Source organism: Pogona vitticeps, chromosome 6 (assembly GCF_051106095.1).
Source record: "Pogona vitticeps strain Pit_001003342236 chromosome 6, PviZW2.1, whole genome shotgun sequence".
Classification (NCBI taxonomy): domain Eukaryota; kingdom Metazoa; phylum Chordata; class Lepidosauria; order Squamata; family Agamidae; genus Pogona; species Pogona vitticeps.
In genome coordinates this window covers 98,144,737-98,288,915 of record NC_135788.1, presented here as the reverse complement: position 1 = coordinate 98,288,915, position 144,179 = coordinate 98,144,737, and the positions used below count along the sequence as shown (strand labels likewise).

Below are 144,179 nucleotides of genomic sequence, written 5' to 3'. Positions count from 1 at the left end.
TTTAAAAACAGATATTTAAATATACATGCATTGTGCACGAATTCCAACAGAAACTTCCCTCGTATAAAATTACTCAGTGCTAGAGGATCAGAAGTGATTGTGGAATTTACACAAAGGAGAAAAAAAATCAAAAAAATTATACATATTTATTAGAGTATGACCTGGAAGATGAGAGGGTGAAGGAGGTGATGGTCAAATGGGCACAATGTTTTAGTTATAACATTAATATAGATGACTGGACAAGAATGTGGAAAGATAATCATAAATTGATTAAGCCAGTTAATATTAGAGAAAATATCCTTAAAATGTTCTACAGATGGCATCTTACACTGGTAAAATTGGCAAAAATGTCATAAGGGATCATGCTTGCTGGAAATGCAGGAAAATCCCGGGAACATATTATCATGTATGGTAGTCATGTGAAAAGGCAAAAAAAAAATGGTTACAGGTTTGGGAAATGTCACAAGAAATTGTTCAGCAAAAATTAAACTTTAAACCTGAAATGTTTTTATTAAACATAATGCCAGAGATTTTTTTATATATAAAATCTCTGGCATTATATATATATAATCTCTGGCATTATGTTTAATAAAAACATTTCAGGTTTAAAGTTTAGTTTTTGCTGAACAATTTCTTATATATATAAATGAAAGCTGGAAGCTGATGTATAATTGGGCCCAAAAAGAGACAGGAAATTAGGGGAAGAAAAAATCGTGGCGAATCAGTGCTTACAAGAACCCGTTGATAATATTAGATGACCTAATGACAGAGAAATCTCAGATTTATATATGTAGTATGGATGTTTTGTCTTTGCTGTTTTTGTTTTGTTTTATTCTGTTGTTTTGTACGTACGTACGTACGTATTATTATTATTATTATTATTATTATTATTATTATTATTATTATTATTATTATTATTATTATTATTATTATTATTATTATTATTGGTGGTGGTGGTGGTGGTGGTGGTGATGGTGATGATGATGATGATGATGATGATGATGATTGATGATGAAATGATTGTGGAATGAAGAAGAATAAAAGAGACATGTAGATCCAGTTCAGATCATATTCATTCATCATGGTGTTGAGCAGTAGTTCTTAACCTTTGATCCTCCAGATGTTTTGGACTTTAACTCCTTCAATCTCTGACCATTTGGCCGTCATGGCTGGGGCTCATTGGAGCTGAAGTCCAAAACATCTGGTGGGCCAGATGTTGAGAGTCACTGATATAAATTATATTGAGACAAGAAGAATCAGAAAACCAAGTTCCTATGAGGAGTGAACAAAAGAGCTAGAATATGTTTGAACGTAGATATTTTGTGATCAGGGGAGAGGAGGCAGGATGCCATACTTGGGTCACAGGTTCTCCATGTACTGTACGGTATTTGAGCATGGAGATTGGTGACAATTTTAGCTGTGCACTAGAGGCCAAGCAGTAGTTGATGGCACTAGGTTTTACCCTCCCCATCCCTAGTCAGAGCCCCTTTTCCCTCTATTTTCATCCTTTCCCCACTGCTGTTCGTACACCTACAAATACTTTAAACTATCTGGTTGTAAATAGAATATTATAAGGTAGGCAAGTTATTAGGTATTAAAATAAACCAAATGCTTCACCTAATTAAAAATAGTCTTAGCTGTCCATCTAAAATACAGCAACGGGGCAGTCAAACACTTTCTGAGACTGGAGCTCCTTCCCTGGGGTGTTGCAGTTTAAAAGGCCACATCCTTCCCAATGTATATCTCTTGGCTTTGAGATATGGAATGGTCCAAGGAACCGGAGGATAAGGTCAAATCCTTTCAATTCTGCAATTCTATGCCTCAGTGTTGTAGAACTGCAACACCTAGGATTGCAGTTCCTAGCATTCCTTAGCATTGTCTCTGCTGACTGAGGCTGACAATAGATGCAGTTCAACAACAACAGAAGGTTCTAACTTTGCTAGCACTGGAAGTAATAATAAATTCATTCTCCGGGGAGGATCTGTAGGTAGACAAAATGACACTATATTTCATTTTGGAAAAGATCACAACATTTCTAGGTGAGTAGGGAAAGATCTGCCCAAATAGGATATTAATATAAAATGCTAAGCATCTCTAGGGGTATGGGGATGGAGAACAGGAAGGAGGAGAAAAGACAGAGGGGAATCCCAGACAAGAATATGGTTGGCTGATGTAACCCTAAACAATGACATTCCATGCTACAAAACTTGTTGCAGCTCTCCATGTGAAATTGATGAATAGCAGATGCAATATCAGCCTGTTCAGACATATACCTTTGGACATAGGGTGAGATGGAAAGCAAGCCATGGTTGCTACTTGGAAAAGTTACTTTTCTTGACTATAATTGCCGGTAGTATATAGCCTCAGAATGGCTAAAGATTCAGAGCTGTCAAAGAAAATAACTTTTCCAGACTCTGGCCATCGTCTTGTGTCCTTACCCTTTCACATACAAAAAGAGAGAGAGAGAGAGAGAGTAAAAGAGAACCAAGAAATTCAGAGTTTATTTGAATGCAGGATGTCCCATGCAGCGTGAGACAGAACCAGCTAGCTGTCAGGCACAAGAGCTAGCCATCCTGTCTTCAGGGTGGAAAAAAATACATTGCACGCTCCAGAATTTTCATTGGCAACAGCGTCCGTGAGCTGGCTTTTACAAGGCATTCTTCCATCCAGATGGAGTCCCCAAACTTTTAACAAGCTTATGAATCAAAGAGGGCAACACAGCCCTCAGTAAGCACAGCTACCTCTGGGGAGGAGCAGAAACAGCTGTTTGTCCATTAGGGAGTAGTGGGAGATGAGAGTGCGAAGGGAGCACAATGGGCTTTTAGATCAGAAGAGTGGGTGGGTGTCACTTGCCTCATCTGCCTCCCACTCTTCCTTCTTTGTAGCCTTTGCCAATGCAGGTGGTGTTCTGCACAGCCCTCTGGAGGCAACTAGATTGCTTAGCAATTGGAGCACGGAGTGCCTTTGACTACAGGAAAGGTAGACACAAATATCACCAGAATTGATCTTCTCTCCTATAGAAAGACCATGCACTGAATTTCCAGAACTTCATTTGTGGGAGCAAAATACTGTACATCAGACACTGTGGGAGGGCTACTCCCAGAAGCCCTCATCAAACATGGCCTCTTTGTGTGCTTGTGCATATGTAACATATATGTGTAAGTGCTTCTGTGCCAGCCATTATTCAGGGCAGAACTAGACAAGTCAACAGCTTTGCAATTCCAAGGTAATAGAGCATTTCTTCTCTGGAGACACATTCTTTCAAAGCTGCCCAGCCTGAGCAAACTCACTTACCAACAAAGTCTATGTTTATTACCTCCCAATGACCAATCACAAATAAAAGCAGTGTGAACTTCATCTAGTGGAGCTGAGGCTACCCTGCTTTATTTAGTATTTTTAAAATGTACTTGATGTCCTAAGGGAACTCTGCTTCCACTGTTAATTCCACCATTAACTGTAGAGCCTGTTTTGATCTTGAGAAGTGCATTTATTTACAGACTTTTGTTCAAAGTATGTCCATATATTCTCCATATAAATATAAGTCCCAGCTACTCTGTCCCTCCTGTTGGTCATCTAACATTAATTAAAAATCTTAACCTGTTGTTTGTATGGGTTTTTTTTTAAGTTTTGTTTCCTTTCCTCCTCCAAATCACAGATACCCTGAATTGGGCACATCAGTTTCTATGTCTCCCTTCTGCTCCTTCCTTTTTCCAAGGCAGTAAAAATTGGCTACTCTGTAATTTCCTTTCTCCGTTTGGAGCCTCCCTTCCTATGACTTAACTGATCTCACAAAGCAGGACAGGGCTGGTGACTGCCTAACCTTTGTGTTGGAATGAAGGCTTACGTGCATGCACACACTTCATCCTCCTGTCCCCGGATGGTAGTCCAAGCAAAGCTAGATCACTGGGTCTAATCACCATTCCTGGGGCATTGCAGAAAATGGACATGGTGACTCCTCCCCCTCTCCAGCCATCGGGCTCTGCTGTTGTCTGCCACCACTGCCAGGGCCCAATAAATTAGAGATTGCATCAGTGAACACTTTGCTCAGAGTGAGGACTCCAGCCTGGAGCCATAACATTTTTATGGCCAAACAAGAATCCAGAAGTCTAACGTGGACAATCAGAACCAAAGCCTTAGGAATTGTGCATGATTAACAAAACAAATAATGAATTTATGATTCTCTGAGTTCAAAATGTGGGCTATCCTACTTACAGAATTAAGTTCATTTTCCAAACACAAAAGCTTTCTCTAATGTCAAATGTGAGTTTTCTTACTTATTTACAGAATTGCAAAGCTTGGGAAAAGTTACCTTTTTTTTGCAGGACAGAGTGTGCCAGGTGCCATGGAACCTTTTCCAAGTTCTAAATTCATTGTTTATTCGCACAGCATCCCAAAGGATATACACTAAAACATAAAACTTATTAAAATTGATCTTCTCTTCTATAGAGAAAGATCCAAGCAGTAAATAGCCTTCGTGCTAAGTGTATGTTTGCATATTTTGGGAGTGCCCAGAAGGAACCATTGTTCAATTGTTGTATTCATGTTTCAGTATTCTCCTCCCATTAGTTCTCCTTAATTTTGCCATGTCCTTCCACTTAAAATGCAAACACGTCACTAGCTTATCCAATATGAACTAACAAAGTACTACAGAGAATTTTCAGGGTTCTGGCCCTGTAATTGCTTTCTGTTCCACAGGGGCACAGCATTGTTTCCTCTTGGTTTTTTTTAATGTGTGCAACTGAAGTTAGTGATTTTCTTTCATTATTATTTTTTCTTTAGTACTTTAAAAAGAATTTATTAGAATACCAGTAATTAAAGACCACCCGCAGCCTTATTAAAAGACAATTAATAAGTTTATCAGCAGTGTTGAAGCCACTCTGAACAGGAAGCAATTAGTATCCTGTTCAGGAAATGCAGAGTGGAAAGGCAACAACTCAAGTGGTTCTCCCTTATAGCAGACAGTCCTTTACACCAGAGGTCCCCAACACCCGGTCCGCGGCCCTGTGCCGGTCCGTGGCCTGAGCCGGACCAGGCTGCAAAGACAGACCTCCCGTCCCTTGCACACACTCACCTCCACACAGCCTGTTTGTGCCTGCACGCACACTCCAGTGTGCCCATGGGAGCACTTTGCCGCCGTTTGTGCATGGGCATGAGTGCACATGCACCTGCACAAGTGCAGCAACACCATTTGCGCATGTGCATGAAAGCGTTCGTGCTCAAGAGAGAGAGTGAGTGCTCGTTCGTGCATGCGCATGAGCACGAGGGTGCCCCCCTTCCCCAGCCAGTCCGTGGGGTGAAAAAGGTTGGGGACCCCTGCTTTTATACAACTGGTTGCTTATTGGTGCACAACTATTCACATGACCAGTCAGTCACATGCAGGACAGCCCACCGGGAGAGACTTCTTGTGCACATAATTTTTCTCAGCAGGATTCAGATGCTATAAGATGGAAGCTTCTAAGTTAAAGTTCTGGGTAGCTATATTGAATACAGCTTTCTTCTCATATTTCTTCAGGAGTTTCTTGGCCCTAAGGATGGACATTACTGGATGGTATATGGTCTTATTTAAGTGCCACATGGAGCTCATGTTTTGATTTTATTTCCAACTAATTGCAGAAAAGGACTGCCTCAGTAACACCCACAGACCTCAGAGTGAAAAGCAGGGAATTTACACCTTCAGGGTACAGTTGTGGTTTTTTTTTAACTGTGGCTGCTACAGGTTGAAAGCTGAGTTAGAATAGAGAGGGAGTTTGGGATGTGTAGTCAAAAAAAATTGTAACGTTTCCAAACTGTGCACAGCCCTAGCTATATTCAGAGTTGTGTGGTAGTCTAGGACAGAGATGAGAAGACTTTTTTTAGGCCAGAATCCTATTGCTGATTGATGCTTGTGTAAGGGAAATTATATGTGTCCTGGTGGCAAATTGCCATTAAGAGGATTCTGGTTGCCTTTCTGAGCATAGAATCAAACAATAATCATAAGTTGTAAGGGGCCTATAAGGCCAACAAATCCAACCTCCTGCTCAATGCAGGAATGAAAATAAAAGAGGATCTGATAGATGGTTTCCAATTTTCTCTTGAATGCCTCCAGCATTGGTGTGCTTACCACTTATTATGTCTTGCACTCTGGGATGATCGAGAAGAGATCCTGCCCCTCTTCTATATGACAATATTTCAAGTATTTGAAAAGTGCTATCATACTACCCATCTGTCTTCTTTTCTCAAGGCTAAACATGCCCAATTCTCTCTTGGTATGGCTTGGTTATCGGTCCCCTGATTATCCTTGTTGCCCTCCTCAGCTTGTAGGCATTCCTCTTAAAGTGTGGTGTCCAGAAGTGGATACAGCACTTCAGGCAAAGCCTAATCAGTGCCAAATAGAGAGGGACTAGTGCTTTAGAGGATTTGGAGACTATCCTTTCGTTAATGCAGCCTAAAATAGTTTTTGCCTTTTTTTGCAACTGCACCGCACTATTGGCTCGTCTTCCACTTGTGATCTACAACAATTCCAAGATATTTCTCACTTGTTTGTCCTTCCCTAGTTGAAGAGCTTTGCACTTATCCCTGTTAAATTTCAGCCCAGTGCTCAAGCACTTTAATATATTTTTGGAATTTTGTTCCTGTCCTCCAATGAATTGGCTATGGCACCCAATTTTGTGTCATTCACAAATTTGCGAAGTGTTCCCAGTACCCTTTATCTAAGTCATTAATAAAAATGTTGAAGAGCAACGGACCCAAGACTGAGCCTTGTGGTACCCCACTTGTTACCTCCTCCCAGTTTGAGAAGGAGCCATTGATAAGCACTCTCTGAGTACAATTCTGTAACCTAAAAGTGTGGTCAAGTATGCCCCCAGTAAACCAATGACTGTCTCACTAATGAGTGGTAATTTGCTGCTGTGACATACCTTATTTCCTTTAGGCAAGTGTACATTGGCAATGGCAACATCTACATGAGCCCATAGAATGACCCAGACATAGACATCTGTGGGTCATGAAATGTTACGGACAAGCAGAGCAAGATCTGGGACCCTGCCAATACACCACTGTCCTCCAGCTTGTGGTGGATGGCCTCCCAGCCTGTTCCCATCAGCCAGATGTTGAGTTTCTTCTCTGAACCATTGAATCCTCAGGAAGTGGGCCCTCTTGGATTGACAGTAAAGGCTCTAAACTCCACTGCTTGAATTTCTTGGCAAGTTCTTCTCCAGAATGTGCCAGCAGTGGCCAATGAAAAATACACACTGTCATTAGTGAACTTGTGTGCTTTGACTTTTTGAATTCCACTTCAGTCCCTTGGCAGATTAAAGGAAGATGAGAGGATGAAGGGATTTGAGCAACTGTTAAGGAATCAGAGAAAACCTGTGGGAGGAAAGAGAGGGGAGATATGCTAGATGTTATATGTACGAAGGAGGTGATGTGCTTTGCTTTCTTTGGACCTTTTCCCCCCCATAGCTGAGAGCTGCAGTGGTCAGAGACTAAACTGAGTCCAGGCCCAACTCACAAGACACAAACACAATAGGGACAGGGTGATTCTGAGCTTATGCAGAGTGCAGTTGTGCTCAGATATTGGAAAACAAGAACAACTTTTCCAAACCCTACTCTCTACTAGCATTGAACAAGTCACTCTCCCCAAATCCCTATATATCTAGGAGTAAGGCAAACTTGGGGAATGTGATTCATCCAATTATTATTTTAGTCTTATTGAATTCCTGGCCAATTTCTCCATCCCACTTATGTCAAATGTACTACGGATAGATTGCATTGTCATAGTGCTGAGTAAAGAACATTTTGCACATGTTCAGATGTACTCTGGTTTTCTTGAGTTCCTCATTCAGGAGCCTTACAATTGTAAACTGTTTCGGACCGGACTTTCTCAGACCGTGGGGTTTAAGCTCCAGCTAAAAAAGAGAAAGATATCTCTGTGTTATTTGTTCAAACATGTGACTCATATTCTTACCCCATGACATCACCATCGTAAAACTGTTGTTACCACAACTAATTCTGATGTCACACGGACAGGTGGGGGCCAGGATGCAAAGCGTAGGGGGCTGACAAAACCCCAGAGAGGGCCAGCTGTCCCCAAACGTGAGGCAAGTAAAAGAAGGGAAACCTTATCTGGATGCGGAACCAATTTGGTTCAAAGCTTTCAAAACATTTTTTTTTAAAAACCATGTACAAACAGCATCACTGGGAATGGAGGTCCTTTTGCACTCCCACAGTGTGTTCCGTTCGCTTTTGCACATTACCATGATCCACCTGCTGCGTTTTTCAAGGGAGTGTAGCTGAGTACTTAGGGTGACCGACCACTTGCTCTTTTTTAACCAAGGTCCTCTGTCTGAAGACACTTTGAAGGGCTGTTTGGCCCAGGTTTGAACTGCTGGATAGCTCCGTGCTTTAGGTCTCTGGAGCCAGAGGGTGAGAGTTCGATTCCTCACTGTGTCACCTTGACAGGGGTTGAACTTTCCATAGGATCCCTTCCACCTATCAATTCTAAGATTATTATTACTGATAACCATGAAAAGTGGGAGGACAGAGCTTGAAAGAAAGTTACTTTTTTTACAACAATTCCATAAATCTTCCAGCATGGCCAGTACCATCTGGAGGTGTGTGGGTTTTTTTTTTTTTTGGAATGGTAGTCCAAAAAAGTAAAGTTTCTACACCTCAGTAGCAGACTGCCGAAACAAATCCACAGCAGGTCACCTGTTCACAGCCTTCCCCATTACGGCATTGCACTTCTATCTCAAATGATATTCGCTGTCTCCATTTGGTGTGTACATCTATGCTCTCATTTTGAGTTTGAGGAGTAAATGCCTACCTAGTGATGAAATATCAGGACGAAGAATTCTAGGTTTGAGTGTGAACACATGGGGGAACATTTTGGACTGCTTATGAAGCAGTCTGATATGATCTACCGGTATTTCCTGGCGATCACATGGCATATGAGGAATTGCACTCCACCTTGACCCCGATCTGTGCCCAAATCGGACCTTTTTAATTCAGCTGTTGGGCTACTGCTTTTTTTGGGGGGGGGCAACTCTCTGGCAGATAGAGGGGTTGCTTTTAGTGAGATCACCCTTGCTAAAGAGACCCTTTCCAGTACAGTCATATACGCACCTTTGCAGATGTCTGATTGCATCCTCTATTTCTCCTTTCTTTATAAATCCATGGAAATCATTTTAGTCCTAAACAAGTCGGTTTATCAGACCTAGGCCATAGTGATTAGAACATAGAGTATTTCCTGAAGAATGCTTTTAACAACCAAGTTCAGCTTTGCAAGAAATGAGTTGCTAAACAGAGGCACTTCCTACACTGTTTGCTTCATCCTGACCTTAGAAGTTACAATATCTCTTTATTTGCTGTTACCCTTCTAGCCATATCCTTCGGATAATAACATTAAAACTAAAGTAAACTATGCAAAAAAATGAATTCACATATTAAGGCAGCATTCTTGAAAGTCCTTTAATTAGCAGTCATGTTTTATAATCTTCATGATCAAATTAATACTATTTATTTATTCATTTCCTTCACACTGGTATGATTATTTTTATCTCACATTCTTACTTAGATGTGCGTTTTTTTTCCCCTACAGTTTGATGAGTTTGCAACATCTGAGCTGCTAAATGGGCTAAAAGTTCATTGCAAATGGTGTTTCTCTATGGGCTTGTCTTATGTCCTCCTGAGAGCCTTATGGACCTTTTCTGCTCTGTATTTTAAACTTTGCAGACAGCACCTATGATAGACTTTGCAAGAACTGAGCTGATCAATCAGTAAAGAGCTTCTGGCAGAAGCCCAGCTCTGCTCTCCCTGGCAAATTATCTTCTCCCATGAAAAATGCCTTAGTTTAACAGCTGCTTGATCAAAGCAAGCCTGCTTTCCCGGACTGTTGCAAATGGTTAAACAAGACATAAAGATCTTTGAGATATTATTATTACTGTACCTAGTGAGTGAAAACTCAAGACTTGCTTGCAGCTGTTTGTTATAACAGCAGCTTTTCGGCCCAGTTCCAAACTAAATCAATACACATCTAGTCTGGAGGTGGAAGGTTAGCACATTAAAATACATTTAGTAAACACAATCATTAAAGCCAGTGAGAAAATGAAGGCAAGAAATCATTGGGAAGCAGCCTTGGATGGCAGGTTGAGACGGAGGAATGGGTAAACAGATCTACAGTAAACTCCCATTAGAGGATTTATCATATTGTATGTGAGGTGGAGAGATGAGGAAAGGCTACACTGAATGAGCACTAAAACAAAATCAGTGTGCAATTAAAATCAAAGCATTTCTGCCAAAGATGAGAAGTGAGGCTATTAAGGAGTAGCATCTACATGGATGCTGATCTCAAGAAGCACTTACTGGCTGCAGGGAGGGAGGGAGGGGGGCATAGCTCCATGGTACATATATTGTAAGCAAGACGCTCTGATGTTTTATCCATTTGAGCATCTCCATTTGAAAGAATCTCTCATATTAGCCCAGTAGATAGCCCCAGACAAGAAGGCCAATGGTTTATGGCAGGAACGGGGAGTCTGCACCCCTCCAGGTTATTTTCAGCTATAGCTCCCAGTATTCTCCTTCACTATTGGGCATGGTGGTGTTAGGAAAATTGTAGTCATGCATCTGGAGTACAGCCTGGAAAAGTTCCTTTTTGGGATTATAATGTACCTGGCCACATCTGGGTTAGAGAGCCAGAGACAGTGATTAGAAGCAGAGGTGGCACGCTCCAGATGTTTCACACTACTTGGCTTGGCTTCTTCATCATCATCATTGTCTTAGAACTGCAGAAGTGGAAGGTACCCTATGGATCACTGAGTCCAGCTGTTGTCAAGGAGGCACGGTGGGGAATCAAACTCCCAACCTCTGGCTCTGCAGCAGAATACCTAAGCCACTGAGCTATCCAGCTTCTCCCACCTCTGGTTTCAACCTTCCTTAGCCTGCCCCTGGTGGCTTCATAGGTTTCTGGCTGCAGTTTATATCTACTCAGCAATAATATAACACCCGACAAATTTTGCAGGCCTGGCCTAAATCCCAGCACTGGTCCCACACCCAGGTGGGCTGTGGATAGCCAGTCAGGTTTCTGGCCATATTTTTCAAGAGCTAAGAAAGAGCTAGGAAAAAGAAGAAGAAGAAAAAGAAGAAAGAAATGCATGGTACTCAAACTGAATTATCCGAAGCATGATAAGAAGAAGGGTGTTTGTGAAAAGATTACTGGACACTCGTGTCTTGAGAGCTTTATGTCTATCTTTTAGAAGGAAACTGCTTGAGAAATAAAAAGAAAAATAATACATAAAGACAGCTGGGAATGTGCTTTAGAGTGTGATTTCTGAGATGGTGTAGGCTCCAAAGTGGCCGATTTCTGACATTCGCCTCTTTCCAAGAAACCACTTTAAAGAATGTTTATAGGAGAGGCCTGTTGCCTTTTGACATCCAGCGCCTTTTCTTCCGAAGTGTACATTCCATAATTCCTCTTCCTTTTGGAGGACGTTCTGCCGACATAAAGCAAGTTCTTCTGTCTGCTCTTGACAGCTATTTCCTGCCCCAGCTCCATTCAGTAACAGGAACGGTGGTGCGTATGTGTATGAGAGACAGAAAGAACAGAGAAGCGAGGGAATGGGAGGGTCAGGGAACGACAGAGTAACATTTTTTTGTCCAAGGCATGGTACTTATTTTAAAACCCAAGAGAAGTCACAGTCAAAAGCTCCAGTCAGAAAAGTCAACCATATGGAGGGAAGTGAGGGTACAGTAAGTCAGAAAAGTCCTAAGGTTTCAGAAAGAAAACCACAGCCTTCATAACGTTGGGCCGGGCACCTTTTTTAAAGATAAGAAAAGTTGTGGTTGAGAACTGGACAAATATAGAGTAGGAGAATCAATAGAATGAGATAATGAATTGGATCCAGATTTAATCAACTAAATTAAGCACCAGTGTTTTCAATGAACTTAGGAGATGTAGTCCAGATTCAGCCTGCATATAATGTAGTTGATGTGCTTTAAAAGCCAATAGCTTGTTTTCCTTCCAGAATGTACTTCCCTCAAAGCTCTGAACAATCATGCAAAGAAACATTGTGTTTACTCTGTTATGACTGATTGACAAAAGCATGTTAATTTGCAACATATAGAGATGAAAAATCCTGATGCTAGGATAAACCAAAGTCTTTTACCTCTTCAGGAAGCCCTGCTTCCAATGACATGCTAACTACATTGCAGCTTAACTATATTTAGTTTAACCTTAAATGCATTCAGATTCAATGCTGGGAGAGATAATAGTCCAGAGCTTACAGAAGTTAATTTTTTAGGCTCTTTGGCTCTTCTAGCTAACAAGACTGAAAAACAATTCAAAATGTTCCAACCAGTTTTTTACCTGGTGACCAGCCTTTAGGTAATGAGTTCCTCTGGACTTAGCTAGGCTTGTTATCGGACAGCAAACACACAGTCCATCACCACAGGCATATTCAGAATCATACCAGATGGGTAGAATTTGCCAAAGTTTGTGCTCTGCTGGTGTAGCCTTTGAGAGCCCAGGGCCAGCTCAAGGCTGCAGTGAGGCTATTGAACAGGGAAGAGTTTGTTGCCAGTTAAGGATTTAAATCCTTGCTTGTCTCATTCTTGCGTGTGAAAACAAGAAACATCCACACAGCAAGTAGAAGCACTGGATGGGTTCTTTGTATCTTTTCGTCAATCAGCTACTCCTTCTGTGCTTGCTGTATATATGTGAGTGCTTTGTTCAGAAAAGAAAAAGAGCTTGGATCGAGGCATTCTGCTCAAAGTGTGGAAAAGCCAACAAAATAATGTACTCAATTGTGTTGTTCTCGTGATAGAGGCTAGAACTCTGAATGGGTTAATGATTTCTTAATGGGATGTCTCAGTGTGTCAAAGTAGCCTGTCTCAGCCACGAATAAGAAATTTGGGGAGAATTTTTCACATTCTTAATCTCCATACATGTGAGAATGCTCACCCATGTTTGTGAATCCAAGGGACTCGACATGAGCCCTTTTGCACTCTCACACACAAACATGTCAGAATGCAAAATGACTCCTACAGCACTAACTTCAACAGAAGGCTCATAGAAGCTCTTGGTATGACCCGTGAATTCCCAACTGCAGTTGGAAGGATTAATTTTCCATTAGGAGATAATTCTATTTGAGAAACCCAGTTTTTGTTTGTTTCAGGAAAGCCATTGGTTGAGGGAGGGGAAGTAAAACCAGATAGGCTCTCTTTTGCTCTCTCTCCTCTAATTCAGATCTCCAAGTGATTTCCTTGCCATCTTAGGAACAATACCTGTTGTGGTCTAAACTACTCGAAGTATGGTTTGATCTTAAATGGCCAGTACCTGTGACCAATTACCGTATTTTTCGCACCATAAGACGCACTTTCCCCCCACAAAACAGGAGGGTGGAAAGTCTGTGCGTCTTATGGAGCGAAGAAAACAGATTATATTTTCCTATTTTCTTCTCCTAAAAAATTGGTGCGTCTTATGGAAAGGTGCGTCTTATGGAGCGAAAAATACGGTAGCTTTATAAAAGACCCATTCCTGTTCAAGCGAGAACTGGCTTGTCGGTAAGATCAACACAACAACTTACATTTTCAGACACAGGGAGGGCTGTCCTGAAGACTCCCTGTACTTAAAAAATCTGCCACTTTCTCACTGTCTGTGAACAAAATAATAATATTACAATAATCATAGAACTGCAGAGCTGGAAGAGATCCTATGGATCATCGAGGAATTCGAAGCTCTGGCTCCGCAGCCAGAGACCTAAATCACGGAGCAAGAGACAACAACTTAATCTGTTTGTCTTTAAGAAGCCACCTGATTCTTTGTCAGCTTTGCTGTGACAGACCAACTATGGCTACCCTCAAGTAAAGTTAACTGCAAACCTCTTCCATATAGGGTGGTCAGGTTTCTTTTGTACTTAAATCTTTTCCAGAGGTAGTTCAGTGAAAAAATCCTCATATATGGAGTAACTTTTCTGATAGTTGCGAGCTACGCTGTGTTATAAAATTTTAGCCTCGGCAAGGAAGGAATGTGCACTGCTAAATCTTTGCCCTGGAATTGTAAACGGTGGAGGAAAATGATGGGGGGGAGGGCGAAAATGGGGAATGGCTGAAATGCTGCAGCTGGCTGTTCCCACATGGAAATGGGAAAGGGGCATTATTTCAGGGTATTGGTGGTTACTTCATGTCTGGGCTCCACAGTGTCTGCTGGTGGGAAGGAAAAGGGGGAGAGATTGTCAGAGGATGGACAAGTTTGGTCTCCTCAAATCCTGACTCCTCCTGTCTTCTCATTTCCTTGCTACCACCCGTAGCACAGCTGGCTTGCAGCTTTTGGCGATTTTTATCGCATAAAATCTCCTCCAGAACAAATCTTTTGGCTCATTCTTGGCACTCTGCCAGAACTTTGAAATCTTCTGCCAACACGGATGGCTTTGGTTCTGGTCTGGTTCCTTTGCTTTCAAGGTAGCTTGTGAAGGAAAAAAACGTGAAAGGGTGGGATGTGAACGATTCCTCGGTAGGGCACCTCCCACGGAGCTTAGCAATGTACAATTCAATTTTCCTCCCACAACTGACTGGGAAAAGAGGGGAAGGTCCAGCATTGTTTGAAGAGCAGCTAGCCTGGAAGTCTAGGTCGGTCCGGCCTAGGGCAACCATGTGCCTTCTTCTGTAGAGATCCCTTATTTGGAAGTGTTCAGAAGACGTTCCTTTATTTGAAGCTATTCTCTGTTTAAAAGGCAAGCCAGTTCAAATACTGTATGCTATAACAATAAAGAACACTAAGAAGGTGCCCAGCAAGTTTATGAGGAGTCCCCCAACTCATTATGATACAAATAATGTCAACAGTGACTTATTAATTTGAGGCAATTTGCTTCCAAAAGTGAATCTGTTTGTTTCATGCTGCTGTAACTGACCAGGAGGATTTTAGCCATTATTTTAAACTTTTTTTGGCGTCTGTTCTTAGTTTTTGAAATTATATTTATCTAGACTTTTTATGTTTTATTTCTTATTTCTGTGTATCACCCAGGCATTTCAGCTACTGGGCAACTCACAGGCACTGCAACATAGTGGCTGAAAGCCTGCTGCTTGGCATAATAAATCACAACTAGGGAATAAGCCACAATGCAGGAATCCCTTTGAATCAGTGGAGATTTGGTGAATCAACTCCTCTGTAAGTTCCATTTATTCAAATATGCCTATTCTAGTTACAACTCACTTTAGCATAATATGTCACAGTTCAAGTAGACCTATTTGAAACAAAGGAACTTATAGATAAAGGGGGGGTACCAAATACCTGGGTATTCATAGGTCTACTCTAATGCAACTTACGATGCTAAGAAACAGGATTTCAATAACATGACATGACATGACATAACATAACATAACATTTGCTGCTGTAGGAAACCTGCGTTGTAAGAGAGTGGCATTGTAGTTATTAGACCCACCTGGCTATAGCCTGGTATACAGATGGGCAAAAATCAGGAAAATGGTGGTTCATGATGATTTGTGGTTAGAGATGGGGGTATTCATATACGAATAGCCCCTCCACAGGTATAGGGACTGAGGGACCGACCCCCCGGGGCCAGACCGAGAACTCACGATTCTGCCAGCCTTCCTATCGCTCTGTTGCTCACAATGGATTAGCCACTCCTGGCATAGGATGGGATGATGAGCCTCTCTGCCAGGTTGAAGAGTGGCTCGCTGACTGGGCACTCCAAAATCATTGGAAGCGAGTGCAGACCCTGTAGAGCGGCGGAACAGTGAGTGGTCAGTCTGTCCCTAGGGGGCAGGACCCTCGTTATCTCCACCTGTGAGGGGGATATTCATACAGTATAAGAATACTCCCATCTCTTTTCGCGATTCATCCCTATTCACAAAACCTGAACCATGAACGTTCATGATTTTTCCCATGAAACGACCTGTTTTGTGGTTTGTGCAATTGGGACTTCCAGAAGTGGTAGAACGGCCTCCATGTAAGTTAGAGATGCCAGACTCACAGTGATTCTTCACCTGACTCTCCTCTCTATCCTCTCCAAGTTTGGTGAAGATTGAATATGGGATGTTCAAGCTATAGCCCCCCCCCCAAAGCATTCCCCCCTGGAAAGTGCTCTTTAGCAGCTAGCTAAAGGCCACTCTCATCTGCGAAGACAGTTGCACACAACACCTGGGTCTTAACGTCTACCTCACAGTCGGCTACACGGGGGCCTCTCTGTGGCTATTCAGGCCCAGAAAACAAATTAATCTTCCATAGAAAAGCAACAGCTAAGTCCCAGATCATCTATTTCTCCACATCATGAACCAATCATGCATACTGTATGTATGAGCATCTTGTTTATTTTTCTAAACAAACAATACAGTGGGTAGTGCACGCATGAGTCTGAAAAAAAATAATCAAGGCCTCCGCCACACTTTCGTGGCCAACAAATAGTTCTCTTGTGATGGCTGTGAACTGAAAAGGCCAGCAACTTGATAGAACAGGCTTCACATGTACCACTGATTTAATTTTGTTGCAGAAGGGAGCAGTGAGAGGGCTGTGACTGAAATTTTAAATACTGAGGAATTTAAAAAAAGGGGTGGGTGGTGGAAGGGTTACATTCGTTTATCCATTGCCTCTCAGCAGTGAATAAACAGTAATTCAAGTAATTATTTGGCAAATGCGACTTCAATCTTTCCCAGAAGAATACCCTCCCCCGTCCCACAGTCCCAGCTAATTTGAGAGTTCTTTCATTACAGTACTTCTGGAGGAACTGTTTTCCTGTTGCGTAACATTACAATAGAGACAAGGGTTCATCTAGCAGGTCAGGCACTCTGGTATAGCGGTCATGTAGCTTCAGCATCAGAGAGGACAGTTCTCAGTTTTATCAGGGTGCTTGAGAACAGTCCTCTCTTTTAAGCCTGTTGCAGAGTTTTTAATTTCTGTTAAAATTCCCTTTATGCTGTACAGCAGAACTGCAGAGTTCACAAAGGAAAATAGCTTCAAGCTCCCCAGAGTCCACCGCTTTCTCATTAACTGTCATTTAAGTTTCAATAACTCCCTCTGATACACTTGTAGGAGGATGACTTTTTTTAAAAAAATCTTTATTTACAGTTGCTTTAATTGCTTACTTGTATATGCTGCTTTCATTACTGCACACATACATTAGTACCTTGACTTACAAACTTAATTCGTAAGTCGAGGTACCACTATATGTGTGCTCGAGCCTCCTGGCTGCTCTGGTCACCCACGCCGCACGCCGCCCCGGCACAGCACCTAGGAGGCTCGAGCCTCCTGGCTCTGGGCTACCCCCACCGCATCCCTTTCCCTAACTGTTGGGGCGAAAGAGCTACAAAGAAGCAGCCTCTTTGCCACCAACAGTTCGGTAAATTCAAATTTCCCGCCCTTTCATCCTGCCTTTTTGAGTTCGTAAATTGAGGCTCCGTTCGCAAGTTGAAGCAACATTTTGCGAACAGAGCCATTCGTAACTCGAAATGTTCGCAAGTGGAGACGTTCGTAAGTCGAGGTACCACTGTACTTCGCAACCAACTGAATAGAAAAGAGAGGAAAAGAAAACATTTACCAGAGAGTTGGGTCTGTCTTAGAATTCAAAGCTGGGAGGAATGATTAGTTAGTGCCAGACAGACAATCATCTCAGTCCAGAAAAGTCCCTCCCAGTCACACAAACTACAGACAGCATGCAAGGTTGCAGATAAAACTCCAACAAAGACATCAGAAGTGCATCTGGGCTCAGTCTAATTCAAAAGGAAGTGTTTAATTTGTCCATCAACAATTAGCACCTGTTTGTTTTGTTTTGCTTGTGAGACATCTATATCTTTCTTTTCCTCCCAGAAGCTCAAGGCATATATTGTCTTCCTCCTCTTTTTTATCCCCAGTACCCTCCTATGAGGTAGGCTGTTTCTTCTGAGCAGGAGACTGGCCCAAAGTCGCTCAGCAACCTTCAGGACAGCACGGAGCCATAGTCCAGCAATATAACCACTATGCTGCAGCGTAACTGAGCATTCAGCCTGAAGGCAGGCGTTGCCTCACGGCCTCTCCCAATTTGAAGAGACCCTTATCCAGCAGGCCGAGGCAAAGAGGAAGTCACAAAAGCAACAAAATCAGGGAGTTGGACAGGGGACAGATTGGATTTGTCCTCAGTGTGGAAGGGATTGTCATGCTCGAATTGGCCTCCTCAGCCATACTAGACGCTTTCCAAGTCCTCCATACAGAGCACATTATCATAGTCTTTCGAGACTGAAGGATGCCTAACTAACTTAGACAATATACAGTACTAAGCAAGCAGACAGACAGATAACCCAGTCACTGTCCTTTCTATTAGGTGAGAAGTATTTCTCTTTAGATGTTGCCTATTCATGTTAATCACCATTTGCAAATTTTATGTAAACCTGCCTTATTTTGTCCCATGTTTCCTCCATTTTTATTGATCCTTAATGGCCAGTCTAGATTCTGATGTTTTAGCATGGTTGGTTCTTCTGGGAGACTATTTGTTAAGAGGACACCTTACTAAGGCTGCTGGGTCTCAGAGTGGCTGAAATCTCAGGGAACTGCTATGCTTCCCTGGGTCTCCACTGTTATTGTGAGGAAATAGAAAATGCACTTGTGCAGTTTTCCGTTTCAGGTGCCAGTCAACCAATGGAATTTATTGTATTGCTTCATCCATGAAGCACAGCAGAATGCTTCCTATGCCAATGCCAAGCTATTGGTGCAGCTTCAAGTATTACACACTGTTGCTGCACAGGGAGACCTGTCATTTGCTGCTGTGCTTCAGGTAGCAAAATACTTTGGGTTGGCTCTGTTTTGAGGACTTTGCTGTCATCTGCTAATTTGGAGATTTCATACTGCTGGCCAGTCATGGGGTGATTATGAATATATCTATATTTCTCTTCTGGAAGAAAAATCTGGAGTTCTGCCTCTGAACATCTGAAGAAGTACAAAAAAGGGGGGGGGGGATGGATTGATTTATCTGTGCCTGAAGCTTGGCATCCTTTCACGATGTTTTTCAGCCTGATTTAGCAGTGCTACAGCAGAGCCCTGTTGTATATTATTCTTCCTGGGGTGTGTGTGAAGGGTGGACCATAAAATCTTCTACATTCTAGCCACTAGGATTCCTCATCCATACCAAACAACACCAGGCATTAAGAAGGGGAGAGGTTGAATTAAAAGCCAGGTGCAGGCTGTGCTTTTTAGGCTTTAATTTATTTTAAATTGATTTGCACAGAGGGAGACAGAAAGGTGAAATGGCTACCCCCTCCCATTGTTTTCTTTTTCTTTCTTTCTTTCTTTTCTGGGCCTTTTCCAGCTGAAAAGCAAGTTCCCCTGGGGATCCTTTTTGCAAAGGGGAGGGTGTTGTTTTTGTTTCATGAGGTAAAGTCTCCCTCAGGGAAGGCAAAGCAAGGCCTCCGTATTCTATTCAATTAGGTGTAATAAAGCTACATTTTCCTGTCTCCTTATCCCACAGGCAAAGTAGGGGAATTTACATGGGCAATTAGTTTAGCCTGCTTACTTAATCGACTAATCTTGAACCCCACCGACATCTCCTGTGAGAAATGAGGGAGCTATGTATTGTTCTTTACATAGGCTGGCCTTCAGTTTAAGGAATTTGAGAGCATAGTCCTCTGGAAGCACTCTCTAATCCAGAGGCCTTCCACATGCTGTCCAACTCCAACTCCCATCAGCTGTCACCACCATAGGCAAGTGAACTGCAGTCCCACCACATCTGGAGGGTGAGGTCACACTCCTGCTCTGTTTGAAGGAGAGCTCGATATGTATGTGTGTGTTCTCCATTGAGATCAATGGAGTAATGTTCTACCTCTGGTTATTCTGTGTGGATAACAAGCGCTATAGTGATACATTATCACAATTTGCAAGCACAGTGCACAACACTACAACATAACAAGTCTGTGCACATTACAATAATGTCCAGAATCCTGTCACCTACTTGTGCCAGTATACATCAGATTCTAAGGAAATACCAACATGAATTTGACGAAACTCCAGGAGGCAGTAGAAGATAGGAGGGCCTGGCGTGCTTTCGTGCTCTGGTCCATGGGGTCACAAAGAGTCGGATACAACTAAATGACTAAGCAGCAACAAGGAACTGAGGCTTGTATCCCTTGTCATGCACTATGTCATGCAACTGGGAGCATGACAAGGAATAAAAGCCTTGACTCCTTAACTGGCAGCAATTTACCACTGTGATTTATCCCAGTGTACAGAAGTACTGTAATCGAATTCTGGCCCATACATTCTATCCTACCAACCGAAATGAGCAACAACCATCACTAATCCAGTCCTAGTCAAAGTAAAATTAAAAAATTAAAACGGTTTAGGACCTCGGCACTTGGTGGAACGCCTTCTCCCGCCAAGAACTACCTGTGTCACTCGCGCGAGCCAGGAGGTGAGGCTGAGGAGCCTAACGCCGAGGGAGGCCCGGAAGGAGAAGACAGGAAATCGAGCCTTCTCGGCGGTGGCTCCTCGCCTCTGGAACAACTTACCTCCTGAGATTCGTGCGGCCCCCTCGCTGGGTTCTTTCAAGAACCAATTAAAAACATGGATGTTTAGGCAGGCCTTCCCATCAAATAATTCCTGACACCCCTCTTTTCCCTCTCCTTCAGTTTTCCTATCCTGTTTATTATCTTTGTCATGTAAAATTGTTTTTATGTGTATATCTATTGTATGATTTTAATGTTGTTAGCCGCCTAGAGTGGTCCTGACACGACCAGATAGGTGGGATATAAAATAAATAAATAAATAAATAAATAAATAAATAAATAAATAAATAAATAAAAAGTGTAAAAAAAAAGCAGCCAGAGAGTTTGGAGGTACCCATCAGCAATTACTCAGCAACTGAACTTCTGATTACTGAACACCTGGCATGCAAATTACTTGGCCACTGCCTTTCCCATATATTTCTATTGAAATTATAACTATTTCAAAATATACATCCATTCATGTATTTCAGCATATGTAAATTTTAGGCTACTTAGTGTCCTCTTTTTTCCCCAAAGGCACAAATGTTTGTCCTAAAATAAAAATGAAATTAATGTGATGTTGAACCCAGTTAAAGGAGGGAAATTTCAGGAAGAAAAGCAGCAGGAGGGTAAGGAATATTAAACTGATCCTCCCCTTCACATAGCTGTTTTTCTCCTATCTAGGGCATTCTTATTTCTTGAAGGCTAAGGGGGAAGGGTTCAACACTTCCTCTCCCTAGTGGTGCCCCTTTCTGTCCTTGCTCCCATCTGTTCTTTGAAGGTGTTGGTCAGTTACCCATTTCTGAAGACATCCCACAAATATTATGTCTTGAAACTGAGGTAAAAAAAAAGGCTAGAAAAAGCCCATAATTACAAATGGAACCACGTTTATATTGCAGAGAGTTAACAACTGTCTTTTGGTGTTTGTGAAATCAGGTTTTGAAGGATTCCCATAATAAATGCCTTAAGCCCAATCACCAAACAAAGCAATTTCCAAAGAAGTAGCCATATTAGTTTTTCAATATTTTGATCAAATTAAAAGGAGGGGGAGGGGGAAGAAAGCAGAGGATAAACTATTGTGTTTTCATTAAAACTTTTATGTCATTTTGAGCGTTTGTGGATCAAAATGTCTAAATATGAGAAAATGGATTTAGATATGTGAAAGCTCACAGTAAAACAAATTTTCTAATTTTTAATTTGCTTTTCTTCCCCCCCCCCTTTTAATTTGGCCACCAAGCAAGTAAATCAATTTGCATAATCCTGGAGTGAGGCAAACACTTGCGATGACACTCAGATGTTCCCATTAGTTAGGAATTTTTCTTTTCCATTCTCGAGCTATCTCTGATGTCTATTTCTGAGCTAAAAATCAATGTTTCAGAGTTCTGATACTGTATCTGTTTGTAGTTTTAATTTACATAAGTATTAATCTCACTGAAAAAGGCAATAATGGTGGGGAAAGCTGAAGGCTGCAGGAAAAAAAAATACAAGAATATAAAATAGATTGATTCAATAAAGAAAGCAATGGCTTTCCATTTGCAAGGCCTCAGCAGGGCTGTTAAAAACAAGACCTTTCAAAGATCACTAATTCTTTTCATTGCCATAAATTAGAAGTGACTTGATGGCACATAACAGCAATTAATCTTTAAGGGATGCTTCACTTCCTCTTCACTTTTTAAGCCACCTATTTGGTTTACTTTGCTTTGTCCTTTAAGTCAAATTCTTTTACATCAATTTATGTTACTTACCACTTTATGTTTGATCCTGCATTAGGTACTCTTTGAACACACATCAAAGCTTTAAGGGACCCGAGGCATATCAAGGGACTGTATGAGACAAGAAACCAAACCAAACCAAAAGAAATAAAAACATTGGGGGCACCTTAAAGGGCTAACTGCTATATTTTAATGTGAGCTTTAATGGATCAAGTCCACTTCCTCAGACATAAGAGTGAGACTATATGTTGACTATCAGCTAGAAACCTAAAAGTTGACTATCAGCTAGAAACAGGGCAAAGTGTAGATGGTGTCACCTGTTTGAGGTAAACCTCAGAGCAGAGCATCTAAAAAGAAGACACGGGAGGGGGGGAGGCACAAACCAAGGGGATAAACATCTTGGTTGATCATATCCAGAAGCAAGAATTATCCATTTTCCCTTTGTAGTTTCTTTGGCAGACAAGTTTCTTTTTTTGAAAAAAGTATCCACAACGAGAGGATGGGGGTCTTTCAAAAGAGGTGCTTAATTAGATATGATGGCTCTCAGCTCCAGTGATAAGCTAAAGATGGACATTTCTTAGGCTGTCTCTTCAGAGAAATCTCTCAGTTAAAGCCAGGTTGAATGGATAAGATGAGATTTGAAAGAGAAAAGAAGGAAACATGCTCTGAAGTTCTTTCTGGAAATGATCTTCAATAACTTGGTTGCTTCTGTTTCTAAGTGTACATTTCATCTCGTAAGATAAGAGCTAATGGTGAAGGCAAGTGACAGAGAGACAAGGAAAAACAGAAGTAACCAAATCAATGTGATAAGAGTGACAGAGAGATTGTAATATGACACATCCTCTTATTTGGGATATATTTGACATTGATTGTTCATTCCTGAGAGTTACACCTTTTGTTTGTATTTCCAAACAACTTTTTGGACTACAATGCCAATCAGCACAGTGGGAGGTTCAGGGGATTCAACCAAAGGCATTGCAAGGGCCTCCAGCCCCAGACTTATATCCAAGGGTCCTGGATCTATTCCTATATGTTTATTGTATGTATATATTAGGAAGTCCAATTCTTTGTCTAGCAATGAGCCTTAATTAGATAGATTCCCGGTGAAGAGGTTTCAACCTTCTCAACCACCAAGAATGGTCTCAGTCTTGATCAGGTTGCATACATTTTCTTGGATGAAAAGCTAAGGTGCTCTTAAACTGGATTCTGTGTCCAGAATTCTGTTGTAATCATGGAGTGTAAATGAGCCATTGCACAAGTGGTATGCACAGTCTTGCCCTCTCTTCTTCCCATGTTCAGACATGCCAGGGTTGTGTAATGGGCAGCCTGTGCAAGTGTGTGCCAGGTGACAAAAACCTCTTGTGTAATTGCCCTTGTGTGCATGGTATTTCACAATATGATTGCTAATATAACATGTAATTGAACCATCAGACAAAAATGTTGGGGATTTGCAGTGCTGGAATTTGGAATCATTTGGTTCAGAATATGTATTTTGTGCAATTATATTCTGAGCCAGTTCAATTTTCCGACTGTTCTATAGTTCAGGTCAGACCTCTACCTATGTAATGTGGCTGTCAGCATTACTATGTTATCTTTTATGTTCAGTAGTATAATTTGCTATTGACTATGTCATGGGGAAAGCGTATAGGATCATGGCATTGTTATATAAACATTACACTGTTGTGTTCAATCCAGAAATGGGCATATTTAAAATACACCCATTAAAATTAATAGCACTTAAGTTGGTCATGAGCAGTTTAGGTTCCACTGATTTCAGTGGGTTGGTTTTAAATGCAACTATGTCTGGGTCTAATTGACTGTACACAGAAGACTGAGACTGTGTGATCACAGGACTGGTATGTTTGCCTTTTATATTTCAATATTTTTCCTTTGGAGGTTTCATAAAAAGGAAACACTGTACAGTAAATATAATGCACCTCATAAAAGTAAATCAAGTAAATTACTATCATTGATATTACATCTCAAGTTTCGAAATGTCAGTTGTTCAATTCGTAACACAAAGCTTTTTATCAGTGAGTAGAATAAGGACACCATTTCAGTTTTCATAAGAACAGAAGGGGATTTACAATAGGACTCAAAGCCCTATTCTTTCAAAAATGTTACAGATTACATTGCCAAAACACATCATCCAGCAATATATTTCAGGTCATGTTGGGGGAGGAGGAAATCACAATTTTTACAACAATGAATTCGTCCTGTCCATAGTGTTTAAGTTGGCATTATGTAGTGAGGTTTGTGTATTACATGCTGTCAAGTTGGAACTGACTTATAGTTACCCTAGCAGGGCTTTTCAGTTAAGTGATATATCACCCCACTAGCAAATTTTCATGGCTGATCAAGGATTAGAACCCGGGCCTCCTATGTCCTGGTCCGTCAGTTTAGCCACTCCATCACATTAGGATTTCTTTAAAGGCTCTTATCTAGCATCAAATCTCATCTGTACTCTGAGCCAGGGGGCTACCCTGACACCTTCAGCACTAATAGAGAAGCACCCGGAGTGCCTGGGAAATTTGGCTACCTGGGGCATTTGTCCAGATCTTTTGAATACAGTGGGGTCTTGACTTGAGAACTTAATCCGTATTGGAAGGCGGTTCTCAAGTCAAAAAGTTCTCAGGTCAAATCTGCATTTCCCATAGGAATGCATTGAAAACCATTTGATCCGTATCTGCTCTTTTCCGTCCATAGAAACTAATGGGACGCTGCTATTCTGCCTTCGACCACTAGAGGGGGATATTTTGTTTCTTTTTTTCTTAGGTCAAGAAAGGTTCAGGGAAGGCAGGGAAAATACAGTCCAGGCAGTACAGTACCAGGCAGTCTGAAGACTGTCTCCCAATCCACTCTCTAAACGCTGGGAGGAGTGAGGAAGCAGACAGGCACCCTTTTCACTGGCCAACAGTTAACTGAAAGTTCAAATTTTGCACTTTCCCTGCCTCCCACGTGGTTTTTTTTAGTTCTTAACTCAAATCTAAGTATGTAAGTCAAGTCAATATTTTCCTATGAGAGTAGTTCTTAAGTCAAAATGTTCTTAACTCGAGCCGTTCTTAAGTCAAGACCCCACTGTACTGGGTATAATGGGGACTGTATATCCTAGGATTCCTTGCTCCCAGTATTCTGCTGAGTATTTGTGGCATGGGGTGGTGGAGAGGATTTGGACTCTGTTGTCAGAAACTCTGGCAGTACTGATCCATACATTCACCACATGACACACACCTTCACGGCTTTCCAAGGAGTGTACTGTCTTGCTCTCCTCTTTACCTTCACAGGAAACCTGTGAGGTTAGTTCAGCTGAAGAAATGTGACTAGCCCAGTTATTTCAACAGGTTTCCTCTGGATAACTTCCCAATGGATTTTAATAATCGCAGGTTACGTTCATTAAGCTACAGGCCCCAAAAGGGCTTAGGGCAGCTCAGTCTTCCCAGCCGCAAGGAACTCTTCTGTTTAAAGAAGCCTTAGAGAGCAAGTTACTTTTTCTCATTCTAGAGTTTTTGAGAAATGTTGTATGAGCAGAACAAAGAAATGAGAGTCACTCTTACGAGGTTGTTTCTCTGATCATTTGCAGCTTTGGGTATAATTTTGTTTCTCTAAAAGGAAATTTCTTACTTTGGGAAGGTGGGGTGGGTGTAAAGCGCAAATACAAGTTAAATCTTTAAGTGTGCTTTAGCTGCTGTTGATCCCTGGACTTGTCACATTCCAGGTAGGGGGTAAGAGTAGGTTTTTCTGCCATTGTGAATTAATTACGTCTGATGTTACAAAAAAGTCATTCTTTAATTTTCTCTGCATGTCTCTGTGTGAAGGGCTAAACGTTTTGTAGAGAAATCTGAAACCATGTGAAAGTTGGTTGACTTTGGGTTTAATGTAAGCTCTAAACTCAGACCAGATTTCTTCAGATTCTCAGAGAGAACTGCAGGCAAGCCAGCCAGCTTGCATGGCCTTTTAAGCAAACATGTTTAACTTGTCAGCCTTACACCCTGACTTTGATGGTGCACATATTGCCTCCCAGCCGCCGGACTTTCAAATAGAAGACCCAGGGCTCCAGTCTGCTGAAAAATCCTCCCTGTTCCTAGCCAAGGCTTCTTATGTAGCTCCTCCACCACCTCCACCACTGTAACGTGTTATGAAAGAATGACACTGCCCATATATATTAAAATAATTGTATGTAATGAGGAAATGTATCACCAAAGGGATGTGTGTGCAGAGCCTATGTGCTAAATAAGCACCAGTGCATGTAGAATGTATACAGTGTGCAGATGCTAATATGTAAGTATAGATTCAAACTGAGAAATACAGTAATTGCTATAATTTGAAATGGAAATGATGTTTATCTCCCCATTGTAATTGGAAAGACTATGACTGGGTAACCTGTGGGCCTTCCGGCTCAACAAAATCTGTTGCCTAGCTGCTCAGTGTTGGAAAGCCACTGTAATGCCTCTTTACTTCCTTGTCCCTTAAAAAAAAATCTTCAGCTGTACATGGACCAGAGCAACTGATCAAGCAGAAGTTGCCTTCACATAGAATGCTGTCTTTCGTGACATCCCATCAAATGGAGATTGTTCTGTGTAAAGTAAGACACACAGCTATTCACTATATGCTGTGAATCTCTTGTCTTTATTAATTCCCATATTCTAAGGCTAGGCTGGAATGGAAAGCAAATTTATGGGTGCTTGAGCCCCTGATGAATCAGATATACAGTGGTGCCTTGCAAGACGATGTTAATTCGTTCCACGAAAATCGCTGTCTTGCAAAAACATCGTCTTGCGAAATGCGGTTTCCCATTGGAATGCATTGAAATCTATTTAATGCGTTCCAATGGGGGGAAATTGTTGTCTTGCGAAAATTGCTCATAGGGAAACCATTTTGTGAAGCGTGGACCCAGCTGTCAAAATCGCTGTCTTGTGAAAAACCGTCCCTAAAAAAAACCTTTTGCGAAGTGCGAACCCAACTGTCAAAATTGTCGTCTTGCGAAAAATGGTCCAAAAAAAAAAAACAAGTCTTGCAAAGCACGGACCAAAACATCGTCTAGCGAAAATCGCCCATAGGGAAAACCGTTTTGTGAAGCGCTATAATGATCGCAAAAACCCATCGTCTTGTGGATTAACTGTTTTGCGAGGTAATCGTCTAGCGAGGCACCACTGTATGATAGGTTTTGAATTCACTTTCTGAAAAATGTATTTGAAGTGGTAGTGCTTGTCAAACCTTTACTTTCTGTGCAAATGTTGATAACTAAATTAACATAATTTCATAGAAGTAGACCTAGAGAGACAACCCATAGAGCTTCTTAGTAGAGCTGTTGCCTAGAGTTGTAAATAACCCAGGGGAAAAAAACCCAGAAACATTCAGAGAGGAAAATCAGTCCACTCCTCCACCCCAGAACAAAAAACACACCAATAAAATATTCTCTCTCTTAGAATAACTAAAATGCTTTTTAAAACAAGATTCTGCTCCTTCAAAATAGCTGGAACTGCATAGTATAAAGATTTGATGTGAGGCACTCTACAAATTTGGAGAACGATCATGCCTGGGCATAGACATATGCAGCACTCAAATCTAAGATGGTTTTCTGCCACTAGTAGATGCCACCACCTTCATGGAAGACATAAAGAGGGAAGTGGGACCTTAGTTACTTGTTGATTGTAATGCATAAAATAATAATAATTGCGTACTATCAAGTTAATTCTGGCTTATGGTAACACTTTCTGGGGATGTCAAGTATAGAGTTCTCAGAAGTGGTTTATCATTCCTTTCCTCTGGAGGCACTTTGGAACTGTGCAGTATGCCTGAGATGACATTGGCTGGTTCTTCGCCCACAAGATGCAGTCAGGAATCGAACTCCCAACCTCTGGCCAGTTGCTCCAAATCGGTGAGCATCTGAATCTGGGCACAGGCCTGTGTGGAAAAGAAAGACGTTTAATTCCTTCTTCTCACATTATAGTACTGATCCAAATGGTCACCCCAGACGTGCTATTAGATCTGAAGTGAGAACTTACCCACCACCATTACCGCTAACAGAAGTTCACAAGATTTAAATTCAATTTAAAATTATTTAAATAAACCAGATGGTGTGTGGTTCAATTCAGCTGGCAGACCTATGAAAAGCTGCTTGAGACCATGGAGAGCTTTTGCCAGTAAATGTTTATGGCACTGAAATAGATATACTGAGATATACTTTAGACAGATATATAAAGAAATTACAAGATACGCTAGCCAGAATCCTACTGACGTTCATGTAAGGTTTATACAACTTGCCACAACTAAGTGTGGCTCGCTGCTGAGATGCCAGGACACACATCAATCTCATGCCTCATCATGTGCCCAATTGCACAACTGAGATCCACTCTGGCACCTGATCACTTAACTGTAACAAGTTATGCAAGCCAGTGGGATTCCAGCTGCTGACGGGTAGCTGGCAGCTTCCTATGTTCATAAATTGTGTGACGCTTTCAGATATATTTGAGTCATTCTTTTTTTTTTCTCCTTTTCCCACTTACAAAGCCAGATGCGTGCATCAGGGATGCTTTGCAAATCTTATCCCCTTTCTGTGAATATTTCAGTAATATACAAACTAAAATCTCACTCATCAATGTATTTAATTACATCTCGTTTTCTCATTTTGTGTTTGTACAGCTTAATCCAGCATAGCCTGCTGGGGTTAGCTCCATTTGGAGACCACTTTCTCTCTCTCCTTTCCTGGACCAATGTTTTGTAATTAAGAATTGCTTCCTGCGTTGATGGGGAGAGTTATTTAGAGGACTTTGCAAATGGCGTTACACCAGGGAAGTGAAATGGGAGCTTGACAAGTAAGCAAGCCTACAGGAGACACTTGCATGAAACTGTTCCTCTGCCCTTTGCAGTGCTCACCCTGCCCCATGTATGAGATACAAATTCTGGGGTGGAGAGGATGAGTGGAGAAATAGCAATAGAGCTCTGGGTTGCCCAAGGGACAAGTTGCATATACTTTGTGGGTTGTTGTTGCAATGCTCATGTTTTGAACTGTTGTAGTGCTAAACTCTCTCTCTCCCCCCCCCCATGCAAAGTGGTACAAAATATAAACATTGTTTCGGAGAGGGACAAAAAAAGGTACCGGATGTTGTGAAGAAGAAAGTGTTATGAAGAGAAATAAGAAGGACGCCGTTTGGATGTCAGTAGAGTTTCTGATCAGATCAGCATGCAGCCAAGTCCTTGAATGGGAATACATGCCTGCATTAGGAAGACCCCTGGAAGGCTAAGGGTGTGTGTGTGCATGAGAGCAAAGAAAATCTTCAGGGACTAGGGGCAGAAGAATTTGCATGTTTATTAGTAGTGGAAAGGAGTTGTGGGAAGAGGCTATACATTCAAAATAACTGGCTACACTGTTGGCTGTGTGCCTCAGTAGTTGTATATATTCTATTCATATTTTCCTTCACTCCAAGCAAATTATGCTAGCTCCCTTGCTCACGTTACCTTCACAACACCCCTGTGAGGTAGGCTAGTTGGAAAAACTGGTTGGCTCAAGGCCACTCATTAAGTGAGCTTCATGGCTGAATATTTGAACCTGGCTCTCCTCACAACTAGTCTAACATTCTAACCAAGTTATCTTGTTGTCTATAAGGGCAATAATAAGCTGGAGTCTCCATTCCCAACTTCCTAAAGTGCAGCACTGCCTGGGGGAGAGGCAGCCACCATCATCTTCTTGGTGGGCCCTGCAGTGCACCATGTTGGTACTCCTCCTGGCCAGTCACTGAGGATCAGCTGGCTAAGAGGAGAGCAGGGCCTCCTTGGTGGACCAGAGAAGTTGAGTTTTCACTCCAGTCCCCCAAGGAGGAATATAAACAGCTCGCCCTGCTCTCTGTGAGCTAGTCTGCTTGACTACTTTGCCCACCTAGCCATTCCCTTTATTAGCTTCAGTTATTGGAAGCACAGGGGAGACCATGCTTGGAGATCAAGGAATGTACTGGGCAAATTGTTTGTATTTCTTTCTGTTCTTCAATGGCCACAACTCTATTGTTGATTGAGTGCGTCAGGTTTTGAACCTAGGAATAGATCCAAGGTAGTGGGACAAGAACACTCAGGCTCCCCCAATGAAAAGGGATTCCTTAAGGGTCTCTGGAATTGGGCTGACACCAGCTGGACTGGGCATGGGATGGCCACCTCAGCCTCTCCAAGTTAATGGCAGACAGACCCAGGAAGTAATCGTTTTCAGTGGCTATCCCAACAGATGGTTGGTAAAGGAGCATCAGTGGACAGTCAGGTCACCTGATGCAGCGATCTGTTCCTCATGCTGCACCAATTCTTGCTGCAACCAATAAACATTGTGACTTTTATTTTATCCACTCTAATTTGAAGCCCAGGAAGGAAGAGGGGCAGGATGCTACCTGCGCATGCAACCACATCTACAATGCAGGTGCCCTCTGTCCTTTATCATAAGTTAATGAATGTTCTCTTCTTTCTAATTGCAAAACTCTGCCCTACTGGAGCTCCTCTGGCCACTGCAGTTAGGCAGAGATATCTTCCTGATCTGTTGCCCTTTCCCTGCAGAACAGATCAAAGAGAGGACAGCGCTGACATTCCCTTGTTAGAGAGAACCCAAGCTTTCTGTGGCAAGTCAGTTCTCCATTGTCTGAAGCGAAATCTTAGCTGGTGGGGGAAGATATCCTGATATACAAAGAGAGAAGGGAGGCTGGAAGGAGACAGCAAGATGGGTGTAATTTTGTAACCAGACCTTCCTCCCATTCACTGCAAACAAAAGGTGGAGAGAGATTTGGAGATTAGTACATGGGCATTGTCAAGGTGAGGAAAGGTGTCTTCACTGGTGGGAGAGAGGGAATGGAAGCCATTTGAGCCTTCTGCTTCCTTTACTAAACACATTGTAGTGACATGCCCTCCTCTGTTCCTGATGGGTTTGGTGCACCCGATCCCCCACCTGGAGGATATATCATCCTGCTGACATTGTGAATGCCAAGGTGGGTAATGCAACTGGAGGGAGAATGAGAAAGGAAAAAAACACTCAGATACGTGGGCTTCTGGGCCATGTACCACTGTCCAAACAGGGCCGTTTTCCCTTTGCAGTCTTCATGGCTTTGTTTCTTTTGCTGATCAACCACCAGCAGTAATCTTCACACGGTTCTAGAATGGCAGCATGCATATTGCTGAGGAAGAGGAGGAGAAGCGTTTAAAATATGTCGCCATGATGATGTCCAACTTCTTGTAGGAAAAGAGGGAGAGACCAAAATCACAAACAAGAGTTCAAAGAAAGAAAGAATTTTTTTTTTATAATTGAAAAAGAAATTCAAGACACCTTTCTATAATTTAGAGGGCAGTGGCACAAGGACCTGTATGTTTATGCTGTCAAGTATCTGGGTGCTGCTACGTAGGGGTGAAGAACTTCAAGGCCTTTGCTATCCCTTTTTAGGAATATTGGTTTTCAACTTGGCGTGGATAACCCTTCTAGTAGTCAATGTCTCTAGACAGAGGTTTTGGAGACAGGCTTTCTGATAGAGGATTGTGCACTGTAAAACAGGATGCATGGTCGCTGCGCACAGTCCCTGCACATGCGCAGTTCCTTGCTCTAACCTCTTTCCCTTGTTAGACACAGCTGGGCATGTGTAGCCCACAGCTGAGTCTGCAGCTCCTACCAGCTCTCGCAACATAGCTAAAGGTAAGTGGTCTTAGGAGCTGCAGTCTAAAATCTGGAGGGCCATACTTGCCCAACCCTGTCCTAAAACCGTATTGAAATTTCACAATTAGATTTATACACCCAGTAAATGTGATGCATTGTGCAAAAAAGAAAGGAACATTGAGGTATGATGCTGAAATGGTTGTCCTGGGTATAGGATGGGCAGGACACAAGAGGAGTCTCAAAGATCACCAATATATTATGTAGGCCACATGGAAACATGAATAATACCAGCAAGTGAACCAGCTGCAGATCTACTGGCTTAATTTTTTTTTCCAGCAAAAAATCAAAAGCCATGTTAGAGACTCACATCATAACACAAACTGCTGGTATTACACTAGCCAACATGTCCATTTAAATAGATGCAGCACTATCCTAAGTAAATCAAAAGCAGGAGCAACAGGTTAGTCTTTTTTCCGGGAGAAGCTGGCCGGCTGGCCGGCTGGCCTGTCTGCAGAATATGAAGCTGATGCTTCCTGTGGCTGTGCAGAATGCTACACTAGCTTTAATAAAGACACCAGGCGAATGCTTGTAGTTAATCATGCCAGGTGCTTGAAAAATATAAACATTCAGAGACAGAGGTCAGAATTAACTACTTCATTGGGACATGAAAAATTATTACAAAATGTTTTTATTACAAAGTGGGGCTTTTTGGTGTAACAAACAACACTTAAGTTACTTACATATAATGAGCAACACCTACCGGTAACTAGTTTCAAAAGTCACTTTATGAGGCCATCCAAAGCAATTTGCACAAGTATTTTGAATTGTTTCAGGTCTTCAGGCCATTCTGTCATCAATCTTGTGTAGCAAAGAAAGTAGCAACACCGTGTAGGTATACTGTAGCTGTGAGTCTGATTAGAAAGAGGCAGGATTCCAGTTCTATTTCATCCCTGTTCCGAGCTCAGAAAAGTTATGTATATTGAACTACAGTTGCCAGGATCCCCCAATCAACATGGCCAGGATGATCAGTCAGTTTCTAGTCCTGATTCAGTGACAATGGTGGCTATTAAAGCTTTAAACAGCTTAAGACCTGCTCCCATGTGTTCCTACCTGATAAGTCAGCCTCAGAGAGTCTTCTCTGAGTGTCACTACTCATAGTTATGCAACGGATGGCTACCAAGTAAAGAGCCAATTGATTCGAGATGTCTGACCTGGGGAACATCCGCCCAATAGAGGCCTGCCTGGCTTCCTTATTAGATGCCTGGCTAAACCCTTGTTATCCTCTTTCAGGCATTCATTCCTTGCTTTTTATTTGTGGTGTTTTATTGCTTTCTCTTAGCATTTTAATATTTTAACATTCTCATATTTATCTTCTTAATTCTGCTTTGACTTGTGCACTTATTTTTACAATAAAATGTGTGATTTTATTGATAGCTTTCAAACTGCCTCAAGGACATTGTCAGCTGGCCAGTATATAAAGCGTTTTAAATTAGTAAGTAATTTTTCTGAGCTCTTCCTTAACTGGGATCTGTAAATGTACAGAACTCATTTTGGAATCTCCTCAGTGCTCTGAAGACTGCTAGGATTATACATACGGTTCTATTTACAGGAAGAGAAGATGGTCTGTCTCATCTGGTGCCAAAAATGGTAAACAGAACTAATCAAAATGCTTAGTCTGGATGTAGAGTTCTGGGTGGAAAAAGGGATATGTAGAGATTGATTTGTTCAGAGAGCCCATGAATAAAGAAAGGTGCTTTTTTTAAATGAACTTGTATATAGTGGAGGCTATGAATGCCATATAAACTTGGGGGAGGTTTTTATTGAGTAGGATTAAAGGATCAAGCTAGAGCTGAGAGAAGGAAATTAGAATCAAATCAAGTTGAAGTTTTCACTGGAAATCAAGAGTCAAATTTATGGCTTGCTAAACCTGGGGCTTAATCTTGGCTGGGGCTAAAGTTTGTAATGTCATTGCAGAATGTGACAGAACATAAGAGAGGAAATTTAATTTGAACATGTGCAGAGAGCTTTTTGTCCAAGCTCCACTCTACACTGGAGCCAAGAGGAAAGACATTCTCAGTATTTCCAGGTAGGATCTCAGCTTGCTTCAAATCAAGAGTTCACAGCTTCAAAATAGTCACCATCTGGAAACCCCTTTACCACTGTTTTTTTAGGGGTGGCCACTTGACTTGATTTACAGAGGACACTCCTCTAATTGAAGACATTCTCTGTTCGACAGATACTCTTGTGGCAGTCTGGTTTAAAGATAAAGATTCATTGAAGAGTAGGAAGGGATCTCAAGTTTGGTATAAGCAATTAATGCTGGGACAGGAGACTAAGCATGGAAGGCTATAGTTATCAACATTCTTCACTGCTGTTATGAAATGTATTACATTTCTACTTCAATCATAACCATTACCTTTAAATTTGCATCTCTATGCAATTAGCATATGAACATATTATGCAGATGTGTCTCATCCGTTGTCCTTTTTTTAGCAGCAAGTTTCCTGTTTTTTTTAATCATGTGTGAGCGAATTATAAAATTATAGAGTGGGAAGGAACCCCAAAGACCATCTAACCCAGCACCCTGATGATGCAGGAAATCCATAGTAATTTTATCCCGGTAGATCACCCTGATGTTTGTTTCCATCTACCCAGGACACACACACCCCGTGCCTGTTTGCTGCCCACACAAACAAGTGCTTCTATGTCTGTGCCGCACGAGCAGAGTTTGCAAAGCTCTTCATCAGCAGTTAATACCTGGGCAAGAGACTGAACTGCCAGCATTTGGAAATAAAATTTTATTACAGTCAGGCAAGTTATTTTGCCACCCGTTGTTGTTCTGTTTTGTCAAATTGGAATCAACTTAGTCTTATAGTAACCCTAATAAGGCTTTCAAGGTATGTGTGACATTTAAGGAGTGGTTTTGCCAGTGCCACACCCTCAGTGACTTTCCATAGGTGAGCAGGGATTTGAACCCAGGCCTTCTGAGTCTTAGTCCATCACTCTCTCCACCCCACTACACTGGGTAATTAGAGAAAAGAAAACCTCACAAGCATGGCTTTCCCTTCTTGACAATCAATATGCAACAATGAGATGTCAGATAACTGACCATTGCCAGAGGTGACCGCATTACCTTGCCTAACAGTAGGGCCGCCCTTGATGACAGGAACTGGCTTGTCTATTTGCAACAGGGGCTGCAAACAGTTTGAATTGTGTTCTGCTATATCCAAATGATGAGGTAAAGGTAAAGGTTCCCCTTGACAATTTTTGTCCAGTCGTGTTCGACTCTGGGAGGCGGTGCTCATCCCCGTTTCCAAGCCATAGAGCCAGCGTTTTGTCCGAAGACAATCTTCCGTGGTCACATGGCCAGTGCGATTTAGACACGGAACGCTGTTACCTTCCCACCGAAGTGGTCCCTATTGATCTACTCACATTTGCATGCTTTCGAACTGCTAGGTTGGTGGGAGCTGAGACAAGCAACAGGCGCTCACTCCGTCGCGTGGATTTGATTTTACGACTGCTGGTCTTCTGACCCTGCAGCACAGGCTTCTGCGGTTTAGCCCGCAGCGCCACCATGTCCCTCCAAATGATGAAGTATGTTATAAATCAGGAGCGCAGGTGCTACTTTTGGATTCCAAACCCCATCTGCCTGGCCACTATGATCAGTAGTCAAAAGGTTGAGATCCAAGAATGTCTGATGGGCAACAGGTCTTTGTTCCTCAGCCCAAACCAGTCTTCCAGTCTGTTTATCGTGCTCTTTGGGTTTTCGCTTGGTTATTACTGTTGTTGGACAGATCAAAAAAGCCATTAAACCTATTTCCTAACCTTCACGGCAGGGGCACAGTTCATCATGTATCAGAACTTAAGTAATCCAGTGCATTCCAGATTTTCACTGGGAAGTTAACTGTAAGTTTATATATGAAACAAACAAATCCTTGCATGCAAATTCCTTCTTGTGTGATTTTTAAGTCTGGCAGTACAGTGCAGCACTTCAGTGCAGCCAATAGAGAAGTCTGAGAAGGGTGAGAACTTTCCTGCCTTCCTCAGTGACTGCAGGTTTTCCCAGACCCTCACTGGCTCTTAGACTGGTTGCCTGTTTGGCTAGGATCCCACTGGACCCCTTCTGGGTCCGTTCAGTTTCTTCTAGTCAGGGTTTCTCTGCTTTGACCTGCATGAGTGTCTTGGCTGCCTTCCCCCCCCCCCCCCAGAGTTTTACTTTTGGCCTCAAATATACCACAAGGGAAATGATTACAAGCCCCATTGGCTTGGCCTGATAGGAAACTTCCTCTTTCTCTATCTTTTTGCTAGGATATATTGAATTAAAGTCTGAAGTCTAAAACCCAGTTCCAAAAGACCAATGTTCAGTCTTCAAAAATATGAACTGGAGAACTCTCCGAGTGTTGCGGTGCTGGATAGTTCATCTGGTTGGGGAGCTAGTGTTTGGGAGTTCGATTCCCCATTATGCCTCCTTGATAGGAACTGGACTTGATGATCCATAGGGTCCCTTGCAGCTCCGAAATTCTAAGATTATACACAGAGTGCCTTTTCTTACTCTGTAACCACTGTTCACTCTCAGGTACACCGTATAGGGTGGGGAGAGAAACTGCTCAATAGAAAATGCATCTTTCGATCAGGTTTTATCTATTGGTAGAAATAAACCTTGGCACACCAAAACTACTGATAGGATGGCCACTCTACCAATCACTCCAAAAGGAAAAAAAACCATCAGAAAACAACAGAAAAAGAAGATCCACGTTTACACACAAAGTGCAAATGCTTCTGTATATACTCTAGACTGTATATATCCCTCCATAGTTTAATGTCAAGGTTCCCCTTGACATTTAGTCTAATTGTGTCCGACTCTAGGGCACGGTGCTCATTCCCGTTTCCAAGCCATAGAACCAGCATTTGTCCGAAAACAGTTTCCGTGGTCACGTGGCCAGGGTGACTAGACACGGAATGCAGTTACATTCCCACAGAAGTGGTACCTATTTATCTACTTGCAGTTTTACATGCTTTCCAACTGCTAGGTTGACAAGAGCTGGGACAAGCGACGGGAGCTCACTCCGTTGCATGGATTCGATCTTACGACTGTTGGCCTTCTGACCTTGCAGCACAGAGGCTTCTGTGGCTTAACCCACAGTGCCACCACGTCACTCCATAGTTTGGGACCTTGTTAATTGGCAGAGTGTCTTTTTCCAAGATCATCTGCCCACACCACTAGATCCTCCCAGGCAATGCTTTGCTGGGTGATCATGCCAAATGAAACCAGGAAAACATCAACCAAAAGCTGGGCCTTCTCTGCTGTGGCACCAAGTCTTTGGAACTGGCTCCCAGTTGAGCTGTGCCTGCCCCTCTCCTTGCCCCCTTCAAGAGGTTGCTGAAGACTTTGCTCTTCTGAAAGGCTTTTGAATTTTACCTTACTCTCTGGCCAATTTATAATGAACCTGCTGCGCCATCCAGGTTTAGAATATTTATGACCTGACTCTATTTTTATTATTTTTCACTGTTTTTGCCTTAGTTTCTCTGATTTTATTGACTGTTAACCGTCCAGAATTGTGCATTGCACTAATGAAGCAGTATATAAATAAATAAATAAATAAATAAATAAATAAATAAATAAATAAACAAACAAACAAACAAACAAACAAACAAATACACAGTTCAGGTGAACAACATGTGGCCTATGGGCTACACATAGACCTGGGGCCTCCAGCAGTCCCACTCCATTTTATTTTATTTTTTTAATACTCAGCTCAAAAAGTCACCCTTCTGACAGATTTTGAGTCCAGTCCTGCCCTCTGAGGCCCCTAACCCTGTTTTTAAAAAGCCCTAAATGGCTTGGGTCCAAAAAGGAGATGCGTGCCTGGAAACTGGAGCTTGGAAAAGTTTTTGTTTGTATTACCACCCCCAGAATTCCAGGATTCTGAAAACTGTTGTCCAAAGAAGCAGCTTTTGAGACTCCAGCTTGAAAACCTTGGACAGAGATTTATCTGAGTAGAATTAAGAAGTGCTTCACCTACTTGTGGGAAGACACCCAGATTGTTAAGAATTAGATTGATAAGAATATATGTTTCTGTCCATGTGAGGTCATGCATATGCATGTACGATTGCCTTTTGTCTCGTACATCCCAGAAGCAACCTTTGGGATTAAAGAAGTCATGCACCTCTGAGATAAAGAGAGACGTATCCCATGTAACGTAGGGCACAGGGTTCCCATACATGCAGGCCATTGACATGCCATGTTACCTCTACTGCAGCATTTCTCCTTCATTGTGTCCCCACTGCTCGCTGTGCTCCCCCAAGACATTTTCACCCCACTGCTGCCCCCAGTGTAAAACAGGAGAGACAAGATGAAGACCTGCTTCATCAGAATGAAGAAAGTTAATCACAGAAATAATCAAAAGCAGAAGTATGACAGCTCCTCGCACATGGCAAGCTGTATTCCCCCACCCCGTGACTCCATATCTTACAACTCCCGTCCTGCTGCCCCAAACCAATTAGAGCCTTCCTCTCCCCCCTGCCCCCAACACAAAGTCCATATGGTCTGGAGCAGAATTTCCCAGGAACTTTAGCCTTGGCTCAATCATAAATGTCTCAACCTTTTCACATCAAGTGCAAAAAGCCCAAGCCAAGAACGGTTTGACTTTACTTGGAAATGTATTTATTCCCTTGGGCTGAACAAGCAATATTTAGCCCAGCCAACCAAATGTGGCCAAAGTTTAGGCTAACAAAGCGTTGTGTCTCCTGAAGTGTTAAAAAATCTCTCACCCCCTTCCAAATGTGGGTGTGATTGATATGACCTGTAAATGTGGGAAAACGGGTTTTAAAAAAAAATAAAAAATGATATTCCCAAGAAATATGGTGTTTGATTGTATTAGGGTTCTAATATGACCTTCCTTGGGGCACCAGGTGAATAATAGTGTTTACAAAACATCAGTCAGGACAAGCAAAACAAAATAGTTTTTAAAGCACTGTACAAAGATATGAAATTGCTCCATCTGCATTTGCCCTCCTGCTGCTTAGAGAGCAGCCTAAACAAGAATATTTCACAGCAAACTTTGAAATGCTCAGGCTCAGATCTAAGGGGAGTCTCCAGAGAAGAGGTCTGCACACTTAATGAGGCAGTCTCCACAAAAATCTTCTTATGAGCCACTGCTGTCCAAACAATGCCTTTATTAGTAATTGTGTGCCATCAAATCAAATCAAACTACCTATTTTGTAGGTAGAGAATATTCAGAAGTGGTTTACCGCTTCCTTCTTCTGGGGGCACCCTGGGACTATGTGGCTTGCCCAAGGCTACACAGGCTGGCTCTTCTGGGATGCACAGGAAGGAATTGAACTCCCAACCTCTGGTTCTGCAGCGAAATATCTCATTTACTGAGCTATCCAGCCAGCCAATTCCTTTATTAGGATCAACTAAAAATGTACAAAATGTCCAATCTTTTGAGCACTATAGTACTCTTCATTAGGGTAAATAGTAAAAAAATGGAAGAGAGGGACATGGAAGTCAGAATACTTTGCAAGTTGTTATAAGCCTTTAAGGACTGCACTCAAACAAAATCCCAAGTTTGAAAATTTGGCAGTTAAGCTTGTTGTGTGCTGCTTGTTTAAACATACCTTAAGATTTCCTCCTATGTGTGCTTTATCTACAGTAGAGCTGTCCCTACTATTAAGCAAAATGAGGAGAATGCCTCCGACAGCAGGTATTGGGGATAACAATGGCAACTGCCAGCAGTTCTTCTAAAATCTGTTTTTAAACTATGATGTATTTTGTTGGAGGGAGGTTACACAGGCTCTTAGAATAACTGCATTTGAAAATTTGTCCTGTGCCCACCCATTCTCATGCTGGCTGCCTCTCACAACCACTAACTGCTGCTGCTGTGGTGTTATTTTAAATTTTTTCCCCTTCACAATCTGGCATAGCGCTAGTTCAGTATGACAGAGAGAAAAAAATTAAAACATGTTTCTCTGCAGTCTGGCACAAACACATGAAGACACACAGACAGACAGACAGACAGACAGACAGACAGACAGACAGACAGACACAGAGGGGATGGAGAACGAGAAGGAGCAAGGGAAATGGCAGCTAGGTCTGGTGAGAGGGAAAGCCCACTAATGTATGGCAAAAAGAAATTGACAAGATTGGCAGCTTCTAGACTTGTGAAGGAGGGAGCACTTCCCCCCCCCCGTCACCACACTTTCTCTCTCTGCTGTTTCTTATTTCAGATCAGACAGCAACATTTTCCTCCAGCCTGAAACCCATGATCTTGGTATTCATTACAGTACTTGACAAACGCCACAGATACAATCTATACCAAAAGAGGTGTTAACATGTGCCCAAACAATTCAAAATAAATTAATTTCACAAGCTATTTAAAATGAATGACCCCCTTATGGACAGGTAAAATACCTCTCCTTCCAACCAAAGAACACACTACACAGGCAAAAAACAACTATGCTTCTCTTTGTGTTGTGTAGTCAGAATTTTTAAAATCACTTTCAAACATGCTAAACACAATTTAGAAACAGTTCCCCCCTCATGTGTAACCAAGCCTTTATTGAGCTATTTAGGCAGCTTTTAGATACAATTAGAAAAAAGGAGACGGATATGCTGTTTCTGTACTCAGTATTTATTTTTTAAACTATATGCACAGAGAAAATGGAAACAGTCAGGGGAGGCTACAAAGCACTCTTAACTGCTTTAAAATCTATTTTCCATAAAAATCGCAGCATGTTGTTTAAGCTACTCTTTGCTTGCCAGCTGTCACAAAACCAAACCAAACACCTCTGATCTGTTTCTCTTGATGAGTGGCTTGGCAAAAACATGCTTCCTAAACCAGAGTTTGCTATGCAAGATTAACTCAGAGATGGGAGAGGGAATGGTAAGGGCAACTGGTTGGTTGAAAAGCAGTGTTTAATCTGCCACCCACCCTCCTCAATAGTCTCTCCCTCAATTTTTGCTCCCCCATAGTATACAGTAGTATAGAATTTTGTGCACCCCACTATATAGAGAATTTTGGAAAGATTTTTTTAAAAATTACTCATACCTACAAAACATACAGAACAATGAAATAAAGACATAACAATAATAACAAAGGGCAGTAATGCTAAACGTCCATTCTACATATATAGATCAGAGATTTCGCAATTGTCCAAGTAATCTAATATTATCAAAGGGATCATGTGAGCACTGGTTCACCATGACTATTTATTTCTGGACCCAATTGTATATCAGTTTCCAGCTTTCCTTTACAAAGGGTCTTGGTTGATCCTGTACTGCTTCTGAAAGCATATCTAGTTTTGCAATATCCAGTAGCTTCTTTAATAGTTACTTCGTCATTGGTATATCTCCATTCTTCCATTTTTGGGTCTAGAGTGACCTGGCTGCAGTAGACTATATGTTATCTTTTTATCAATGATCTCTGGCATTATATTCAATAACAACACTTCAGGTTTAAAACTTAGTTTTTGCGGAACAATTTCTTGTGACATTTCCCAAACCTGTAACTGATTTTTATTTTATTTTATTTTTGCTTTTTCACATGACAACCGTACATGATAATAAGTCCCTGGATTTTTTTATTTTTATTTTTTACATTTCCAACAAACATCGCTGATCCCTTTTGACATTTTTGCCAGTCTTACTGGAGTGAAATGCCATCTGTAAAACATTTTAAGGATGTTTTCTCTAAGGTTAACTGATTTAATCAACTTATAATTACCTTTCCACATTTTTGTCCAGTCATCAATATCAATATTATAACCAAAGTTTTGTGCCCATTTGACCATCACCTCCTTCACCCTCTCATCTTCCAGTTTATACTCTAATACATATGTGTACATTTTTAATTATTTTCTCTTTTGTATAGATCCATAGTTCATCTGAACTTTCCACTCAAAAAGCCCATATTTTTGTCCTTTTTATATATTGATTGTAATTTCAGCATTGACCACCAATCTGTTGATAGACCCAATTTCTCTAAATCTTGTTTATTTTTCAGAGTTTGATCTTTAGTTAACAAGTCTTTATACGTGAGTAAAGCTCCCTCCTGGATTAACACTTTCAATGTAAAGGCCTCTATTGGGGCTCCCCATATGGGAATTTTCTTATAAGTTTGCACTTGAATTTTTTGCCACATTAAACATAACACTTTCCTCACAATATGTTCTGAGAAATGTGCCTGTTTTTTGAATTTTTCATACCATGCATATGCATGCCAACCCATCTTTAAATCATGACCTTCCAGTTTCAACAGTCTTTGATTTTCTAGTGTTGTCCATTCTTTTATCCAAACCCTAGCGCAGGCCTTGTAATATAAAAGCCAATTCAGCAGTTCTAGTCGTCCTCTCTCTTGTAGTACTCTGAGCTTTATTCTTGGCTTTTTAGCCTTCCAAACAAATTTTGAGATCAGGCTGTTCAGGTCCTTGAAGTATTTATGATTTAGTAGAATTGGTAAGTTTTGAAACAAAAATAACATTTTTGGTAAAATGTTCATTTTTATTGTCGAGATTCGTCCCATCATTAAGATTTGTAGTTTATTCCAATCTTCTAAATCCCTCTGTATTTCTTTCTGGATTGTAAAACAATTTTCTTTCATCACTTGTCTTTTTTGTAACAGTAATTCCTAAATATTGAAGCTTTTGTACCTCTTCAAAACTACCATATTTTTTGCACCATAAGACACACTTTTTCCCCACAAAACAGGGAGGTGGAAAGTCTGTGCGTCTTATGGAGCGAAGAAAACAGATTATATCTTCCTGTTTTCTTCTCCTAAAATATTGGTGCGTCTTATGGAAAGGTGCGTCTTATGGAGAGAAAAATACGGTAGTTTTCATTATCAGCTTTTCCATATCCTCTCTCTTCATATTTTTAATTAGGAATTTTGTTTTTTTGGTAGTTTATTTTAATTTTTTTTCACTACAACTCCCAGAAGCCCCAGGCACCAGGACAAGTGAGTGGAACGTGGTGACGTTTCAGTTATTTGCAGGTTCTGCATCTGTACATGGAGTCTCAACATGGAAAGAGTCATGATGTCTAGGAATGATGGGAGTTCTCATCCAGGAAAGCTGCTTCAGATTTTCAGCAGCTGTTAGGTTTCTAGATTTTCACCATAGACTGGCTCCTGTTTTAATCCTAGGGAGTTGTTCTTAAGAAACTGGTTACTCTTAATGGTGTTTTATGACTTTTAAAAATTCAACTCTCTTTAAGCCACCCCAGAGATGACTCAACATCTGCTTATCATGGCCTCATATTCTTTGCTTCACCTCCATTAAGGGAATCTGGTTGCAAATCTTTTTACTGTGCGGTGTTTTTGCGGCCACACTAATTAATTTTTTTTTATTTTTCAGGGAAGGATAGATCTCCCAGTTTTGTTTTCTTCCATGCAAGTATATATATTTTGACCTTACATTCTTCCCATCAAAATTATGAGGAAATCTGCCAAATTTGTTACATTCTTGTAAAAAAATTAAAGTTAATTCTCACTAATCTGCAATGGCCAAATTTAGTAAGTGCAGCTATTCTCCCAATGGAGAAGATCATGTTTTTCTTTCTTGTCACACAGGGGCTTTAAATGAAGATCACGAGTGAGATTACATGATAAAACAGAGGATTATTTCCTCCTGCTTCAAAATTGACCAAACTCCAGGAGGCAGTGGAAAACAGGAGGGCCTTGCGTGCTCTGGTCCATGGGGTCATGAAAAGTTGTACATGACTTTATGACTAAACAACAACTTCAAAATTATCCCTCCAGACATGCAAATATTTCAGTGCTATATACCTGAGACAGCAGACATGCAAACAAAGTCCATGTTGTCTTCCAACTGACCAATAACAAAACAATGCAAGTTACTTTGCCAAATATGGATTTAGGCAAGTTTGTGTTTAAGTAAACAACAGGAAAAGAAGAAAATAAAGAAGAGAAAAATGTGGTACCTTAAAGACAAATGCTATATTTTAATGTTTGTTTTTGTGTCTGAAGAAATATACAGTACTCATCTCGATTTTTTATTTTTATTAAAATAAGCAGATACTTTTTTTCTCTTGAGGGTGCATTACTTCTAAGTACAAAATCAAATACAAGCTATTTAAAATGAATGACCCCCTTATGGACATACCTCTCCTTTGTGGGAATGTGCGCACTCCTTCCAACCAAAGAACACACTACACAGGCAAAATAACAACTATGCTTCTCTTTGTGTTGTGTAGTCAGAATTCTTAAAATCACTTTCAAACATGCTAAACACAATTTGTGTTTTTGTGTCTGAAGAAATATACTTTATTTTTTTATTTTTATTAAAATAAGCAGAAGCATTTTTTGCCCCTTGAGGGTGCATTACTTCTAAATACAGAATCAGAGAGGCCCCGTGTTATAAAACAAAAGGTGGAAATCCTGGTCCATTACCACAATCCTGGTTGAACACAAAGGGATTCAAAGTTGGGCTTTTCAGACTTACTGTAAGCACTCAATTCTCTCCTTGAACAGATGACACTAATTAGCTTTGCTTTATCTCATATTCTAAAGTTTGACTCTCCGGTTCTTTATGCTAAATTTATGAGCAACTTTGCAAACGTTGTAAAGCTCAGAGATTCTGGGAGCTGCAGGCCAAAATGTAACTTTTCCAAACACCTCCTCCAGAAATTAGAGGGAGGGAGGCACTTGAATGGAGTGACATAATTGGAGCGTTCCAAATGTACTGTAGTTAGTTCACCAAAATTCAGCACTTTTTGTGGTGTGCATGGTTAGATAGACCAAAGAGAAAACTTTAATTCTTTCTTTCTTTTTCTTGCCATGGAAGTATATAAACGATAGGCTTTGCAAATGACCCAAGGAGGCCAGGTGCTTGGATTTGCAAAAGGGAGCCGGATACTTTGTTCTGGAGAGTGAGTTCTTGCATTTTGATTAGGGGCTGGCATGTGTCCATCAGGTTTGGAAAACTGGCAGGCAGTACAGTATATTGTCCCAGATGCTTACAGCCCTGGGCGGGCTTCTTCCAGCAAACCTTTGGTATAGCTGGGGGCAGGAGAGGGAGAAGTGTTCTTTTTTTCAAAGGAATTCTGGCTGCTTCAAATTGATCCAGATTAAAGATTGCAGCAAACCAGAAGGAGGATGGGTGTGTATCTAAGCAGTGTTCAGAGGTCAGGAAGAGTTACCTTTTTGGACTACAGGTCCCAGATTCCTCGAGCCACCATGGCCAATGGGCATGCTGTTTGACTGGGGGATTCTGAGAGTCAATACCCAGGAAAGTAACATTTCCAGGCTCTGATGTTGAGGACAGCTTAGTGTTGCAGTGAACAGAATAGTTGTATTCAAAGTCTTGGATCAGGGAGACAGAGGTTTGAATTTCCATCATGATGCTGTATGTCAGTCAAACTAGATATTAAGGTAACGGTGTGTTTCCTAAAAGGAACAAGTTGTCCCTACCACAATGGGATTTTTTCTGAGGTATGTGTCTCAACCACCAGACTTGTAAATAACCCACCCTTTTTAAAATTTCCCAGTGCCCAATCATGAAACAGAGCATGTTAAATGTAAGATACAGAGCTGAAGAAAATCACAAGTGACGAGGAACATGTACCTCATGACTTGAGAGAGCACTTTTTCTAAAAAGGAGCAAAAATATATACAGTGGTGCCCGTATAGCGAGGTTAATCCGTTCCGGATTAACCCTCGCTATACGGAATCATCGCTAAACGGGTAGGGGAAAGGTATTGGAACGCATTAAACTTCGTTTAATGCGTTCCAATACCTTCGTTACTTACCCGTTCAGCGAGGATTCCAGGTGCTGGCAGCCATTTTCGCGCCTTCGCTAAGCGAGGGCAAGGCGCGAAAACGGCTGCCGGCAGCCATTTCCGGGCTTCCGGCGGCCATTTTGGAACCGCCGATCAGCTGTTCAGCGGCTCCAAAATGGCCGCCGCAATACCCGATCTTCGCAATGCGGGTTTTCCCCACTGCGAAGATCGGGTATGTTTCCGTATAGCGATCCCGAAAAGGGGATCGCTATACGGAAACATCGCTATACGGTGCACTCGTTAAGCGAGGCACCACTGTATTTGCGAAGGCTTTCACGTCCGGGATCTAATGGTTGTTCTGGGTTTTTCGGGCTCTTTGGCCGTGTTCTGAAGGTTGTTCTTCCTGACGTTTCACCAGGTTGCTGTCCTCTGAAGATGCCGGCCACAGAGACTGCCGAAACGTCAGAAAAAACAACCTTCAGAACACAGCCAAAGAGCCCGAAAAACCCAGAACGAGCAAAAATATACTCTAGTTTGATCCTAGTTATCCTGAAACATGTCAAATACTAGGATCTACTGGAGGATCATCTTCTGACAGATCCAACTCTATGAGCAGAACTGGGCGAGGAATAATTCCCTTTCTCCCACATACTGTCAAAAGGTGGTCTTGAAGGCTGTGTTTTTGAGTGGCACAATGTGATGCAAGAGAGACAAGAGGGAAAGAAATCCTGAGCATACTATTGCAACCTTGAATTTCCACAAAGATCTCCAAGGATGATCCATTTTCACGGGGATAAAAATGCCACTTGGAGGTCCTGAGCTGAGCTTAAGAACAATGAAACCAAGGAGTAGATTGTTATGAGACATTTCGAGAGCAGCCCTATCAAGCTGGTTTTACTCTGGAGGATAGAGCAAGACAGAGCAAGAAAGAAGTGTGCATTTCAGATGACCCAGGTGGGAGGGTTAGAGGGAGGCGGGTTACACTACAAATCATTGGCCACCTCCAAAGCCTTGCCAGCTCACTGAAGGCAGGCAGGTCTCTCCCTCCCATCAAAGTTTTTCTTTTTCTTTTTAAAACCTCACCTCTTGAAGTCAGTGGCAGGGGAAACTGCTGGGTCTGTGGCCCTGATCTCAAGCCATACTCTGCTTGTGTCCGTTCCACAAGTGGAGCATATTGGTGGCAGGACACATGCACCGGTGGAGCTATCCTGAAACAGACAAGGGGTCTCTTTGCTGTATGTGCTATTTTGTTAACAGAGCTTCTCTCTAGGGTAGAAAAGCACTTCTGCCCCATCCTCCTCCCAAAACTTAGCCAAAACAAAATAGCACATCCAGCAAAGAGACCCCTTGTCTGTTTCAGGAGAGCTACAGTGGTGCATATATATATATACTATTTCCAAGATCTGTCTACACCATCTCAGATGGCTTCTGGCAGAGGTTAAAAAAAATCCTACTAAGGAATATTGTGTAGCAACAGGGACGTTGGTATTAACACTTCTTCCAGATATATAAGCAGATCATTAGCAGATGGAAACAGGTACTCCTTCTTGGAAAGGTGAAAAGTTACTTTTGGGGACTACTGCTTCCAGAATACCCTGGCCAACAGTGCCCATGATGACTAGGACTTTAGGGAAGTTGTCATCCAAATAGTAATGAGGAGGAGGAGAATGAAAAAAAAAATCAACTTTCTTGTGTCTGGTTCTACTGCAAGCAGAAGGGTCCCCCACTCCTTTTGAGAGCAGCCTGGGAAGTCTTTCCGCTCCAAGGCTGCATCTGAAGTCCCAGCTTCTTCTTGGTAGAGAAGAAGTGGGCAACTTGTTGCCTTGTCCTAATTATGTACATCCTCTGAACTCTGAAGGTTGCATTAGCCCTCTCCTGCAGTAGGTAAGCAGGAATACAGAAGGAGAAAGAGGGGGCAAGAAGAGGGTGTCGAGAAACAGAGAGAAGTATCAGAAGGACAGAGGGGGGGGGGAGAGATGAAAGAGGGTGGCTGTGTCTGACTTTGACCTTGCCCATCATTGGCATGTACGCTTCCCAACCATTTTTTCTCCAAAGGAATGCATTCTGGAGGGGAACCCCTGATCTAGAGACTTCTGGCTCCCCTCTGCCTATTCCATCTGCAGAGCCCCCCACACCCATGCCAATGGCAACTGTTTCTTGTGCACTCCCTGTCAAATCACTTCCCTTCGACCTCCTGGTTGGTAATGTCATGTAGAACAGCGGTCTCCAACTTTGGGCCTCGAGATGTTCTTGGACTTCAACTCCCAGAAATCCTGGCCAGCAGAGGTGGTGGTGAAGGCTTCTGGGAGTTATAGTCCAAGAACATCTGGAGGCCCAAGGTTGAGGACCACTGATGTAGAAGACTTGTCCATTCAGTAAGCATCCAAGGAGATTAAGATCTTTTTGCGTCAAGTGCTAAGACTCATCAAGAGTCATGTTAAGGAAATGTAGCATGAGGTCAATTCCCGGAGTGGACAAAACAGGACATATGAAAAGGGATTATAACAATATTGCTCCAAATATAAGAAGTATTTGTACATGGACATGTGCCCTGTCAAGTAAAATAAAATGGCTTCTACAATTTCCACATGTGGCTGTTGCAGTGCTAACCGTCGCAGCCTGGTTGTGCTTCTTGATAACAGATGTACAGTATTAGCTTAAACCACACTCTTTCTGAGGAATTTCAATTACATTATCAAAACTTGTAAATTCCTTAGGGGTATTGCCTCTTTCCAAATGGGATTCAAAATTGCTTTAGGTGAAATCTGGTGATAAGCTACAGAACTGCAGGCTATCCATTCCTTCCACTTACCCCAAGCAGTTTTTTTAGCACTGTCAATGCTGGTTGGGCTTCAGAATTTCTCAGATGTTGGATGCAATTTGTTTTGAATTTTGATGCAATTGTTCCATTCAATTAGATGGTACATAATATAGTAATTCAATTAGATGGTACATAATGTACTCTTCTGAAAAAGTTCTATTTTTAAAAAAATTATTATATATAGACCCTGCTTTTTCTTCAGATGGCATAATATTGTCCTTCACATTTCTTTGGGCTCCTTTCAGTCTCAGAAGACGCTTATGAAATAGGATCCTGGCAGGTTTGACTGATGACAGCAGCAGCCGTGCTATGTATTAGTTCAAAGTGGCTAGGAGCCACTATTTCAACTACCCAGAATGCCCCGGATGTAATCTTACTCCAAGGCATTGTGGGAAATTAAAATGGAAGTTATTGGACCTACAGTAGATATCAGGGCTAAGCAGGAAGATGAACCATATGCTGAAGGCTGGCAGGTTAGACTGGGAGACGGTGAATGGTACAAGGTCACCTATTGAGCTTCCTGATGGACTCAGCATTTCAGTCCATGTCTCTGTAGTCTTAGTAGCTGAACATCCTAATCACTACAGTACTTGGCTGGGAGTCTTCTCAAAACCCCTTTAGCTTCCCTTAACATGTCTCCGACCTTCATTTGAACATGAACCTTAAAATTCTCCTCCAAATTTCCTCTGAAATCTGATTTTTAAAAAAATCTACTGTCAGTATAGTTCAGAATAATATAACAGCTTTTCATGAAGTGATGATACCACATCCCTTTTTAAAATTTTTATTATTTGCTGTATTGTGTAGGCATCCTTCGGTCTCGAGAGACTATGGTAACGTAATCTGAATAGAGGTCTTGGAACAGCATCTAGTGTGGCTGAGAAATCCAATACGAGAGTGACAGTCCCTTCCACACTGAAGACAAATGCAATCTGTCCCCTGTCCAGCTTCCTGATTTTGCTGCTTTCAGGACTGCCTCTTTGCCTTGGTCTGCTGAACAAGTGTCTCTTCAAATTGGGAGAGGCCATGATGCACTGCCTGCCTCCAAGCTGAACGCTCAGATGTCAAGGTTTCCCATCTGTTGAGGTCCATTCCTAAGGCCTTCAGATCCCGCTTGCAGATATCCTTGTATTGCAGCTGTGGTCTCCCTCTGGGACGATTTCCCTGCACTAATTCTCCATACAGGAGATCTTTTGGAATCCAACCATCAGCCATTCTCACGACATGGCCAAGCCAACGTAGACGTTGCTGTTTCAGTAATATATACATGCTAAAAATTCCAGCTTGTTCCAGGACTACTCTATTTGGAACTTTGTCCTACCAGGTGATACCAAAAAATGTGTCAGAGACAACACATATGGAACAGGTTCAGCTTCCTCTCCTGCCATGCACAAAGGGTCCAGGACTCACTGCAGTACAGGAGTGTGCTCAGGACACAGGGTCTACAGACCTGGATCTTGGTATATGCTGTCAGCTTCTTATTAAGCCATACTCTCTTTGTGAGTCTAGAGAACAGGGTAGCTGCTTTGCCAATGCGTTTATCCAGCTCAACAGCTAGAGAGTGTGTGTCAGAGATTGTTGAGCCAAGGTACACAAAGTCAAGAACAACCTCCAATTCTTGTGTGGAGATGGTAATAGAGGGAGGTGAGTCCACACCCTGGCCCATGATTTATGTTTTCTTCTGGCTGATTGTTAATCCAAAATCTTGGCAGGCCTTACTAAAATGGTTCATAAATTGTTGGAGGTCTTCAGCAGAATGGGCAACAACAGTTGCATCATCGGCGAAGAGGAAGTCCCGCATGCATTTCAGATGGACTTTGGTCCTCGCTCTCAATCTAGAGAGATTAGAGAGTTTTCCGCCTGATCTAGTCCAGAGATAGACACCTTCTGTTGCAGTTCCAAAAGCATGCTTCAGCACGACAGCAAAAAAGATCACAGAGTCGGTGTGAGGACACAGGCCTGTTTCACTCCACTTCGGATGTATTGCTGTATTGGGACTAGTTTATTCCTAATCCCAACTACAGTGGACTTCAAGCAGTTTAAGTCAGGGTGGGTACCCTCTCTCAAATGTTAGAGTGATACACTCCCTTGCTTGTTCCAGGAGCTGCCCAAAGAATAGAACCAATTAGATCAACAGCATTTACTTGAATGGTAGCTTATCATTCAGTAGTTAAGTCTTTTCTAGTTGAAATTAGCACTTGGATTTAGACCTATATTTTCTGTCTAAAAAGCAAGCTTGAAAAAAATTGCAATTTTGGCCACGCTAGCTAGAAGATTCTAGGAGATGTAGTCCAAACATTAATTTTTCCAAACCAGTTCTGTTTATTTTTGTTTGATGTCACTTGCATATAACACTTACCCAGACATCATTCATTTTCAGCATGTATGAGACAATAGTTAACAACACAAATTAATATTCTGTGCTTTTACCCATTTTGTCCAGAAATACACACTCATCGTGCTTTTCAATCCAAAACCTGTGTTGGAACTTTCAGAAAATGGGAAAGCTGGTGAATAACTGTGTTCTAATCATCATAATTAATTTGAGAGGTGATAATTAGCTCTGATCTTATTTGGAATGAGCAAAGATAAGATCACTGAAGCATTCCTGATCTATAGACACACCCACAAAGTAAGCACCAGGTTTGGATAATATGTTAATATGCTTAGTTTGTACATGTTTCTCTTGCATTTAGACTGTTTTTCTAGAGATGCTCTGAAATCTGACGTTGAAGGAACAATATCATAGTCTATTAAAGTCATAGATCATCGGAATATCAAAATTAAAGCACAGAACCAGCGTGTGCAGCATTCCTCAGCTTATTCTATGATGAGCTGAAGTCGCCCTATGTATTCTCAGAGAAAGAGACGGCTCTGTTCTTTTTAAACTAATTTTCAAGTTTATAGGTTTGTTGGAAATGACCTTAGGTGTATCCTCAACCTTAGTTCTTGAAAGCCCCCATTTATATAGAAAAGACTTCTACTCAAGAAAGACAGGATTAAGTGCTTTGTCATTCTCTCCTCCTCCCCCAGACCTTAGAGATATGGCTAATGGACTTCTCCAGATGTTAGCTTTTGCTCCTTGATGTCAATGATACTCGCTAGCTAAAAGTACAAAGATAGTCTCCCCCCCACAATCACCACCACCATCTTCTTGTGCTCCAGCCTTCTATGAGAACCAGAAGTTAAAGGTAAGGTAAACATGATGGGTGTAAGAGGAGGAGATGGAGGTCTGGACTGGAGCCCAGAAGGTGAACTGAGTTCTGGTAAGAATTAATAGGGGTTTTGTTACGCCTTAACAGTCTTGCTTTTAGTTCCCATGTGCTAGAGATCTGAAGCACCAGGACTAAGTGAGGCCCTGTGCAAAATTATGGGCTCTATGGGGAGTTTTTTTGAAATTGGAGCAAGTGACTATCTGTCAACTTCTCAGGGGCGAAATTACAACACCTTGAAGATTTTAGAGTCCCACCACATTTTGGGAGCAACCTTCTATGGGAGTTTTGCCTGGGGCATGTATGTGCTTTATGTGATCTACCCAGATTGACGAGAAGGATTTGTATTCCTCTTTGTACTGTCTGTTAAATATTTAAACACAAAGGCCTCTGTAGAAGCCAGCACCTCTACTGGACGTTTATTCTTTTAGTAAGTCCTTATTACTCCAAGCCGTCAACTTTGAAACTTTTTTTTTCTCCTGATGGTTTGTCCAAACATCTCTCAGCAATCAAGAGGCTACAGTCATATTAGTTAATAAATATCCTAACAACCATCCATTAGTTGGGCTTTTCCCATTGTTATGAAAACATTTTTGCCCTGTTCCTCAACAGAAAAGCAGATCAGAGCATGGATTTTAATCCTGGGAGGTTTGTTGTCTATTGAATAGCAATAAAAATACATCCCCTTGGTGCTTATTAACAGAAACACAAAATGGGGGGAACAACAACACAGCAACACTGCATACAACACGGTATTCTGGCCATCGCATGCTGACAGCTGAAAAGAAATGACACAAAGTCACAAGTGGGGAGTGAGGACTAGCACATGTTTTAAAATTTTGGCTGGACTGGAAAAAAAATTCCAGGGAGAGAAGGAAACAAACGGAGCTGGTATATCAGACAGTGGAAAGGCCCCGAGCCTCAAATCAATTTCTTCTGCAGCTTGATGTACTGGATGCCACCTGGTGACGGTTCTATATGGGAAGAAGCCAGCAGATATAATCTTTGGTGGACAGAATAAAGGAACCCCCTGCCCCATCACTCTTTTCCCACTCCTGTTCCCATGTACCATGGTGCATCACTCTTTCTTGAGGGGAAATAGCTGGGCTTGTCAGATGAACAAGGAAGGTTTACTCCTTTTATGGTAATTAGGCTTGGAGAAGGAAATGATCTCCTGGACAAATTAGATCATTTTGGCCCATAGTCAGGTTGACACAGGGAGGAAGTCATAAAGAGGTGAAACCATGGGCTGCATAAAGCAAAAAATTTCTGGCCTTCCTCCATGGTATTAGCAAGAGTGATGACAAAAACATCAATGGTATTACAGCCTGAGAGCTCAATAAATGCTGCTCTGTTTGGAGAAGTTGTTTTTGGTAGAAAAACCTGAAATGGCATCACCATTACCAAATGCTGTGTTGTGTGAAATGCCATGCATGTGTTGTGCAGCTGCCACACATGATGACAAGAAATGCATAGTTAAGGAACACAGAAGACTATCTTAATACCAGCTCAGATTAGTTGATCATCTAGGTCAACATAGGTTGCTTTGACCTGCAGTAGTCCTTCAGGATCTCACAGATTTTTTTCCTAATCATTTCCCACCCTGATTCCTTTTCAGTCTGTGATCCCAAGGATTTAATATGACACCTTCTGAATTCAAAGCAGGTGTTCTACCATAGAGCTAAGGTTCTTCCTACTGTTCTCAACACAGGAATGTCATGTTACAGGGAGAAGCCTTTAATTGTTTATGATTTCATGGAGCTGATGGTTTCAACATCTTCTTTATTTATACTTACATTAAGGATGGGCTTCATTTGGTTGGATTTGTATTTCTCAGGAAAAAAAACACCAATTTTTATACTGTGTATCATGGTCCAGATATTTATATAGTTATGGAGCATTTAAAAGAAATATAAGAGACACAAAACAGTCTATTGAAGTAAAATGCATGCTTCTAAAAATGCTTTTAAACGCATCCAGTTTTTGATAAATGCATGTTTCCCCTTGCAAGAGAAAACTCAAACCAGACTCTTTGGAAGAGACATGGAAGAGGGTGGGAAATGCAAATACTTGAGGGCAATGCAACATAATTGAGAATGACAGATTTTCATGTTCCAAATTTATCTATCTAAAAATTTTTCTTTCTTTCTTTCTTTCTTTCTTTCTTTCTTTCTTTCTTTCTTTCTTTCTTTCTTTCTTTCTTTCTTTCTTTCTTTCTTTCTTTCTTTCTTTCTTTCTTTCTATGGCCCTGTTCTCAAAACCAGACTGGTCTTGTTTGTCATCAATCCAGCATGTTTACCTGGCTGCATGCCACGTGCCTCAGGCTTTGTAGGATGTAGAGGCTCAAATAATGATTTTTTTGCTCTTTCCAAGTCTTTTCCTTACTTCCTCTTCTAGGAACAATTAATGAGTTTCTTAAAGGGCGAGGAGAGATGTTTCCTGTTGGCACCCATGGCATGCCAGAAAATGGAGAATGCCATTCACTGCCTTCTAAAACATTTACTGTCTAGCAGCAGAAGGGAGGGTGTGCGGCGGAAACAGGTTCTGTTGGATGAAAACATTGGAAGATCACTTTGGAATGCTGAATGCTGCTGCCAGGGCTGTTTTCCACATCCTAGAAAGTGCAAAGTCATACATATATATTTGATTATGCGCTAAATGTTGGAGCTTTTGCAATCTTGCATGCTGTCTGTGGTTTGTTTGGTCAGGAGAGATCCGGAGTGGTTGTCAATTCTGTCCCATACTAACCAATCATTCCTTCCCTGCCTCCGAATTCAGAGCCCCGCCTTTTCCCCCCTAAAGTATTCATGTTTGTTCAGCTTGCTATTGATCTGTAAGTAAATGAAATGCTTTTAATTCTTTCTATTAATGTCCCAAATGAGTTATTGAGACTGTAAGTGCCGGTTAATGAGAAAAGGGATGGACTACTCTGGGGGCCTTGAAACTATTCTCCTCTGTAAATCCCTTCACTTCTGCTGTGCAGCTAGAGGAATTTAACCAGAAATTCAAAACTCTGCAACTCGAAATTCCACCAAGTAGTGTTCAGAATGCATTCCATAATGTGATCCACCTGGTGTCCTCATTAGATGCATTTAGATGCTAGATGAAGATCTTCCTGTTCTAGCATGCATTACGTTCTTTTCTTTTCTTGCTATTGAAACCTTACTGCCAGTTCTTAGCATCCTGGTATTTTAACATATCGAAACTGAATCAAGTGAATTAACTTGTTTGGGTTGTGCTTCTATTGATCTTGTTGTGTTTTAATGTTGTCAAACTGACTTGATGATATTTGCCACTCGGGTACTGACTGGAATATGCCATTCCTACATGCATTATTATCTCACTGTTATGTATTCACAACCACTGTTTACAGATTAAGGTTAAGGTATGAGGTTTCTACTCTTTGGAGACAATGATGATGACAGTAGCAATGACTGGTTGGTCTCCTGTTTGCTCTGGGTTTTGGGGGGGGCATGGGTGGCACTAATGGGGGCACCATAAGAGTGACAGAGTAGGAGATGATAAATGTGACCCGTGGAGACAGAGTTCACTGTTGCTCTTGTGTAGCTCCTGTTTGTGGCAACAAGAGAGGGGTGGGGAATCTTTAATCTCCGGCTTAATCAATGGTGCAATCCAAAGCTAGATGTTTGACTGTCCCAATATGACGTTTGCAAAAAGCAGGAAAGTATAACTCTTCTTTCATTGTAATAGATGACAATGGAAAATATCAGAAGTTTTTACCTTGCTTCATGACATGATCTGTGTTTCTGTACATTTTTTGCACTTTTCGATGAAAAATTCACAGCAGTGTTTTTTGTACTCAAAAGGGGGGGGACACAAAAACTACACCTTTCTATTTTGTGCAGGAAACCTTGTATTTAGCACACACGAGGTTTTTGCACCAAAAATACACTTTTGTGTTAATGCCAGAGGGAAAAAAAATCTTGTGCTTATCTCCCATATTTTCAACAGAGTGTCTATGTTTGTGGAGATAGCATGATTCACTGGGGATGATAAATTTTCTGCAAATTCTTAGCACGGGACACACTTCCTCCTGAATTATGATGCATGCTATTCATTCATGAGAAGAGAGAAGGGCTATTCAAAAAATTTAACTCAGATGCCAATGCATCTTGTCGTTCTTTTAGGATGCAGAAAAGTTATTTGTTTGGACTACAACTCTCAGAATTCCCCAACCTGCATGACCTGGATTTTTGTCATGTGGTTGGGATAATAGTGGGAGCTATTCAGAGACAGAGGGGGGGTTTTTGGTTTTGTTTTTTTCAGCTGTAAAAGCATGTAAAAAATTGAAGCAATTGTGAGATGATCCATGTTAGAGCTTTGATGGCCATGGAAAATCAACAGGGAGGCTGTTCCACATCTGTGGTTTCAGAAGGCTTAGAAACAGACATGTACCAGGGCTAGGAGTGGGCAGGAAGCTTTTATGAACCAAATGGGAACAATGAATTAAATCCTAGATAACTTGTTCACTGCTCTCACTGTTGCTTTCAAGGATTAAGGATTGTTTGGAGAAAAGTCTGCTTTAAGTCTGTTCTCAAAAGTAACCCATTTCGTCAAGGTGGCATCATTTTAAGGGGACTCTGGAAGAAAGGGAACGGCTTGGCATGATTTTGCATGTGTGGGTGTGTTGTTTGCACACAAATAACACCCTCTGGCTTACTGGTATCAGGTGCCATTGGACTGGAACCTGACAGGCTGTGTTTCTGAGTCACTTTTTATTGTCCCAGCATGTAGCCTTCGGAGAAAGGACAAGATCATTATTTCTCAGATCTCCATTAAGTCTTAGAGGGAGTGTGTGCAAATATATGCTGAGTCAAGGATAGGAGCTGTAGTAAGGGGACAACTGACGTATGTATTTATGTGTTGATAAAATAGAAAGTGCTATTCAGCAGTCTTGGTGGTAGATGGGTAATAGCCAAGTACACAGCCTGAAGGCATTTCCCAGATCTTGTCTTTTCTTATTTTACATGCAGATTGGTTCTCTTAGGTTTCCTTCCTTCTTTTTCTAAAGTGACCTCCTGTTCCTTTTTATGCTCCCTCTTAGCTGCACACAGTAGTAGATCTGCAAGCATGGCAAACAGCTAAAGAGGCTATTTCAGGGTTTCTTTTCCTCCCGCCCTATCCATAAGTAAATTTCTTATTATCATTGTTTCCTTTTGCCTTAGTACCAGCACCAGACTATTTGCTCACATGTGATGACTGTAGTTGAGAACTTTATGCAGCCTAGTTTCTGCAGGATCTAAAGTTTGTAGGATAATGCTCAATTCGTGAAGGGATCACTTTTCTACCAGAGTTGTGCTTCACCCATGTAATTTGGTGGTTTTCTCCCCCTCTACATACAGGGAAAATAAATCTCAGGGAGCGTGTGGTGTTTTGAGGCACAGAAGTATGGGTGTGACACCTTCTGTGGGTTTGCTGATTACTTGAAATGACATTAGCATAACGGATTGTCAGCTCTTTCTCTCACCTGTAGGGTATATAATTTAGTTATCTTGGAAAGGCTTGGTTTTTGATGAATCATGCAAGGCGGGGCTCTTGTGGAACATGCTGATGAGTTGCGCTTGACCTATTATGATGGGCTGGGCTGCACTGTTTTCAAATTATTAGGGTAAAGAAGAAGAGAGAGAGATGTGTACTGTTGAGATTAGGAGAGATTTAATTTATTTTGGTCTCCAAATAGAGAAGCCAGAGGCTCAAACGTGTTTGAAAATCATGTCACCTGTCTAACAACCTTCACCCAAGATGTTAGCAAAAGAGGTAAATTGCACCTTAGATAAATGGAGCGGAAAGCTTTGCACATGCACAGAGACACTCTATTCATATTATTTCCACATACTTTCCCAAGAATAGATGAAAAAGTGCACAGTTGCTAAGTGCCTGCATGGTATATTACAAAACATGCATTGGTGGGTGGTGGGTGGAGCAGAATACAACTAACTAACTTATTTACTTATTATCCTTGTATGTTTGCAAAATGCAAACATATCCCAGCCTTGTGAAGTTCACCAATCAAAAAGTAAAACTGTAGAAATATCTGGGGAAGGGAAAGGAGGTGAGGGAAAGGATTGTAATTGTGCTTGCACAGGTTTACAGCCTTAGATAACACACGCTCTCTAGATGTTGAGCTGGATAAATGCAATGGCAAAGCAGCTACCATGTTCTCTAGACTCACAAAGAGAGTATGGCTCAATAAGAAGCTGACGACATATACCAAGATCCAGGTCTATAGAGCCTGTGTCCTGAGCACACTCCTGTACTGCAGTGAGTCCTGGACCCTTTGTTGCATGGCAGGAGAGGAAGCTGAATACCTTCCATATGTGTTGCCTCCAATGGATTTTTGGTATCACCTGGCAGGACAAAGTTCCAAATAGAGTAGTCCTAGAACAAGCTGGAATTTTTAGCATGTACACATTACTGAAACAGCGACGTCTATTTGGCTTGGGCACATCCTCATGATGGTCGGATTCCAAAGGATCTCCTGTATGTAGAATTAGTGCAGGGAAATCGCCCCAGACGGAGACCACCACTGCGATAGAAGAAGATCAAGTGGGATCTGAAGGCCTTAGGAATAGACCTCAACAGATGGGCAACCCCGACATCTGAGCGTTCAGCCTGGAGGCAGGCGGTACATCACGGCCTCTCCCAATTTGAAGAGACCCTTGTCCAGCAGGCCGAGTCAAAGAGCAGCAAAATCAGGGAGTTGGACAGGGGACAGATTGTATTTGTCTTCAGTGTGGAAGGGATTGTCACTCTCGAATTGGCCTCCTCAGCCACACTAGACGCTGCTCCAAGTCCTCCATACAGAGCACGTTACCGTAGTCTTTCAAGTGGGCTCCTAGACAGCAGAATGGGGAGCACAGGTGTAACACTTTTAAGTTCCATGGAGCTATTTGCTTACCATTGATGAATCTTTCAAACACAATTTCACAAAATAAGTCTCTTCTTCTTTGCATGTATATGACAAGCAACGTGAACAATTGTAACAATAACAAAATGCTACAGTTTGTGCACCCAAGACCTTGACCACAACACCAATGCAGAAGTTGCTTATAGAATTTGCAAAGTTCAAGTGCCCCTTTGGTGAAAGCAGAGCCAGGCATCAGGTCCAGGAAGCAAAGGATTCAAATAAGAGCATTGCCTCTCCCACTGCTGCTGTAGCCAGGTAGAATGACTTGAATATGTTATGTAGTCTATGGAAAATAAAGTGTTTCTGATCCCCCCAATTGTGGAGCAACTCCCATACTATCTGCCCATGTATTCACCCCCTGACTTTGCAAGCTAAAATAGATTTTGGGCTTTCCCCACATCATTCTTCCCCAGTGATCCATAAGTGTGAGATCGCTAATGGGAGTATGGAGCTCCAGTTTCTTATTCACTTAGACATATGTTAACAATGATCAACAGGGGAGCAGTGTGGTCGATAGGATCTGGCACAGAAATGAAGCCTTGTGCCAGACGTGTTGCAAGTGTAGAGGAAGAGTGTCATGTTGATGGGGATATCGCATTTGGGGGAGGCCTGCAATCCCCAGTTCCTTTTTTCCCCCTTGTATTTGTTTTGCATGACCATCACATGGAAAAACATATTGGACCCAGAAATCTGCTCTTGCAAATGGAAGATCTCCTTCCATCAGTGGGACTGGAGTAGATTTGTGACCTCTTGGTGGTTTTCCCACAGACTAAAGAAGGAGGAGTTGGCTATAACTGGATAGCTCAGTGGTTTATGTATGGTTGGGAGTTTGATTCCCAGCTGTGCCTCCTGTGACTACAGCCAGCCTGTGTGGTCTTGGATAATATGCACAGTCCCAGGGCAAACCTAGAAGAAGGGAATGGTAAACCACTTCTGAGTACTGTCTACCTAGGAAACCCTGAGAAGGGTTGTCATAAGTCAGAATTGACTTGATGGCATTTGATTATTATTATCAAAGAGGCAGGAGGCAGTTGTCAGCTGTTTCTGTTTTCTTACCCAAGACTCTGCTCTAGAGCTTCAGAAGAGACTTGAAAATGTAATACATTGGACCTACTACTCCCAGACCTCCACATCCACCCAGCAGGGCCATGGTTTCTGAAAGTTGTCATCCAAAAAGTAACTTTTCCAGCTCAAATTAGGTGTACTGTCAGAACAAAGGGCGCAGTAGGGCTGGGGAGGGCCAGTTTCATAAAAATCTGTTATCTGCACTTTTCAAAAATAGAATGGAATTTTATTTAAATACATCCCCAGTGTAGTGATCAGAATTCTGGATTCATCACACTGCTTTTGAATAGAGATGATGCTGGTGTATTTTAAAGCATCTGCGGGCAAAGTGTGTCCTTCCAGATGTTCGTCATCACTGGCTATGCTGGGAGATGGAAGCTGCAGACCACCAGCTTTTGGAGGGCCACATGTCACCCTGTGGCACAGTGGTTAAACTGCAGTAGTGCAGTTAAGTCTCTGCTCATAACCTGAGTTTGACCTCTATGGGTTCAGGTAGCTGGCTCAAGGTCAACTCAGCCTTCCATCCTTCTGTGCTCTGTAAAATGAATATGGGGCAAGTTGTTGTTTGCATAGTTGTGTTGCATAATTATGTTGTAAATCACCCAGATTTACAGCACTATGGCGTGGTATATAAGCCAAAACAATGAAAAAAAATCTCTGATATAAATGGATGAAGATACATGAGATGGGAAAGCCTACATTTTATTAGAGACTGCAAGGTTGTTTAGACTTAAGTTCCCTGTTTGTGCCTCAAAAAGCAATGGTTCTCAAACTTTGGCCCATCAGATATTTTAGGTTTCCACTCCCAAAAGGCCTAGCCAACATATCAAACACTGACAACTTCTGGAAACTGAACTGCTAAAGTGGAAAGCCAAATGATAAGAGGTAGGGATAACTGTGGAAGGTCTGGGAGGGCTTGAATTTTGTGAGTTACTTTTTCTGATTGTGACATGAGAACAGGAGATGATTTTAATAAATGAGAGTCACTGTCATGGTTGTCTATTCTCAGCCTTCATTTCCACGGCTAATGTGGATGCTTCACATCAGACTAGACTGCCAAACCCCAAAAGGAGAATTAACTGCTGCAAGGAACAAACTCTGATCCCCTTAAGACCCCCTGAAGGCTGTGGAGACAAGCCATGGTGGAGGTATGGAAAGGTCACGTATTGGAGAAAAGTCTTTTTCCTTTTTTGTTCCCAGCATGGCAAAAGTGTGACATCCCTTGTAAATAAATGCCAGCCTGCGGAGCCACTCCTTGTCAACTTGGTGCCAAGCACCCAGAGGGGCCTTGGTAAAAGCTGAATATGACTCAGTTAGGAAGCATGACATGGAAAAGATGGAGGACAAAGAGAGATGAAACAAACAAGGGCAAAGCAACAGCTGTCTGTGGGCTGTCTTGGAGTCTTCTCAGATCTCTGTTCCCTGACATGAGAGTGAGCTTGTTTGAAAACACACCTACACGAGCTGGCACCGAGTCGAGTATTTTCAGTGTCAAGGAAAGCTGCTTTTCAAAGCGGTTGTGTAATGAAGCAGAGTAATTAGAGTTATGCGCTGGGAGAAATATTTGAGAGCTTTGAATCTCTCAGGAAGAGGGGAGTAGCAGAGAGCACATCCTGCCATGTTTGGTGTTCTGCAGCGACATGTCAAAGCAGCTGACCTACATACCCATGTTTGAGATTATGATTGCCATCTTTAGGGTGATCACACTGGCATATACCTATTAAATAACAAATGATGCCAGCATGGGCAGCAGGCTCCTCTGAAAACCTAAGCTTTCCTTGAGGGACCAGAATTGATCCAAGCACTAGTAATTCAAGTTTCATGATTCTTTTCCTGTTATTTATTACACTCATCTCCTGCTTTTCCTGCAAGGAGATCGGGAGCAGATTTCCCCTCCTTTTTACCCAACCCAGCAATGTAAGTTTGGGCCTGTGATTGATAAATGGCCAAGTCCCCCTAATGGGAGTCATGGCAATCTGAAGGTCTGGTGTTATCATCTTGGGATACATGTACCCCGGGGTCCCATCATACCAACCTTGCCCCAGACATCAACACTCCCATGTCTAACATTGTTGTCTTTACCTATCTTTGAGTCTCCTGGAGACAAAGGCACTGGTCCTGGTCAGATGCCAGTGGCCACTTATCCTTTCCCCAGTTGCTTCCTCCAGTTGTATGTCCCAACTACAGGTGACATATTAAATGACTGAGACTTAAGTCAATATTAGCACAAGTTCCATTGATTCAATACAGGTACATTGTTTTTCTAATTGGGATTATAAATTTTTTACTCCCTAGTGTAATTGAGATGGAAACCAGTGACTGCAATGTTGCATTTCCTCCAGTACAGTGCCTTACATTTAATGCCAGGCGTTGCATTTTAGGAAATATAGCACAGTTACTTCTCCAAGTCAACTGGAGCTGAGCAGCTGCTTGGCTCCCAATCAACAGTACTACCATCAGCAGGTCATGTTCTCCAGAAGGAGGAGGAGGAAGAGGAGGTCAGTGACAGATATGGCACCATCCCTGCGATGCCAAGTGTGTATTTCCAGTAATGGTGGGCAGGGAATGAAGAGCAGAGGACTTGTCAACACCAAGGAAAACCCTTTGGAGGCACTGTGTCAAAAAAATAAACAACTGAGGAGTAGAACTTGGGAAATTACTTTATAGAGAAATGAATGCATTAGCATGCTGAAGCCATCCATATCTGAGCAGGAGAGGGTTGAGGTTCTGGGAGCCAGCCTGCTATCCTACAATTGCTCGGCTACGGATGGTTTCAGCATGACCTTGTCCTAGTTGTTCTAGTTGGGTCACCACTTAAGCAACTCCAAAATAAAAGACATCTGTCATCAAAAAGGAGAGTAAAAGAGGGCAATGTTTTACATACAATGTATGTGTGCTAGTTTATTCATTTAGGTCCAGTTTCATAAGCAATTATTAGCATGAAATAGAAATACAACGACTGTCCCCACAGTTGGCAAGAGTGGGGCCAAGGACCAATGTGCCTACCTCCTTGGTCAGCTACGTGAGTATTCACTGTGAAAGGGCAATTTCAAGCCTCCTCCCCTTTTGTATCTTTAAGCTGGCCTTGAACTAGACAGTTCTTCAAACAAAGCTAAATAGGTCACATGGTTGCTCCCTCCCAATTCTCTCTGAATTCAACATTCAGTCTTAGTTCAGTCCTGATTCAGCTCTGTTCTATCCCCAGTTTGAACATCACTATATCATATTAGTTTTGCTGTTAACATGTTTCAAGAGGACATATATGTCCCTTTCCCCCAGGCTGGGGTTTCATGGTACCAGATGAAGTCCAGTCAAGGAAACAGAATGAAGACCAAGCAGCACTGGAAGAGGAAAAACAAATTCTGTGCAAAGCTGTTTCCAAGCCTGGATTACCATCTCCCATTTGGTACCAGTGCTTACTGGCTCAGAACAAAAGTGTTTGCAAGTGCATTGCACTTGCATAACACTAGCTGACCAAAAAAAAGAGGCCGGGAGTGAGGAGAGGGGACTTGGGCTCCTGGTGGCATTTGGAGCATCAGGTTGTAGAAAGCCAGCACTGGGACTCCTGAGCCTTCTTATTGTACAAGTTCTGGCAGCAGCAATGCAACACCTGGTAACGAGCCTTCCACAAGTTCCACCAGCAGTGCAGGGCCTGAGAACACTCCACATTTGTCATAGGTGTGGTTAGGTGAGGTTGCACAGGATGCAAACCTTAATAGGAATGTTGGCAACCTCTGCAACAGCTGGGTGCATTTTGAACCTTTACTGTTTGCCCAAAATGGTGTGTGTGTGTGTCCCCCCCCCCCCCCGTCAGTGTGGCCATATTACCTGGTCAGCCAGGTTTTACCTAGATTCTAGGCCTACTTTTCTGGATTCTGGTTGTATCCCTTTCCAAAATCAGCTGGCCCTGAAGATGTTCTTGCCCTTTACCCTTGCCCTAATCCAGTACCCAATTTTATGACATGGTCAGGGATTCCTTTGGGACATCCCAGTCACCAATCCTGTGGTCTTTATTTTTGGTCCTGGAATGTCAGGAAATCCCGGGTGCTTAAGGAATGAAACAGTATGCCCGCTAATGACTGAAGCAGGCATGTCACATAAAGACAGTTGGGATCGATGTGGCTTCCCACTCCTGATGTCACAGTACCAATGCAGGGTTTATGGGGCAATAAAACTGTAGAGCCATAGAACTGGAAGGGACCTCAAGTCCATCTCCTTGGTGAAATAGGAAATCCAAGCTAAAGCATCCCTAAGTACCATCTGCACCCCTTCCACCCTGGTGTCAGGACTTTCTAGGACAGCTTAAAGTGTTTTTTTTTTTGTTTGTTTGTGTGTGCGTTGTGCATACTTCTCTCCCAGTCTTTGCCTGCTCTACCTCTGTGATCTCAGAAGGATCCATCTGATGTTCTCGGGTTTTAGTCTTGACATTCCAGAAAAGGGGATGCTTCTGACTGTAGGTGCCACCTCTCCTACTCCGGTCATGAATAGGTTTGCCATGCTAGCTTAGGGAAGAATTTCATTAGCTCGGAATCATTCTAAAGACGAATAGTTTGAAAACTGAGAAAAATGCAGCAGAAGTGTGTCTTTGAGGAGACGGAGAGACATCTGGATTTCTTAGAACGAATATATTATCAGTGCACATTTATCATTCATACTAAAAAAAGGAATTCATGGGGAAGTTGCAATTCATTGGCCATTTTCCAGGAAAAACCTCATTGAAGTAACTGGCAACTGCACAAAGACCTTATGTTGTTTGATGATGTGTATATATGTCGTTCATTTATTCAGAGATAGCAAGGTACTTTTGGGGTCCCTTCCAGCTCTACAAGTCTAGGAATTATAACTCCGAAGCCAAAAATGGTCTCTGACAGCAGTCTGTTGTGTAAATTGGAGCTAAAACTAAGCCCTGACAATTCCCAGAAGCTGATAGACCATTACTCTTTGGATCCTCTTGAGGAGGAGAACCACAGTGTTGCTGGTCTGGCAAAACCACGGTCTCTCTCCTATGTCTTCAACAATCTATCATGATCTACTATATCAAAGGCTGCTGAAAGATCTAACAATATCAGCATAGATTATTCCCCTTAGTCCAGGTAATAAAGGGGTTAATCCACCAGGTTCATCTCAGTACCATAACCAGATTGGAAGTTAGATTGGAAGCTAATAAGGTCCCCAACCAAAATTCCCTCATAATTTTCTGCCCCACTGTGTGCATGCGCAGGGCTCCAGCCAAAACTGGAACTAAACAGGCAAGAACACTGGCTGCCGGTGTGCCGCTCTGATGGAGTTCTGCATGCACATACATGTGTGCAGTTTATAGAGAACGTTGTCCCCAACCTATGGAGCTGGTAATTCCACCATCTTAATAAGGTCCCCAACCTAGTGAGTTTGAGGGGCTAAATCCAATCTATTCTCTCAATGAAGAGATTGTCAGATTAGATGGTCAGATGATGGGATGGGCCAAATCTTCAGCCCCCTCATTAAGACCACCAGAATGCTGCTCCAATGTATGCCCTTTGCCATGTGGTTCCCCTTGACAATTTGTCCAGTCGTGTCTGACTCTAGGTGGCGGTGCTCATCTCCGTTTCCAACCCACAGAGCTAGTGTTTGTCCGAAGACAATCCTCCATGGTCATGTGGCCAGCGTGACTAGACACGGAACGCCATTTCCCTTCCCACCGAGATGGTACCTGTTTATCTACTCGCATTTTTGCATTTTGCATGCTTTCGAACCACTAGGTTGGCGGGAGTTGGGACAAGCGACGGGAGCTCACTCCGTCGCGTGGATTCGATCTTACGACTGCAGGTCTTCTGACCTTGCAGCACAGAGGCTTCAGCGGTTTAACCCGCAGCGCCACCACATCACTTTTTGCCATGTGAAATCCTAAGCTAATCCACCTGAGGGGACCTCAGTATATATATTGACATTTCTGAGAATTATAAACCTTGGAGTCCTCTGTGCCCGGTCTGACATCACCTCAGCAAGCTCAGCCAAGTTGAGCTAGGTGGACAATACATAAGTAGGTGCCCCAGACTTTCCCTGGCCTCAAATACAAGGGACATAAAATAAATGTCTGCACTGGGATCTTCTGAATGAGGAGACATTCCAAAACAGCCACTCCATCCCAACACCATTCTCCTCATTGAGGTTGATGAAGGACTGTATAGCTAAATAAGAGACACCTGAGGCATCAGGATCTTTTTCATCTAGACAGGACTCAATCAAGCATGCCAGCTCAATCTATTTCCAAATAAGCTATAGCTAAGCAAGATCTTATTTTTAAGAGACTTGGCATCGCATAGCATCAAAGTCACATTGGAAATATTCCAACCTCCACCCCCACCCAAATTTCTTTCTTTCAACTCGGGGGAACATAGAATTGGATCCAGACTTACACAGAACAGATCCATTGAAACTAGTGGGACTAAAATGAATTGTGCCTGATAGGAAATGAAGTCATACGAAAAGTTTTGAAGTAAGGAAGATAATAACCAATTAATGGTGTAGTGGCTGCCTCCGTGCCATTATTGTTTATATCTTACTTATATATTGGCTTGGGTTGTGTTCTTTCCAACACAACATGAAACTGAGTTCAACTCAGGTGAACATAGAATTGGATCCAGACATCTTCAGACATAGAAGAGACCCACTGAAATCTGTGCAAGTGAAATGAATGGTGTCTAAATTAAGTCCTTGTGGGTCTACTCAAAGTAAGACTGTATTTGGATCCAAATGATGAGTTTCAATTTTCTCCTGCACACTTATTTTAAAAAATTGCTTGTGAAGGTTTTCCTCGTAGTCTCCTTCTGCTCTACTCTGCCTGTGCTCAGAGGTACCTTCTTTTCTCACATGTTTTAAAGGTAGCCTTTGAATCAAAAGTTAATTTCAGACCAGGTCCTGCCTTAGATCAAGCACTGTTCATCAAAGCTGCATTTGAGCCAAGGGCATAGACAAAATGTGGGGAGGAAATCACCTGGACATGTTCTTCTATTTTTACCGCATCAAAACTTCATCACTAGAAGCGACCCCTGTGTTTATAAAGACACTGAACCTAGGCTGTTGGGGAGCAAGCTTTAGCTTCAGTCTGGCATGTAGCCGACATGCCGCCGCCTCTGTGGGCTTTGCAAGGGACCTGCTTTGCATTATTGGGGAATGTACATTCTCTCTTCCACATGTGGCAGACAGATTGCGCCTTGGGGCATGGGGTGGTGAACAGGCAGCTCTGCTCCAGAATCTGAGGCGTAGAGGTTACATCTATTCCCGCCTTTTCCTCTTCCCTCCAACAACCAAGTGCAGAAAGTGGAAGGGGTGGGTTGGGAGAGGGAGAGAGAATCCTTCCTCTTTCAGTGTGAACAAGCTTCTCAGATAATATGGGCATTTCAAGCATTTCTCTACGGCCAGAGTTGGAAAAAAAATCTGTGGAGATTATTGCTGTCTGAATTCCTAAGCCAAGATGGCGAATGGCCTATCTCACTAAGGACCTCTAATCCAAAACGTAACTTTTCCAAGCTCTACCTGTAATTAATTGGTGAAAAAACAGCTCACTTTTTCCTTGGGATACAATGCACCAGAATATCATCACAGCCTTGTAGGTCAGAAATAGACGTCATTGGATGTGTTGTACAATATTGTTTTAACATATTAAATGTTGTTCCAGCGCACTGCATAAATGGTTTCACTGTGGTTTTTCCATATGCCAATCTAAAGATGACAGAAATTTGTTAATAATGTATAACATAATGAATTACTTGCACAATGAAACAACAGTAACAAATATTGCAACCTGCCTGTGGAAAAGCATTGAGTATCATAAGGCGCTCCTTTAAAACATAACTTCCCAAGCTTTATGAGGGGGATGTCTCTTCCCAAAGTCACAGGTCTACCAACCTTTGCTTCCATCATATGCCACAGGTGATGAACGGATACAGACAAAATCAAAAACAACCTCGTAAACGTTCCAGGTCCTTCCAGATGAACTGACTCCTAACACTGCTAATCAACAGATGTTTTAGAACCAGTGGGAAAACATGTTAGAGGGGCCATCTAAATGGAAGACATTGTTGCTTAGACTCTTTCCTACTAGAATTCCACATCTGAGGCAGGGCTTCTACTGCACAATAAAACAAGAGTCTGTCCTGTTGGCAATGCTGGAGCAAAATTCAAGGTCCATTCTGGCTGGCTTCTGTACAAAGAATGGAGGAGGACACAATCTTGACCTTTACTGTATGTCAATGTTTCCCAACCTTGGATCCCCAGATGTTCTTGGACTACAACTCCCAGAAATCCTGGCCAGCACAAGCTAATGGTGAAGGCTTCTGGGAGGATTAGTCCAAGAACATCTGGGGACCCCAGGTTGGGAACCACTTCCATAGGGAACAAAATATCTGATGTTAGCTCTGATGAACAGAAAGCCTAAGCATTCTTGAAGAAACTTCAGCCTTTATACTGGATCCCACTCCCTCATAGTGGGATTTTGCAGGGGGAAACTGGTGGCTGGGACCAGGCTGCTTACTAGAGGGTTGCTACAACTAGCATCACCCTGAGTTTCACTCTCTCCATCACTGGGTTTGCTTGACACATACAACGGGGAGAAGGAATCCTTAATCTTTCCCAAGCAGCAGTCGCCCAGAAGAAGTTGTCTTCTAGACATTTCCTTGGAACAGGATTGTTCACAGTCAACCCCTGGTAGTAGGGTGCAATGTGGAAATGAATCCTGGATGGTAATTGTCCATTGAAGAGCTGAGCAGTCTCAAGACATTTTGCTGCCTGCGTAGAGTGTCTATACCTCCTTTTTCAGAGAGAACAGTCCTCTTTCTGAAGGTGTCCTCTCTTTTGAAAGACCATCGAATCTGAATTTGATTTAAAGGTGAAGAGCCTTAAGGAGGGAGAGATCAGGGACCCTGAAGCTGCAGATCCGCAGTAAGCAGCATGTGGACTCAATAAGCACATTTCTCCCTCAGGTATTGAAGAGATGTGTTGGTTTACATTGTAAAAACCTTTTCTACTTTTGCATCAACGGATATCAATTAGCCATGGGGATGCACAATGTAGCCCGAATCTGGTTAGCATTTCAGTATTTGTCTAATTGTAGTACACAGATCTAATTTTAGGGCTGCCCTCCACCACATTATTTTGAGAGAGAGAGAGAGAGAGAGAGAAGCTCTGTGCTCCCACAGAGATCAGATAGGAGCAGCCAGCAGGCTACAATTGCTGCACTCCCAACATCTGCTTCCTGAGGCAATCACCTCACTCTGCCTCACAGTAGGGCCAGCCACCTTAAAGAGATGTATGGTGTGGAAATCTGAGAGAAATCAGTTATGGCTCAGGGCTTTCAGTAGGGTACCACGCCCCAGCATCACTACCAAATAAAGCTTCTGCTCAGAGGTTTCTTAACATTATCAACAAAAAGAAATTGCAATACTCCTCTGTTTTCTTCCTTTCTCAATAGATTTTTGTAGTGGTTTTTTTAAAAAAAGAAATACAATGGGAAAGCATAGGAAAGCTACATTTTGGAGACAATGTCTAGATTCCCCTATAAAATACCAGGAATGAGGCATGGTGGTTGCACAATAAAAATCCTCATTTGGAAGCACCCTTTCCAAATTAAAATAGCTAATGACTCCAAACAAATACTATCCTTTATGAGGGGATTCTCCTCATGCCACCTTATTCTATAGAATTTTCTTGGTTGTCTAATGGGAGATGCACTGGATCTCATTACCTATTATGAATCCAATTACAACAGATGCAAGATTAAGGGGCTGAGGTTTTTTCCTACTTTCCCCCAAGAAGCTATAAAACTGCTAGAGAATGAGTGCATATTGGAATATAAGCCCCCTTTCCTTCCCCCCTTTTGCTCTCCATTACTTTCGCAAAACTGATGTTAACCTCATGCTCCTTCCCAGTTTCTATAGTTAATATTTTTGTTTCCTGCAATAGCCATAAATCGGTCCAGTTTCCTGAGTTGGGGGGGAGGCATTATCATGAAGCCCACCTCCTGGCAGGAGGGCCATCTTGAAAGGTATACCCGCACATGTTTTTCCCCTGCTCTCAATGTGCCTCCCCCTTTCTCTTTCTTATGTACAATGTGTGCTTAGATACACAAACGTCTCAGAATGATATACATCACAAAGACAGGGAAAATGTAATGTTGTCTACCTACCTACCTACTTACCTAACTACCACTCAGTGGTACCGTAGCTCAGTTGGTTTAGGTATCTGGCTACAGAGTGAGCAGTTTGGAGTCTGATTCCCCACTGTGCCTCCTTGTGACTCGAGCCAGCCTGTGTGGCCTTGGGCAAGCTGCACAGTCCTAGAGCACTCCCAGAAGAAGGGAGTGGGAAACCACTTCTGATCACTTCCTACCTGGAAGATCCAGAAAAGATTGACGTAAGTCAGAATCCACTTGAGATATATACTGTAATTATTATGCAGCTGGAGCTTGTTACTTTTATGAATCATAACCCACAAAATCCCTCAGCAAGTATGACCAATGGTGATGCTGACTAAAGGATTCTGGGTGTTGCAGTCCAAAAAATTAATTTTTCCAAATTCTCTACTATATTAGTAGAATATTAGGAAAAGTGCCTTGTGATCATAGGTTGAAGGTGGTCCTAGTATAATTCAGACCATTTTACTACACCAACATGACAGATAAATCAATGGTAAAGGCAAAGATGTTATTTTTCCACCTTGACTGACCAGGAATTTGGGAAGTCATGTAGGAGGCAGCACCTCTGAGTCTATGCAGAGTGTGTTTTCTGCTCTCCCTCTCTCACTGTAGCCCTTCCCCGCATCTGGGTTTATGACAGACTTTCAGTTTGAGATCTGCTTATAAAACTTTTGAGTCAATATCATAACACTAAATTAAACAACCTTGGCTATCTTTTGGCGTGTAAACAACATGTAAAACAAAACTCTGCTTTGAAATAAGTAACATCTGGTGTGCCATTGCTCCTCCTCCTCCTCCCACCTCTGCCGCCGTGCTGGTGCTGGCTGTTTATATTCCTTTCCTGTGGGAGGTTGGGGGTTTAAGAGGAAATGGGTTAAAATAAGTAGTTGCTAAACATCATTCGCTATTCAGACTGGTGTCAGAAGGTAGGCTCCCCCCTTCCCCCCTTCCCCCCCTGTCCCCCACACAGCAACCAACTCTGTATATATGTGTTACTATTGCAATACCTGGGTAGCAAAAAGGTAAAGAGTGCTGTAAAACCATGTGTATGTGCACACAGGTGACTCTTCCATATGTTTGAATCAGAACAGTATTCTTGTGGATTACAATGTCCAGAATCCCCAATCTGGAAGTTGTAAGTTTTTTTTTAAAAGGTGACACTTTAGAGATCTGGTTTTAATACCAGGGCTCAGTATTGGAACACTGAAAGTTGCAATGGGACACCTCTAGCCATGGACAGAATGCTTTCCCCTAGTTAGAGCCAACAAGTTGCCATTGCTGAGTGGAAGGAGATCAATAAATGTGATGACACTGCTTGGCACCTGCAGTGGCATTAAGGTGTCCCTTCATCCACTTTTGCAGGGGACAAAGGACAGCACTGTACTCTGTTTCAAGATGTGAAGGGCTGTGCAGTCTCCGCTGGATCTGAAGATAAGGAGCCACGAGGAAGGAGGTCAGGGTCCTTGAAGTTGCCCATAGACAGTGTGCATTTGGACAGCAGACTCAGAAGGCACATCAGTCACTGGGTCACAAATCTTCTCCACTTGGGTGAGCTATAATACTATTGACATAATCACTTCTCTGTACATCTAAGCACCTACTGCAAGTTGATTTTGCAAGTTATGGCTCTCTTTTTTGACCAAATGCTTCTTCTTTATTGACAGTGTAGAAGCAATCTCAAAGTATCATCCATTTATAATCCTCCTTTTGTCCTAGGACTCTTCCAAACAGCACAAAAGTACCACTCCTGTTTCTCCCATTTGATCCTTAAAAAACCTTTCCAAAGACAGCCATGAACTATGTTGCTTAAGTGGCGTTGACTGGAAAGGGCTTTTAAAAATATTTTTGAAACACCTATAGCATTAAAGCGTTATAAAGGTATTGTGATTTAGAGGTACAGAACCCTTTAATTTAAGCTGTGATATGTTTCTTTTATAACCCAAATTGTGGGGTTTTTTTTTGTGCTGCACAAAAGATCAACCATAAAATGGCACCAAACGCAAAAGTTTTAAAGAATATGTGCTTAATTCTCATGGGTTTAGCTTTGTGATACATCCCTGCCCAAACTCAAATCAAATCCCTTTTTAAAAGGGGAAGAGTATCACTTGGGGGCATTGGTGTGGATTAAACTCAGTGCAAGGTACATATAGGCCAAAATCCTGTTGTTTGGCATAGTGAATTGCACTAGAAGAGGCCCATTCATTGGGGATTTAGTGAGTGAACTCCTCCAGAAATTCCTTTGAAATAAGTCACAACTAGAGTAGAGCCATTTGAACCAACAGAACCCATCAAATTCCAATTGATTCAATGACCCTACTCTAGTGTGATTCAGTACACTAAGCAACAGGATTTTGACCATAGAAAAAGAATGAAAGCCATAAACATGTAGAAAGTTGGTTGCCGTTCTGTAGCTCTTCTACACATGGCAAAAGCAGTACCTCAACTGGTCATAGTTGGTCCCAGTTCAACATGAAAGCATGGCTTACCAGGATTCATATTCACATGAAAAGTCACATCTCTAAAACATGCTTTTTCAAAAAAAAAAAAGTGCCTGGAAATTCTTAGAAATCATTTCCAACAGACTTTGAAGTCGACTTTCCTATTGTAACTTTGCTTCTGCTTATTATTACATTTATTTGTTTGTTTCATATTCATGAGGGAATCAAAACTTTCCAATTGGCAACCTCCAATGTGGAAATGAATGTCCAGTGGAAAGCACCATAGCACTACACTCTTCTTCCAGAACAAATGAAAACAAATCCACAGAATAAAATGTACCGTGCCTTGGAGAAGTAGAGATATATTTTTAAACAAAGGCAGGGAAGAAGTAACAGAAAATCACGGAAGATACAGGATCAAGCCTCCTGTCGTCTGGTGGGTAAGGAAGAAGCCAAAGAAATGGTGTAGAACCTAGCACTTATAAAGATACTTTTGTTCTGCCTGTACCAGCTCTCTCTGTGTGTGTGTTTTAATCTTACTGTGCTAGGGCAATGATTTACAATCATTAGTCACTTTGCAGAACTTGAAAGATCCATCTTAGATTACAAGTCCCAGAATCCATATTCTGGCCACTGAATTCTGGAAGTTGTTCCTAGAAACCAACTTTTCTAAGTTCTGGCCACCTATTTGGAAGCATGCAAACTTTGGTTCAGCCTCTGAAACTTAAGTACAGCTGGACCTGACCAGACAGTGGACAGAAGATCACCCAGATGCTTGAAATTCTACATGTTTTATGCTGAGAGTCTTGGAGGGGAAAATGAGATGCAATGAATACAATAACTCTGTGCTATTCCACAAAGTGCCCTTGGGAGTGATTGACCTCCTGCCTGCCCCATACTAGTCCAGTTCCAGGGAAAGCTGCTGGTTCATTGCTTAGCACAAATGTGTTTGAACATCTATCTCAGTCAATGCAAGTGAAGGGGTCCGGAACGTTTATGCCTCAGTGCAAACATCTGTGTCTGAATTGGAACCTCAGGCAACGCACATTAGAACTGTTTACCTAAACCTGCTTGATTTGTCTATTTTGATTGCAAAGTAAACTTGCAGGAGGTTGCAGAATTCAGGAGATTTTTTTTAAATGGTGAAATGAGAGGACAAAAAGGAAGGAGGAATTTTATTCATTTGGAAAGCAACGGACGAAGATCTGCAGAGTTTGCAGTCTATCCCTCCCTCTACCTCTATGCTAGAAAACATACAAGATGCAAAGGGACACAGGTATGCATATTTATTCACATCTGAACAGTACACAAACAGTTGTCCACACAGCCACTACAGAATCATCTATGACCACGCAGGTGCATCCACCTCCCTATCCCTCCCCCACCGCCATCCCAACATCCCTCTTGAGTCATCCATCCATGCAAACTGAAAAGCAAAGGGAAGAAGTCTTTGGACAACCACAGTGAAACCTGCTGACCAGTCCAGTGCTTCTGTTACAGAAACATTTATTCGCCATAGTACTGTTCTAAGAAACTGGTATTTGTATTACAGGCAAACCATGGGACCGGATAATAAAAGTATTAATAAAATGAAAATCCCACACATTGCAATAGACAAATGAAACATCTAAAAGGCAACAAAGATCTTTTAGGATACTAACTTTGGCTGTTTTATTTCCTTCCTTCCTTCTCCATGATAAATCAACTTCAGGTTACTCAACTGATGGCCATTCTACAACCATGTTTTGCTCTGTATCCCCCAGAATGCTTCATTTTATCCCTCAATTTTTCATAAGTGGATATCAGCTTTTGAACCAACCAGCCCTCTGCTTTTCAGATGGAAAAAACACTTGGCTTTGCACTCTGAAGGCACACTGTACACAACTAAATAGTTCCACTGTACCTTCATGAGTCACACATAGTTGGGTTTTTTTCTGTTCAGAGACTCAACAGCATCAACGGATCTACAGTATCTTTTGTGACCATGTATGCTATTCACAGGGGAATCCGTTTATGGTAAGGCAAATTGCTATTGTGGAAAGTATTTGTTTTTGGTGAGTACTATTCATCTAGCCCTTTACCATATATTTGTTTCCATCTATATTGTGTCTGCAGAATACTAAGGGCAGAAACAGATATCAGAAGAGACACAGAGCTGCTTCTGCTTCTTTGCACCATCTTCTTCACATTGTCTCATGACATATAGTCCAAAATCATCATGCTGTGCATTCCTCTGGAGGTCAACAGCCAACAGCAATGGGACAAAGGCAGGAAGGCTCAGTTTGATAGCATCTCCCTCTCGATGGACCTTAGCTCTGTAAACAAGGCACCTGCTTTGTATGCAGAAGTTCTCAAGGTCTGAGCCCTAAACTCTCCCAATAAAAAGGATCAGGGAGACAACAAGGCAAAGTCTTTTACCAGAGAACCTGTAGAGTGGCTACTAGTCAGAGCAATGCTGGGCTAGATAGCCAAATAAGGTGACCATACTATTGAACATAGCTTCCTTTGCCCTTCCATATCATTCCATGCTGGAAGATTTTGGACATTATAGATGTTTAGGGCTACAAATTCCAGAATCCCTTACCACTAACCATGTTGGAAACATGATGGGAATTGTAGGCTCAAAATATCTGAAGGACCACACATGGGGCAAAGGTTACAAAGAAGGAAAAAGTAAGTGAGGTAAAGAGTTGGATGTTTCCTGGCACTCGCCATAATGCCTTGCCTTGCAGGAAACATTGATGCTGAGTTCACAGAAGATGGGTGTCTCTTCTTTTTAAAGCTCTTTTAAAATAACTGTCAGGGAAGATCCCACAGACTGGGGATTTCTCTTAAATGGGTAGATAGAAAACAATGTGACAGATGAAATGAAGGGTATTGACAACATGGCTACTGGGTGAGATGACTGCATGCAACTTCCAGGGTCAGAGTAGAGCTTATATAAATTACTTTCTATGATTACAACTCCCAGAAATCCCTTGGGGGGGGGGGGAAGAGAAATGCTTCCAAGCTCTGGTTCAAAGGCAGAGTGCCACTCAACACCACTTGCTACAAACTGTGGTATCTTTGAAGAATCTAATTGACCACTCTGAACAAAAGGCTGAAACAGAGGAGACCTTTCTTTGGCCTGATCCAGCAGGGTTCTGTTTGTATTTTTAATCAGTTATGTCATCCTGATGCACCCTAACACTCATACTGGAGATATCTTCAGTCACACCTGTATATAATAGAAGACTGCAAACATCTCCTTCTTAATTGTCCTACCAGGCAAGTTCAATATATGCTAAGATACAGAAATATGTGACACAACATGGTACTGATAGAGTACTGCTGTGTTGGTGGTGGTGCTTGTTTTCATGTGCCATCAAATTGTTTTTCACTTATGGTGACCCTAAAAATTAACAACCTCCAAAAAGTCCTATAACTTAACAGCCCTACTCAGGTCTTGCCTCTGATGGCCACTTTGAAAATCCATCTCCTCGTCCCACATCCTTTATTTGAACAATGCATTACTCAGGTATTCAAAGAACTCCCGTGTTTTTGTGGATGCAGATTACAGGGTAGGTAATGTGCAGCTCTCCAGATGTTGCTGGACTTCTACTCCCATCAGTGTGAGCCAGTATAATCAATGATGAGAAACACTGGAGGTTGCAATCCAACCACATCTGGAGAGATGCCCTTTGTCCATCCTTGATTCAGATTCTTGCTTTCTCTCCAGCCTACAAAGTCATTCCTGAACGTGGTTGGCTGGCCCCAAAATGGCACCAGATGAAGAACAAGAGGAGAAAGAATGGGCTTCTCTCAAAGACTGAGGGATCCTAATGATGTTACATATCAGCCCTTCTAAGAATACATCATGATTTATTGTGTGTGTGCAGATGTAACTCAGGTTGTAGGATCCACACATAAGATGAGGTACCAGCTTCTTTGGGATAACTCTGAGGTTTGTAGGATGTGAAAAAGATTGAGAGGGAAACCTATGGGATGAATCCTGCTGAGCAGACTGGTGATATTTCGATGGCACAAAGTGTTGATGAGCTGAGAGAAAAACACTTAACAGCTGGCTGAGAGGGAGAATGAAGCAGTATGGACAAGACAGAGAAAGGGAGAGAGATTATAAAAGAATTCTAACAGCACTATCTTCTTGTCTGGACAAGTCATTAAATGGTTCATACTGAGAAACTATTTTAACATGTTCCTCAGAGATGGAAGTTAGGCCTGTCCATAAATGTAATGGAGAAATCAAATATATTGATATAGCTTGGACTGGGCATGGGCATATCCCCCACACAAAACTCCAAAGTAATGGGAAGAAAATGGGGAGGGGCACTGAAGTGAGTAGAGCTCACAACAGAAGTATTCAGCACCACAACATCTGGATGTAATTCTCCATTTATCTCCATGTGACTAGCAAAGAACATGTACATATGTGTCTTTTTTGCATAGGATGCATATCTGTACACGTGCACAGTAGGGCTCTGCACCAGAGTTAGCCAAATCTCAAATCCAGAACTGAATTGGCCTGATTGATTCATCTGTATGAAGTTCCAACCAAAGTTGTAAAAAACCAAAGTTACAGCTGTTTTGCTTTTCTGTGCAGGTCAGTGAGAGCCTTATAAACTGACTCATATCTGGGGAAACAAATCGCTTTGGGCTGAATAGGGATGCATTCTAAAGCCTCCAAATCACCTTCAGATCAGATCAGGGAACATGTTAACAACCCTAGTATGGAATATTATTTTCTCATGACTATAAACCGGAATGTTGAAAGAGTGAAAGAAGACTACCCTGTATTGCCAGGCTGAAATTATACCTTCTGGGGGCTTTCAAGAGCAGAATAGCTTGTAGAGCTTAGAGATGTTATTTCTTGGGCTACAACTTTCAGAATCTCCTAGCCAGTACGACTGCTGAAGGTGGAAGATTCTGGGAACTAGTCTGGGAAAATAAATTTTCTAACCCATGATGGTCTAAGCATTTTTCTAGTTCAGTAGACCTTGATGCATGAGATGATCTCTCAGCTTTACTTCCAATCCAGTACGCAGAGTGCGATTTGTCAGCAGTGGATTGTTATCACACAAAGAAAGTAAGTTGTAGGCATCTTGTTGCTGGTAGAGTAGTTAAAGTTGATGGCGTTGGATTTTCTGATCTTCCAGAGGTAGTAGTTTGAGAATAATGCAACTGCACCTGTTCCATGGCCCTTTATTACTATATTATTATAGGAATTAACCAGAGGCACTGTTTGTGGCCATTTGCTCTTAAGGCAAGGATGCGGCCAAATTTTACTACAACCAGAGAAAGGCACAGCTCTTCTGGCTGAGGTGGAAGTGGTCCCAAAATGAAATTAAGACTTACTGGAATATCCTGGCTACTCCACCAGATTCTTTAGGCCTCTGTGCACACATATAAAGATTTCACTCCTGCACATGGTCAGTGATGTCATTGACAATGTGGCATGCCAAAAGCACTGCAAATGTGCTATGATGCTTAATGTGATCAGAGACATCCTCTAAGGTGCTAGATCAAGGATCTCAGCAGGTTTTCGGGCCATTTTTAAGATACACCAGATGCCCAAGTGCTGCACTCCTAAGGAGGCAGGGCAAAAGGGAGGCAGCAAAGATGTTAATGCTCATATCTATGTTATTATTATTTGAAATCCCCGTGGTTATTTGCTGTAAATGTTGCTTCAAGGGTTTTTTAAAGCGGAAATACAAGATTAACTTAACATTTTTTAAATACTGATTCTTTTGTGGCCACATACACATAGTGGGCAGAAAAATTAATTTTGAATTTATTTATTTTTAGACCTTAATATTTAGGAATGATGGAGCCCCTGCAAAAATGGTTGTTAGCTCACAGGCTACATGGTACCCACTCTGCTCTATGTATACCTGTAGAGGTTGCCAGAGTGTCGTGCAGCCACTGACTTCAACCTGATGGAAGCTTTTGTGTGATGTACATTGAACTCTTGCTGCTGAGCTGGAATTCCAATGCATTTCATTGAATCCGTTGGAAAGTGTTGCTGTTAGTCTTTCTAAAAGTGGGAACTAGTGGATATGCCCATCTCTGCTTTAAAGAGTGAAATAAGATGTTTGGTTGAATACATGCTGCTATTTTCTCACTACCACTGATCTGTGCATGGACATTCTCTAATGTACCACCGTTGTTTTACGCACCCCTGGACAGAAGTTGCAACAATCAGTGCTGTGTCACCAGTATGTTAATTACAGCAGCAGTAGTTTTAAGGGGTGAATGCAAACTGCAGAAACTGACCAGCCAACATGGGGAAAATTCAACTCACTGTCACTTGGAGGGAGCTGAAATTCAAATGGGTTTATCTTTTGCCTTCATTTCTCTATGCATGAAAATGTATAGTACACAGTGATGCTCTTAAAAAGGAGAGTTGACTGCAGCATAACAGGAGAGATAAACGTGTTCATGAGTCTTGAATGTTTAAGAAAAGATGAAATATTTTGCATCGGGGTTTTTTGTTTCTTTGGGAAGGTGACTGCACATTTATTCACAGGAGAAATAAGGGGCATGTGATTGTGGGAGGGGTAACAGTGATTAAATGCTCCTGAGGTTGTACTCCAAAGGACCCTTTTGCTAGGTCTTCAGATAGCCCATAACTTAGTGGTGAAACACATGCTTGCACATGGAAGGTCCCAGGCTCAATCCTCTACATTAGGGCAGGGAAACATTTAGCCCAAAAATGTTTTGAAGTACAGTTCACAAAATCTAATGATGCTGCATAGGGATGATTGGAGTTGTAGGCAGGGCCAAAATTCCTTACCACTGCTCCACATCTCCACCTCAGAAAAGCTCTCATATACTGCAGATGGGCTGAAAAGACTCCTGTTTCCGAATCACTGGAAAAGTGGACTTGCCAGTCATAGCACACACAATACTGTGGTAGATCGACCAACGAATACACCCAGTAAAAGGCAGTTTCATGTTTCCTTGGGTGGCCATTTCTAAGCAACTCAGAAGTCAATCGTGACTTTGCTGTCTCCTACTCTAGTTTCTTCCTGTTAGCATTTGTTTCCAGTTCTTTGGTGTATATCCTGCAGTATCCTGCAAACTGGGAAATAATCCCAGTCATCTGACAAGGTTTTTTCTTTCTTCAGATAACACTATTTCCTTTCCTTCACTATGTTTGAACATCATGTCTATAAACAATCCCTCAATTTTCTCTAAAACAGACTTTCAAGGAGATTTTGTGAGTTTCTTCTCAGGCAACTTTCCTCAGGGGACTAGCCATATTACTCTGTTTTGGCAAAATCAGCAAAAACTCTGGTGACCCCAAGTATCTGGTATGAACTGTTGTTGACTGTAGCTTACTTGCATGTGACGAAGTAGGCTGTGGTCCACAGACATTTTTTCAAATAAAAAATATGTTAGTCTTGAGGTTGCCAAAAGATTCTTTGCTGTTTTACTGTTTAGGTGAAACATGAAATCAATTGGTGATGAAATATATTTTTGGCTCAGAGCAGCAACAGTTCTAGGGGGCTATTCCATAACCTTAATGAGACCCACCTATAATCTTCAACTGGAATGGGAAGTTAACTTTGTCCTAACCTTCTTCTGGATTTGCATCCTAAAGCGGGGGTGAGGTGGGGACATTTCTCTTCATGATCTAAATATATGGAGATCAACAGAAGCAGTAAAATTATATCTATTCATGGCCCAGCTTTTCAAAGTGCCAAAAACTTATCCCAAAATTCATTTGATTTGCATAACTGTTCAGAGCAAGAGTAAAATGGAAAAAATGTAATAGGGACTCAGTTGCAGTTCTCTCATTTTGGCCAAAGGATTTCTGATGATTCCTCTTACCTTGTAGACACCCTTCCCCTCCTCTGATAATTCTCGTATCACTCTAATATCTATGAAAATGGAAAAGACCAGTAAATCCTAGATGTGGTATCTCAATAGATGCAAGAGTAACATTTAACCTATTTTAAACTCTAAAGATTTGCTCACAGTTCTTCACATAGAACAGTAGTTCCCAAACTTGGGTGACCCAGGTGTTCTTGAACTGCAATTCCCAGAAGCCTTCACCACCATCTGTGTTGGCCAGGGTTTCTGGGAGTTGCAGTCCAAGAACACCTGGGTCACCCAAGATTGGGAGCCACTAATATTGAACCAAAACAACACCCTTTTCCACCATAAGCCTTCAGACCACTTCAGGGTTATCTTGCTTGTAAATGCAACAAAGGTAATGGCTTTAATAAACCACAGTGATTGGTTCACTAGTCAGAGGAAGAATGTAGAGCACAGCTTCTAATGTCTCACCAACACAATATCTGGACTAAAATTGATGCTGGCATTTGGCTTGGTTTATAGCATCACAGTGATTAATCATTCACACCCATTACAGAATGCCAGTTGCCCTATTGGTTGGTTTGTTCAACTTTACTAGTTCCACCCTCTTCATTATGGCTTATAACCTCTTTTAAATGAGTGCTCTCCAGTCTGTGACTCTGGTAGCTTTGATCCACCCAGGAAGAGAGTTCTGTGCCACAGAACAAGGTTCAATGCTGCTTAGCAAGCTGTAGGAATGTATCTGAGCAAAAAGAAGGCAGGGATCAAGGGCAGTCTTGAATGTCATCACTAGTGCACAGGTAAAAATGCGGATGGTCTCCCTTCTGGCTCCATCCATAAACTTCAATGTTTGATCTTCACAGTGTCAGTGGGACAGACAGAAATCATGTCCTTCCCTCCCTCTCTCCCTACCATCCAGAGATGCTGTAGAAAGTTCTCTCAAAACAGATGTCCACAGAGTCCTCCCAAGACCACATATCCTCCTGCTCCAGGCTCAATCATCTTCCTCCTTCTCCTTTCTTCAAGGCTGTCATCAGACACTCAACAGGTTCAGCCAGGCCTCCATATACTTCTCCACCTAAGGGACAAGGTGACTATAAAATGGAAGAGCTGGTGACAGAAAGGCGAGGGGTTAAAAACATGGGGGAAGAATTCAAATTGATGGGAACGGAGAGACTCCCAAGATGGTTGTTTAAAACCGAGTCACCTGAAAAAGAGGCTGAATTGGCATTGACTGGATGTGATTCTTTGGCTTGCCCTTTTAGCAGAACCAGCGAAATGCTGTCCGTCCAGGAGAAAACAAAAACAAAATACTTGCCCCAGTTACCTTCCTCCACTTCTTTTGTCTCAGCTTAACAGTCTGCAACCAGCAAGAGGTATTGGATCAAAATACAAGGGAGAGAAAAATACAACAACACCAAGTCAGTGAATACGGGGTTGTTCCAGCTTCTCCTAAAATGGCAGATCAGGGACAGGAACCAGCTCCATTTGTTTCCTTCACATGTTTTCTCCCCGACAGGCACCAGTGAGGAAAGAGTAGGGCGAAGGGGAACCCCCAGAGGGGCTGCCTGGAGCACCTCTGCCCCTTCTCCCCACTTCACACTGGCGAGCTTGCAGTGGATTCACTGTAAAGGCTTTCCACAATGTCTCCCCGTTGGATTTTCCGCAAGGCAGAGTAAAGGGCGTCCATTGTGGCGCTGTCCTTGCTGGACCAATCGGACAGCAATGCACGGACGGGGTATTCCTCCTGGGTGAAGGAGTCTATGAGATCTTCCTTGTAGCCCAGCTCCCCTGCCAAATGGCGCCAGGTCTCCTCAGTGGAACCGTTCAGCAACTTCTCCACCTCTTCCCGCTTGTTGGCTGGCAGATTGGTGTAAAGATTACCATCTCCTTTAAGACCTAGAGTGGGATAGATGGGGTTGAGGGGGGGGACAAGAAGGTTACAAAGAGAACCTCGCTGGCTGCTCCCAGGTTCCAGAACTTCTTTCTGGACAGCCTGACCCTAGCCTTCCCCAGTCATCCTTCCGTCTGCAGGGAAAGACTGTTCTCCAGAGGCAGGCATTGAACAATTGATTGGAGCTTTAAGGGAAAGGGATTTTAAATCTAGGGGCGGGTGGTCTTGGGAGAGGAGGCCACTTTTAAGTTTAAACCCCTAAATAAAATGAAAATCAGTGGCACAATCCTGTGCTAAAAATTGGCAAAGCAGCTTCCCAGGCACTTTCTTGGTGTGTTGCAGAGTTGCAATGGCAGGTAACATATGTTGAATGAAAGTGCCCTAACTAGCAAGAAAATGATTCTTAGCCAAAGGAAAAAAATCTTAACTGTGAATTAAAAGGAAGTTTTGCAATACTGTATTTTCCCACAAATATTCTGCCCATGAAAAAATATATGATTTTTAATCACTAGAATGACACCTGTATATATGTACAGTATACTTATATTTATATATCGCTTAGCTGGCTGGATAGCTTGGTGATTTACATATCTGGCAGTTTGATTCCCCACTATGCCTCCTATGACTAGAGCCAACCTGTGTAGCCTTGGGCAAGCTGCACAGACCTTGTGGGGGCCCCGGAAGAAGGAAATGATAAAACACTAAGTATCTTCCACCTTGAAACCCCTGAAAAGGATCGCCATAAGTCAGAACTGATTTGATGACACATCATCACCATCATTAGTATTATACACCACTAAACAACATTACAATTATAGTACATTTAGAACCATGGGTGGATCTTTTCAAAATATTGCATTATTTCACACCGAACATTTTCTATTCATGCTAAAGTGATTATGAAACAGACATGCATGTAGGAGCTATCCAATAAAATTATAATAATTTTCTATTACGGCATTTCCCACAATCTTGGAAGCCAAGAAATAATTCCTGAAGCTATAGATTTGCTTCTGGGCATATGAGAACCTTGCCATGAGAACGCTGATTGGGGATTTGGGGAACCAACATCCAAGATATCTGGAGGCCCCAGGTTGTCTTATCCATGGGCTATGAAGTTCATGTTGAGACTGGATGAGAAAGCTGTCCTCTTCTCACCCTATTTTTCATGATTCATTGGCGTGTCTCATTTGCACAAAAAAGTTACTTTTTTGGAGTACAGCTTCCCAAATGCCAAAACGAATATGGCCATCAACCTTATTGGCTAAGGTGTTTGAGGGACGGTACTCCAAACACAGAAGGTTGTTGCTTTAGACAGTGGCCTGCCTCTACAGGTCTTTGGGGCTAATGATGAACAGGAGTTTCATAGGCTGACCTACAAGAGAGGACAAGAGACAGGTGGGATCTAGTAGCAAAATAGGTCAAGCATGTGAAACTCCAATTCGCAGCAGGCATCCTTGCTATAGCAAAGTGTTTGCTATCTTTCTGTGTCACATATCCAGAGATTGGAAAAGTTACTCTTTCAGCTCCTTGGCTGTAGTCTTTCAACGTAACATTTCTAGACTTCACATGTGCCTCTCCTTTTTTGAGCCTGGGTCTTCCCTTTCCCCCCTTTCCCCATGCAACATGAGACACCCCCCCCCTCTATCCCCTTGCCTTGCATCGATGAAGTTTGTGTCTGCGGCTGTTGGTCATGGAGACTTTGGCTGTCAACGGAGATGCCACTATCGCTGTGGAGTTTCTCCCCTTCAGGCGAAGGCGTCTGATTGACGGGGCGGTTGTTGGCACCCTGCTTGTTCTGCTTGCAGCTGTTCCACCTAGAGGTGAAAACACTTCACAGCTGAGCCCAGGATGCCCCCCCCAAGACACACAGAGACACACACGCACACACACGCACACACAGCACAATTAATGGGTGTGGTGGAACTGTCTATTCCTGGGATTTGTTCAGACAGACCTCACAGCATAGACGGTTCAGCCAGTCCAGATAAAAAGGCTGGGGATTCCCTCTGTACTGCCTCCCTGATTGGCAACAGAGTGTGTCGTTATGAACTAGAAGCTGGAAACCTGTTTGGACAGCCAGCTTAGGGGACTTTGAAAATTACAGGCACAATAGTAGTTATCAAGTTACTTTTTTGTACTATGTCTTCCTGAACCCTGCCGGCCAAGGATTCTGGGAGTTATATAGCCTAAGAAATGATTTTTCCTCCCCAACTCATCAACCATTTGATGTCTATAACTTTCATCAAGACCCCCAGAATTGGCAAGGTGATCAGAATAAATAGTACAGCTGACAGGACTGGCTTTCAACCATTTTCTGCAGCAAAAAAGACCTGCTGGTTTCCTCAGGTCACATTTCCTCTTAAATACAAAAACTGAGAAAATGCCCCCCAGAAGAATCTTTTGAGCATATCTTTAGGGACAACGAGCAACTCCATAGACAGTTTCAGGGAAGACCTTAGAGAAGTGTTTTTTTAAATAAAAGAAAACAAATACAATTCCCACTAGCCATGCTGGCTGAATAGTTCTGGTAGCTGTAGTCTTAAAAATAGAAGAAGCTCTTTCACAGTAGCTACAATTTTGAAATTTCACACTAATGACCAAGAACATCAGCTCCAGATTTTGCAATTAATGGGGCAGGCGAGCTTTGGACCTGATTGAAACAACATTCTGCACCCAATTCTCACTGAAGTGAAGGGGGTTGGTGGAGGGATGTCATATAAAGCATAATTCCTTCATCCAAGATACTTGACTTGTAGTTCCCCATCAGCCAAATATGGTCTGCTGGGACCTTAGATGTAGCTTAAGTTGCCTCTGTTTCCCCCTGACCCTGGAGAGGGAATGGGGACAGTCACCTATAAGACCCATATAAACACAGGCTGCAAGTACATGTTAGGAGTCCACCAGGGCCAACCACCATTTGCAATGCTACAAAAGCAAATGTGCTGCTTATATACCTCCCCATAGTACTTAAAGCACTCTCTGGGTGGTTTACAATTGCAGGTTACACATTGCACTCCAGCCCAGCAAGCTGGGTACTCAATTTATTGATCTTGGAAGGATGGAAAGCTGAGTGAGTCTTCAGCTGGCTACCTGAGCCCACTGGCTCGTGAGCAGAGTCTTAACTGCTGTACTGCACCACGAGGTTCCACAAGGAACAGAGCCCTTTCCAGAGCAGCAATTCTCATGTGTTTCTGAATGAGGGAGAGAGTAGAGTGGAACCTGACTCATGATTCTCATCTTCCCTATTTTAAAGCTTTACTTTGCAAAAAAAGGGGGGGCGGGTTTGAAAAGAGTTGAGTTTAGCAAATTTACTTTCTTTGGATTATAGCTCCAGAATCTCTTAGCCAGCATCATGAGCCTCGTGGCACATATGAGCCTCGTGGCACAGTGGTTAAAACGCTATACTGCAGCTAAAACTGTGCTCATGACCTGGGGTTCAAATCCCAGGTAGCTGGCTCAAGGTTGACTCAGCCTTCCATCCTTCCGAGGTCGGTAAAATGAGTACCCAGCTTGCTGGGGGGGGGCAATGTGTAGCCTGTATAATGAAATTGTAAACCACCCGGAGAGTGCTTGTAGCACTATGGGGCAGTATATAAGTCCAAAAATAAATAAATAAATAAATCATCTCTGCAGGGAAGTTTCAGAGATTTGTACCCCTGTACTTTGGAAGGGGACTCATGGGCTCTATGTTTTCCTGGGATCAGAATTAGGCAGTGAATAGGATCAACCTTTGTAATCACCCACTGGCTCCTCACCAAAGCTTAGAAAAGTTAGCTTCTTGGACTGATACATCTCCAGCCAATGTCGCCACAGGCCATATTGACTAGAGGATTCTGGGAGCTCTTGTCCAGAAAAGTAACTTTTCCAAACTCTGCTCTCTTCTGCCAACATAGGCCCCTTCTTTCTGAACCCAGTAGACTCCTTTACCTCTTGAAAGCAATGTATGCCACCAGGCCCACCACCACAGCTGCCAAAATGGAGCAATAAACAGGGATGAGATTGTCTGCAGTGCCACTTTGGACCACAGACTGGGAAGTGGTTGTGACACAGTCCACGGTGCCCTTCACATCATCAGTATTTGGATCGTTTGTAACAGGTAAGGAGCTTTCGGGGCTTCCTGGGTGAAAATCTGCAAAAAGAAGGAAGCAAAGCAGGAGGCTCAGAGGCAAACTAAATAATATGATTGACACATTATTAGAACCAGTAGAACCTCAATGGGAAAGCATTATCTGTTTATCCTATCACAAGCTTGCCTTCAATCTACATTTTGCAAATTTTACTGATTTTGTTTCCTGAATCCTCAAGATGGAAGGTAGTATGGCTTTGTTTGCATATCTGATATCTTAGGCATGCAATCTTGAAAGATTTGTGTGTCTGGAGGATAATACTATAAGAGGAAGAGATATACATTTGCTGTCATGTTTGTGATCTGACCCTGATTGCATATAACCCTGAAATTCTGGTTATAAAGAACTTTACCATAAAGAACTTTGTAATCACCCCCTGGCTTCAGAGAGTTCTAGATTTTTTTGTTTTCATAAATAATTGAGAACAAGCAATGAGTGGCCTTCTAGATATGATTGGACTGCAACTTCCATAAGCACTGGCCACGGAAGTCAACAGTTAGGGATCATGGAAATTATAGTCCAGCAACATTTGGAAGGCTAAAAGTTCTTCTCTGCCCTTGATCTAAACTGCTTCTCACAGTTCTCAGCAAGGTCCTTGCTAAGAGTCAAACCAACAGAGCATATCAGGAACTGCTTCAGGAGAGTCAGAAAGAAAAGAGAAAAGCTAATGTACCGCGTTCAGCATCTGTGACTGTAGTGCTGGCATTGGCATCCGTCTGAGCTCTAGTTGGCGGCATTGTCCACCGTGGGTGAAGAGCTGCCAATAAAACATGGGAGAAGTTAACAATTAAGAAGAATAACTCTTGATCAGCTAAGCAAGGAGAGCAATAGTCACAAGATCTCATATGCTTTTGCCCAGATCTCAATAAGAAAAGGTGTGTGGGAAAGTCAGAAGTATGCAGTTACAAGTTCAAATCCATGTTCTCCTACTGAAGGACCAAACCCAACACTACAGTTGACAACTTATTAGAAGAAGAAAATACAGGAAGTCTTCCAGCTACTGCAGTTCTCTCCCAGTGTTGTGTCTGAACAATCACTCTACAAATTAAGCTCCTTGTCGCTTATCTCCTGATGACCGAACACAAAGCAAAGCAAGGTGATTAGCAGCTGTGAGAGACCAGAAAAACTTGTGGGACTATGATCAGATGGCTCTTAACACTTGAGGAGCTGCTGCCTCACACAATGAGCTCTCTGTAGCATCTAGTTTGCTCCCATGTTTGCTTCAGGGCCTTAGAAAAGCCCTGTTCAGACATTCAGTAGAAGGGTTAATTATAACCCATGAATAGATGGAGCAAGCCAGCCCTGCCCCCCTACTCGAGCCCTTGCATGTGGACAGCTAACTGGGGTATCTTTCCCTTCCCCAGCTTTGTGAAACCTCTTTTGGAAGCCTGTGGTTACTTTTTTTCTTGACAGTGCATAACAGCTGCAAATTAGTGATTTTTGTTTCAGAAAATGAAAAAAAAATATAAGCATTCAAACCAGAGTCCTAAGTTCTCCCGGCACTTTTTTGCCCACGCTAACATGATGAGCATTGGAGTAAATGTGTGCATTTGTCAATTGGAATTGGTTTTTCATTCAGCACAGCTGAACTAAGAAGCATCCCACCCAGATGAGGCCATATTCTTCCCCCACACATCTTCCCACTCCTTTAAAGTTTCCCATCTAACTGCTGACCTGACCCATCTCTGCTTAGTTTTATGGAATTTGGCAATGCCTAAGGGAACAGCTGTTCTTTCTGTTCTGCAGACGGTGCAAACTTCAGCCTCTCCCCCCCCCCCCAAAATCTGGAGCCCAGTTACATCACAGCCATGCTTACTCATTGTCAGGGGATACAGTGCAGTGATTATATTTACTCTACCCAGCAGTGATGGATTTCCTGTGGTTTTCAGTTGTTGAGGTGTCCACACATACCTTTCAACCCCATCCATTCTCCACACTTCTTTAAGCCCACACTGAAAAATCTACAGCTTATTTACTAAAGGGATCTCCTTTCATCCTCTACCACATTGTCACATTTTTGCCTCCCACCGCAAAAACTATAACGTTTAGAACAACTGGGACTCTGGGAATTCCAATAAATACCCTAGGAGCTTCAATTAAACAAATCAGGTGCTTAGATTCAACTTGGAAATTAGAAAGCAAGGACCTATGGGCCAAATTATACAAAGGATCAACTTCAAATTAGAAGCATAGTTTCCTTAAGAGGTAAAAGACATTTGATTATCCAACCACGAGAGGTTTCTACAGCTCCTCAACTTGCCAATTAGGTTGGTGCTGTTTAGAAATCAGTCATCCAGAGTTAAACAATGGCCTTTACTTGCAAGTTGATTTTGCGAGTATAGAAGCTTTGAAGGAATGCTTCTTTGGAGGGAAAACATTTCATCAACCTGATATATAATTTGCCCCTCCAAGACATTTAACAGCTTTTTCTAGCACTTGAAAAGAAGAGGAAAATGAGGATTGCCAAAGGTCTGGCATCAGTGACCAACATAGTTAAGTGTGTACTGCAGCTCCTACTACAGCAGGAAGCAGTTTAAGACTTGCAGATCTCTGTAGTCTCTTCCCTGCTATTGCTATCTGTGTTCCTCTCCAAAACTAGCAGGATGAAGAAGAAAGAGCCACAGTCTTGGCTTGCAGTGACTTTTGATTTTGGACGGTGTGGATTGGACCAAGAGAAAGAAACCAAGCAAGTATGTGGCAGTGACTGTGGTAGGGAGGTCCAGAGGATGTTTTCCATGTATCCTCTGGATAAGGTTACTTTTCTGAATTACAACTCCCAGAGTGACCCAACCCTCATAGGTAGTGGTGGTTTCTTTCAACTTTGGACTTGGCAAGAGTTTCCTGAAATCTGGGACTGGCACTCAGTGCAAGATTGTTCATGGGCTTCTTTGCTGTCCTTTTCAACAGGAGATGGAACTGCAACAATTAACACAGGGGACCACATTTATTGCCACCCCTTGAAAAGATTCAGCCGTGGCATCCTGTAGGCTGAACCACAATTAAAAGGATGGAATGGGAACAGCTTGTTTATGTTTTTGTTTCTTTGGCCATTCTGGAATTTGGGGGCGGGGGGAGGAAATCTCTACCTCTGTGTGCCAAGCAAAATAAACTTGTCTGCTTATTTGTTCTAAAAAAGATGGGCATCAGCTTACATTGCCAATAGAATGGGGGAGGTCAGGAAGACAGAAACACTGGGTGGTTCTGTTTTCTCATCTTTGGTGGTTAAGGAAGGCAAAGATGAGGCTACTGAGGGGTATGCTGCTAATTGTATTGGGAGTATGAATGGCAGTGGAGTGATTTGCTCTGGCTTTGTTAATATGTTAAAAGAATGAAACTTGCAGATGGAAGGAGGAGAAGGATCTGTAAGCAGATCTTCCTCCTCCTCCTCACGCCAATGCTTTCAGGGAGGTTGGGTTGGGCATGGTGTTGGCCGCATGCCTTTGCACGCAATTATACAACTTCACCATTTGCTTCCACCTCTGATTTGTTTATTCATTCAAAACATGAATCAGAGGCTAAATTCTTCAAGTCAACAACACAACTGCTGGCTAGACTACAGGACTGTTCTTTGGCCCAGAGCATTAAAAGGTTGCTATTTTGGTCTACAAGTGGTCATGTTTCCTGGAGGATTCTGGGTGTTGAGATCCAAACATTATACAGTAGTGTTAACTACTGCTGATCCCTGCTCTCCTTTCCTAACAGAGCATGGAAGAGTGACCTTTCCCAACTACAACTCCCAGAATCCCCCAACAAGCTTAGGCAATGGCCATGCCGGTAGGCAGATTCTGGGAGTTGTAGTCCAAAAAGGAACTTTTGTAAACTTTGTGCTTAATAACCTGAATCCAATGGTTAGTCTCAGCTAGTGTAGACTCATCAAGTGTGGATTGGAAAGTGAACAGTTAGGCAAATCCTATTGAATCAATGGATCTGCTCTAACTGGGGCAACAACTGGGTTCAGGCATATCATGATTTATTTTAAAACCATGATGGATAGGTTTGTCGGTCAAATTGCCACTCTAAGATATGATGCCTCAAACCTTTGCTGTGGGTGCTGTATCTATGGGGCTATTTTTATATTGGTTCTATCTACTTGGGGAAAAAAAGTCTCACACACCTGTTCTTTTCACTTGTTTAGTTCATTCTTATTTGGGATTTCAGTTTTTCTGTGATGGAGAAGAAATCCATCACAAAAAGTAAAGTGATGTTTAAGCATCTGTATGGAAAGGGAGCCACCCTTCTCAAAGAGCAGTGGAAAGGGGCCAAGGGGCAGGGTTGACTGAATGGGAGCAGTGAATGAGAAGGACACAGGCTGCCTATTGTTAGGAGGTCTTCTGGCCTGGGGGTGGATGCAAAGCCTGAAATGGCCACCACTTCTGAAATGACACTTTGAAGAGGAAAACCCAACAGGCAGTACTCTGTTCCTGAGTCTGACAGAAAATCAACTGGATCATCCATTTCTCTTTTCTGCTAAGTGCCATAATCACGGGCAGTGGGAGATTTCATGGCCTTAGCCATTGTACAGGCTCCTGCTATAATGGAAATTTGCCCTGATTTACAGAGGGGAGTGACACTTGTCTATTGACACTGTCCAGACCGGGTTTACAGGCAGATAACCTATGAAAGGAAAGAAGGAAGGGTTAGGGTTCATATGCTCCCCCTTTCTTTGGATGATGTATAAGAGGCTCTAACCCAACCCTGGCAAGAGAGCACAATGGGGTCCCTACACAGAAAGAAACAGCCTATGCCACAGTACTACCAGCCTTGCCACTAAGGCAACAGGGGAGATGGGTCCCGTTACCATGGTGACCAAGCCATAGCTACTGTAGAAGCTGGTTCAGATTTATGTGGCCAGTAATGAGGGCAAGTTGAGGTAGTGAGGTTTGACCAACCAAATACACAAGGAAGGAGATGGATGTCAGATAATATTGAATTTTCCTTCCAATAGAAATCTGGGGGAGGAAGTTGCTCCTCCCAGGGACCCTAAATATATTTACCATTTTAATGTAAATAGAAAGGCACACAGGCCAAAATCCTCTTCTTTACAATTATGCCCATAAGAGCTGATGACATTATCAGCAGCTGGCTTTTAATGCCCATTAAAAATTTCCTATATTACACCTCCCACTCCACCCCAGGTTCCAAGACTCCCTCTAGATTCCTTTGGACCTGGGGAAGTCTTGGCAAGCCTTGGGACCAAGTTTGAGGGAGCCTTTAAGGCCTGAAAATCTCTGCCTATAATCCTGATCATGGTGACACGAATATCGGCAGCAATTTGGGGGCATTGAAAGTCCCCTTCTCTAGTTCCAAGGCTCTCAAAGGCTTCCCTAGGTCAAAAGTGATCTTGAGGAAGCCTTGGAATTTGGGGTGGTGTGGTGGGGATGGTGCTGAAATATGAAACTTTTAATGAGTGATTAAAAATCTGTGGCTGGTGACATCATCAGTTTGCATGGTGGTAACTTTACATAAGAGGATTTTGGCCATCGTGTTCTACTGCTGCATGCAATATGTATGGATTTGCTAACTTATCACTATGCAATTTTGCTACATTCACACACACACCCCAAAAAAAGGGTAATGTGGCCACTCTGGCTCATTTCCTGTAGAAGCGAGAATCAGGCCTTTGGGATCATAGCACAGGGCACATCTCTGGAACCCCTTCAGCCCAGAGGGTCCCAAATGACACTTGGGAAGTGGCAATGACATTGTATTTCCTTTTAAAAAGAAAAAGGAAATTTCCAGGATTGATTGGATGTGCTACAAAGCAACGCTATAGATACATCCAACATCTCCATTTTCTAAATCTCTTCCTGTGCTGTTGGCATATATTTATGAATTTTTTCCTTTTCCTCCTGCCACTACCTCAACTGGTCTCTACTGACCTCTCTTTCCAGAAAGAAGCCAACCTCTGGGAGTAGTGCCCAACCAAAATTGCTTATCTCAGTGAACTGGGCACACATCCCAACATTCTGGGTCTGACCCGTCTGCCCTGCCAGCTTTTCCGTCTCCGGCACCCATTACCTCTGCACTCGGCATCCGATTTTGTGGTGCACTCTTTGATGATGATCTCATCCTCTTCACACACCGTGCAAGGGAAACAGGGATCCATGTGGTTGGCATCGTCGGAGTAAGTCCCCAAAGGGCATTCTTCACACATTGTGTCCTGAGAATCCCCACAGGGGAAGACAAGGCCATAGCCCACTTCGCAGATTTTGCACTCTTTACATTCGTTGCTCATCTCATCCCGATAGTAGCCATACATGCATTTGCAGACCGTGTTATCTGACTCCACGCAGGGCGCCAACATGCTCTCCAGGCCCACACATTCCTTACAGGGCTTGCACGGCTCTGTGGCACTCATTGTGTCTGAGTAGGTAACACCTGCAAGACGTCAGAAAAAGAGAAGTGAGTTCACAAACTCACAAAGAGCTGAAAGGCCACCAGCTAGCATGTATAAGGAAGTCACCTACAAATCATCTAAAGAGAAGGCCCACATCATGGAAAAAGAGGACCAAAGAGGGCATAATTGTCCAGTGGTTAAACTGCAATACTGCAGTCAAGCCTCCGCTCATGACCTGGGTTCAGTCCTGATGGTCTCAGATAGCCAGTTCAAGGCTGACTCAGCCTTCCACCCTTTCCAAGCTCAGTAAAACTGATACCCAGCTCGGTATGTTCCTTGGTTAATTACACTGTAAACTGCCCAAAGAGTACTCTAGCATTATGAGCCAGTATAGAAGTCAAAACAATAATGTACAGTAATAGCCATTTTGCATAAAACAGTGTAAAATAGCATTCACTGATTTATGTGTAGATTAAAAATGAGAACATATTTTTTATAATTTAAACATAAGTACAATGCAGTCTATGTGGAGAACTCTGGCCAGGTGGTCTGTTTGTCCTTCAAGTCTGCCGTCCAGAAGCTGCTAATTGTGAATGTGCAACTTCAGGGTCACTAATTTTCAAAAGGAGGACCATCCTCTGGCAACCTTTCAAATATAAAACCATATGAGCGGTCACTCAAACTTGTGTGTTGGTGGTGAATTTCATTAGCAGAAAAGGGTACTTCAGCTGAGAAACCCCTGTTGCTGGTCTCAAGGCAAAGCCAGTCTAGCCCCCAGTGTCCAATGAGTGCCATGTTTGTGGAATTGACTCCCACCTGATATCTGCCAGACCTCATCACTGGCTACCTTTAAGAGATTCCTGAAAACCTGGTTATTTAGACAGGCCTTTGAGAATGTTAGACCAACAGAACACAGAGTACTTACCAGTCCCAAAATCAGAGAGTCCGCCATCCTGATTGCTTTTATTGAATGTTAGTTTTTGTGCTCTATGTTCAAGTTTAAGTTTCTAACTTCTAATATTAATGTGTGTGTGTAAAACAACAGTCAACAACAATAAATTAAAGTAACATCAAAGTTATATATATATTCTATTTTCTATACACTATTTTCTATTGTGTAGTTTTATTTTCTATTGTGAACCACCCAGAGTGGCCTTGGTAGCCAGAGGGGCAGTATACAAAGTAAAGAAACAAACAAAAAACAAACAAACAAACATTTCCACACACTGCATCCCAGTTAGCACCACAGACAGGTTCAAACAAGGGCTGGCTATTAATTTTCCAAGGAGAGATGAGTGGGTGCCCTTGTATCTTCATCTTGGCATAATCAGAGATCTTTCAAACCATAGAGAAACACAGATCTCATTGCACAATACTTATCTTGATGTTCGAGCAGCCAGAACCTAGAAATGTTTTTTTTTTTTAATTACAACTCCTGGAATCTCCTAGCCAAGAAATAACTTTTCTGTGGTTCGCAAGCAGCCTCTTGACTACACATCATAACAATGAAATAGGGTTATCCACAATGCACTGTACCAATAGTTTATTTTTATTTTCCTTTAAGATTAAGCTTAGGGAAGGGTTCTGTGTAACTCAGAATATTAGCACAATTTTAGGGGCTTTTAGCTGGTCCAAATAAAGATAATGTGGCCAATTCCACCCCCACCTCCATATAATATACAACATTGCCTGCAATTTTGTTTGTTTGCCAACCTCAGGATCCAAGTTTTGTTTTTTAAACACTGCGGTCTTCTGAACTGTTTATTATCCAAGGGATTTATTTATCATCTTTTACCAGAAATGATCCAAGAACAATTTCTAATAAAAACTTAGAAGTGCAACAATCACATATGCAAACAGTTGTCCATCTCTCCTTATTGTCAGTCCTATATAGCTGTTCTATACAGCAAGGGAAGGGAAAGTGTAGGCTTTTAGATGTTGTTAGGCTCCAGCTCCGATCAGCCCTCACTTGGGTAGCCAATGGTGAGAAATGGTGGGAGTTGTGATCTAGCCACATCTGGAGGACCACATGTTCCTCATCCCAGGCATTGGGTTGTTCTACAGGCAGGCACTATATTCAAAACTGTCCTCCCCTCCCCTCCTCAACTGAAGCTAACAAAAGCACAGAGGGAATTTCATCATGATAAATATAAACAAATCTAAGAGTCATCATCAAGCAAGCAGAACTTGAAAGAAGGATTGGGCTGAATCAAAATAACGTGATGTTAATTCTTTTCAAAGCATCTGGACTTATTTAAATGAGGAACCTCTTTGAAGAATGCTTGAAGCAAGACTGTATCCTTGTTTATGAAAATTAAACAACCGATTTAATGCAAAAGGTTTTTTTTTTAATTTGACCCCAATTTAGCTAACTGAATGCAATACTTTGTCTTCCCTCCACCCACCTCCTTTGAATGTCAACACGCTTTGGGATAATTAGAGGGCAGCCAGCTGTGGTAGGCTGTTGCAGCAAAAATAGATCTTAAGAAGTGTAGTGTTCAAAGTAGTAGCCATGGTAGTCAGTGCAAGCACATCAGACAAAAACAATATGGGGAGGTTCCCCCCCCCCCAAACTCTCATGCTGCCTTTTGCAGATTTGGCTAGGAGAGACCTTTAGGGGTTGGGATGACAGTCAATGTATACAGCATTAACCAATTGTTCCTTCCCAGTCTCTGATTCAAAGACAGCCCTGCCTTTCTGCTCTCTCTTTCCCCCTGTTGTCCTTTGGAAGCAGGTTGTCAGTTGAAAACTGTTGCTGAAAGTGGTCCATCATGTTAGCTTGCTGTTATCTATTCACTTGTTAGCTTGCTGTTATTTGTAAATAAATGAAACATTTTTATTCTTTCTCTTCAAATGTCTCAGAATGAGTTATTGAGTGTGAGTGCCAATTAATGAGAAAGGGATGGCTTACTCTGAGAAACTGAAATTATTCAGCTCTGTGAATTCCTGCACATTTGCTTCATAGCTAGAGGAATTTAACTAAAATTCAAAATCTGCAACAACAAAAATGTATCAGACAAAAAAAGCATATTTTTTGTTTTTTGAGTGATCTGAAGAAGTAGGCTACAATCCATAACGCTTCTGCCAAGTAAAACTTCTTTGTCTTAAAACTGCCACATGACTCCTTGTTGTAGACATACATAAGACTGCGCCTTCACTCATTTTTATTGCAGAAATACAAACTCTGTAGATCATCAGTAGCTTCCTACAGGTATAAATTGGAAGCGACTTGACAGCACATAGCCACATAGCATTACAATATTGGCCATAAGACCTAAGTCTCTTTTTTGGTAATCCCTAGCATGGAGTCTGTTCCATTCTGCTTCAACCTTCTACTCAGCTGTCCCACCATTGACCACAATATAGCTTTCCTAAGTACAGGAGAGCCTACATGGTGCAAGCTGAAAGTAGGTATACAATAATCAAGAAGTTGCATTTTTGCCATATTTAGATTTTTTTAAAAAAAAAAAACTCTCAAGTTCTTCCTGCTGAATTTATGAAGCAGTTTGCAAATATTCTAAACATTTGTTTCACAGGCAAACTGAATGGAATTCTTAACCATCTGTTTTGGATAAATGCAATAGGTCCAGTTACTTCCACAAGTGCTAAAGATGAAGAAGAACTGGCTATCCTGATTTAACATTACAAATATAGCTAAATATTTAGGAATTCAAATATATGTTTCTAAAAGCAATCAATCCTAACTGATTCTGGGAGCCGTCATCTGAAACAGCAACTTTTCTAAACTTTAGTATAACTGATGCACAGGTTTCCGCTAGATGTATTTTGCTAGTCCAGATCGTAGGGAGGTTACTTATGGGTGAATCTCTTACCTTGCCTTGCCTTCCATTAATGTCATCTTTTTTCTCCTGTTGAACTGATTAAGCTATCTTACGTTTGGAAATGTTTCTTTCCATGTTTGGAAAGAAAGGCAGAGCACAAACCAAATCAGATCCAATCGGTTTAAGAGAACTTGGCAAATGTTGGCATTCCTTACCGAAGCTGAAATTCTCACCCCTCCCTGGTTGAAACAGGAGGTGCAGGACATACCAAAACCAAGCTAACAACAAACAACAAAAGCAGTATCTCATACATACAGGATTCTGAGCTGCATCCCACAACCTGGTGCCTTCCAGAGGAGCTGGACTACAATTCCCATGATCATAGCTGATGGGACGAAGACCTCATGGGAGATGTTTCAGAAAATACGGATCACGCTAGGCTGCAAAAAGCTGACCTAGGACACGGGGGGGGGGGGGGACGGGGATGGACAGGTGGATGAAAGAGGATAACAGTGCAGTCCTTTACAGACTTTCACACAATTAAGCCCTCACCTAGGTGAGAGAGTTCAGGAATGCTGTCTAATCACAATGATGGTTTTGAAACTGGCTGCTAAAGCTTTGTCTGCAGGACCTTTTCAGTAAAGTCAGTGCAGTGATACACCAGACTCTCCCTAATTATGGTTCTGGTTTCTCTCACCCTCATTTCCTCCCCAAATTAAGCAATGCCGTTGTGACTCCTGAAGGAGGAGTTGGAGGGGTGAAGAGGCCTGTTTAGAGTTTGCATAACGATGCCTGAAGGCAAAATTCACTCGCTATTCATTGCTCTGTAGTTATAATCTGCTCGTAACAATAAAATTGGCCTGACGCCTTCGCATAGATCTCATAGGATGAATCACACACCCGCAAGTATTATAAAGTACATTGCAAGGCCTAAAGAGGCAATATATTATGATTTAATGGGGAGTTAAACCAGCAGAAGGAGCAATGTGCACAAGCTGACTTCAGGTTAAAGCAGTTTATTTCGATTTAGCATTGGCTCCAGTGAGCCTGTCTATGTTGGAAAAAGAGCAAAGACGTTCTCCAGTTTCACATGCGCCAGGAGAGAGGAAGTTGAGAATTGGAAGGGATCAGTACCTGGATGCTAGGATTGCCAGGTTTACATCATTTATCCCCTCTCCCCACAGCAAAGTCCCTGTCAGGGGCAGCTAAGTTTAGCCATCACCAACATGGAAGAGGACAGTCACTTAAAATACACTCGTTTGTATAAAATTGCACATGCTGATTTGTAAATAGAGATATTCAAACTCCCATCTGTCTGTCTGGCTTCTTGGGATAATGGAGGACTGGCTCTTCAGCCACCTTTTCTGCCCTTTGAATGTGGGAAAATAGGCTCAGGGTTGTATCTGGGCCTCTTGAGGAGACTTCACAGACTCCAAGTTCTCCTACTAGCTTCTGCCCCAGGTTGAATCCATTCCTTTCCGTCTCTGCCACAGGGCTTCTTAGTTCTGGCAACTTGCCTCTTAAAACAGGCAGGACACGGTAACAGGTTAATCAAGAACACCCATCCCTTATGTCCACTGTTGCCAAACACCCTAGCGTAGCTGCTCTTGGGTTATGAAGGACAGAGGCAGGAAATGTAATCTTGTTTCAGACTACACCTCCCAAAATCTCACAGCCAGCATGAATTATGAGTTCTGATTGGCAGGGAGCAACATTTCCCATCTTAGGTGAGAGGTGCCAGCAGACATGTTTGCATGGGCTCTTCTGGTGCTTCAGCTTCAGCATCTCCCTCAGAGGAGAAAGCAGTTACGTTTGGGCCCAAGTCCAGCATAGCAGACAGATAGCTGGTCCTTTGCTTCCCAAAATCCTAGCAGCCCACTTATTGTCAAAGGTAGACAGTTCTGGGCTAGATGGACAATAGTATGAGCCAGAGCTTGTTGTGACAAACATGACAAGCTGGAGTATTCTGTGAAGGTCATTCAAAGAAGGAATGACATTCACAGAATACTAATAGAATAACTGACTTCTATTCTTCTAAAGTCTGGTAGAGAATAATAAGCACCCACCATGTAGTGCCAATCTTAATCTTAGCGGGCTGCTTATGACATGAAAGACAGAATGTTTCACATGTCAAAAGAAAATATAAGAGGACAGGGATTTGCATACATAATTTGCTAATTTAGTCAGATTTAGAACTAGGTAGTTAAAGAGATATGGGGTCCACCTTTCACCATTGTGAAGAAAGCCTTGATCAGGCAACCGGTGTGCCTGCCTACTGAACCTATTATCAAGATGCTGACTTTCAATAGGATCCTGTTCTCTCTTCTTACAGCTCTGTCTTTAGATGTGATGTTTAGTGGACACTTTCAAACAAAACGCTGCCATCTGTTTTTAAAAAAAGGCTCAGGGCCACCCTATTTAATTTCTGAATCAAGTGAATAACAATAGGAGCTGACAGCGGATGGGTCCTGCTCTACCTCCTTAGGGTTCTAATCTTCCCCTTTCAACTGAACCTCTAATCAGATGCCTTTAAATACAGTAAAGTTCTGTTCTCTGAAATCCCTTCAATGAAAGCTGTTCTATGTAAGTCAGGACAAATGGTCAATGAATAATCACTGAGCGGAGATATAATTTGCACAGCAGATCTATTACCAGTTTATTGCTAAATGAAATTAAGGCAAGCTTGACTTTTTCTGTCAGCTTCCTTCTCTCTGCTACCATCTACCCCCTTCTTCACATGCTTCACCAGGAAGTCAACAAAAGCAGCCCAACTGAGAATACAGAAAATATCGGGGACACAGACTTTGGGATGAGAAGTCTTCCTTTTAAAAACACAGCATTGGTTTAATCTGCCAGGTCAACTCTTGCAAAGTGAGTTCCTGTCTTTTACTTGTCCATTGCATTATTGCAGTTGACAAATGAAATATTTCACAGCAAAAGAAAAAGACATGTATGTGGTAATAGACAAGCCACACCTCACAGGATGCTTTATGTGCTTGTAGCAAGCCTAGCAGGATAGATCAAAAGAGCTTTAAAATAAATCTTGTGAGCAATGAAGACCAAAGGCCATATATAAATCCCAAAGTAAGGAGTCTGATGCTAGTGGAAAAACTAGGTGAATTTTATAACTGCCTAGCATTATGCACAGTGAAATAGCAGGTGATGCACTGAAGCATAATAATTGGGTATTTTGATGGCTGTAAACTAACATGCAGAATATGAGAAATAAACAAGATGAGCCTGAACTGCTAGTATAGGAAGGCAAATGTAACTTAATAATGTGTGTGAACTGGGTAAGATGATTTTCATGAGCAGAATATATCAGCTAAAGGTTATAGATTGTTCAACCCAGTCTGAAAGAAAGACTAAGGTGTGATCAGATAGCAGTAAAGGATCACGTCTGATCATGCTGGAAAGGATCACTTCCCCAGGAGGAATTTTTCTAAAGCGACCTTTTCACGCAGACAGGAATCACTCCAGTTCATTCAAAAAAAAAAAAGAGTAGCTCAACTGCTGGACCAAAAAAAATAAAATAAAGGTACACATTAGGCTTAGAGCAGGGTTAGGCTGTTTTGTGATCTTCCATATGCCATCTGATCCCTGGTAAATAGTTCACATCAGACTATGCCAGAAACAATCCAAAATGAGACCTATATCTATGTTTGATCACATCCTAAGTCTCAGGATGACCGAAATATTTGTGTTATTTGCTTTAAAAATGCCCGGCATGTTTTCGGTGAATAAAACCCTTTTTAAAAAAGATCCTATAATGCCATTTCTCCTTCTAAGTGGGCTCCAGCAGATGTTTCCAGTTTCTTTTGGCTTATAACTTGTTCAGAAAGAACAGGTGCAACAGAAAAGAAGAGGGAATTACATTGGACATTGAATCAGTAAAATAAATAAATAAATAAATAAATAAATAAATAAATAAATAAATAAATAAATAAATAAATAAATAAATAAATAAATAAATAACAGCTTTGTGGTTGTACTCTTCTATGTACAGACCACCAAACCGAAAAGAGGCTGTGGAAAATGCTCCTTTGAAACAAATTACAGATGTTGCTAGGGAACAAAGCTTAGTATCAACGGGGGACTTCAGCTACTCTGATATCCATTGGGAGACATTCCCCAGTAAGTATGGAGTCCCTGGCAAATTCCAGGCATGACTTGCCAACCATTTTCTCTTTCAGAAGGTAGAGGAAAGAAAGAAGGGATTGGCTGTGTTTGACCTGATTATAACCAATAGGGAACAGTTGGCATTAAGTGACCTGAGAAAGGTTGGCATTCTTGATTGTATAGAAAGCAAAAGAAAGCATAGTGAAATATATTCTCAGTTTCAGTGGCAGCTGAAGCTGTAGCAAGATGAGAGAAGAAATGCCACTACGGTGCTACCCGATCATCATTATTATTGCCCACATTCTTCTGCATAGTCATCCTCTCCACAACCTCCTCACTTACCTCCCTCACTTACCGCTGCTGCTATCATCTTGGTTTCCCTTCTCCTCCATTCCATTGGGCATATTCCCCTGCCCTCTTCCTCCCTTCTCCTTCCCTATGCCTACCCGCCTAGACCCATCACTGTGCTTCTGTGCTCTCACTTTTGGTAATCCTCTGTTGTGATGCTGTACCAAGGGCATCCCAACTAGAATGGCTAGTACCAAAGACTCCTCTGAGTAAGCATCCCGGGAGGTGGCAGGAACAGCAGGGATGGGGTTTCTCAAAAGTGGGTGGGGAGTGGCACAGTTTACTGTTCCTGGCAGTCTGCCACATGAGGCAGCCTGCCTAAAGGATGGGTCAGCCCTGCTTGGATTTCAACAAGTCCCTTTCAGCATGCTGAGTAGGTGCCTATGGCTAGATACACTAATGGGCAAAAGAGACCACTTCCAATGAGAAAGGAAAAAAATGGGAGACATTGAAAAAAGGTAATGTGGCTGCACAAAAAGCTCAGTGAGTAGAAAAATAAAAGAGAAATACACAAGAGATAAAAGATGAGTGGACATGACCTCCCCAGGTTTATCAGGGCAGTGCTGGGAAAAGCTAAAGTTCAGAATGAGCTGAGGTTGGTATGGGCTGGTCCTGTCATTAGGTAGAGTGCCCTAGCCGTGGCTACTAGAAATCATGAGAGTGCAATGAATTATTCGTTGCATAATTGGTATTTACAGCTTTATTAGTGCCAGGGATGGCAAGAGGTATGTTAGTTTGTTAGTGTGACTCAGGTAGTAAACTATCTTGGGCAAGCCCTGAAAGTTGTTGAAGGGTTCCAAGAGCAATCTAGCTGGTTTTTTTTCAGGTGTGTTCCAGTAAAAAGGAAACAGGAGACAATAGTGGGTCTCTGCCCAGAACTTACATATGTTACTTTTCTAGACTCCCACAAAACATTTGTCTTTGGGCAAAACACTGAAATGTATCTGTCACACATTGCTGCCACTGTGGCTTCAGAGGGGTGGGGGAGGAAAGCAGGAGTGTTGGGGGGCGAGCTGTATTTGATCAAGCATTCAATTGCATCTGGTTTCTGTCCATTAGCTATGGGAAAGGATTAGGGTTGCGGTGTCCAACATAAACATTCAACACCAATGCCAAAATTGCTGACTTTCCGTTGACCCTCCTCTTCATTCCTGCTTCTTTGGTTTCAGCTGCGCTCCACAGGGAATTTAATCCTGTATGTAAATCAATCTTTCTGCGACCTGTCCCATATCTCAAACTTCCTTGTCCATCTTGGGATCCCTTCTTGCCATTGTTTCTCAAGAAATATCTGATGAAGAAGTACTTTTTCCTGTAATGGTGCAGGAAAACAGTTGCTTGTTGTCATAAAACTAGTAGGAGCTATGCTGGGCCTCTACTGTTCATTAATATCTAGCATAGGTTGTTAACCTCATGCACCAGAATGGGACAAAGGGTCTCCTAGTCTTCCTTCCTTCCTTCCTTCCTTCCTTCCTTCCTTCCTTCCTTCCTTCCTTCCTTCCTTCCTTCCTTCCTTCCTTCCTTCCTTCCTTCCTTCCTTCCTTCCTTCCTTCCTTCCTTCCTTCCTTCCTAGCTAGCTAGCTAGCTAGCTAGCTAGCTAGCTAGCTAGTTCTAGCTAGCTAGAACTGTGGCAGTTCTGATGTATGTTGATATTCACTACGTGAACATCTCTGCTGAAATCTTTTCTCAGATCAATGCTATAGTACCACTCTGCATAGGAAAAAGAAAAGGAATATTGGAGGAAGTGAAGAGTGCCCCCAAGGTTGGGAAAAGGAGCTAAGCAGCAAAAAGAAAAATGGCAAAATGTGGGAAGAAGCAGCAAAAAAGAATGAAAAAAAGAAGTGAAAAATAACAGGATACATGGTATTTCTGGAACACCACATTGTGATCTAAACAGCTACCTACAGTACAATAAGTAATATTTTCAAGCTAAAAAACTGATTTCTTTGTATTGTAGAACTGAACGCATACTTGAAAGATGTAACTGACTTGCAGAAACCACCAGAAAGACAAATAAGTAGGTAAAATCATGCCTGATGTCTCTAAAAATAAAAAATGAGGCTGTTGTACTTTGGCAACATCATGAGTAAACAATAATACTAGAAAAAGTTGAAAGCAGCAAGAGAAGAGGAAGATCAAATATGAGATGGATCAAGTCCATAAAGGAAGCCACAGCCTTGAGTCTAGAAGAGCTCAACATGACTCTTAATGGCAGGACATGCTGGCTTGGAGATTCTGAGACTTGCAGTCCAAAACTACATTTTCCAAGCTCTGCAAAAATCAGCAATGTACTTCCTGGGAGGAAAATATAATTTCTCCTGTGCTCAAAAGTCCATGGTTCCATGCTGTAATAATTTCATGCACACGGATATATCAAAGACCTCAACTATCAGCTGGCAAATTTCAATAAGAACAATAATTTTAGAAATGCAGAGCTGGAAGGGCTCTTATAGACCAGTGGTTCTTAACGTGGGCAATAATGCCCCCCAGGGGGCGATTTCAATTTTCAGGGGGGCGGTAGAACGAAAAGGGGCGGTGTGGGGGCGAAAGAACTGAAGGGGGGCAGTAGGGGGGCGCTGGAGTGAGCCAAATCTGTGAAGGCGACTGCAGCCGCAGTGCTGGCAGTAGATCCCGTGCTGCTGCTGCCGCCAGATGATCCAGGAATTTCTACCAGCCACGTCTTGCCTTTCTCCTTTAGGGGAGCACTGAGTGTGGATCGGGTGGAAGGAAAGGGTCTCTTCGGTTCTCATCCTCACCCCGTGAAGCGCTGCCTTGCACCCGGGTGGGGAGGTAGACTAGGTAGGTAGGTAGGTAGGTAGGTAGGTAGGTAGGTAGGTAGGTAGGTAGGTAGGTAGGTAGGTAGGTAGGTAGGTAGGTAGGTAGGTAGGTAGGTAGGTAGGTAGGTAGGTAGGTAAGATATCATCACCTCAGGGAGGGGGGGTGATGATAACTTCCTCAATGGCTCAAAGGGGCGTTTCTTTCAAAAGGTTAAGAACCTCTGTTATAGACCATCAAGTCCAACCCCTGTCAACTCCCAACCTCTGGCTACCTAAACCGCCGAGCTATCCAGCAGTTCGATGGCAATTGGACCCGAAGCAATGTTCGCCAGGTTGCAAAGCAGCACTCTTTGTCAAGCCATGCCTTTCGCCTTGTTTTTCACCCATTTCCTTTTGTGCCTTCCCCGCTGGGCAAGGGGCTGAGACCTTCTCTTGGGTGGCAGCTGAGACATCACAGTAGTTTTTGTTCCTCGAGGCTTTCAGAGCCATTTTTCTCCACCTCTGTCTCCTGCCCGATGCAGTGTATTAATCTTTAATTCGCTGTCTGATCTCTGGAGGACATTCCTGGGAAACAGTCTATTTTCCTTCTGAGTGACAGGATGAAAAAAGCCCCCCTTCAGATTGAATGCCTCCATCGCAACAGGCCGCCCTCTCATTTAAACTTGCCCTTTGCTGTCACTATCAATGAGACCACAGCCTTTGTCAGGAAGCCCTCTGCAGAACAACCCCTCATCTGTCCCCCATTCCTCCCTCCGTCCCCTTTGTAACTCTAGGGAAAGCAGTAATATGTCTAAATTGCAGGAAGTAATGATAAAGTTTAAAGGGGGGGGGGCTTCAAACTATTGCATGTCTGCAATGATGCTGAAAATAATATCACAGGCAGCTTCGGCATTATAGAGGAAGGGCCATCATTTGGTGGTTGGGCAAATGCAGAAAGCACTGTATTCAGCACTTCCTTCAACTAGTTCATAGCTCTGGAAAAGTCCTTTAGGACTTTTATAATTTCCAGAAACTCCTAGTTAGCATGATCTTGTAGGCTTGCTGACTGGGTGATTCCAGCAGCAGTCCTCTCACCTCCCACTAAAAAGGAACTTTATCCAGTTCTGATAACAGACAGCTTGATATGTGTACAGGGAAGGGCCTTGGCTGCTCCACTTCGGGACAACCCTAGTTCTGGACAACCAGTGCTGGAAAATACCCCTAACATTTTTAAAAGCCATTACCAACTGTAATTGGCAACACGGGGCTAGCTCAGAGTTTGGGAAAGGTACCTCATTGGACTCCCACACCCTCAATCCCACAACCAGCACAACTGCAAAATTGTAATTTTTAAAGTTCGAGCCTAAGTTGGATCAATAAGCCGCCTAGAGTGGTCACAAGACCAGATAGGCGGGATATAAATAAAATAAATATATAAATAAATACTGTACAAGCAGAGCTGTTTGGGAAAATCTTTTCTGGGCTGAAGGTCTGGTCAGAGAAAGCTCAAACAAGGTTGACTCCTTTCTCCATATTTATTTATTTATTTATTTATTTATTTATTTATTTATTTATTTATTTATTTATTTATTTATTTATTTATTTATTTATTTATTTATTGGATTTTTACCCCACCCCTCTAGACCATGTCTACTCGGGGCAGCTTACATAGATAAAACAGAACAATATAAAATATATAAAATTATAAAATTACAATTACAATTGAACACTTAATTTGAAGAAGATTACCAAGATGTGTGTGTGTGTTTAGTCGTTTAGTCGTGTCCGACTCTTCGTGACCCCATGGACCAGAGCACGCCAGGCCCTCCTGTCTTCTACTGCCTCCCGGAGTTGTGTCAGGTTCATGTTGGTTGCTTCGCAGACACTGTCCAGCCATCTCATCCTCGGTCGTCCCCTTCTCCTCTTGCCATCACACTTTCCCAACATCAGGGTCTTTTCCAGGGAGTCTTTTCTTCTCATTAGATGGCCAAAGTACTGGAGCCTCAGCTTCAGGATCTGTCCTTCCAGTGAGCACTCAGGGTTGATTTCCTTTAGAACTGATAGGTTTGTTCTCCTTGCAGTCCAGGGGATTCTCAAGAGCCTCCTCCAGCACCACAATTCAAAGGCATCAATTCTTCGGCGGTCTGCTTTCTTTATGGTCCAGCTCTCACTTCCATACATCACGACAGGAAAAACCATAGCTTTGACTATTCGGACTTTTGTTGGCAAGGTGATGTCTCTGCTTTTCAAGATGCTGTCCAGATTTGTCATCGCTTTCCTCCCAAGAAGAAGGCGCCTTTTAATTTCAGGGCTGCTGTCTCCATCTGCAGTGATCATGGAGCCCAGGAAGATAAAATTTGACACTGCCTCCATATCTTCCCCTTCTATTTCCCAGGAGGTGATGGGACCAGTGGCCATGATCTTAGTTTTTTTGATGTTGAGTTTCAGACCGTTTTTTGCACTCTCCTCTTTCACTCTCATTACAAGGTTCTTTAATTCCTCCTCACTTTCTGCCATCAGAGTGGTATCATCTGCATATCGGAGGTTGTTGATATTTCTTCCGGCAATCTTAATTCCGGCTTGGGTTTCTTCCAGTCCAGCCTTCCGCATGATGTATTCTGCATATAAGTTAAATAAGCTGGGGGACAATATACAGCCTTGCCGTACTCCTTTCCCAATTTTGAACCACTCAGTTGTTCCATGACCAGTTCTAACTGTTGCTTCCTGTCCCACATATAGGTTTCTCAGGAGACAGATAAAGTGGTCAGGCACTCCCATTTCTTTAAGAACTTGCCATAGTTTGCTGTGGTCCACACAGTCAAAGGCTTTCGCATAGTCAATGAAGCAGAAGTAGATATTTTTCTGGAACTCTCTGGCTTTCTCCATAATCCAGCGCAAGTTAGCAATTTGGTCTCGAGTTCCTCTGCCTCTTCGGAATCCAGCTTGTACTTCTGGGAGTTCTCGGTCCACATACTGATGAACCCTACCTTGTAGGATTTTGAGCATAACCTTGCTAGCGTGCGAAATGAGTGCAATTGTACGGTAGTTGGAGCATTCTTTGGCACTGCCTTTCTTTGGGATTGGGATGTAGACTGATCTTTTCCAATCCTCTGGCCACTGTTGAGTTTTCCAAACTTGCTGGCATATTGAATGTAGCACCTTAACAGCATCATCTTTCAAGATTTTAAATAGTTCAACTGGAATGCCATCACCTCCACTGGCCTTGTTGTTAGCCAGGCTTTCTAAGGCCCACTTGACTTCGCTCTCCAGGATGTCTGGCTCAAGGTCAGCAACTACATTGTCTGGGTTGTCCGGGATATCCAAATCTTTCTGATATAATTCCTCTGTGTATTCTTGCCACCTCTTCTTGACCTCTTCTGCTTCTGTTAGGTCCCTCCCATTTTTGTCTTTTATCATGTTCATCTTTGCGCAAAATGTTCCTCTAATATGTCCAATTTTCCTGAACAGATCTCTGGTCTTTCCTTTTCTGTTATCTTCCTCTATTTCTTTGCATTGTTCATTTAAGAAGGCCCTTTTGTCTCTCCTTGCTATTCTTTGGAAGTCTGAATTCAAGTTTCTGTAACTTTCCCTATCTCCCTTGCATTTTGCTTCCCTTCTCCTCTCTGCTATTTCTAAGGCCTTGTTGGACAGCCACTTTGCTTTCTTGCATTTCCTTTTCTTTGGGATGGTTTTCGTTGCTGCCTCCTGGACAATGTTACGAGCCTCTATCCAGAGTTCTTCAGGCACTCTGTCCACCAAATCTAGTTCCTTAAATCTGTTCTTTACTTCCACTGTGTATTCATAAGGGATTTGGTTTAGATTATACCTGAGTGGCCCAGTGGTTTTTCCTAATCTCTTCAGTCTAAGCTTGAATTTTGCTATGAGAAGCTGATGATCAGAACCGCAGTCAGCTCCAGGTCTTGTTTTTGCTGACTGTATAGAGCTTCTCCATCTTTGGCTGCAGAGAATATAATCAATCTGATTTCGATATTGCCCATCTGGTGATTTCCATGTATAGAGTCGCCTCTTGTGTTGTTGGAAAAGAGTGTTTGTGATGACCAGCTTATTCTCTTGACAAAACTCTATTAGCCTTTGTCCTGCTTCGTTCTGAACTCCAAGGCCAAACTTCCCTGTTGTTCCTTTTATCTCTTGGCTCCCTACTTTAGCATTCCAGTCCCCTAGAATGAGAAGAACATCTTTCTTTGGTGTCAGTTCTAGAAGGTGTTGTAAATCTTCATAGAATTGTTCAATTTCAGTCTCCTCAGCAATGCTGGTTGGTGCATAAACTTGGATTATTGTGATGTTGAATGGTCTGCCTTGGATTCGTATTGACATCATTCTATCATTTTTGAGATTGTATCCCATTACAGCTTTTCCCACTCTTTTGTTGACTATGAGGGCTACTCCATTCCTTCTACGGGATTCTTGTCCACAATAGTAGATATGATAATCATCTGAGCTGAATTCGCCCATTCCTGTCCATTTTAGTTCACTGATGCCCAGGATGTCGATGTTTATTCTTGCCATCTCCTGTTTGACCACCTCCAGCTTCCCAATGTTCATAGATCTTACATTCCAGGTTCCTATGCAGTATTTTTCTTTGCAGCATTGGATTTTCCTTTCACTTCCAGGCATGTCCACAGCTGAGCGTCCTTTCGGCTTTGGCCCAACCACTTCATTAGCTCTGGAGCTACTTGTACTTGTCCTCCGCTCTTCCTCAGTAGCATGTTGGACGCCTTCCGACCTGAGGGGCCCATCTTCCAGCGTCATATCTTTTAGCCTTTTGTTTCTGATCATGGGGCGTTCTTGGCAAAGATACTGGAGTGGCTTGCCATTTCCTACTCCAGGTGGATTGCGTTTAGTCGGAACTCTCCACTATGTCCTGTCCGTCTTGGGTGTCCCTGCACGGCATAGCCCATAGTTTCTCTGAGTTACTCAAGCCCCTTCGCCACGACAAGGCAGCAATCCATGAAGAAGATGGCATGGCATAAAAGATGGCATGGCATAAAAGATGGCATGGCATAAAGATGGCATGGCATAAAAGATGGCATGGCATAAAAGATGGCATGGCATAAAGATGGCATGGCATAAAAGATGGCATGGCATAAAAGGGGAGAAAATTAAGAAAGACTTATTTTAAGTCTTTCTTATTTTTAAAGACTTATTCTTATTTTTAAAGACTTATTTTAAGTCTTTCTTGTTTTTAAAGACTTATTCTTACTTTTCAAGACTTATTTTAAGTCTTTCTTATTTTTCAAGACTTATTCTTATTTTTCAAGACTTATTTTAAGTCTTTCTTATTTCTGTCCCAAGATAAAGGCCCACTTCCCGGCTCCACCTTCAGTAGGAAAAGGTTCTGCTGATCCTTGCCTCCCCCGCCCCTCTTTTATTTTCAGTATTGCAGCTAGGATTCGTAGAGAGTTAATTTTAGGAAGGGCCATCAATTATTCAAGAGAGTAATAATTCACGGGCAGGCTGGGGGTGGGGGGAGGACTGACGACCGGATTCAAACCTTGAAAGGCAAGTGTTCCCGTACATCTGGGGGATGCGAGAACTCCTTAATCAATTGGGTATTTTCCTCTGGGAATTACGGGGACCCAACAGCAAAGTGCTTCTCTCTGCTCCTTCGAGCCCACACCACATATTTGGATATGAATAAGGCAATCCTTTTTGTTGTTGTTTTCATCTAGAAAGCTGCTCAAAAGGGAGAGATAGAGGGGTTGTTGTTGGGGTTTTGTTTTTGTTTTTTTTGTACTTTCTCCAAAATCTGCAAATCCCAGAGTTTAGAAAAATTCTTTTTGAGACCATCACCGGATGCAGAATTCTGAAAATTAAGAAAGAAAGAAAAAAAGAAAGAAAGAAAGAAAGAGGATCGCCAAGCTGTTTGAGTAGATAGATGAAGGGGGAAGAAAACTGTGTTGTCCATGACAGGAAGTGGCCTTTCTCTTTTTGACAGCCTTTGACTCTCTTTGAAACTATTACTCTGCTGCGTACCACTCTCTTCCTCCTCATTTCTTCATCACAATAACTCTGTAAAATAGGACAGGCTGGCAGCGACTGGCCCAAGGTCCCTCGGTGAGCTTCACAGCTCGGTTGGGACTTGAATTTAGATCTCCCAAGTTTCAGTTAAATGCTTATGAACTGCTAGATAGCTCAGTGGTTTAGGCATCTGGCTGAGGGTTTGATTCCTCTTCATGCTTCTGTGACAGGGGTTGGATTTGATGATCTGTAAGGTCCCTTCCAGCAATGCAGTTTCAAGATGATTATTAATCACTACACACCACAGTGGCTTGCAAACAGTCCACTAACTTGTTGGCTCCATATCGTAACCAAACCCCAACCACCTGGCTGTACTTTGAAAACATTTGAAAACAGATGAACACCATCCCTGTCTCTGCACATGGTCTAACATCTATGTCTGGCCCAGTCAACTCCACAAGAACCTCTCTGAGCTTGACCTTTTGAGGTACCTTCCTCAGACGCCATGTATCTACCAGGATTGTTTCCTTCAACAGCTAGTAGCTGGAATCTTCTCTCAAACTGAGAAGTCTCCACTTGCCTTTCCAGTGACTGAGTCAGAATTTAAACTTCCCTCTCTACCTCATAAAAAAACATTAATATAAATTACAGATAATTACAGTGAATATAATCAAGGCATGTTCATATGTTGCATCCGTGCCAGCTGGAATAATAAACTGAATGCAATTGTGTTGTGCTTAAAATTCTCCCAAGTGTACTGGCTCTTTTGCTTTGTTAGCTCTACAACTGACTTGCAGAAAGCTTATCTAACCCCATCTTTAGTGAGACAGTTACAAAAGTCTTGTTCCTGGGATCTGGGAAAGGGTATCTCGAACTGAGACCAAGAACTCTTTCTGTAGGCCCTTGCAGATGGGGGTATTCATTTCACATGGTGTATGGCTTTTCTTCATACAACCCATGACTAACTGTGACAGGAACCATGACAAAATGTCCCTTCTACAAGACAAGTTTTATTTTCTTTGTCAGATCATCCTGGAGGGCAGAATTTAGCGTTATGGTACTTTTCCATTCATTTCCAAGGTCAGAGTTAGTCAGAAGCTTCCAATTATTTTGTTTATTTTCTGTTGGGAGAGGGAAGTTTATTTTGAGTTTTTAAAAAATTATTTCATTTATTTTGTATAAAGCTGAACTCAGGAATGGAAGTGGATGAGATGAGCAGCACTCCCTCTTACCTATGCCTGTCACTTAAATTCTACACATTTTAATGTTTTTTTCCTTTTGTTTGTTTCTATGGATTTTGAAATTATAGTATTACTTTGCTTGCCTGCCTCCAAAAGGAAAAGCTGGTTGTGTGTGATTAGAACTTAAGAAAATCCCTTTCGCACCCCTTGGTGGGTCACTTCATGGATGTGCTCACAAGTTGGTAGTTTCAGCTGTCTTTGTGTAAGCCACCCAGAATAGTGATGTGCACTCACACAAGTGCTAGAAATAAATAAATAAAAGTTCCACACTGAGAAGATAAGGGGAACACTGGAAGACAAAAAAAAGAAGGAAGTAAAAAATGGTGAAAATTGGCCCCATCTGGAAGAATCCTCAGAGTCCTGATGAAAGTAATTTGGAAGAAATTGTTTGTCCCACAGTGTACGCACACATATTTTTTCTGTTACGTTCTTACAGGTTTTTCAGATATTTGATGCAATACAATCCCAATCCTACAAACCTGTTTACCATATGTGAACCATGGGTGAAAATACACACCAGCATAAGCAGCACTCCCTCTTTCAAAGCAGCTTCAAATTTATGGAAAAAACACAAGTCTTTTCTCTGGGTATCTTAATGTTAGATGCACTGGGCTGCCTTGATTTTATCTGCTTGTTGGTTTTTACACAGCTTATTTGTACATTAATTTATAGAGCTGTGGAATACCCATAAATTATTCTGGCTTGCTCTGTCTATAAATTTTCAGAAGCATTGCTCATTTGCAAACCATTTGAGTTTGATCTTGTAAATCAGTTCTGGTAGAGCTACCCCTGGTCACCTCAATTCCCCAAGATGTCAAGGAACTCTTCCTTAAGCATAGCTTGCAGGTGGAAAGAGCAAAGAAGGACAAAGACAGAAAGAAGTACAAAAGGGGGGCTGTAATACCAAAAAAGTGTTTTTTCCCCAAGTAATTGCCCTATCTATTCAGCCTGCTTTCCGGAGCGGATAGGTAGTTTCAAAGCTTCTTATGATTCTTTCCCTTTAAACATGGACTACTGTATCTCACGAAATTAAAAGATGCCTGCTTCTTGGGAGGAAAGCAATGACAAACCTTGGACAGCATCCTAAAAAGCAGAGCCATCACCTTGCCAACAAAAGTCCGCATAGTCAAACTATGGTTTTTCCTGTTGTGATGTATGGAAGTGAGAGTTGGACCATAAAGAAAGCTGACCGCCGAAGAATTGATGCTTTTGAATTGTGGTGCTGGAGGAGGCTCTTGAGAGTCCCCTGGACTGCAAGGAGAGCAAACCTATCAATTCTAAAGGAAATCAAGCCTGAGTGCTCACTGGAAGGACAGATCCTGAAGCTGAGGCTCCAATACTTTGGTCATCTCATGAGAAGAGAAGACTCCTTGGAAAAGACCTTGATGTTAGGAAAGTTCTCTATTATGGCTCTCACTTCCAGGGTTACAATTCTTACACCCTCTTAATCATTTGTATACTTTATTTGAACAAAATGTTCAACTTTGACATGTGTAACCTTGGGAAAGCAGCACAGTCCCAGGGCACCCCCCAGAAGAAGGGAATGGTGAACCACTTCTGAACCACTTTACTTCAAAAGCCCTGGAAAGGGTGCCCATAAGCTAGAATTGACTTGATGGCACATATTCATCAATTTTCCTGCCAAAGATTATCTTGCAGTGAATTAAAGCGAGAAGAACCAGTACTGAGGAAGACCAGAATTTTCAAGGGAGAAAAGCCACGGATTAAATAAACAAAGTCATATTCTCCAACCTAAGGTTCTCCAGATGTATTCTACTATCTATCATCCATCCTGCCCAGGTTTAATGGATAGTCCCACACATTTGTAGAGCCTTGAGTTGGAGAAAACTCAACTAGCGCCTCTCCACTGGAGACCAGTCTTCCTGCATCCAAATGCAATCTGTCTTTTACGTTGTCTTCATCATCCATGTATGCCTTGCTCAATAGGAAAAGAAAAGTCCTTTCCAAGCTTTGATCATCTGAGCCACTGTCATCTCCTCTTGGCTAGCCTTCCCTCCTGGTGCATCTCAAACTGCTGCTGTTAAAGTAATCTCTTTCTCTTTCCCCCTCGTTCTCTCATCTATCATTCACCACCCCCTGTAAATTCTTATGCCGACAGCTACATGTCACATGTATTAAAATACCTAAAGATAAAGCGCTTGTTTCATCACAAAGCATAAATAGACAGTGCTGAGACAGGGTGTATTGCTTCAGACCAATACATGCTTTACTAGGCAGTGCCTAACGAGGAGTCCCACCTTACTACCAAAGAACTGCAGAGCTGCAAGAGAGACTTCAAGATAATCTAGTCTGATTACCACTATCATCAAGTCCAACTATCTGATGTCATCTAGTTCAATCCCAATATAGGAAATCCATAGCCAAAGCACCCTTGACAGATGGCCATCTAACTGCAGTTTTAAAGCCTCAAACAAAGGGGTCCAACACTTACGGTACCCAGAAAGTCCAGTGTTCAACAGTTTCCTGTTTAGTGTTCCAGCCCATCAGGCTGTTTGTTTGTTTGTTTGTTTGTTTGTTTGTTTGTTTGTTTAACTTATATGCCGCCCACACTACCCGAAGATCTCTGGGTGGCTAACAGCATTTAAAAAACAATAAAAAGGTAAAATAAAAGGGCAACATAATTCAAAAGCAATTAAAATATATATATTCTAAAAATTGCCATCAGACCCACAGCTGATATTATTTCAGTTAAAAGCCTTCTGGAACAGGAAGGTTTTGACCTGGCACCGAAATGTCATCAGCGTTGGCGCCAGACGAATCTCCCTCGGGAGGGCATTCCATAGTCTGGGGGCAGCTGCCGAAAAGGCCCTTCCTCTACAAGCCCTCCCTCTTATCTCCTTAAGGGACCCTCTTCAAGCATACTACACTACAGCAGGATGTTTTCCTTAGTATTTAGTTGAAATCTTCACCAAAATGTGACCAGTTTGGGTTTCTGATTCTTATTTTTCAGGTGTCCTACTTCTTTCTCTCACTTGCCTTCCGGTCTGCATTGGCCAGCTGGAACACTGGACATGAATACCCTATGTGGTAATACTTTCACTTTGAAGAACAAATTCCATAAGCATTCCTGCTACAGACTGGACACACCCAACCAACCCTTAGAGATGATTAATTACTGAAGATACTAGGGTGGGAGCTGATTGGTTTTGGAGGTGATCAGGGTGGAGCTAGGAAGTCATTTAGATGCAACACATATCCAAAGGGCTATCTTCTATAAAGTGGACTCATAGACCTCCTTTTTAACAAGAACTAGGAAAAATGCATCAAGTGGAATTAAGTGTGACCACATTGAGTGCTCCTGTTGAGTGTTCTCACCCATCAGATAGCCATACTATCTCTGATAATACTCCATTCCATTCCCCTCACAGTTTTCGAGTTCCCTCAGGTCTCTTCTCAGGCCTCACCAAGAGTCAGGTTTTCACGTTCAGCTTTAGCTCAGCTGTAGGAGTGAACAACTCTGATTAATCTTGGTGAATCCTAACATCACTCTGAATTATTGATGGAGGCGTTTAGATTGGCACAGGCAAGGGAGAAACACATGGGGAAGGTAAATGGATGGGCTGTGTGGCAAGGATGCTGGCAAGTCTTTGGTACCAATTCCCAAGCCTCAAATCTGAGTCCCTATTAAAAGGGACAGAAGAAAAGAGGGTGTGTGGGTCCCAAGTCCCAAGTCAAGTCCGAGTCATTGAAACAAAACCCCAAGTCAAGTATGAGTCAAGTCACCAGTGCAACTGAAGTCCGACTTGACAGCCAGTCCTGTGACTTGAGTTCCCAACCCTGCTGTGTGGGCACATTTTCAGGGTTATCCTGGAGTTAAGAGAGGAGCTCCTCAGAGAGCAAATCAAACCAGATTGCACATGATGATTGATGCTGATGGGACAAATAATAAATTCTTTCATCACTCTCACTGCAGTGCCACCAAGAATGAGGCAAACCCCCAGGATGGGGTCCAAAGTGGCCATGCACAGACTTTTCCTTTATTACTTTGTGTGCTTGAGAGTCAAGTTCAATTCCCATCATTCCCAGGTAAGGCTGGAAAAACGCATGCTTGAAGCCATAGCTAAATGTCACCAGACAGGAGAGACAATCCTGAGCAGGACTGGACTGATATACAGTGGTGGCTCGCTTGACGATGTTAATCCGTTCCAGCGACATTGCTGTTAAACGAAATCGTCGTCAAGTGAATTTTAAAAACCCTTTGAAACGCATTGAAAACCCTTCAATGCATTCCAATGGGCTAAATACCTCAATCGTGCAGCAAAGATCCTCCATAGGGCGGCCATTTTCCGGTGCCTGTATAGCGAGGAATCCGTCCTAAAGCACAGCGGGGAGCCATTTTGCACAGCGGGAGGCCATTTTAGAGCCGCTGATCAGCTGTTTGAAAATCACCATCTAGTGAAAAATTGGTTCCTGAAGCAGGGAACCAAACATCGTGAAGCGAATTTTTCCTATTAGAACATTGTTTTGCGGTCGCCAAAACCTCATTGTCAAGCGGTTTCATCATTTAACAAGGTAATCATTAAGCAAGCCATCACTGTAATGAGTTGGTCTAATACATTTTCCTATGTTCCCTGGATCCTAGTTTTTAAAATCTTAAAGATCTTGTTCTTGTCAGTGGTGGTATGGTGAAAGATGAACATGAATGCATGTTATATAGAATTTAATGTCTTAATGTGCAAATATATATATACTGATGTAATGCTTTTTTTTAAAAAAAAAGACAGTAGTACAAGACTGAAGTACAAGAGGAGAACAAGGCTGAAGACAAAGATGAAAAAGAAATCTCATACATGTGCATACCAATACAGTGGGGTCTTGACTTGAGAACTTAATCCATATTGGAAGGCAGTTCTCAAGTCAAAAAGTCTGTAAGTCAAGTCTCCATTGACCTACAGTGCATTGAAAACCGATTAATCCCGTAACAGGCCGTTTTTGTTCCATTTTGGTTTTTTTCTGGTCTGTAAGTCAAATCTCAGGCTGCAACTCAAACCTAAATTTTACGGCCAGAGAAGTCTGTAACTCAAAAAGTCTGTAAGTCAAGCTGTCTGTAAGTCAAGGGTCCACTGTATGTGCATGCATACAGCCTCTGTGCAATCTAACTGCAAAACAGCAAGAAACATCCTGTGACTACAGCTAAAAATGTTACAACTGCATTTTTAGGAACTGGTTTAGGTTCAAGTTCACTTTCAGTTCTGTTTGCTAGAAATCCCCCCTGCACTAGATTCAGATCCTTCCCCACCCCACCCCCCACTCCTGCGGTCATTTTAACTACTGCTAATTAGGGGCCAAAACAGCTGTAATTAGTGATAACATAATTAATTATTCCATATCAGGCAAAAACAAAAGAAAAGTAAAAAAACTGACAGGTGTGTTGTGGTAGACAGATGACATGGAAAAGAGGGATTAACACTGTTACGGTATCTGGTAGGGTCCATGAAAGCTTAACATTGAAATACGGCCTTTGAGATGCCACAATGCTTTTGTCTCTTCTATTTTTCTTTGTTTTTGCCTGATATGTTTGCACAAACTAACACAGCTACTTATTCTAAAAGCACAATAATTATTCTACACACGTGACTGGCTACATGAGTGACTTTTAAATGGCATGTGTTGCACATTACTGCTCTGACTGGGTCTTGTGTACTACTATTTTTAAGAGTGGTATTTATTTCTTTTTAGTATTTGCATACTTGTTGTTTTACCTTTTATACTGTCTTTTAATGATGTAAGCTGCCTCTTTATACTCATTGCGCTTAGCTTTCAATATTGTCTTTCAATGTTGTAAGCCGCCTTGAGTCCTTTTTAAGGAGAAAGGCAGGATTAAAATATTTTAAATAAATAAATAGTAGGCTGAGCAAAAGTATAATTTCATTCATGACTTTTGAAGGATCCTTGGATGAAATTTTTTACTGCTTGTTGCGCAGGATCTCCCATATTTCCTCAAATTCTAATCCTGGAAGCACTTACTTGAGGAGAAGGCCCCATTGAACACAGTGGGGATCACTTCTAAGTAGATGCATACAAGATTAACTTGCATGCTTGGCTCAATAATATCATAATCTCCTCTGAAAAACAGCTGCCTCTTGACCTTTGTCCCTTTGTGGAGGACTTGCTCACACACTGATCTTTCTATCCATCCCCATCTAATGCCATCCCCGATTGCTTAACATCTATTCCAATACAGAATTCTGAAGAATCTAAAAGCTTATTAACCTTTTGGTAGCACCTTGTTTAGTCTTATTAATAGCACCACCTGGTCAGATTTTTATATATATAAAAATCCGACCATGTGGTGCCATTAATAAGACCAAACAAGGTGCTACCAAAAGGTGAATAAGCTTTTGGATTCTTCAGAATATATATATATATATATGTATACAGACCAATAAAGCTGCCTTTTGCCTTCTGGATCCCCCCCTCCTCTTCATGGTTTTAACTTCACAAAGGGAAAACTTCAGAATTATATATATTTATTTCCACTTATATGTCTCTTGGTGTATTCTCTCTGCATCAATGAGAACTTAATCCAAAGACTCCAATTTGGCAATTCAGCACTGGGAATTGCTAAGGAGCCCAGTTATGCAGATGCACAAGAAGGGACGTCCCCAAGGTCAGACTTGTGCTCAGTAACATAAAACAGGAGCACATGTGTTCATGCCCACAACCACACGCAGGCAGCTTAGCAAAGTCAAAAGCACATCCCACCGTGCAGTAGTTTCCACCAAGCAGACAAATCATAAATCTGCCTATAGGAAGCCTTCTGCCTGCCCAGTCTTCCAAATAGAGATCCCAGATGAGACAGGAAATACTGTATCTCCATTCACAAATATCCTGGAACTTGAGGTTGTGGTACGTTGGAGGGAATGCATCCCCCCTCCCATCCTGCTACCATCCCAAACACAAGCCAGGTGTATGCGGTAATCTGCATGAAATTAGACATGGGGTTAGGTATGCATGGCTTATTGCTTCTACAGATTCACCTTCACCTCCCACCCACCCCCACTGCAGAAGGCTAACCTAATTGAGCAGTCCTCCTAAATAAACTGGTTCTTCCTTGTGGATTTCCCTTGCCAGATCAGAACAGGAAGGAAACATTTGTGCTAGAGTTCTTGTGAATCAGTGCATGGGTAACTGAAGAGTGGAGGAACAGGCCTGATGTAACATCAGAGTGTGAAAAAATGGCAGTGGTGTGTGGCAGAGGCAATCTAGGAGTTACAGTCCAAATATAATAATATCTCCACCACTTTATGGCCAGAATCCTGCTGATGACTTCTATGGGCTTAAGTTAAATTCCACAACTCACTGTGGTAAATTGTCACTAACTAACAAGGTTCTCGTCATATTAGTAGCTGTGCAATTGGGAAACCTAACCCTTCCTCCTAGCATTTAAAAGGACTGGCACCTTGATAGTTAGAGGTAATTCACCATCACGGTTATGCCATTTAACTTACACACAAATAAATCACCAATAGATTCTGAGCATTTAAAGAAGTAGATACGTTCAGTCTGGAAAAGACTTAGGATGGGGGGGCATGATATCACTATGTCTGAAGAGATGCCACACAATAAAGGGAAAAGGTGTGCTCTTTGCTGCTCCAGAAGCAGGACCACCTCCGAAGACATTTTGCTGCCCAAGACAAAGGACAATATCACTCCTCCCCTTCCCTGCTGCCACAGCATGTGCAGAAGTTAATTGGACAGTCCGCAGAATCTTACTATGACTGGACAGTGTCCTCCACTCACCTGAAGCCAACAGGGTAATTTTGGAAGTACAGAGCATGCCATGGCACTGGGCCTACACAGGTCTCCTCCAATAGAGGGAAGGACCTGGGATTTTCAAGGTAAGTGTGGGTGGAGAGGGGTTGCCATTGATGCCCTCATTCATAGCAGAGGGTCCTTTGTGTCAGCTTTCCCCAGTCCGGTGAGCTCCAGACATTTTAGATCACAAGTCCCAACATCACTGAGTATAAGCCATGCTGGTTTGTGTCAAGAAGAGATGCTGGTACAGAGGGCACCAGATCAAGGCAGATTGATGCATATGATGTGCTTTAGATTATCTCAATTATAGACTATCTCAATTAGGCATATTTTATTCATTCATTCATTCCTTTAAATGAAAAAGGTCTGGATTAGTGGAGGGTATGTCAAATTCAAATAAAATTCAATTCATTTGAAACATGATGCTGGAGGAGAGCTTTACAGATGCCAAGAATTGCCAGAAAGACAGATAAGTGGGTATTAGATCAAATCAAGGCTGAACTCTGCCCAGGAACAAAAATGACAAAACTGAAGCTGTTGCACTTGATGCACATTATGAGAAAAGAAGACTCACCGGTAAAGACAATAATACTGGGAAAAGCTGAAGGCAACAGGAAAAGAGGAAGATTAACTGATGGATTTACTTGAGTTCACAAGAGCTGAGCAAGGCTGTTAATGACAGGACACCAGTAATTCATAATATGACATGACAGCACACCAAAACAAGTACAAATGTTGTACCTGTATTGTCAAAGTTTAAGCAAACCTAATGGAAACCACAGGGAAATTGGTCCCTGTTTTATGAGACATGAATTTCTGTGTTAAGAAATCCAAAGCAGAATTAGGACAGGGCAAAGGATAAGATATTGGGGATACATTTAGACACTCTTTATTATGTTTCAGTTGCAACTGATTGTCCTGGTTTCATGTTTGGAGAACTGACTCATCTGAAATTTGCCTCTCTGCTTATTTCTCTTTATTGATTTCCCTGCTATCCGGAGTCAGCTTTCAGCTTGAATCCCCCAGCAACTGCTGCCATCTTGGGGTTGTGTGGTTTTTTTTTCATAGGTCCTGCCAGCACCAGAGAAATAATGAAAGAAAGAAAAAATGGACTGTGGAGCATGTTGCCTGCAGAATGGAGGTGAATCACTCACCTCTAAAGCAAGACTCCTCACAGAGTCCCAAGCTTTTGACATCAGTTTGGAACATGCTGAGCTTTTGCGGGATTTCCATTAAATAAATAAACAAACGAAAGAATGAATGAATAAATAAATAAATGCACAGTAGCAGTAGTTTCTCCCTTCCTTTTTTCTTTTTAGCTCCTGCCCTGCCAAATGCCAATACAGCAACTCTTCCAAGGTCAGATTATGAGCCTGGTATTTGACACCCAGCATCTCTGCTGCCATTCTCTGCAGAGCTTAAGTAGCAGCCATTGATTTTGCATGGGAAGCGTGTTTTCAGTTATTTTTAACCAGTGCTGCAAGGAAGAGAATCGAGGTCTCCCCCACCAAGCCCTCTCACTGCCAAGGAAGTATGTCTTTGAAGGTTTGGGAACCTCGGCCTGTCTTGTGTGAGCACCCCCAGCATCATTGCAATCCAGCAGCAGCTGCAGTTTTTTATGGCATAGCAAGATTCATTCATATTCACTGCCAAGGAAATTCTCATCTGGCATTGTGAACAGGCACAGCAGATCACATACATTCAGTTGCTCAGCTTGCGTGCTTAGCTGCGACTCTCGAATCCGGGGGGGGGGGGGGACCCGTGTGGGATAAGCAATTTTATTCCACTTGTATCAAAAAGCAGGCCACTGGAAAAAAGTTACTATGTTAGTTGCTATACTACTCAGCTGTGTAATTGGGAGGCAGCAGTGGCACCCCTGTTTTCTGTAATTTGCCTGAATGGCTCTGTGCATAACTTACGTGTTCCAAGTGTGAAACCCAACAGACATAGATATAGGAGGACTGGTTGGTTGATCAAAAATTCATAAACAAACCATCCGGTGCTTCACATTCCATGCAACACAGCAGCAACTTCCATAGTTTAACTATGCAATTCGGACATTACATGTAATTTGTACAATATAAGCCATAAGTGCAAAAAGGATTGCCACAAACATGGAAAATGTTGTTGAGATCAACGTGTTTTTTTTGCAGTTTCTCACATTCAGGAATGACGCAGGTGAGGATTTACATTCAACCCCCAACCCCCACCCAAATTTCAAAGCATGTTTATTAAAAGAATTTTCTCAGAAGGTGATGGGGTAGCTCAGATCATGAATTTCTGAGATATCTGAGATACCCCACTGATTTATCTTGTGCTAACACATTTTTAGCTGAAAATGCATTGATTGGACAGATAAAGAGCACTAGCACAATGGACTGATGTCATGGTCTGCTTTTTGCCTAGCCCTGTATTAGAACAAGGATCTGATCAGAAATAGTCTGTAGAGAAGAGTGTCGTTGATTATGCCCCTAATGGGAACGTATTTTTCAGAGTCATTTTGAGTAGAGAGTTGAGGGAAAAGCAAATCACCAGGAAATAGCTTACATTCCCCCCTCCAAAAGAAAACCTTTAGAAGATCATATGACAAGTCACTACAGGGTTTTTAGTATAGATAGACTGATTGAACAATAGCTAAATGTACAGTACTCTCTCCTGAAGTACAGCCTCAGCAACATCTGACCGGGGTTGGTCCTATCATAAGGCAGAGGGAAGCAACCACTGAAAGAAGCTGGAGGACAGCACTGAGTGACACCCCCCCCAGCTGTTCCTCCTGAATCCCTTCCCCATTCCTTCCTGGTTCATACGATCTGCCCTGCAACTCCTAAAGCAGCCTGTCGATCTCAGATGTAGCAGAGAACCTTCTCCCACTGCAGAACAGGCCAGTGAGTCTGATTTTATGATGGGGGTGTGATGTGGTCTTTGCTCTGAACTTTCCAGAGACAGGGAACTCTTCTCCCAAAAAAGGGCTCAACACCTTGGATAGCTCCTGCAACACTCTGTCATAAACGTGGAACACACTCACTATCTCATCACACTGGTGTCATTAGTCCACCCCTATTGCAAGTATTGAAGGAAGATTCAACGGCTAGTCCACCTAGATTCTGTACATTGAATTCAGTGAAGTGCCATCTCATATTTTGCCTCAGCCAGCAGACATCTTGGGCTGAAGCTGCTTCCTCTTTCTTTCTTTTTTCTGGTCTAGAAAATCTGAGGTCCACTCTGTGAGCTTATCACACCAGACTCACCTTGGGTAGATCTTTCTTGGCCATTTGCTAAAGCCCCACCAGGCATCTGAGGTAAACTAGTTCCCACTCCTCTAAAAGATTTGGAAAAGAAGATTTGTAATCTATATAGATTGTCTTATATAGCTGGTCTCAGGAATGCAGCCAATGCAGGTTGGAGAGAATTTCATTTGAGGATATATTTAGGACAGAAAAGCACTTTAGGTTAAAAACAATGGGCAGAACCATGCGGGTTTGTGCAGAGTAAGTGCAGAATTAGGCATCTCATATGCATTTTCCTTCTACCTATCTGTTACCATACTAAGGCTATACACTCAGTTGCACACTACATTATAGGCTCAGACATATAAAACAGCTGGGAAATTGAGGAATTTCTTGTGCAGTTTTGTACACAGTATTCCGTATTAGGATTCTGGCCAACCAAATGCAGAAAAAGCATAACGAACCAATTTTCTCATCCCTCTTACTTACTGTCCAGGCATGGCTCACAGACGGTTTGGTTTAACCCACAGGGGTGGATGACCCCTTCCCCAAGGTTACAGGCTTTGCAGCATTCCCCACTGACAGTGTACATCTCGGTGGGACAGCTCTCCTTGGCCCATGCTGAGCCCTGTGGGGAAAAAGGTAAAAGATTCTGTAGCAAGATGATTCACTTTCTAGTGCTGGATGCATGAAAATATAAGTAGCTCATATAGCATAGACCAAAAACAGGGAACATGAGGTTTCCAGATGTGGTTTGACTATATGTCCCATGATCCTTGACCATTGGCCATGCTGGGACTAATAGGAGGAAGAGTAAGGAGATAATAAAAATATGTAAAGTTACATATTTTTCAAGGCTATACAACTGAGTGTATAGCCCTGATATGGTAGACAGGAAGGAAGGAAGGAAGGAAGGAAGGAAGGAAGGAAGGAAGGAAGGAAGGAAGGAAGGAAGGAAGGAAGGAAGGAAGGAAGGAAGGAAGGAAGGAAGGAAGGAATTGTCAACTCTGTAAGATATTTTCATACACATTGTATAATATTTCAAATCAATGAAATTTAAACAGCGAAAATAAAAATAGAAACTTAAGTCTGCAAGGAAATAGACTGTAAACTACAACAGCTTACACTGACATAAAGCATAGTCTTTAAGATGCCATTACCCTTTGGTTTTTATTTTTGCTATATACAGTACGCTAAAACAGACTAACACATCTACATCGTTGAAAACTAATTGTGATTAACAAGTCCCATTAGTCCCTGTGGGTCTGCCCTAGTTGTGACTAGCATTGGATTTAGCCCAAGATGAAAACCAAATGGGCCATCTGAAGCTTTGCAATTCAAGCCTGCTAAAATGAAGACTTATGAACCACCCCCAAAGCAATATCTCTAGCTATAAAACCAGATTATGCTACTAATAGTTTCACTGAGTGAAGGAGAAAAACTGCCTTTCCACAATTTCTTCTATAACATGAGAAGGGACATTAAGTTCCCAGGAATCCAGAAGCCCAATAACTGAAAATATATACTGTGAAAGTGCTTTATAATCTGGTGCTGGGGTGATTTAGATGCATTTCTGTCTCTTGAGAGTGGCAGTTAGCTTACAAATAAACATTATCCTTGGCTACGGAGGCAGTAAATATAACCAAGGAACTCTGTGGTTAGATTGCTGCATCCTTTATGGCAGGAAAAAAAGATACATTCAGCAGGGGAGCAAAGTTAATTTTTCTGGGAGACGTAAGTGCTTTCTAGCTTATTTTATTTTATTTATGTATTTCTGTATTTATTTATTTAACGCACTGCCCTATTACAGTGGGGTCTTGACTTGAGAACTTAATCCGTATTGGAAGGCGGTTCTCAAGTCAAAAAGTTCTCAAGTCAAATCTGCATTTCCCATAGGAATGCATTGAGAACCATTTAATCCGTATCTGCTCTTTTCCGTCCATAGAAACTAATGGGAAGCTGCTATTCCGCCTTCGGCCACTAGAGGGGGATATTTTGTTTCTTTCTTTCTTAGGTCAAGAAAGGTTCAGGGAAGGCAGGGAAAATACAGTCCAGGCAGTACAAGTACCAGGCAGTCCGAAGACTGTCTCCCAATCCACTCTCTAAACGCTGGGAGGAGTGAGGAAGCAGACAGGCACCCTTTTCACTGGCCAACCGTTAACTGAAAGTTCAAATTTTGCACTTTCTCTACCTCCCACGTGGTTCTTTTTCAGTTCTTAACTCAAATCTAAGTATGTAAGTCAAGTCAATATTTTCCTATGAGAGTGGTTCTTAAGTCAAAATGTTCTTAACTCAAGCCGTTCTTAAGTCAAGACCCCACTGTAAAGCAAAGCACAATTCTGGGCAGTTTACAGCAAAGTGAAATAAGATACACCTTAAGAGGTCAGCAATAAAATCATAAAATAAAACAAATCATGCAGAAAAATTAGCTCAGCCGAACATCCAAGAAGGTGCAACACAGAATTCCATACAGGAGTCCGAGCACAAGACAGAAAAGCCAAGCAAGGTTGCATTGAAAGGCCTCTCTGAAGAGTAACCTCTTAAAAGTTGGGCGAGAAGGAGGGAGCCAGGGCACAACTTAACCAGGAGCCGGTTCCAAAATGTTGGTGCCACTGCTGAGAAGGCCCAACTTCTGCTAGATGATTTTCTGGCCTGCTTTAGGGCGGCCACCTGGAGGAGCATTGCCTGGGAGAATCTGGTGGTGCTGGTGGATGGCCTTGGGAAAAGGTGTTCAGACAAATGACGTGGTCCCAAATGGTACAGGGCTTTATACGTGACCATCGAAACCTTGAACATGATCCTGAACATCACCAGTCTGGCAAGGCAATACTGGGGAGATGTGATCAAACTTATTCAGCACCCGCCACCAGACTGGAAACTGCTCTCTGGACCTGCTGCAGTCTCTGGGTCTATCTCAAAGGAAGCCCCATGTAGAGAGTATTACAGTAGTCTATCCTGGAAGTCATCAACGCATGCCCCAATGTCCTGGAGTAGGGGTTGGGGCTGGGTGCAAAGTTTAGTGATAACACTGGTTTGCTGCTTTTGTTGGAGTGAAGCTGCTACTTTCTTACACAGAAATGAAAGGTTTGTTAACCTGGAACCCTACAGGTGCATCAACACTATAGCATATAATACATTGAAACTTGAATCAGGCAGTTTAATAGCAACAACAAGAACATAAGAGCAAGCACAGGGGTCACATAATTAGTCCGGCACTAATTTCTGAACAGAGCACGGACAAGTTCCTTTTTTGGACAACAGCAAAGAACCGGACTACAAAGGACTACAGCAACTTCCTCCGTCTTCATTTCCATGGGCCTCGTAAAAATGGCACTCTGGTAGCCATGCAGAAGTCATTTTATTGGCAGGAGGCCTTTTGCAACATTTACTCTTTTTTGAAACTGCAGTTCCCAGAAGTATCCATGCAGGTAGAAGATGCTAGATGATGTATTTTTTTAAGAAGTAAATTTTCCAAGCTCTGAAGGCTTTTGAGCCCTAGTGTCAAACTTCATCTAATTGCTGAATAGGAAACCCCAGTGGTTTCGGTACAAGTAGAGATGGTCACAAACTGCCAGTTTGGTGGATGACCAAACAGGTTTATGTGATTTGACACCCCATTCCCTCCAGCGAGCACTCACTCAGAAGCACTGAACTTGTGGTTCCTGCCCATCTCTAGGTATGAGATTGGGAGTTCAATTCCCCACTGTGCCTTGTTGACTGGGGTTGGGCCTCAATGATCCATGGGGGCCCTTCCAGTTCTGCAGTTCTAAGGTTATCATCTTTTTCACCTCAGCTCCACTGTCACAACTTCTTTATTGCTGAAGTACTTTTCTTGTTCCCCCCCCCCCAGTGGCCCCTTCAGTCTGTATTGATCCTCTTAGCCTCCTAAGATATTTTTATGAGAAAAAAGATGGAATTTATTGATCTTGCAATACATGAAGAAATAAAATGACAGTTTTGTATTTCCCAGAGCTGATCTCTAACACTGAAAAATAATTTCCAGGGCTCCCCGTTGGCTGAAATTGGGGGCTAGAAGTATGGCTGGTTGTGTAAATGGAAACGCCGTCCTGTATGAAAAATGGCAGAAATGAGAGGGTGTCACCTCCTGCACACAAATGGCATCTGCCTTTTCAATGATGCGGAAAATGTAACTTCTCCCTACAATCCAGGTTGTTGAAACAGGCCGATGTCCTACACAGATGTCAGATTTGGGGTTTTCTGAAATGTCTGGTATCTCTCCATCCAACCAGATTAGCACTCTCCAGGGAAAGCACATGTTCTGCATTAGGCCTATCTAAATGTGCTTACTATTAACAGGACTTCTGTTGACAAAGCTGCAGGTATTAACCCCATAAAGCATTCTGACAGGTGGAACAAAATGGAGACAGAGAGAGAAAGAGGGAATGACACCTCTGGTGAGCCTTTAATGACTTTTTAAAGTTGGGCTCATGTTTTAGGTTATTCTTTTTCTTTCTTTTCCTCTTCAAAGGAAAGTGGAGGGCTGTGAAGACAAACTTTCAGATGGGTTTAACCACATAGACCTTTGGTCAGTTATTTTAACAAGAGTGACTGGGGAGTTCTGTCCTTATACAGATGGAGAAAAAGAGATGATACCATGGAAAAGAGAGACCTTCACAGCCTTCCTCTCCCATCTACAGCCAGCCCTAAACAGAGTAAGTTGTCCACCACAGTCAACAGAGTTTAGGCATCCTTCAGTCTCGAGAGACTATGGTAATGTGCTCTGTACGGAGGACTTGGAACAGAGCCTAGTGTGGCTGACGAGGCCAATTCGAGAGTGACAGTCCCTTCCACACTGGTTAGGTGTTGTGAAAAAGCAGCAAATACTATAGTCATACAGTATTATATTTTTACTGTTAGGGAGATGGAAATGACACTTCTGGGATTTTCTTCATCTTACACCAAAATTAGACATGGGGACAAATTAAAAAATGGATTGTGATATTCGTAAGAAAAAAAAAATACTGATTCGTTAAATATACGTCCCTTCATATTTGTCAGTTCCAGAGACCTCAATGAATATGAAGGGATGAATATTTCCCCATTTTTATTTGTCCCCCTCTCTTTCTGTGGCCTTCGCATTCTGCCGATCAGCTGATTGGTGGGCAATAGGCAGCCAGATAGCCCCACAGCCACCCACTCCCACAGCCTATCCCCCATCCCCTTCCCCTCCCTATCTCAGCCGCTGCCACCATCCACCACCACCCGGTGCCACCGTCATCTACTGCTGCCCACTGCCACTGCCATTCATCGCCACCCGCTGTGGTGGCCTCTGTAGCCACAGCCTACCTTAAGGGAATCCAGGCTGCTCTTTTCAAAGATGGTGATTGCAGCTGCAGCCACCATCTTTGCAAAGGGCAGCCTAGATTCCTTAAGGCAGGCTGTGGCTACAGAGGCCGCCGCAGTGGGCGGCGATGGTTGGTGACTGCAGAGGCTGCCAGGGCACAGGCCTCTGTGGATGGTGGCGGTGGCAGCAGTGTTTCAGACTGCGACAGCCAAAGTAGGGGGGGTGACAGGGATAATGGGAAGGGGACAGGCTGCAGGGGTGGAGGGGTCAGCTTTTTTTTTAAGACGGCCTTCAGCTGTCTAAAAAACCCCCACAAACCAACGAATCAGTTCGTGTTTCATCACTTCATGGGGAGGAGATTCCTGCTTTGTCAACTTTGATGAATCACAAAGCAGGACAACTCGACATTATCCCAGTGTACACTAGAGATATTGTAGCATACACAAATACATATACTAGTCAGGATGCAGTCACATGTGCCAAAAGAGCCCCAGTTATATCAATTCTGCCGTTACTTATATGGTTTTATAAATTTTCGTTCAAACAATGAATGGGTAACATTGATTCACTAAATAGTACTTGATGTGCTCTGTGTACTTCCAATGCTTGTAAAGTGTAACTGCTTGGAAATTTTATTTTTGAAGCTTGGAAACATTATATTTTGGGCATGACGACTGGAGGATCTGGGCACTGTAATCTAAAAAAGTAACTTCTTCAAGTACTGATATTATCTGTAATAGCTTCCTTCTTCCTATTTCATTTCCTGCATTTCCTCTTTTCCATGCTGCAAAATACTATTTCTAGACCAGTACTGTTACCCCCACAAAAGGGAGTCTCCACATGGGGAGGTGAACTAACATGGACTAGCTTGCTGACTGCCATCCTGTCGATACCGGGTACATTTACCAGAGAATAAACCCCACTGAATTCACTGTGGCAGACTTCAGCTTAGAACTGGATTATGCCGTCTGTCTCCTGAAGAACTTCGGGGAAAATAACTTTTGGGATTAATAACTCTTATTTGGATTTATTTGTGGAGGGTGGGCTTTAATCTTACCACCTTGCATTTTCTAAGTTTCTGAGGCAGTAGCTTACAGTAACTCCTTCTAGAATGAGACACGTCTTGATATCTTGTGCCTTCCTGCTTGAGCCTACAATGTGGTGAACTATTCAGGATGACAGCTTACTGTGATCTCTTATGCATGTCAAGTTCTCTAAACACAGGAAGTAACATATTCATAACTTTTTGCCCCTTCTGGGGTTGCTGTTTCCAACTTTAAAGTCAGCCTACTGTAAGAATCAAAATGTGCAAAGACAGCAGGAAGAAAAGCTTTCAGAATTTGAATTGGAACTCTCAGTTTTTCAGGATAAAAATTCTGGATATTTCTTTTTTTACTTCTGCAGGGACAATATTGTGTCGAATCTCCACCCCATATTCATTCTCTTTCCTCACGAGATACCCTTCTGATTTCTGGCTTCCTATGGCTGATTTGCCTCCCGCTGGTACCACAAGTCCTGTGAATTATACATTGAGCGCCTTCTCACTCCATACCTCAGATGAAGTGAGCTGTTGCCTTTGACAGCTCTGACCATGATAAATCAATTAGCCTCTAAGGTGCCACAAATTAATCCTGAGTGTCAGGGGTTGCCAAGAGCAAAACACATATTATCAAGTGATTTTGCAGAGTGCCAATGGGAGAAGGTAAAAAATGAAATAGAAAAAAGATATATGGATTCAGCTACTATAGAGACAGTGTGGTACAGTAATTAAAAGTGGAGAAGTCCACTTGGGCCACTAAGACTTTTTACGGGGCTGAAATTCCCATCATCCCTCACCACTGGCTATGCTGACAAGCTCATGGGAGTTGTAGTCCAACAACATCTAAAGGACCATGTCTTGTCCATCTCTTAGGTTAAAGCATTGATGGGATCCAAATTTCAATCCCTGTTTGACAGCACAATTTACAAGCAGTCAGCCTAAATTACCTTAAAGAGTTGTTGCAAAGATAAAATGGGCGGTGAGGAGGGGTTTGATCCTCAGTATTAAGGAGTACAATAATAGGGCTGACTTTTGCCTGAATATCTGGGTTGGCCAAGAGTCCTGCTTTACAGAAGAAAGTATCCTATTTGAAAGGCTGGGAGAGGACAGTCCTCTGTTTGAAGGTGTCCTGTAGCTGAAGGTCAGTCACATCTCTTCAATGTAAATATGAAGAATAACAATAAGGGAAAGAATAAACTTTCAGGTTACACTTCAAATGTTAGTATGGGAAGGCATATAGATCACACAGGGTTACAGACTTGGTAAAGTGTATATTATTCATATTTCGGTTATTATGGCCAAAATCCTGTTGCACAGTTACACAAAAGGTGTGACTTTTAAAGGCCAATTTACATGAGTTAAGAAAACTCCATAGGCATTATCTGTTGCATGCCAAGTAGTATGACTCAGTATGCAACAAATACAATATGTATGGAGTTTTCTTAAGTTGCATTGAGAAGTTTGCCACTAAAAGTTACATATTTTGCATCACTTTGCCAATAATTATTTCTAAATGTACTGTACATCTAACTTGCATGAATCATAATTGTTTCCAAGCCTACATCTGACATGCATAAACTGACACATGCTAATGTTATGTAACTTTGTGCTTCCTTTTCTGGTCATCCCTTTTCTCTTTGCTGTAGGGATGCACAAATAGTCTGCAGAGATGTAAAATATTGCTTTTTGGCCAGCAACTCCCAGAACCCTTCATCAGATTTTGGAAGCTAAAGAAAGAAAGAAAGAAAGAAAGAAAGAAAGAAAGAAAGAAAGAAAGAAAGAAAGAAAGAAAGAAAGAAAGAAAGAAAGAAAGAAAGAAAGAAAGAAAGAAAGAAAGAAAGAAAGAAAGAAAGAAAGAAACTTTCCTAATCTCTGGTGCCTCTCCCCCACTGAGGAGCCATTGTCATTGTACTTGGTCAGATGAGAGATAAAATAAATTACTGGCCAAAAACTTATTGCCCATGTAGTACAAATGGTGAAACGTGGATTTGAACTGCTACAAGTTACATCAGTGCAAGAACGATTAGTTGCACCACTGACCTCACAGCTGACATTGAGTTTGTAACTTGCAGCAAAAGTTGAACAAAAATGTATGTCATTACACAGAATCATAGAATAATTGAGTTGGAAGGAGCCTATGAGGCCACTGAGTCCAGCTCTCTACTCAATGCAGGAATCCAAATCAAAGTGTATCTGACAGATAGCTGTCTAATTTTCTCTTGAATGCCTCCAGCACTGGAATGCTCACTATCTCTTGAGGTAATTGCAGTGTCCAGAACTGGACATATTACTCAAGATGAGGCCTAACCAGTGAAGAACTAGGGGAACTAGTACTTCATGTGTTTGGAGACTATAGTGTTAATGCAACTAAAATAGCATTTGCCTTTTCTATAGCCACACTGTTCGCTCATGTTCAGCTTATGATGTACGACAATTTCAAGGTCCATCTTTCATGTAGTATTACTGAACCAAGGATCCCCCATCTTGTAAATGTGTGTTTGGTTTCTTTTTTTCTTCCCTGTAGAACTTTGAACTTATCCCTGTTAAATTTCATTCTGTTGTTTTCAGCCCAATGCTCAAGCCCATCAAGATGATATGCTGTTTCTGTCTTAAACTATTCCACCCAATTTTGAATTATCCACAAATCTGATAAGCATTTCTTGTACTCTGTCATCTAAGTCATTAATAAAAATATTGAACAGCAACGGGCCCAGGATTAAGCCTTGTGGCACCCCATTTCTTACCTCCTCCAAGTCTGAGAAGGAATCAGTGATAAGCACCCTCTGAGTACAATTTTGCAACCAACTGTGTATTCACCTTATAGTTTGTTCTATCCAGCTCACATCTAGATAGTTTGCTAATGAGAATATCATGGGACACTTTGTCAAAAGCTTTGCTGATGTCAAGATTATGTTTACAGCATTCCCACTGTCTACCGGGGGGTTACCTAATAAAAAATTAGACTTGATTAATCTGGCAGGACTTGTTCTTAACAAATCCATGGTGGTTTCCACTTTTTACTCCATTGTTTTATGCTAGACCAGCAGAATCTCCTCTTGGCCATGGAAACTCACTGGAGTAAAATAGTAAAATCACTTGTTAAATATCTCATAGATCTTAAAAACCCTATGAGGCTTGCTATAAGTCATTTTATAAGTCAATTAACCCTTCATTGGAATAATGCCAGCTGTGAAGAATACAGGCTTCTGATTTTCTTCCTGGAGGTCTAGCAAGTACTGTAGAACTCTTAGGGAAGTCTCAAGCATCCAACCTTTTGACCTGACACCTTTAGGTGGTAAATCTACTCTCCACCATCACCACCTTTCAGACCAGTCAATGGCTACTAGTTACAATGGGTATATGTACGAGCCTCTAGGATCAGAAGTGTTGTGTTTTTGAACACCCATGTCTGCAGAAGATGGGAAGATACTACTGCACTCATATTCCAGATGTGAACTTCCCATAGGCGTCTGGCTGACTACTGGGAAACAGAATTGCTGGATTTAGTCTCACATTCTTATGTCATTATTAACCATTTGCTCTTGCTACTGTATGACCTCTTTTGCTTATTTTTAATTACGTTTATTTGAAATATGTCCCTAATGAATTAAGTGGAATGTTTTTCTGGACCAACATAGATAGACTGGAGTTCCCTGAGGCTCATGGTGCTTATCACTGCTTCCTTTATTTTCCCTATTTTTTTTTTTAAATTAACAGCCAAGGAATGGCTACCCAAGCATATACATGATTGATAATAACGTGACCCTTCCCAACAGTTTCTAGTTATAAAGTATACAGACACGGTTTACCAATCCATGATCACAAATGCTAATTTTATTATTACCTCCCCCACTTTAACATCAGCATTTTCAGTAATAAAATGGTTTGTGTTCCCAAAAACTGTGTTGTTTGTTTGTTTGAAATATTTTAACTCTTTCATTTTCTCCTTAAAAGAACCCAAGGCAGCTCACATCATTAAAAGGACTATACGTAAAAGCTAAAAAACGGTAAGTATGCAAATATGAAAATAAATTAAACAAGTATCATGTTAAAAATGAGAAATAAGACCAAAACTAAAAACACATTTAAAAGCAACAGAGCACAATCCAATTTGAAAAAAACCTCTCAGTCACTAAGGAAAAGCCTGTCTGAAAAAAAGGACTTTTCCGACAGCAAAGATGGGGCCAGCCCGGTTTCTCCAGAGGGCACTCCAGAGTCTGGGAGCAGCGACAGAGAAGGCCCTCCTACATATTCCCACCAAGTGTACGTTCTTTAACAAGAGAGGATGTTGCTGCTGGCCAAGAGCACTTTTCTTTGTTCAAGACTGGCAAAGTTTCTTTGACTGTCTGTTTCTGCTTCGACATATCAGGAATGCAAAAGCAGTTGAAAAGCATGGAACTGTGAAGGGTGAGGAAGACAGGTCACTCGCTCACCTCACTATTAAGATTAACAAATACTGCTGTCTAAAGATTGCTCCCACATGAGCAGTGGCAACTGAATGGTTTCAGAGCAAGGTTTTTCAATGGGTGCTGCATTTTTTTACTTTGGATTTTTGGCTGTACTTTTGCCTTTAATCTATTTTGTATAAGATAGTGTTCAATTGTATTATTATTATTATTATTATTATTATTATTATTATTATTATTATTATTATTATTATTATTATTATTATTATTATTAATAATAATAATAATAATAATAATAATAATAATAATAATAATAATAATAATAATAATAATAATAATAATAATAATAATAATACAATTGAACACTACCTATTATTATTATTATTATTATTATTATTATTATTATTATTATTATTATTATTATTATTATTATTATTATTATTATTATTATTATTAATGTGCTGTGAAGTCAATTCTGACTTATGGTGACCCTCTTCCGGGTTTTCCAGGCAGAGAACACTCAGAAGTGGCTTACCACTCCTTTCTTCTGGGGGTGCCTTAGAACTGTGCAGCCTGCCCAGGGCAACACAAGCGAGCTCTGCTCACAAGAGGCACAGTGGGGAATCGAACTCCCAATCTTTAAACCACCAAACTATCCAGGCAGCTTCATTTGTACTACTACGGAATGATTTGTGCGTTGTTACCTGTAACTTTTCATCTTGTTTTGAACCACCTTGAGTCCCAGTCCTGAGAGGAAGGTGTAAGATAAATTAAATAAATAAAGGCATTTGTAAATTCTTGATCTAAAGCTCCCAAGCAACACCACTGCTTCCAGGACTAGGGGCATATATTTCACTCCATGACTTTAAACAGACACACACATAAAGAGTCAACACAAAACTACCGAGCAAGGAGTCACCCTGTTCAAGAGCAAATCTGGAATTGCAGCAAGAGATACACATGAGGGGGGATATTGCACCGGTGATATCAGAGCGGAAAAATAATATCCATGCCCTATGTGTGCATGTGGTTGAAACAGCCATCCGTGTCTACTTGATGGGGTGTTTAAAAAGACAGAGAGATGTATTAAGAAAAAAAGTATGTTTCTTAATTGTGCCTTATCGTTGTTTGGCAGGCATGGTAACTAGGACTCCAGGCTTATGCCAGCAATAACTAGCATAAAAAATTGGTCTTACTTCAGACTGCAGATGATTGTTCACCTAATCCAGTTTTCTCCGACAAGCAGCAGCCCTCCATGGGATAGGTGGGGGTGTGTGTGTCTCTGCCTTCCCCTATTCTCTGATCTTATTTAAACCAAAATGCCATGGCCTGAACTGGAAGGCTTCTGCATGCGAGGTACCTGCTCTACAACTATGCTGTGGTCTTTCCCATGAATTTGTGGATGTCCCTGCCTAACAAATTAGTGGAAGAACCATTGGAGTACAGTCCCGTATTATCTCATCTTCATGCCCCCCATCTCTGCTAGGCCCTCAATCCAATTCCAAAGCAAGAGTCTTCATTTCTTTTCTGTGGTCTGCCTGTAGTACAACAGAATGCTGAAGAAGTATTCTGTGTAACTCAAAAGTTCCCTTGCAACTTATTTTTTAAAAAAACCCTTTATTGACATTAGGCAGTAACTCAAGGAACATAGACAAAATCAACATTAATGAGGAAGTACAAAATCATGAGAAGTAATACATATTATCCGGAGAATGGGGTAAGGAGAATTCAACGTTGTAAGGCAACAGTAAGTTTCAAAATTTCAGTTAAATAGTTTGCCACCGCCTCAGTGAGGGGAGCACAGCGATCACTCAAGAAGATAGGGAGAAGATCAAGGAAGTGATCAGAAAAGGGAATCAGCCAGTGATCTAAAAGGAGTTTGCGATGGGAGTGGTGTGCTGGGCTTAGAATATGGTCTAAGGTGTCAGGCAGCAAATGACAGAAAAGGCAAATTCTTTCGTCTTTAGGGATTTTGGAAAAACGGCCAAAATGCATGGCCGATGGGAAGATGTTAAACCGAGCCAACATGAAAGCTCTCCGCTGCGTGAGATTAGTCAGTAGATTGAAATAATTTTAAAAGGATATTCTAAAACAGAAGATAAGCCGAAAAATTTTGGAGAACATGTGGGATTAAGGAGGTCACTTAGATGTTCAAACTCCCACTGATATAGCTTGGCTTTGATATGAGAGTGAGCGAGAGATAATTCCAAATCAAAGAGCGATTCTAGTGGGATATCAATGGATGACAGTTTAGAATGGATACGGTGTATCCATTTGGGGGAGTAAGAATCTCTTTACAGAGCAGAAAGCAACAAATCCGGGGGCCTGGTTAAAAACAGAGCCAATACAGTGGTGCCTCGCTTAACGACGTTAATTCGTTCCAGCGAAATCGCTGTAGAGTGAAAAAGTCATAAAGCAAAATTAAAAAGTCCATTGAAATGCATTGAAAACCATTCAATGCGTTCCAATAGGCTGAAAACTCACCGTCCAGAGAATATCCTCCATAGGGCCGGCCATTTTAGCTGCCTGTAGAGTAAGAAATCCATCCAAAAACACAGCGGGGAGCCATTTTGAGCACCCAGTGGCCATTTTGAAAACCTGACGATCAGCTGTTTTGATCATCGTAATGCGAAGAATCGATTCCTGAAGCAGGGAACCGATCTTCGCAAAGTGAAAAAAACCCATTTAAAACATTGTTTTGCGATCGCAATTGCGATCGCAAAAACATTGTCATAAAGTGGATTCGTCGTTATACGGAGCAATCGTTAAGCGGGGCACGACTGTATTTAAAGGTCAGAGACCAAGCCAGGGTTGAGGGGAGATGGGTCCCAAATTCAAGTAGGATAGAGGCAAGTCGAATGGAATTTGGAAGGCCAAGGATGTTCCTAAAGAAAGAAGCCACTAAGTGGTCAAGGTCAGAGTGGGCCGATGCAATCCAAACAGGAACTCCATATAATAATTGTGAGATAATTTTGATTTGGAATATATTGAGGGGAGCTGGGATGACTTGATTACTGGCAGAGAAGTGAAATGTGGCAATTGCCTTTAGATTCTGAGATATGGATGAAATGGCAGCTTTTTTGTGAGGAGACCAATTTAGTTTGTAATGTAAGAGGATCCCTAAGTATTTAAAGGTTTGCACTTGATGATTTGTCTTTGATGATAAGGGGACCTATTGATCAGAGGGAAGGGGACCAGCATTTAGAGAAAACCATAAATTTTGTCTTATCTGAATTGATGGTAAGATAATTTGACGAGCAGTATTGTTGGGTAAGAGTAAATGGGTAAGAGAAGAATGTAAACCAGATTTAGTGAAAGAAAGTAGGACCATATCATCAGCATAGAGGAGGACAGGAAGAGGAGTCCCATTAAGGGCTGGAGGGGAATTATCAAAGTCTAAAAGAAAAGAAGGGAAGTCAGCTAGAAAAAGATTAAAAAGCAGGGAGGGCAAGGATACATCCTTGACATACACCATTAAGAACAGGGATTCTATCACTTAGGACATGTGAATTGGGGAGACGGACTTGGGTGAAGTTATGAAGACAGCGAAGCAAAAACAAGAGACAAGGGTCGATTCCCTACTTGGATAGCTTTTCCCATAGTAGACTTCTGTTAATGGAATCAAAGGTGCCCTTAAGGTCGACAAAGGCAACATAGAGATTAGATTGGTGATAACTGGAATATTTTTCAGCTAGAAAGGATAATAGGAAAACATGATCGGTAGTGGACGCACCAGCACAGAAGCCAATTTGTTCCACTCCAGGGAGATTTTGAGATTGCGCCCAAGATAGGAGTTTGGTGAGAAGAAATTTGGAATAGAGTTTACCAATGTTGGCTAGAAGACTTATTGGCCTATAATTATTGGGTTGGGAAGTGTCACCTTTTTTATAAATGGGAATTATAACAGAAGATAGCCATGTTTCAGGAAATTTGCCAATACAGTGGTGCCTCGCATTACGAGCACTCCGTTTGACGACGAAATTGCATCACAACGAAGATTGGATTCAGAGATGAATTCTAGCTCAGCACTGGAGATGGGCTCCTACCCTTCACTGCCACCTGAGGTCAAGTAAGCTATGACAATAAAGGGCCCTTCTCACACGGGGCTCAGCCCTTCAATAACTTCCTACCATTCCCAGTTTATTCTCCTGCTTCTCTTACCAGACGTAGCTGCCTCGCTCTGCCTGAGGAGAGATACAGCCCTGAGAAGACAGTCCTTTCACTCCCTCGGCTAGAGGAGGTCCCTTCTTTGCACCCCCTGCTTTTGCTCATATTGTGGGCAGGAGAGCACCATTAACTGCTAGACTCAGCACTGAAAGGAGTGGATTGGATTGAATTTGGCTGTCCATAGTTGGGAGACTTCCTGGGGAGACAGGCTGCTGAGATGCAGACCATGCTTAACTCATTAAAAAATAAAATGCACAAAGGGCTAGGGTTTAACAAGCTGGGAAACCACGCCTTCTGCCTTCCTTGCCTTTCTCTCATGCCTAGGACGTCTTTGCCAAAAAACTTACATGGTGCAACTTCTCTTCAGTGCTGCATTTACAGTAGGTAGTTCTACCTCCTTGTATATTGCAAAGGATAATGAATATGTTTTCACTTCTGTTCAAGAGGGTATGATGCTTTAGGGGAACTTATTCTTAACTGCAGCAAGACTACATGGACCCTTAGAGTTTGGCCTGAAGCCCTGGCCTGATGGCATAATCTCCCCTTCGAAGCGAGAATCGATCTACAGTATAGAACTCTGTGTGCATTAATGGCAAAATTAAAGGTGAAAATTGATTGCATTCTGCATTGCTCATTGGTAACATTTATAGATATGCACACTCAAATCATATTCCGGCAAGCTCTTTTTCCAGTGCCCAATGGACAGTGGTGGAGGACAGCTTTTACATATCTTGTTTTCACATGCTCAGAGGTACCCTTGGCTGCTTATTTCGTACATTTTGGGGGCTGACTTCAGAATAGATTCTAGAGCTGAATCTTGCTTTCAAAGCTAATCTGGGATGGGAGGGGTTGAAAGTTGCAGTCCAAAAAAAGAGTCTCTCTTCCCATTTTTAAAACCAGCTTTTAAACTAGGACAGTGTTAAAAGCAGATGCTTGTTCTGCCTCTGCCATAATCCCCCCCCCCCGTGTATGCCACAGTGTTCTACCATATATTCAAGCCTTGTAGTACTGCCATCTTTTTCTTCCACTTCCAAGTGTCCATCATCCTACAAGGTGAATGTGAACCAATCCTCAATTTGGAACAGTTAATTTTCCTTCCTCTTTGATCCAGAAATGTTATCTGATCAGAGATGGGGAAAGTTACTCTTTTTCCCCCTAGACTACAACTCTCAGAATACCCTACTCAAATGGCATACTAGCTTGAGTGATGAACTACCATCCCAAAATGGATTCCCCCCCCCCCATTTCTGCCTCTGATCATATGCAAATTCCCTTCTCTGCTGAATCAGAGATTCCCCACCTGGATGCCTAGAATTATGGGCAGAGACTGGAGAGTGTTTCCTCCAGCCTCCCATTCATCCTGGCAAATTCACCACCCTATCCCCCTCAGCAGCAGTTTGGGTGTTGGACTAGACATTCGGAGAGCTATGCTTTGGTATCCAGAGGGCCACACAACCCATCTGTTGATCTTCGTTCTGTCACTCACTATCTAACCTCCTTCACAGACTCATTGTGAGGACAAAATGGGAAGGAGACAAGCCATATACACAACCTCAATTTCGGGGTGAGTGGGTGAAGTTCCAAAGGTAACAAGTAAAAGGAGTCACTCCTTCCCTGCCTGCCGGCTCATCTCAGATTTCTCCCTTCAGCATCGCTCAGCTTTGCTTTCCAAACCCTTCCCACTGAGCTTTCTTTTCCTTTTTTTCATGCCGGCCACCATCTGACAGCAGGTGGCTGCATTTTTGGACTCCCAAGTTCAAACAAACAGAGGGTTGCAAGTGAACTGATCGTTTTGAATTTAAACCGAGTATGCAGTTCTAATATACCTATACTGTATTGATTTTAAAAACCATAATTTGGGAAATCTTAAGAATTTTGCTGATAAGACAAAGAAAGTCTATGACAACGCTCTCCGCCTGTTTTTAAAAATGACAACTGCCTGAACTGATTGAACTAATGAGGTCAATCTCTCCTCCAAGCTGTTCTTGACTACAATTACCCCATTCCACCTGCTATTTGATCTGCAGAGTAAAGCATACACTTTTAATACATAGAATTGTATGGTGTTTTTCCAGTTAGGAAAAAGCAGCTGGAGTGATCATTTTAATACAGAAAACATGGGTGGTGGGGAGGTTGACACTCCACCAAGGATTCCAGGCAGGGTAAAAATCCTTGGCCCTCAACACAGCTGTTAGTAGTAAGATAGCTAACCTACTACTGCTGTTGTTAATATCCTTTTTTAAAAATCACATGTTACTGTGCAAATTTGTAACTCTGGATCTAGGAAAGGTTGGCCCAATAAGGCAAAAGGGGATATTGCCATTTCAATCTCAGATGTGTACTCTCCATCTCACAAATACACCCCGCCCTTACCCACACATCTAGTCTACTTTTGCCTGCTTCCTAATCAGAGCTCAATGTGTACATCCCTCTTGTGGTGTGTGTGCCTGGAGGTGTGCATGCTTTTCTTTATATGTGTACACCACGATCCAGTTTTGCCCCTGGCTCCGCCCCGCCTGGGTTGTGACTTCTGCCCCACCCACCCCCATGGGCACCCCTGCCTCAGCCTAAGCTACTTGACAGGACTGTTGTGAAGCGAAAATGTATTTGCAGCTCCTTAAAAGGAAAAAGGATTCGTGACTGTGGATCTTATGTCCTCTTTGCCGCTTAGAGACTGAATATCGGCGCACGTCCTGTTTCTGGATGCCCGTCGGACCCCATGCCTCTACCACCACCACCACCACACTGGCGAGGATGATGCAAAGTTATAGTAGCAAATAACTGCTGAAGCAATTGCCTGCACACAAAATCCCTTCCCCTTTCTCATCCCCACTCTAAAAAGCTACCTATACAGTCCACTAGAAATTCATAATACTGTAAAAGGTGAGAGGGTGGATCAAACTCTGTTCCCCAAGACATTATTGCGCCCGCCTCCTCTCTCTCTGTCTCTCTCTCTCTCTCTCTCTCTCGCCGCTCCCCTGCCTCCCTCCGGGCGCTCAGCTCCCGGAACCATGTCAGCGGTTTGCGAGGTTCCTCGTACATTGATCTACTCAAAAGTAAATCTCATGAACCTCATGGGGTAGGCATGACGATCGCACGTAAGGAGCTCCAAACTGCTGGCACCCCCGCTTTACGAGTGCAAGAAAGCAGGATGGTTGCCTGCCTCCTGCCCCACCCCCGCAACCCCCTGCCTCCGTTCTCCAAAAAATAATAATGATAATAAAGCATCTCCTCCGCCGGGCAAAGCGAATCTCGGCGCTCTGAGTGATTCCAAGCTGAAGAAGAGAGGCGCGTTTCCTTGGGTGGGACCCAAGCGTGCCATGCCATCTTTTACGCTCCGAGACCTACCCTCCTCTCTTTCTGCGCTCACGAGTTTTTCAGGAACGGCAATAATTACCGGCCTGACTCCAAGGAGTGGTCCCAGGTAGAGCAGACCCACTGCATCCGTGAGATCGACCTAAGGGTTCACTCCCCGCGGAATAATTGAGACCCGGGGATATATAACCTGTCTGGAACTAGCCACTGGATTTAGGCTATTATGATACTTGTTCTCATCATCACCATTATCCCTCTGGGCGGGTCGAAAGTTCTTTCTCGCCCCTCACCCGGCACAAGCCCATCTCGCCTGTCGCCTCAGGCGACGTCCGATCCGCGCCTTTGCTCCGTCTTCCTCCCCGCGGCGGTTCATCCGCGAACGCGCGCGGGTCCCTCCAAGCGCCCGCCTCGCGGGAAGAGCGCAACCCCGCTGCCGGCTGCCCCGAAGGAGACCCGGCGGCGGCAGCAGGAGGTCAACTCCATCCCATTTTAGGCATGCCGGAGGAAAGGCAAACCGCTGCCCACCCTTGCCCCCCCCCAAACGCGCCTTCTTTTCCTCCCCAAGTAGCTTCGCACCGCGGATCCAAACGACCCCCGAACGCCAGAAATGCATCCCTCGCCACGGTTCTCTGCCGCCGCCGCCGCCCTCCCCCAAAAGAAGCTGCCGGTAACTCTTTTCCTGCCCCATCACCTCTTTCTGCCCTTTCCAAAAATGGGGGGCAGAGGAGAGCCTCTCTTCCTCCCGCTTCCCCCAGCCTTCAGCCCTTCCGCACCCGGATCCACTCACCCCGGAAAGCAGCAATAACAAGCCTAGTGAGAACGCCACCTTCTTCTCCATGATCGTCAAAGGTGGATCAAAGCCGGGGGAAAGAAGACGCTGGTGGGCGAGGCGAGAGGTTCATGAAACATGCCCTCTCCCAATCCTGCTCTGTCCTGAGCGTCTCACGCAGGCTGAGCACGAGCGAGGTGAAGAGCAGAGAAGGAGGCGGCGGCGGCGACAGAGACGCGCTGGCAGCCCCAGCAGCGATAGTAACGGAGAACGCCGGGGCAACACCTGCTTTCTGTAACTGGTAAGCCCGGCCCCCTTTTTTTTATTAAAACGATCTATGTTCTCCTCCCACTGGCTGGGTGGCTTCACACACACACACACACACACAGAAAGAGAGAGAGAGAGAGATAAATAAGCAAACTAGACACGAGAGCTCCTCCCCTTTTCATGCCCAACAAAAGCTTAAGAAACACACAAAAAGGGACCATAATTGATAGTTGTTTCATTTCTCGTTCTTTTTTGAACCGACTTCTCAAAAAGGCATTCCTCCTAGAAGATGGGAAATGACTCTGGTTGGACACACCCCAGAACCTCTGAGAATGAGACTCGCCATATACGTAGGCAATCTTGAGCCTTGGTCATTCTCAGAGCCCATTGAGATCCCTCCGGCTGAAGGAGGCAGGGCAGAACAGATGGACCGGGTGAGAAAAGGGAATGGAGGAAGGACAAGGTGGGCACTACACTAGTCTTGGGGCAATCAAGAGCAGTGTGGGAAATGGTAGCCTCTGAGGTCCTCCAGAGAGCTGTCTTGTACTAACAGGAACTTCCCAGAAGACTTGTTTTCTACACCATGCCCTGAATCACAAATCATATCAGAAGGGGCTCAGACAGACCAAGAGATAACGCTTCAGACAGCAAACTCAGGGTGGCGGCATAAAAGCTCACGAAACAGAAGACAGATTGGATCCAGAAGGTACAGTTTACCAGGATGTTCTCCAGCACATGCTCCATACCCTCTCCCCCAATTTTCAACTCTCTAATGGACAGATAGGTTTCCACTGGAGGTTGAGAGTTCAGTTCTCCACTGAGCCTTTTAGGAGGATAGCCAGCCTAAAAGTGTGGCCCTGGGCAAGCTGCACAGTCCCAGGATGCCCCCAGAAGAAGAGAATGGCAAATCACTTCTGATTATTCTCTACCTAGAAAATCCAGAAAAGAGTCACCATAAGTCAGAATTGACTTGATGCCACATTATTATTATTATTACTATTTATCTATCTGGATAACTATCTATCTGGCTATGTTTGCATTCCACTTTTCCTCCAGTGAGCTGTTTGTGGTTCTCCTCTTCCCACTTTATTCACATGATTACCCTGTGAGGTAGGTCAACTTGAGTTTGTGTGTGTGAGAAGAGAGAAAGTGATTCAAGGTCATCCAGTGAGTTTCCCGGCTCACTGAGGACTAAAACCTGCATCTCCTATGTCCCAATCCAGCCATCTAACTATTCCATCACATTGTTTCTGTGACAGGTTTTACACACAGAGAGAGAGGATTTAAAAAAATAGAATTACTAGTTCTGAATCTATTACCAGGCACTTTTCCCCACTGGCTGTTCAGTTTCAGCTGTGTATCTTGCACATCCCATGCATAGGGACAGAACATTTCATTAAATGCCCATTTCACCGCCAGTGCTACCATCTTCTTGCCTCCCCCACCCCCCATAATGCCATTATAACATGTAATGTGTTATACACCCACAAAGGTGAAACACAGCCATGCGACATGGAGGAAAATCATGTTTCAAACTACTTTGAAACAGAGCCCATTAATTTGAAATCTGAATAATGCACATTCAAAACGAGAGCAGGAAAAGGGGTTGCATTCTGGAATTATGTTGCCTAAAGCTATTGCATTTTTGACAAGAGCTGTCTGATCTCCAAATTTCTTCATTTTACTCTCAAAATCTTCGAAGATGTTTTAGTTTCCTGCTCTTAGAACAACTCCTTTCTGAGTCTTCCATAATATCAATAACAGAAACAAGGATCTAATTGTCTGACTCAACAAAATTACTCCTCTTGTATGCGCAGGCTCAGAACTAACTAGATCTTGTCTGCCCAGCCTCATCTCTTTCACTCCTAAAAGACACTCCCTCCTCAAAGGCCAGCCATGCAGCTCAAATGGCTAAATTGCCTCCTTCTCTAAGCGCAGGAAGTTCAGAACGGAAAGACTTCTGCATCCCAGCAAAGAACTTCTGGTGAATAAGTGATCCTGATTGTCGCATATGGCAGCATGACTCGGCTTGAACAGGCTCTTTGGTTGCTCCTCAGAGATTTTATGGCTTTAATTGTGGCTTTAATAATGAATGCCAGTTTGAACATTTACCCAGGAAGCTTTCATTGGTAAATGCCAGGGGTAGAGGACAGAGGAAATGAAATCTCTCTTTATTTGAAAATGGAAATGTATGCACTCCAGAACATCTCCAAAATTCAAAGCTTGAAAAGGTTTCCTTTTAGATGGTAACTCCCGCAATCCTCCCAGCAGCATGGCCAATGGAGATTCTGGGAGCAGTCATCTGCAAAGTAACTTTTCTAAACTTTGAAAAAAGTTCCTGGCTTAATGGATGTGTCTCTAATCTTTTGTAGAATGTAGAAGGATAGAATTGGGCTTCAGGTACAACTGTGAGGGCAATCAGATGGACATATAGGATAGCTCGCTATTTGGTTTGCTTTTGGAGCAGTTTGGGTTGCCCTATTTTTCCACGACCTTATGTGCTTTCAATAAAAGCAATCCATCCCGCCCATTTTACAAATGGTCCCACTCCTTTCTGGCACAGCGGTAGGGTTTTTTGATATAATTGGGAACACGCCTGATTACCTTATTCTGTAGTCCATGTGGTTGATTAATTCACACCCAAATAGAGCTGCATTATCTGAGGTGACACCCCTGTGATGTATTCAGTGGATTGTGACATTAAAAGGGATGATGGAGAATCCCTTGACTCTATTTTTGTTTCCTCTAGCTTTGCATACTTGGCCAAGTTGATGTACTGCTGTAGCGCTATGTCACTTAATTTCATTTAAAAGGGGGGGGGGTAGCTGCCATGGCCTGTGGAATAACAGCAAGGGAAGAGATGAAGTTAGAGGCATTAATAATTGAAAGAGGGACAAACTGAAGCAACCCAAAGAGCTATCTTGATCCTTCTCATGGCAGAAGAAATATCTCCTGTGGTGAACAGAAGAATTGCTCAAGTCTGAGATAAAATTTATTGCACCATTGACAAACATCTTTTAAGTGCAAACCAGATCACTCCAACTTCCCCCATCTGGTTGTGCCCTGTATCTTCTGATATACTGAGGATGAACAGTGGGGAGCTGGGATCTCACAAGGAGGCCCTGAACACTCAGATGGATCTAATTTGAACACTGGATGTGGTTGTTTCAAGACTTCCAAACATCTTTGTTCAGAAATGCGAGAGTGTTTCCATTCATGCCAACCCCTACTGAGTTGCACGATGAACAGAGTTTCGTGTGGCTGAGCAACCTACACATCTCGCTCTTTGGGGTGAACACGAGGCTATCCTTTCCACAGAAAGCTCTGGTAGCTGGATATTCTTCATTTGCAAATTCTCATTTATAGAATTTTT

At 42.3% G+C, this 144,179-nt stretch overlaps 1 protein-coding gene across 1 annotated transcript; it reads right to left on the bottom strand.

Moving 5' to 3' along the window:
• Window positions 1-73,402: 73,402 nt before the first annotated feature.
• On the bottom strand, window positions 73,403-140,842 carry NGFR (nerve growth factor receptor). Its single transcript, XM_020813485.3, has 7 exons — window positions 140,558-140,842; window positions 122,028-122,166; window positions 91,992-92,351; window positions 86,647-86,730; window positions 85,774-85,975; window positions 83,500-83,660; window positions 73,403-81,848 (listed from the first exon to the last, which is right to left on the bottom strand). The coding sequence occupies exons 1-7, from the start codon at window positions 140,606-140,608 to the stop codon at window positions 81,547-81,549; spliced, it is 1,299 nt and encodes a 432-aa protein (XP_020669144.2). The 5' UTR covers window positions 140,609-140,842; the 3' UTR covers window positions 73,403-81,546.
• Between the last annotated feature and the right edge of the window lie 3,337 nt (window positions 140,843-144,179).

Coding starts and splice junctions, on each gene's coding strand:
- NGFR (XM_020813485.3), bottom strand. CDS start 140,608: ATGGAGAAGAAGGTGGCGTTCTCACTAGGCTTGTTATTGCTGCTTTCC. Junction 122,167..140,557: donor TGTTATTGCTGCTTTCCGGG/GTGAGTGGATCC, acceptor TTTTCCCCACAG/GGCTCAGCATGGGCCAAGGA. Junction 81,849..83,499: donor ACAAACTTCATCGATGCAAG/GCAAGGGGATAG, acceptor ATCCCACTCTAG/GTCTTAAAGGAGATGGTAAT.